The sequence below is a fragment of the Marmota flaviventris genome, chromosome 11, assembly GCF_047511675.1.
Source record: "Marmota flaviventris isolate mMarFla1 chromosome 11, mMarFla1.hap1, whole genome shotgun sequence".
NCBI lineage: Eukaryota > Metazoa > Chordata > Mammalia > Rodentia > Sciuridae > Marmota > Marmota flaviventris.
In genome coordinates, this window is record NC_092508.1 from 15,180,354 (window position 1) to 15,324,532 (window position 144,179).

General features: G+C 40.7%; 1 protein-coding gene across 3 annotated transcripts; it reads left to right on the forward strand.

Annotated features, from left to right (window-relative positions):
• The first annotated feature begins 6,259 nt into the window (after positions 1-6,259).
• Pax3 (paired box 3) lies at positions 6,260-97,136 on the forward strand. Of its 3 annotated transcripts, none has more exons than XM_027941828.3 (9): positions 6,260-6,344; positions 7,532-7,767; positions 9,021-9,150; positions 10,296-10,430; positions 68,169-68,374; positions 77,289-77,454; positions 78,375-78,589; positions 96,294-96,540; positions 97,032-97,136. In XM_027941828.3, the coding sequence occupies exons 1-9, from the start codon at positions 6,260-6,262 to the stop codon at positions 97,064-97,066; spliced, it is 1,455 nt and encodes a 484-aa protein (XP_027797629.1). In that variant the 3' UTR covers positions 97,067-97,136. The 3 variants fall into 3 exon arrangements, with proteins under 3 accessions (XP_027797629.1, XP_071475453.1, XP_027797630.1); XM_071619352.1 differs by having other exon boundaries at positions 68,175-68,374; XM_027941829.3 differs by having other exon boundaries at positions 9,024-9,150.
• Positions 97,137-144,179: the final 47,043 nt, after the last annotated feature.

A 144,179-nucleotide genomic window follows, 5' to 3' on the forward strand; every position in this document is an offset into this window, starting at 1 on the left:
TTTTGCGGCCAGATAGTATTAGATTTCGTTTCGAAAAGAAAAGAAGAAGAAAGGCTTTCTGAAGCTCTTTCCTCTTGGGACTACTTGTCTTAACTTTTGGCCCCGGTTGGGTGCTGAACATGTAGGGGCTGGGGTAACTCTCATGGAGGTTTTTGAGGACGAAGAACAAAACCGCGATGGTGACCTGTGTGCGGGGGACCCGGGAGAGCTTTCTGCGAGACGGCTCAAGGAGGGCCGTGAGTTAGTCCGAGATCTGCACTCTTGATCTGTGCTCTTGTACTCCAGGGAGCGAATCACCGTGTCTCGCTGAATCCTTTCGATCGGTTTCCTTGTCCAAGAGGGTCAGTTTTCATTTTTGCAGAGTTTCCCCTCACGGTCCTTCCACTTCCAATCTTCTGAATAAAAATTGTTCTCCGGTGCACCCAAAACCTACGACTGGTTTAAAATTTTGAGTGCAGAAAGATTAACTTAAATTAAAGCAAGAAGTGCATGTTATTTCTTTGGTGATGGGAGACGGAGAAAAAGTTTTCAATGAAGGGAACAGTGCAAGTCATTCATAGAGAGTCAAAGGCTGAGGAATCCTGGTTCGGTCACGACAACGAGAGTCCCCCCCCCCCCTTCCTTCCTTCTTCTTCCTTCCTAGTGCTCCCCTTTCCTCCCTTTTCTCTCCCCCTCCATCCCTTGATCTAGAAAGAATGTGTCCCTAAGTGAGTGAGCCCTTCCAGCGATTTATTTATGCGCGCTACGCTCTCTAAGGACACCCAGGCAGGAGCTGGGGTCTCAGGGAAGCAGGTGTACACAGCGTATTCTAGTATCTTGCTGGCGTCCCTGCCCTGGCTACGCGGGTCTCTGACCAGATCACGCCCAGCTTGGCCCCTGGGAGTTTCTCCTCCACCTGTTGCGTTTAGTTCGCTCAGTTGGCTGCGTAGTCTCCAGCTCCAGACGACCGTTTAAAAGCAGAGGTCAGCGGCTGCTGAGCATACTCGCAGCCGGAAGCCCTGGGCTCCGGTGACCCGAAAGTGGCTGGAGTCCAGGCTCAGTGGGGAGACCGTGGGTTTGAACACTCGTCTTCCAGGTTTCTCTTTTCCAGTTCCTTAGCGCCACCCGCCATCCCTTCCTCTGAAATTCATCCCGAGGATGAGAAGCGGTGGCCACTCACTGATGGATCAGGCCCTGGGAACGTGGAGAATGGGAAAGTCCAACCTGATTCAAGCGAAATGCTTGTTAACCCCCACCTCCGCCCTACCACTTCTCTCCCCTCCACAACTCCGCCAGACCCTGGAGCGAGGCATCAGTTCCGACTCTTTGAGTCCATGCGATCTAGGGCAGGAGCTTCTGGAGGGGTCATTTGCCCACCTGTTTGCTCCAGACAAGCTCTCAGAAACCCAGGAAACCCTCCTGCTTCCCTTATTCGCGTCTGCCAGCTCTGCTTCCGCCCCCACCTCAACCCTCCGCAGGCCTCTACATAGGTTAGACTTTTCCCTTACCAAAGACCCAGGATTCCCCCAGTATCAGCCAGTTCCCGGTCTAAGAAAGGCCCCTTGAACCTTAACTGCCCGCCCAAATGCACCAGGTCCCTTAACTTGTGTGCCCGCACTCACACTCACACTGCTCCCCCCCCCCCCCATATGCACCAGAGTAATTACCGAACTTCCTCTCTGAGCATCAAAATCTCCTCCCAAGCATACACTTAACAAGGTGTGCAGAGAAGACTATTTTATTTATTTTTAAACTTATTGACTTATTTATTTCAAGATGCGTTTCCTCTGGAGAACGGGGCTCTGTCTTTCTTGTTGGCATAAAAACGTTTACAGACCTAAGTGAACTTCTGTAGGAAACCAGTTGCTGTGAGATTCATTCTCTGCCTCCTTCACTGCCTTTCAATGTAATTTTTAACACACACTCCCTTTTCCTTTCCTCTTTTCCTTCCTCTTTCCTTCCTTCTCACAAGCCATATGTTCTTTATTGGGAATCTGCTCATGACTTCCCTGCGGCTCCCTCCACTGCAGGGGCACTGCCGGGGCAAACCCACTGCAGCCGGCCCACACCACGTTTCAATGAGGCGTCCAGATCTCCATCCAGTTCCTAAATCCGAACTCCTCCCGACGAATTTTCTGGTGGGGAGAACAGCGGCGCCAATGCTTTTGACAAATAACTGCGGGGGTCCTAATGACGGTCTCTGTGGCTGCGGCGGCAACGTGTTTAACCTGCACCATTTCCCTATCGGTACCAGAGCATCTGGCCAGGAAGTTCGTGATGAGGAACCTGGAGTTTTAATTTCTTCCCGTGAGCACGAGACAGTCCTTCTGTGGCATAGAGGGTTTCACTGCCTTTGCCAACTCGAGACTGCATCCTGAGAGTCACGCCTGGGGCGGAGCGTAAGGCCAGGCGCTTCCCCAGCCCACCAGACTCCCAGAGCTCGGCCTCCGGCCTTCTACCTTGTAAAAAAGGCCTGCCGCCACCCCCCCCCCACCACGCACGGACATTATTTTTCTAGTTCATAATTTCTTCTTAAGACCTTTGTTTGTCTGGAAATGAGGTCATCCTTCAGAGGACTTGAGAAGCCCGTGGGTCATGAAACTTCTATACTGGGATCCCCAAATGCAGAGGCTGCTCACAGAATGGTGTTGAGCAGCCCGGATCCAAGGGTCAAAGCGCCATATGAATGCAGATCGATGCATCCAAACCCGTGGGAGATAGCACCTTGAAGAGGATGGTATGTATGCTCCATGAGGCCTGCACAGCCAGATTGCTGCTAATTGCACTGGGCATTCCTCTGAAGAGTTCCTTTGCAGAGGGGCACAGGAGGCAAGTGATTTTCTTTGTTGTTGAATTATTCTATTATTGTTCTGCAGGCTCTAGTTTCATTTTGCACATATAGAAGAGAGAACGAACGAGTGGATGGCACCATCGGTCACAAAGCTGTCTCTGGTTTACCCCAGATTCATTGTAGGTAATTTTTCTGCCTGCAGAAATGATGCTGCTGCCCTAACCCCAGTTAAGAGCTTCAGAACACTGGCTTTTACCTTACAAGCCCCACCCCTGGGTCACTCTTTTGCCAATTATTGCTTGTGCCAGAATGGGCACCAGGACTCTGTGGCCCATTGGAACCAGATAGGGGTAGTGGCCTGAGTGGATGTTCCTTTTCAGCTGCAGGGAGGTGAGGCCAGGTGGTTTTGACTTCCTGAAAAACTTTGGAAAGAAGGGGAGGCCCAGGCCTCTGAGGTAGAGAGAGTGGCTGAAGTATGGAACTCAGTTCAACCTTTGAAACTTCTAGGGAACCAGGAATCACCAGGCCCTCCCACAAACCTGTTGGGAAGAGGTTGTATTGTCCTGGGGTATGGGCTTAATTTGGTCTGGCAGCTGGACCCAGCAGCAGAGGTGACCGAGCCAACATTGCTGTCCTGGACTTCTTGGGAGGGTGTTCTACACCACTTGCCCTGGAAAATTTGGCCTCTGAGGTCTTTGGAAGTGGTGCAGTTGTCCCCAGCTTAAGGGTACTCCCCCAGCCCCCATCTCCCAGGTCCTTAGGGTAGAGAAGGAACAAGGTGATCCTTTGGCTGCTTATTAACTTCAGAGGGCCAGGCTGAAGAAAATCTGGAAAGAAGAAGAAAAGATTCAAACCTCCACTCAGGAGCTTCAGGCCTGAAACCCTCACACATCCTCGGGGCTTCCATTTGTACATTTTGATAGCAAGTGACTGCTAGTTTATGAATGAACTACTGGACTGAGATTCATGGGCACTTGAAAGCCCATTTAAATAGCAGCACCTCCTGTTCAAGTGTCCAGGGGAGTTGGAAAGCCAGGGTAGTGCAGGTAAAGATTCATCAGTTTCACACATGGAGAACACTCTGTAGGAGAGCGCAGGGTCAACATCCTGAGGGCTTGGAGACCAAGCTTGGGTTCAAAAACAAATGAGTCTCAGCCCCAGAGGTTTTAAAACTGCTCACCTTGGGTGTTTGGGTTTCTGTACTGAGCCCTGTATTCGCCCTCTTTAAATACATTTCAGGTACCCCACTTCCCCAACAAATACCACTGATCCCAGAAATTGCTCTTGTGGGCTCCTCTCAACCTTTGGAAGAAGAAAACATGAGGAAAAAAAAATCTAGTCCTCAGATGCTATCCATGAGAAGTAGTTTAAGAAATAAAGGGCACAGACTTTGGTGGCCCCCAGTCCTCAAAAAGGAAATGAGAAAGTTTTCCTCCTGACATTGAATTGTTTTATGCAAAACCAGGTTAAACAGGGCTCCAACTCCAAGCTGCTTCTCTGCTTTATACTATGAATGCACATGCCCCTCCCCAAGGGTGAGTGGACGGGAGGGTTGTCCAGATATTTTCTGGAGCCTCCAGAGGCCTGAATTTGATGCTCCCCGGGTCAACCAAGCCTTTTGACATCAAGCCTAAGAGAAAGCTTGTCTGTTTTCCCTGCTGGGAGTGGGTGTTTAAAGGGCCAACTCGTGGACTGCTGAGCAGTTAAACTATTCCCCTCCAATCTTGCCTTCCGAGTTTGCCTTAATTAGGGAGTGGACAAGGAGGGTTGGGGGGACCAGCACATGTCAAAAATGTCAAAGGAGGTGGGGGAGGGGGGCAGAGAGGGAGAGAGGGGTGGAGAACTGCAGGGCAGGAAAAATTCAAAAATTGTAAAAGGAAAAGGGGGAACTTGAAGCCCAGAAGTCATTGTTTCCTTTATTTCAAAGGGAAAAACCTGCCCGATTCTCATCCTTTTGATTGATTAAGGCCCTGAATACCTCACAGCCCCAGAGTGACAGTCCCTGAATAGACTTGAGCGAATAAAGCGCGGGCCAGAGCGCGGGGCTGGCACTCGGGGGTGTAAAGGAGGCGAGTTCGCTGGCACTTACCAAGTTATAAATAAAAGGCTATGCACAATGGTACCTTCTCTAAGGACAGACAGTCTTTACAACACTCCTGGCGTCATATCCTGCTGGGGACACTTCAGCTCCTAGCCAAGACTTCACTTCTTTTATTTTTCCAGCAGTTTACTCTGAATACCATAATAAATTCCTGAGAACAAACGCTGCAGTCCGGCAAACCTTTAACATATAGACGTATCTCTTCATCAGGGAGCTCTACGTGGAAATTTAGAGCCCCAGCTTCTCAGAAGGGTTTTAAAATCAAGAAAAGAAGATGATCGTACCTCCTCCGCCCCCAGCCTTCAACTAACAGTTTTAGGGCCCAGCAGTGTCTTTCCACCCTTTGAGCTACCCCACCTATCCCTCACCCCCCCCAGACTGAGAAGACAAAAAGAACATTATTGGTACACCCCGAAGTCTTCTTGAGAGGAACTCCGCGGGGGGGGGACCCCATAAGAGGCCCTGGCTAACAGGTACTGGCAGACCAGAGGAAGGAAAGTTGAACGTATCTCGGGTTCCCATAAATTTTTAGTGGAATTGCGCCCCCTCCAGTGGCAGTAAGCCCAGGGACAGACCCACAGGTGGAAAAAGGCGACTTCAAGAGGGACACCGTGAGAGGAATAGACTCAGAGAAGAAAAGGCACACACGCAGAGACACACACAGAGATAGAGATAGAGAGACAGAAAAATAACCAAGGAGAGAGAGACCAGGATGCACAAGAGTAACAAAGACAGAGAAAGAGACTCCTCTCCATTTTCAGAGGCTCTCATCACCCTGGGGCTGTCTGTCCCAGTTTCCAGCGGTTCACCCTTCTCTCTCGGGAAGGCGCGCCGCGCAGGTCCCTCTCGGGGCAGGCGGAGGCCTCCGCACAGTCAGGGATGGGAAGAGAAAGTGGCCGCTGTCGCCCAATCAGCGCGTGTCTCCGCCACCCGGGACGGTCTCCCCGTTGGCCAATCGCAGCTCAGGGCTCCTGACCAAGCTTTGGGTGAAAGAACTAATAAATGCTCCCTAGCCCGGATCCCTGCACTCAGTGTCACGACGGGAGGAGACTCTGGCCGCGCTTGCGTTCACCCCCTCCCTTGCTCTTCGTGGCGCTCTGAGCCCCCTTTCCAGCGCCCCCAGCTGCGGGGCTGTTCGCCCAGACTCGAACCAAACTTTTCCGCCCTGGGTTTGGGATCCTGGATTCTAGGGCCTGCCCGCCCCTTTCCCGGGTTCCACCTCGAGCTCTGGACTTGGAGCTAGCAGCCCCCCTCCCCGCGTCTCTCTCTCCCTCCTGTCTTTTTGGGGAGGAGCTCTTCACGCTCCGGAGAGTTCCCGAGGGTCGCCGCGCTAGCGTCTCTGTTTGGCCTTCACCTGGATATAATTTCCTAGAGAAGCTGCCCCCAGGATGACCACGCTGGCCGGTGCTGTGCCCAGGATGATGAGGCCCGGCCCGGGGCAGAACTACCCACGCAGCGGGTTCCCGCTAGAAGGTAAGGAAGGGCCTCAACGCCGCTGGGGTCCTGGCGCCTAGGGAGACTGCCCCACTCCATCCCAGTCTCCATAGACTTCTTTGGTGAATCCAGGGATCCCAAACCCCCAACATCTCTTACCCCAAGTAGCAATAGTTGGGGGCGAAGGCCCATCCGATTTGATTTTCTGTCCGCAAAAGAAGTGTGGTGCTCTCTGCAAATTATTTACGGAGCTGGGCGGCCCGGCCTGCACCCGGCGGGTCCGCTTTCCCGGGTTGTTTTGGAGATGCCGCATAGTCAAGAACCGAGTGAACCGGCTTTGGAGTACCGGAAGTAACTTCTCCACATTCTGTCTACCCAAACCCGTCTCCAAAGTGTTCTGGCTGCGCCCACATTTAGGAAACTCTTCTTAGTTTGGAAAGAAATTTCTGGTCGGGCAAATTGTGGTGGCTAACAGCGGCGGCTCGAACGATCTTAATAAGAATTTTTAGTATTAATCAGTTAAAGGTCCATTCAACTCAAGTAGCATCTCGAAGTCTCTCTAACTTGTTTGGGAATCGCCTTTTGTTCTGGCTGAAGATTCTGGGAATTCCAGGGAGGTAGGAAGCTTTGCAAACCTGAGCCCTTTCAAACAATCTGCGGCGCCCTTCGTCCTCCATCTAGAGCACAACGCAATACCCTGAGCATGAACGGGGGCTAGGTTGTCCACCAGCAGACCCACAGTCTTTGAGTCCCCGTCCGAGATGTAACAGGTGACACGCTGCACTGCCACCTGTGCCTCCTTTAGAGACCCTCTCTGACCCTTGGCTGCTGTACTCTGAGACAGAAACTCCGAGGGCTGTCAGCTCGCTCAAGACCCTTAGGGCGGCTCCAGTCGGGCAGGATTTGGTGGTGGTTATTTTTAGAGGAAGACAGTCTTCCATATGTTCAGGGTCTTTCCCCCCAGTCGCCAGCTCTCGTAGGTTAGTTATTTTGCCCTGGTTACTGTCTTCACACAAAGGTTATATGTCCCCATGTTGCTTGATAACTCGGCACGAAAGTAACTGAAAGAGTGTCTGGCAGTGGAAACGGACCAATTTCAGTGTTGGGGCTGTCACATGCGGATTGGCCAGAAAAGTGCAAAATTAGGTGGATTGATCCTTCCTGCTGCTTTCTCTTCTATCCAAGTAACTTTGTCCTCGCCTCTCTTTTTTTCCTCCTTCTCCCAGTATCCACTCCCCTCGGCCAGGGCCGAGTCAACCAGCTCGGCGGCGTTTTTATCAACGGCAGGCCGCTGCCCAACCACATCCGCCACAAGATTGTGGAGATGGCCCACCACGGCATTCGGCCCTGCGTCATCTCTCGCCAACTGCGCGTGTCCCACGGCTGCGTCTCCAAGATTCTGTGCAGGTATCAAGAAACAGGCTCCATCCGTCCCGGTGCCATCGGAGGCAGCAAGCCCAAGGTGAGCAGGCGGGCCTAGCCATGCCGCCTCACGGCCTGCGGTCAATCGGGTGGGTAAGAGCAGGCTACCATCTGGGGCTTTCTAAAGAATTATTTTTCAAGTCCATGAAGGTGTGTGTGTGTGTGTGTGTGTGTGTGTGTGTCTCACAAGGGGGATTCGGTTGTTGCTAGAGCCCCATGTTTCTTTCCTTATGGGAAAGCTCCAGTGGTTTTGCAATATTTGTTCTTATATGTCCAGGAACCACGAAATTCTCAAAAATTACTTTAATAAACACCTAAAGCATGCAAGCTGTATGTCCCTACCTGTTGCCTATTTCTTTCCTGTGTCTTTCCAGTCCCCAACCCGCTATTCTGTCTTTTACAAAAGGAATCTACTGAGTCCCAATAGTTTCTATCCAACTTTCTCTCTCCCCCAGTGCAAATTGTTTTCGAAGAGTCAAAAGTCAGGGAGGTTAGTTTTCTTTGTAATGAGTTCGATGTTAAAAAATGTTTATCCTCAAATTATTTTGCTTCTCTTTTAAAAAAGAGTCCTACTGGCTAGGACTAAGTGGGAGGAGATTACCCAAGGTCTGCCTTTTCTTCTGATTGTAGAGGGAAGCCAATATAATTTTCAAGTTGCCAATGGGCAATATCAAGAGGGTTATGGCACACTGAAGACTTTCAAAATTCTCACCTTCCCTCTCTCTCCCAACCTATTCTCAACCTAGGAATCTTTGAAACAGCTTTTAATTGGGGTAGGGGCCTCTCTATACATATGTGTTTTCCATTCTAATTTTTAAAAATCTAGATACTTAATCTTTTGCATCTCATTCTGCTCTTCAGCTAAACTCTTGTGCCCCTTTGGAGTGTCACAAGTTGCCGATCTAATTTGATTTTTCAGCTCCTCTTTCAAACATTCCCCTTTTAGTTTCGTTTTCTGGTTGATTCAGTGTAAGGAGTTGCCTTTATTTCCAGGGATCAGAAAGTACAGCCCCACAGCCCCAAGGTGTTATATAATTCTTAATTTAACCCGGTTGTCTGAGGAGCTTATCTAGACAGGTGGAGTGTCCCCAGGCTGCTCGGGAGTGGGACGATTTCCTGTCTGCCTCTTTCTAATGTGAACTGCCTCAGAGAGTTGGGGTCCTTTGGCCAACCAGGGGCACCTTCCCAGAGGATGCAAGAAGGAGCATCCGGACAGGCCCGGAGGAGGTGGGGCCGCCGAGAGTCTGGCCCAAAGTACCGGGTACCAACGCCGGCCCGCCTGTTCTCTTAAAGCAGGTGACAACGCCTGACGTGGAGAAGAAAATTGAGGAATACAAAAGAGAGAACCCGGGCATGTTCAGCTGGGAAATCCGGGACAAATTACTCAAGGACGCGGTCTGTGATCGAAACACCGTGCCCTCAGGTACTAGGCCCATTAATGTCTCCCCAAGGCGCGACGGTCAGTCGCTATTATCCGGGCGGGTCATCCAAGCCATACATAATCGCCCCAATGATCGATCCGGGTTATTGAGAGGCGGCCTCTCCCGAGGCCCTGAGATATTCACGAACCTGACGATCTTGGCGTTTTATGGAGCGCGGGGTGCGCTGCTCATCCCAGGGGTGGAGGGAAGAGAGACCGCCGCTGAGGTCTCCCCAAGGAGGATTTCTGTGGAGGAGGCAGGGCAGGAAACGTGAGGCGGAGGCCAAGCGTTTATTAATATTGATGTTCCCTTTTAAAGAGAAACAAATGTTTTGGTAACCCCAACCGAAGGGAGATGGGGCCGCGCCAGCAGAAGACTTTGCCTTTTGCGCAAAAGGAGGGGAGGATGCATCGGCAACTGCCCGGATTTTCGCCGAGAGTCCCAGGGACCATCCGGCGCCCCCGGCAGCCCGGGGGAGGCGGAGGGAGAAGGGCCAGCGCAGGGCCAGCGCGAGGGCGCGCGGGAGAGTTTGTTTTTAATTAAAAGGAAACTCCCTTTTTCCCTCCACGAGAACGATATATTTCAGAGCATGGATTTGTTTACCAGACTGGAATCTGGAAAAAATAAATGAGAGAGAGTGAATTTTCTTTGATTTTTACAATAGGAAACGATTCTGCAGTTGAAATGTAAATCCCTTACAGCCTCAAAAAAGTTGATTAGCAGGGGACAGTCCTCTGTGGTTCTTCACTTAAAGCAAACCGCAGGGCCCAATACCTTCAGGTGCGGAGGAGGCGGGTGGTAGGCTGGGCTGGTGGAGGACACGTCTGAGGTTGGAGACCTAGAGCCGGAGTCAAGAAGGGGAACACTTCCTACTGGGCAAAGAGAGACGGAGATGGCTTTTCTCAGCCCTAAATTGGAGGCGCACACTTTCCAGGCTTGGTCTTATTTATCCAGAGGCCCTTAAAAGGCGTTTTGAGTGGGAGAGTGAGAGGATGGCAAAAGACAGGGGTGCCAAGAGAGGAAGGAGACACTCACTATCCAAGCTTATGGGGTAGCTGTTCTAGAATTGCGGCTTGAGGTTTGGGGGCTCCCCTCACAACCCCGCGCCTCTTAATTGTGGGTGCTCTCTTCCTCTTCTTTCCCCCAGTGAGTTCCATCAGCCGCATCCTGAGGAGTAAATTTGGGAAAGGAGAAGAGGAGGAGGCCGACCTGGAGAGGAAGGAGGCAGAAGAAAGCGAGAAAAAGGCTAAGCACAGCATCGACGGCATCTTGAGCGAGCGAGGTAAGCGGCGGCGCGGTGGACCTTAGCTAGCGTCGGTTCTCTGACTTTGAGCGCCTGAAGGCCGCCCAGCTCCGGCTCCTGTCGAAGTCCCTCCTCTTCGTTCTCAGCCACTGTACTCGGGCATGCGCATTCAATCAAAGACCGGAGAGACACCCACCGCTGAAACAAAAACGTATCTATTTAAGTTTTAATTTTATTTAAATTTTAAACGTTTCTAAATCCTTCTTTACCACTTTCAACCCTTAGGAGTCTAGAACTATGAATTGCGTTCTCAATGGTGATGGGGTCTATGGAGTCCGAGATTGGGAATCTCTGAGGGATTGTGGGGTTGGGGGAGGGTATAGGCTACTCTACCCTTTAGAGTTTAAAGTAACTTTTTGAAGTAGCTTTTGTGCCCTCAGGAAAAGCCCGGATCTAAGTTTCCGTATTAGAGAGACAGAGCAGGCTCCAGAGAGAGCATGCTCTTGGGCACTGGACACCCACAGTTGCCCCACATATGCTGCCCTATGAATGTGCGTGTGGTATACTTTGGCTGTTTTTCGTTTGCTCTAAATTGGTTTTCAAGCGTAATGGGGTTTAACTTGATGTGTCTGGGTTTCAATCAAAGGGGTCTTGAGTCCTTAGTCCTTAGTGCTGCACCCTCTGTCCCTCAGGGGTGCGGACCACCCACTCCATGTTGGCTGTAGCCTGTCAGCACCTAGAGAAAATCTCCCCCTAGGGGAGCAAGAAGGCAGCCTGCTTCCCCTTTACCTGCTTGAGCTTTAAAATTACTCACAGAAAAGAGTCATCCTTGAGCTTTAAAATTACTCACAGAAAGGAAGGAAAGAAGCAAGAATGCAAGCAAACCTTGGGAGGTGAACTAGGAAAGATCACTGCAGCAGGAGTGGGGCCTTGAGTCTTCCTTTGCAGATCCTGGCATCTCTTCAAACTCACAATGGTGCAGAGTCGCCGGGTGTCCTGCCTACTCCTAGAGTTCCTTGGTCTGGGTCTCATACTTTATTGGGCTGGAGTTGAGTTTTGTAATTGCTCTGGAGTGGCACAAAGCTCTATAGCAGGCTTGAAGGAGTCACCCACTTTGATTATCTGGGTCCATGCTTTCACCAGGGTGGTGTCCAGGTTGGAACTGTGGGTCAGGAGGCTGGTCATTTCTTTTACCTTCATTGTCCACCCCTGGGTGCACTGGCTGGCCTTCCAGAGCAGCTGCTTTACAAAGCAATGTGAAATCCACACTCAAGAAGCACTTGGATATTACAAACCCAAGTGTCTGATTTAAGGGATAAACAGAAGCATAGATAGTCTGAGGCACACTGCAATCAAGAAAAGGTACCCCAAACTACAGGAGGTTAAGCAGGGAAAAAAACATGTTGCTGCCCCCCTCCCTTTACAGCTGGGGCCTCACATGAACTCAGTCTAAGTTCTTCTTTTTTGGAGGAGTGGTTTTTTTTTTGCCCAGGTCGATTAGAAGACACACACCTCTTTATCCCAGTCATATGTTCAGCATAGAGGCGCTGGGGTGGGAAGAAAGTGAGGAGTTGAGGAGTCAGTTAACTCCAAACCAAATATTCTCTTGAGGCAGTGGAGAGGAGAGCCCTGAGTTGTTGGAGCCCAGAGAGCTGGGCCCATGGCTTTGCTACTTGTTGCTAGAGGCGGCAGCCAGGCAGATCAGCCGCTCCCTCACAGCACAGGCAACTCAGGCCCAGGAGACAAAACGTCCCAAATGAGCTGGTCAAACATTTGTACAACTTTTCCAGCTTTTACAATGAAGGCCTTCTCTACACAATCTACACTTGGAGATGAACTTGGGAGACAAAGCCCGGAGAGTCCATTGAAACTCACACTTTAGCTTGGCCCAGACAAAGCTCCAACTCGGAGCAGCTTGATGTGAACAAAGGAAGGCAACCTTTTTATAATTCAAGGAGAAAAGAAGAGAAAACAGCTCCACAAAGGGCCCAGAATAGACATTATGGGCTTGCAATGAGGGATGAATTATTCAATGAGCCCCAATAGCTGCTGCGCCAGGAAGTTTTATGGACTCTCCAGCGTGGAAAAAGTGGCCATTTCACCTACAAAATGTTTCTAGTCTTTTGGGCTGTCTAGCTGGGCCGGCTGCCATTCAAGGGCAATTGCTACCATTTTAAAAATCAGAGTATTTTCCCCATTGAGGGCTGTGCGGATGAAAACACACACACACACACACACACACACACACACACACACACACAGAGTCAGGCTGAAACCTAAATTTAATTTGGGGTTGTCAAGGAAGATGCAAAGTCAGTCTCCTCAGAGCCTCCAGCTCCCTTTCCGGATGAGCCCTGGAGGGCAAGAGGGGCCCAGAGAAGGGAGAATTAGATGTAGTTTGAAGTCTAAAAACCTCAAAAATTCCCCTCTGTTGTTTGGGCATCCAAAGTCTCAGGCTGCCCCTCTTGTAAAATAGAATGAATGTCAAGAAAAGGCTTCTAGGGGGCAGGGAAAAGCGGCGGAGGAGGGACTTTGGGGTGTCCTGACCACTGCGGTGTGCTCTCGCCGGATGTTCCAGCCTGGGGTAGGCCTGGTGGGTGCTGCGGGACTGATTTTTCGTGGGACATCTTTAACCCGGGGTCTGCTCGGCAGACACTAGGACACAGGGAAAGAGGTACCCTGAAAGAGGTCAGAACTACCGCCTTCTTCTTTCCAGGGTCTTGCCCTTTCTCCTAGATGGTCCCCTTTGCCTTCCCAACTTTCCCTTTTCTCTAGCCCTATCCTAAAGCAGCGCGGAGTGCGGACCTGAGGCGCTCTGGCCCGGGCGACCTGGCGCGCACTGGGAGCTTGGTCCATCCTTCCAGCTTCTTGGCCCGAGGGAACGGAGAGGGTTGGGTGGCTCGGGAACACCCAACTCCCCCGCCCGCGCCCCTGGCCGACACTGAGATGGGAGCAGGCGCAGCCGGGGGAGCCAAGCTCCGGCCCAGGCATCGGGGGCTGTGAGCACGGCCGGGGCTGTGAGCACGGCCTGCGCTGCGGCCACTCAATGGGCGCCTCTGTCCTCCCCCGGCGCGGCTGAGCGGGCCCGCGGGCGCCGCCACAATGGGCTGTGCCCCCACTCTTGCGCCCTGCGCCAAAGCGCCGCGCCGCGCCGCCCCCTCCCCTTCGCTCCGGCCGGCTCGAAGCTTAGCTCGCCGGGCTGCAGCCGACTCAATTGCCTCCTTTATGTCCTTCTCACTTTCATCTAGACACAGCCCGCCTCCCCCTTCTTCTCCTCTTTTTTTCCCTCCCTTGCCTGAGGCTCACATTAGTGAAATTTCTGCAACCTCCCCCCATTTTTTTTTTCTTATTTTAAAGAAAGCCCTTAACACAAAAGCGGTGACTAATCAATAGAAACTGCTCCTTCATTATCTCCTTCTCCTCCTCTTCCTCCTCTCCTCCTCCTCCCCTCCTCCTCCTCTTCCTCCTCCACCTCCTCCTCCTCCTTCTCCAGCAGGGTGACGCTTTTCCTGTTTGTGAGTTTTGGGCAACATTTTTGCTTTGTGCCGTAATGGAATTAGAGGACAGATGAGGACTGTAAATGGACACGCGACTGCAAGACTCTCGCTTAAATATTTAGATGCAACGTTACAATTACTGACTTGTTGTAGGGGCTTTGAAGTGGCAGTTCGGGAGTGCAAGGGGAAAGAGGCCAGATTGCCAAATTGATGTTTTGATTGGGACTGGAGATACACTTTCCTAGGACTCCCTTTTAAGAATCACAAGCGAGCATGGGAGGTTTGTAACAATTTCAAAGATTAAGCTCAGAGGCTTCAAGTGTAGGTTGGTTGAGGTCTTCTATTCCTTTCGTATCTCCCCCCTCCAATTGATGTTGGTAAAAAAGAGAGTTTTTTTTTTTTTTTAAGTTAAATTTGAGAAAGTAAAAGTGACAAAAGCTTTGCTGGAGCCCCTGTTTTGTTTGTAAGCTTGTGATCTTAACGGATTAAAATTAACGAAGACAAACGACTTCCGATTTTTTTAAAGATATAAACCAATTAAAACCTCAGAAAGTGTTCTAAATTCGTCGGAATACTTCACTTCCAGTGGATGCCCGAAAAGAGCACTTTTATCAGGGAGGGAGTGCTGTAACCCAGAGAAAAGCAAGGCCACTACTTTCCCTCAGTTAGCAAGGAACAGCATTTTGGCCTAAGGTTGGGACGCAAGGCGGAGGACTAACTTTCCCACAGATTAAAATAATGAGGCGTGGGATCACAGGTTTGTGGGATCCGAACCTTTATTAAAGGGGACAGTCCACCCTCTCCAAGCCCATTTGTCAGGATCAGGAATTTGACCTCAATACCCTTTCTAATCATTAAGGTACATTTTATATTTGCTGAATACCTTACAAAACTCAACCAGAAAATCCCGCCCACTTAAAAATGTACTGGAGATATAAGAACTTGCATTAAACTAGAACACCACGCTGTGTCCTTTTTGTCAATCTAGGGGCAAGGTTTTCCCTGCTGGAACAGTGTGAGAGGAGACAGCAGAGTTCGGCTGGTAGCCTTTTCTTTTTGGTTGCTCCTTTGACTTGGTTGACCGCGGTACGCTTACTTTCTAGCCTTATTGAAAACATGCCGATTTTCTAATTAATGCTTGAAATCGTATGTTTATTTTGGGGGTTTGATGTGATTGTTGATAGCACCGGAACGGGAGGAATGGGCTTCAAGTGTGTCATAATTACTGAAGGGTCATTTAGGAGTCCCCAGGGCTGAGCAATAAAACCCACCCGGGCGGCGAGGCGGAACCAGTAAGTGCGCGCTTCAGGCGAGTGGAATACACTGATCAATCACGTGGATAGAGCGTGGCCACCAAATCTGGACGGTTTCAACCTCCACAAACACGTATATTTGGAGGACAAAGCAAAAATCTTTCCTCACCGTCAGATTCAGTGTTTAAGTTTTGCTTATGCAAATGGCCAATAAAAGTCCAAACAGCAGCAGCACATGGTGTGAGAGCGAGTTCCGCCTGGACCCGTTAAGTTCGGCGAGATTCTAGGACAGATAATTTATTTATGCGGGTAAATAAAGATTAAGGAATCATTAAGAATGTACATATATAACTAACGAGACACTAAAAGGCAATTAAGCAGTCAGTTTAATGTCTTATCTCACTGGCTGCTCTGGGGTTGTTTTACAACTAGGAATTAAAATCTGAAAAGGAAGTTTTCAGCAGCTCTGGCCAAATATTGATTAAGTAGCTGTTTGTTGATACCATTGTTACGCATTAAAAGGCTGGGAGCGAGGCCCCTCAGTGGCCATCTTCTATTGTGAGGGATTCTTAACCACAGAGATCAAAGCAGGATCATTTCAATTTATCTGTCTTGGAAAATCCTCCTTTTCCTCTGAAACCTCTAAGGAGGAATTGACCAAATTCTCTTTAAGAAATAGGAACTGAAACCAGTTACAAGTCGTTGGCTTGTAGGGAAGACTCATGGGGTGTTTTTAATTATCCTATGGTGATTTCTTGTTTAGAACTGAGGCTAAGATGGTGATTTTTTTTTTTTTTTTTTTTTTTTGGTTAAATCGATTCTTAGTTTGAGGTGGAAGGCATCGGAGTTTCTATCTGCCTGTTGCTAAATTTCTAAATAAGGACGTTTCTCTAAAGTTGTCTTCCAAGCTGGACAGACATGGAGAAAAGATGTCAGATTTTTATTGTAAAACTAGGTGGAGAAATGATTAAACACGCAGGAACCTAGAAGTTATATTGGCTTCATCTTTCTACATGTGTTTCTGTAATTTTTGTGTTTATAGTTGGTTAGATGATTCTCTGGTATATTTTAAACTCCCTATAATGTAGGACTAGATATGTGTTTGTTTGTGTGTATAGTATGTGCATCATTGGAGTTTATTTATATATTGGTCACTAAGAATTATGCTGGCACTAAATTATATCCAGTTGCACAAAGTCAAGATTTATTTGCCCCATGAATTGCACTTTCTAAAGTTATCAGAATCTGAGGTGCACTGTAGTCTCCCAGTTCACGTTCAACTGTTGAGAGCCAGGAGCAATACTGCCCTGAATCATTTTGTGACATTCCTGGCTGTTGATTTTTAGCTGAACTATTAGACTTTTGTTTGTTTATTTAAGAACTCAGTGGATTTGCATTGCTTTTTCCTTTATTATGAGGGTAAAATTCTTGCAAGGACTCTTGAAAATGTCATCTCTGTGCTTAATTTGTAAATTCCAACAAATCACTCTAAGGATGGAAAATTTATGCCAGATTCAAACTTTGGATATTCAACTGTGCATCATGAATCTGTCTGAGTACGGGTTTTTTAAAAATTTTTTAATGCCCTTCTCTGTGTGCATCTCAGTTCTAAATAAATTGTAGTTTTTTAAAAAAAATTAGTGTTTACTCTTGTTTACTCTTGAACAAGATGAATCTTGATATGCAAACCAGAATATTAGTAAATAATATTAGTATATATATTAGTAAATAAATATTCTGATGTGTTTTCTATTATAACCCCCCCAATTAATTAATAATCATCTATGTTCAAATGATATATAATGTTCAGTACTGATCATTGCAATGTAGAACAACAGCCTGAGATAGATTAAGCTAGAGGAGTGAAAAACCAGCTCAGATCTGATATGGTCCCCCTGTCCTGGGTGCAGATACAGCATTAGAGAGTCCTTTTTTTACATGCACATGCATACTTTATATAATATGGCGTTAAAATGACTTTTCTCCCTTGAGTGTTAGCCTATGCGTTCCTCTACTGCCAGGGAGACAGCAGATTCGAGTTGGGCCTGATCTTAGTACGAGACAAAATTGCTGACCCAAGAACTGGCTGCCTCCAGTGGGGGAGCAGTGATCTTGAAGGGTGCTGAGAAAGTGAAAAGGAACTTCAGACCTTGCCATTCCCCTAGAAGATGAACACCAGAGTGGGGACAGAGTCACCTTATGGCTGTCCCCTGCCTTGTGGGAAAAGATATTTTTGCCTTATTCACACCAGCATAGTAGAAGATGCACAATTCATCTGTTAGTTCTGCTACCCTCGCATGTCAGGTCAAGCATTGAGTTCCAGTAATGGGAGTTTCAACTGGAATCAGAGCATCTCTTTTTTAAGAAATCTTCTTTCAAATTATCTGTGCTGGGATTGCATTTTGAACTAAGGAGAATATATATAATTTCTAGTTCTTGGTCCGGACACGCATAGTTATCAAAATTCCTGTTAGCATTATAAAACATCTATTTAAGTGAGATGAGTTACAAAGTTCACCACTGTCAAAGAGGTAATTGTTGAGGACAATTGAGTAGGTTTTTACGAAGTATTACTTACCCACAATGCCTCATTTTCTTTCTTTTTTCTTGCTAAAAACTAACAAAAGACCAACAGATAATTTCTTCTATGGAAACGGATACTTCTGTTTTAAAAATATATTGTATTTTAATAAAGAGTATCAGTGTAAGTTTTAGAATTTGCTTTGGTGCACTTTCCTCCTAAAAAGGAAAATCTTAAGAAAACATTTTACCTTGAACATTACATATACCATTTTAAATTTTGCTGCAGGATTTTACATAAAGTGAAATAGAGTAAAACACCTCTTTTGGTGTAAGGTGACTTGACCAAAGTTGTCTGAATTTTATGTCCTCTTCTTTTGGTGGCAATTGAGAAATGACCTCCCCTAGTAAGACAGATTAGAATATATGATAGTATCAAAATAGTTATGTGTTTGTAAATCCTTAAACCTATTCAGTACTTTTTTGACTGGGCTTTCTTATGTATTCTTAACTGACTAGTGTTACTGCCTTCCTTTTATTCTTTCTCTTTTTGGTACTGAGGACTGAATCCAGATCCTTGCACATGCTAGGCAAGCGAGTCTATCACTGGACTACCTCCCCAGCTCTATAACAGTATATTAATGTCAACTCTAGATTCTAGGAGCTAATTCCCTACTCATCCTGGACCTAATTCAACAGATTCCATTTAAAAGTAGCTGATCGGGCTGGGGTTGTGGTTCAGAGGTAGAGGGCTCGCCTAGCTTGTGTGGGGCACTGGGTTCGATCCTCAGCACCACATAAGGTAAAATAAAGACAGTGTGTTTACCTATAACTAAAAAATAAATATTAAAAAAGTAGCTGATCAAAGTGCCTTGCAAAAAAGGAAGGGAGACTCTTCTTGGCTGACCAAGACAAGATGGAGGGAAAAGAACTACGATTAAGTTTCAGCATTTAACAACCTATAGGATCATATTGAGAATTCAAATAGTATAGTTTTATGTAGAATTAAATGCACTTAAAAATATTTTTATAATCAGTTATATGAATCTCTGGAAACAACTACAGTAAGTGGATTTGGTCTTATGTCATTAGATGGGCACTATAGGATAAGTTAAGGTAGTATAGTTAAGGAAAGAAAGTTAATTTCTGTGCAATTTGTATTGCAACTTGAAATTGGTTTAGTTTACTGTGTACTTGCGTAATTAACACTGATATGATCACATACATATTTACATTTTTAACAAAATGTATGTTTGTATTTTGTGATTTTTATAGACATGCAGATATAGTTTAAAGTGCAGCTACCATAGCCCTCTCCTCCTCCTCCTTTTTTCCTAGTGTAGACATGGGGTCTGTTTTCCAAATATATTTTTTGTTTTTATATTTGTTCACTCTTATGCTATTCATTTATTTCTGGGCTGTGGATGGAACCCAGGGCCTTGCACATACTTGGTATGTATTTCTACTCCATGAGCTATAAACCGTAGCCTCAAACGTTTTTTAAGTACAATGTTAAAATATATTATCATGATTAAGAAAATTATGTCCAAAGGGTAGGTGCATGTGTGGGTGTGTGTCTCAGTTATGATTGTAGAGCTTAACTTGAACTAAAGAAAATTAATTGGCCTGATTTATTCTATTATAATAAAAGCAATAGGTTTCATTTTCTGAATCCACACATTTGACTGTTTTCCTGATTGAGGGTCACTAGAGCAAAGAGTTTCACCTGTTCTGATTTAAACACATTCCAAAGTACATCTTTTCTTGCCTTATAAGTGCATGGTACCTAAGGCAAAAGTGACTTATTCTTGCATCACAGCATTGCTCTGAAATTGAGACCAAGCACCTTTCAGGTGTGACCTCTTGAACTTCAGTTTTGACATCTGTAAGATGGGTACATCATATCAACTTCTCAGAGTTCTGTCATAATAACATGAGAAAATGCATTGCATATTATATGCAAATTACACCTACCCTAGCAAAACTCAAAGTCTTGGGTGTGTGTGGGGGGGAATTCTCTGAACTCGCTGAAAGTGAGGAGCCTATAAACTAACAGATGGGCTCTGCCCGAGGGCAGATAAGAGCTTAATTCAGGGCTTAGCAGCAACAATGAGGACCAAGAGTGCTTGTGCATGCGCAGGCGCGCGCGCATGCACACACACACACACACACACAATCACAAAGTCCACTTTTACCATACCAAAAAAATTAAGTTTATAAACTACTGTGCAATGTAAAAGATTTTATTGACTTTAATGAGTATGAAAAACAATAAAATTCTAAAGTCTTTCACAGAGATGGCAAGGGATATTTCATAATTATTTTTCCTCCTGGCCTATCAAGATTGCTTTTCTCTTTTAGACAAACTTGGCTTTTGCAAAACTCCTTCAAATTAAACTTTTCTTTGGGTTTCATGCTCCCCGCCACCCCTGAATCAAAGTTTTGACAAGTTGCTTTTTTGAAAATGGATCTCACAATTTTCTTCCTGAAACTCCTTCATTTTGTGACGTCTTCCTTGGCCTCCCCCCCCCCCCCCGCCCTGTGACCTGCAATTTCTCATTACATCTGTACCCTTTTGAGCCTGCTTCGTGGTTCTTAAATGCCTTCAGAGTTCTGCACGTGAGATTGCGTGCATTCTCCATTCTTTGTGCATGATTCTTCTTAATTCTCTTTCCTTTAAAACTGCAGCTCAGAAATTTTAAGGAAACTTTCCAAAATAGCATTCTTTAAACCAGTGGGCAAATTTCAATGACTTTTCGATTTAGTTTCCCTCCATTCGGTCCCCTCTTTCCCCCCGCCCCGAAAGTTGGGAGCGCTTGTGTTATTGGGGCACAACGTGAGAAGAAAATAGCCTGCTGGGTAGGCTCTTGGGGCTGGAGTGCTCCTGCCCCCATCTTTCTCCTTCAGGAGCAGCTTGACAGTACAGCCACTGGCTGCAAGAAGGTTGTTTTCTTATCCCCACATGCACTGGGCTGACCTGTCTCCGAAATAGGTCAGGCTGGGGCACAGCCAGTTTATGCAGCTGTTGCGGCTTAGGCGTCACAGCAGGCAGCCAGGGCTCCTTGGCCTGCCGGCCCCCAGTGAACTGATAAAAATTCGCTGCAGAGCATGGAACCTTCCTCTGGACAGTCCAGGCCCCCTGAAGGCTTTGAGATGCAAGGGGACTCCTGGATTATGTGAGCCAAACCTCAGCCTCCAAAGGGAAATGTTCTTTTATTCTAAGGATTGTATTCTTTCATCGACCCTAACACTCAAGTGCAATATATTCTTTGTCAGGATTTATTTTTTTCAAATCCTTTATTTTTGAGCGAATAGAATATTCACTTTATACAAAGTTCATAAGATATAAATGAATATGCAATGATAAGTTTCTTTCCACTTTTGTCCAGGAGCTTGTCTTTCTGGAGACTGTCTGCGTAATCTTGCAATTATATCTCTCTTTCCCTTTCTCCTCTCATTAAAAACAAAACAAAAATCCCCCCCAAAAGAACAACAACAAAACAAAACAAATCCCCAAATCTCTTGAGCTGAGGGTGTGGCTCAGTGGCAAAGCACTTGCCTAAACTGTTCAGGGCTTTGCATTCTTTGCCCGGCACCCACTCCCTACAAATAATAATAATAATAATAATAATAATAATAATAATAATAATAATAATAATAAAATTTCTTTCCTCTTTTTGCAGAAAAGATAAAGTAGATAAAATATTTTGCGTCTTATTGCATTTTTTTGATACTAGGGAAAGAATCCACAGACACCTGACCTCTAAGCTACATCCCCAGTCCTTTTTATATTTTTTGTTTTGAGACAGCATCTTGCTAAGTTGCTGAGGCTGGCCTTGAACTCCTTGCATCCTCCTGCCTCTGCTTCCCAAAGCACTGGGATTATAGGCATGTGCCGGCACCCAGGTTTTTACTGCTTTTAATTTTTTATTTTTGGTGCTGGGGATCGGACCTAGGGCCTTGTGCAAGCAAGGCAAGCACTCTACCAACAGAGCTATATCCCCTTTACTGCTTTTTTGAAACTTTAGATTACATTTCAGCAATTATACTTCACATTGTTTCTCCTCAGCCTTGCCTGTAGGCTGCATGGTATTCCATTGTTTGGGGAAATGATGATTTATTTCATAATGTTTATATTGTTTCCAATCTAACAGCACCATTTGGCACATTTGTGAGTTTATTTATAAAATAAGGGATGCCATTTGTAATATTGATAGTGTTGGTAGGATTTGGGGTCTTCATTGAGAACAAATGGTGGGGTAATTTAAAAGCTCAGAGCAAGAGCATGTTTACCGACGGGTACTTGTGCTACAAAAACAGGATTTTTCTTTACGTACTATACTTAAGTAGGAGTTTTGATATCATTATTCAGACTTGTTTCACCAACAATGTCTGCCTTTTGGAAACTCCACCAATATTCTATTGTTTCTCCAAATGGTACATTTCCTAAATCTAAGGAAAGATTTTTTCTTCTACTTACTGGTTCCTCTTTTATTCTTTTTTTTTTTTTACTGTTTATTTACTTTTAGCCTCATCAAGATTAGTGTATGTTATGCTTACTTAGTTTTTTGTAAATGTAGAAATTATGGAGAGTTTTCTAACAGTACAGAGGCAACTTGTTCTGATTGTTTAGTTAAAAAAGAAAAATTGTCATCCAGGGTCACCAAATTAAGTTTGAACTAATAAGTAATAGAACATGGTTTTAAATTTCTGAATTTTTAGAAGTGCTGAGCTGATGCTCTAGTGTTTTTTGGGGCTTGGTAATGGCTGATTTTTTAATGTTATAAATTTTTAGAGAGTACATATTCATTTTAGGGAGAATGTATCCATTCCCTTCTATGCACAAAAGACTTTTTATGTCTTCACATACCTTGCTTCCCTCAAATCATTTTGGCCTATTTTTCCCTTAAATCTGACGCTTGGGAATTCAGTTGTTGATCCTGCGTAGTACCTGGCTTACCTAAGCTGAGAGTCAGAGTCTGAAATGGGCCAGAAAGAACTGCTCTCCAACCATCTGAGAAAAACAAGACTCTCCAAACCTCCTGAGAAAACGGGAGATGTGGACGCCAATAAATATTACAAAAGAAATGTATCAAGTCATCCCTTCTTGGGACTGGGCTATTCAGAAATAGGAAAAAAAGTTAGGGGCTCAGGATTTCTTTTTGAACATCAAAATTTTAACTTTTTTTTTTTTTAATGACAGAAAAACAAAAACAACTCTTCTTGCAGCAGATCCAGAACACCCAGCACACAGCCTGCCAGGGGAGGCAGGAGAGTGTTTCCCTAATGCTAGAAGTTTTGTGTGTGCTTAGCTGTGTGCCCTGGATTCCCTCCCTGCTTACCCTCTGACTTGCTTATGGAAATCTGAAGGAGTCAGTTAGGGGATGTAAACAGGCCTGGCGTTAAGTGCATCTGCAAAGAGCTGAGAAGAATCAAAAGCAGCTTTTCTCTCTCTCTCCCCCAGCTCTGTGCGTAATTTGGATTGAATCAGCCCCATAATTTGTGGCGTCTGATTACTACCTGTAAACGTATCCAGCTCTGCACATAGGGAGAAAGGTCTAGGGAGGGTTAATCCTGACGAAGAAAATTTTGATTTGTTTGCCATGTTACTGTGAGGTCCTCAACAGAAATTTAGGCCATGCAAAAATAAGTCGCTTCCGGTTTGTGAGCACAACACATCGACACATCCTCACGTTGCTGTTATCCAGACAGGTACAGGGCAATGGCAAGCACAGCCATTCTCCAGGGAACTGGATAATGTCAGTGAACAGGTGTTTGGTTGGCAGAGATACCCCTTGGCTTCTGATTTGTAAACTTACTCTTCTTTAAAATAGGAAGGATTCATGAATTCATCCGGGAGAAATGCTCCAATTTTCCATTCCATGATTCCCAAATAGATGGGACCTCGGAGTCAGGAATCATTGGCTATGGAAAGTTTTGGGCCTTCTCACATCCTCTTGGACTGTTTCTAAAGGGGGCTGGGAATCCATTTCAGGAAGTGAAGCAAAAAAATGGAGGTCTCCTCCAGTGCCTCTGGGGGACTAGTGATCTGTCAGGGCAAAATGGGACTTGGGAACCTGTCCAGAGTGGAAACGTTCCAGGTGGTAGATTTGCTTGGATTTTAAGCAGACAGGGCACATCTGTGGCAAGTGGATGCACAACACATATTTATCAGAGGGCAGTAAGTAGAAAGGCAACTTCTATAGTTACTTCCTGTCAGCTTGTGGTCACCAGACCTGCCAAGCTCTGAATACTTGCTGAGTTTTTGTCTGGTAGAAGGCAAATGGCAGACTTAGGTCAGAAACTGCGGAGTCAGACTTCCGTGTGCAGGGGCTAGAGGGATGCCTGGGTATTGGGCAAGTCTCTCCAGACAGAGAATGAGCTCAAGGTCTAGGCCAGGATGGAAACACAAGACCTGATTTATCTGGGATTCAGTTTCTGGACTCTTCTCAATGAACGTTTCAGAACTTGGCATCTCTGTGTCTTCTCCTCAATTCTGGACAGTGTCAGCAGATCTGGTGTGTTCTTGAATAAACGGCCGGTTGATAATTGCGTTGTAAAAGTCTCATAAGTGGTCAGTAGGGTGTAGGGGAATACAGCTCTTGTGAAGGTCAGGGAAGGGACTCATTATCGGCACACCCTTGTTCCATGTTGTCTGTCCCTTTTAAGAAAATTGAAACTAAGCCATTGCACAATTCTTCTATTTCTAATGGGGTGCCAGCATATACCTTAGTCAGATAAGGAGTAATTTCTTTATTTTAAAATACAAATGACATACAGAACTGAATTTGGTCTGAATCTTTGTTGGCTAGCTTTCGTCATTTTATTGAATTACTGTAATTTAATGTTACTAGTTTTAACAATTTTTCCCCTGAAATGAATCCTTTCTATTTCTTTTAAAAATGAAAACCCAAATTAAATTCATTAGAAAAGACAATGACTATCTTTCACATTGAAATTACTGGTACTTAGAAAATCCTTTTGGAAAAACTTTTTAGAAGAGGGGAAAAAAACAAACTGTCGCTCCTACTATTCTTTACAAGAAATGATGTTACCAAAGCCACTTTAGACTTTTTCACAGGCATGTTTAAAAGCACCCCTGCCCTCTAACTCTCCTCTCTAGGCACGTGGGCTGACCTAAGGCGGCAAGAGCAAAGCCAGTCTTGGGGTCCGGCTCCTCTCCTCCTTGCTACTGTGCCTTGACCATCTGCCTTGACCTCCCATCCCCGGGTGCACCCTCACTTCGCACACCACAGGGACTTCCATTCAGCTCCACCTTGTTCACATGGAAACTCAACCAGTTCCACTCCCCAGAGGTGTTGGCACTTTCCAAAGGGATCCTGGGACCTGACAGCTTTAACATGGTGGAAAAGATCCCTGAGGATGGGATTTGGGTATGCACAGAGGAAAGCTTTAGGTGGGGGCAAGGAACAGGTTTCTGAAACCCCTTACGTCACATTGCAACAGATTCTGTCTTCATTGTAAAGAGACGGGGTTAATTCTGCTGTCAGGGCCCTCCTTGCTGCTGGAAAAGACCTTCAGGGTCAGGATTTCCCACTGAGCTATCCGGGAAGAGGCAGGACCAGGCTGGGCCAAGAACATCCTCCATCACAGGTGAATTCTCCCCACCCCACTTCTTTGGGTTAGGGAAAGGCCTTGGCTTGTGTCCTTTGGGCTCCTTGGTGAAGAGCAGGGCCAGAGAAGGACATGAAAGGTCTTTCGGGCTCAGAGCCATAGACCAGAGGGCCCTGTGGGTCTCATCTTGTCTCAGAGCTCAAAGCTTCCCTAAGGGACCTCTAGAGCTCTGATCTAAGCTCTCACGCTCTCAGTGGCTCCAGGACAATTGTCAGAGGTCTTAATAAATGAAACTGCCTTCCTCCAGAGGACTCTGGCCCCAGGAGCATCCATCATAGATTCATTTGCTAGGAGGGCTTCTGGTGAGGGAAGACCAGGGGCTCCAATCCCCAAAGCCTCCTAGACTCTTGATTTGGGGGCCTTTGAGAACCTCATAAACATAGTGCTATGGAGAATGTAAGACCTGAACTCTCAGTGGGATGACTGGAATTGACTCCACCACAGGTGGGGTTCAGAAAAGACTCGTTGTGTTTGAGCACTATTTATTGGGGATTCCTAGGGGACCCCAAAGTTGGTACCTGGACTCAGTGGGTGCTTTATGACTATTAGGTTTATGACAGAGAATGCAAGAGTCTAGAAAGAGCCCACAATCTCTCTGGGAAGGGGTCGTTGTCAGAAGCGGATTCACTGCAGAACTGGTGAACCTGTGGAATCACCCTGTGTGGTCGCTGGGCTCTGGGAGGGGCCCTGGCAAGGTCGCTTATTTCATTAGATTTTTGTAAATGTTGCAGAATGAAGATAAGCTGATACTCATTTCTCAAGAGGGACCCCCTACATTGTAAACACTGCAGATCCCACAAAACCACATCTATCATCCTTGTTCAGCAGAGGTGGAGAGAGATGGAGCGTTTCTGTGGGTGGATTGGGATTCTGGCACAGCCTGGGCGAGAGCAAAATGGAAACACTCCAACACTCAGTTTTTGTGTCTTGGATTTTAGAGTTTCCAGGGCGGCTCCTCCCTTTCTCTACTTTATCCTTTTTTACTGGGGAAGCCCAAGTCTGGGTCTGATAACTCACCTTTGTGGTCCTCAGTACTATGAGGCATCCCTGACCCTTGCAGGGAGTCCCTGGCAGTGATCCTGGACTGACTCCTCCCAAGAAGATGAACACTCAAATCACGGCAGGAGGGCAGGTGGGCAAAACCCTTACTTTGGGGCAGGGGGCTTGATTTCCTCAGCTGTCAAGTTGGAATTAGGCGATTTTCAGCTTGTTTCTTATAGGTCTCTGAAAATATGTCTGTGACCAGGTTACTTTCCCTCTCTGGACCTCATTTCCCTGCCTCTGAAAAACAGAGGCATTGGGCAAGGTGAAGGCTGCATCTCACAGCTCTGGCAGGTGGTGGTGGCTGTGGCCGTGGCCTGTTGGCAGGCAGCCTCCAGGAGACAGTGGGACCTCCAGGCAGCCAGGCAATCGGCACAAGGCTGGAGAGGGCCTTTGGCCACTCAGTGTTTTTGGTGAGTGACTCCTGCTTTGCCTTGTCATTGGGGTGGGGGCAGATGATTTTGTCCTGGCAGGAGGAGGATGGGGCAGAGTTCTGCCGGACATTGCTGTGTGGCGGTACAGGTATCTGCACGGCTCTGTCCCATCCACACAGGGAGTGCATGTTTTCTGGCTCTTCTTGTTAAAGAGGCTGGGAGGGTCTGGGGTATTGTTTAGAGAACTTTCCCCCAACTTGCTTGCACGGGATTCTTTGTATGAGGGAAAAAATAAGTGCCTTTTGCAGAATGGGAACATTCCTCTTTGCAATCCTCGGCACCTCCGAGATTTCTTCCTATGCCCAGAGAAACCAAGCCAATGCCAGAGACTCTCTAGGCTGGAAGAGAGAAAGAGAATCAGATCGCGTGGTGCAGTCACGTCAGCTGATTCTAAGTCATCTCTTAATGAACTTCTGCCCTCCTGTCTCAACACATAGTAGTTGTCAGAAACTGAATCCAGCAAAGAAATTTTTTATTTATTTTTCATTTGTTTGCCACTAAGTTAAAAGACTTACAGAAACACAAATTATTAAAAAACAAAGTAAAAAAAGTCTTGAGTTAATTAAAAATTTCTGCACAAAATAGAATTTTGGAAAAAACTTGTGCAGATTAGACGAGATCACTTTAAATCTGAAAACATATTTTGTTTTGAGGACTTCGCTATAAAACATTTTAGAACTTGGAAGCAAGTGAGAAGTATTTTTTGTCACTGAAAACAATTCGAGGCAAATGTCACAGCCTAACAAGAGGACATTTTATTAACCTCCCCCCACTCATTTACTATTGTATGCTTGCGGAAAAAAATTATTTCAAGAGTTGACATCTACAACATGTTGACTTTCAAAGTATATATTCTGAAAACAGAATGATTCATTCAAATATTTCCATCCTTGGTTGCAATGACTGGATGATAAAGTTAACAATATAAAATGAATTCTGAAAACGTTTTTTGTTTGAGGAATTTCTAGAGCATATACTATATCCAAACTAACATTTGCATGTATTTTTTTTTTACTTTATTAAAACACTGAATTTACTTTACATGTTTGTTTCTGTCTCCCCAATGTGGCATATTTGTACAATGCACATATATTTTTTGTTATACCTGATATCTATATCTCAAACTTTGTTGTAGTTTTATCTTAAGTAGGTTCATGGAAACACATGTAAGCAAATATTACTATAAAATATTTACTAATCATTTAAAATAAAGGCTGAAAACTATAAAATGAGAACATTAGAAAGAGAAACTAGACCTCTTATACACTCAGAACAATAAGCACTACTGTTTACCATATGAAAGAGTTTATTTCTATTTTTCTTAGTGATTATCCTGTACTTGGATCAAATATATTGCAATTTGAACTTTGAATTGCAAATTAAAATTTTTATTTGATAAGAGAGAGAGGCAGTACTTGACCTTTAGATTAAAGAAGAAATCTGATCTTAGCCACTTTTAGCCAACATTAGATTTTTTTTTTGTTGAGTAACTCCATACAAATCAAAACAATCCAAATTATCAAGTCCCCTTTCCGTATCCATAGGCAAACCTCTGACTTATACTGCACACGAATTGGGTTGCAACAGGTTGTAAGAAGTTAAATTTGTGAGAGTTATGGCATAAATTTGTTTAGTATAGTTTGAATAGCAAGATAACCGAATAACTTTTAAAACAGCAGGCATTTATAATGCTTGGCCAAGTTTAGGGTGGCAAGCAGTTTTCAATCCGAGTATTTGATTTCCTTGACTTATTTTTTCCCCCATGTTTTCTTAGGGAAGTGCTAGTTGAGATTTGAAGAAGAGTTGTTATTCTGTTTAACTATATAAAAACATTAAAACATTTTAGGGAATGCAAAAATACATATGCTTCAGGTTAAAATATTGAGACAACTTGGATATTTTAATAACATTTCCACTCTAAAGTAGTGAAAGCAGACTTTAAAAAAAAAAAAAAAAACTTCCCTTATGCAGGAGGTTACTTTGCTGATTAAAGTAATTTGAACACTTTGGAAGAACACTAACTCCACAGTGGTGAGACATTTACTGTTTTCCACTGTGCTCTGAAAAGAGGTGTTCCCTTTATAGGCAGAGTGCTATTCTGATTATTTTTGCAAATTTTCAAAGGGATTTTAAAGTTAATGTGAACATAAACACAATACTCACTAAAGTAGTTGAAATCCACAAATTCTTGAAGTGAAACTGTAAAACGATGTTCTAGAAAATGAATATACATTTCACCAAAATTACTTAGATTGATAATGCTTCAAGACTTCGTTATACAATTCATTTTGGATGTTTGAGATTAAAACTTTCCCTTTAGGATTTGGAGAAAATGACACTGTTGCTCTCTGAGAGGAGAGACATCAGCAGAGCAGGGCCCAGTGTTGTGGAGGGTACTTACTCCTAAGCTTTCTTCAAAATCTGAGCATTCTGTGTATTTTATTTCACAGTCTTTTGTGAATGAGATTTCTCACATTAGGGTTAAAAAACAATTTCTCAAGGAACCAAATAAATACCAAACACCAGATTCACTTGTAGGACAGATTGCAATTTATATCCACTTTTTGTTCGAGTGGTAGGGGTTTTGTAATGAAGAATATGAGTCGGGAGTGAATTTTAAAAATTAAAGTTGAATATAATAAGTTATATTGTAGTTGAATTTTTATTTGATTATAGTACCCAGATCTGTCAAATTACCTAAAGAGAACAATGAAAAAAAAAAAAGAAAATTATCCAGAGATGCTACAACTATAAAACAACCGTCCTGCTAAGCCATGTGCATATGTAAATACGACTGAATATTAATTTTACCAGACCTAGTTGACTTAAGGGCTAGGATGTATCAGGAGCTGATTTTTGGCATTCCTTCATTTTTTTTTTCCATTCTTTTGTTCACTTGACACACAGCCTTTATACCCTGGCTTTGCGGGAACCCCTGGCACCATCTCTGAACAATCTGTTCAGGGAGGAGAGGGTTCCTCCAACCAGCAGCCAGAGTTTTAATTAAATACTGTCCATCCTGACTACCTCAAGCAGCTGAAGAAATAGCTGTTGGCGGAAAGGTACCAATGAACTTATGTTTTCTGGTGTTAATAGGGCAAGGAACCTTCTTGGTGGATTAAAAAAAAAAAAAAACAAAACCCACACAGCAAAATCATGTGGTTATTATTATTTTTGAAGTTAAGATGAATCACAATGCTACAGCCCTGTCCTGAGCCGCTAGACTCCGTATCATGTTGTAAAGGACATGTAGGTTGAAGAAATTATTTTGTTTATTAATTCTGGTTACATGTCCTGCTAGGCTGGCTGGAAGAGAAAGGAAAGAAAGGTGTAACTTTAAGCGCACACTGATTTGTTCTTATTACATAACAAAAGTCTATTTCTTTATCATGTTATCATTCAGTTAATAAAAATTAGCAACAATAACAGCATCAACTTTAAAACCCCTCAAAGTCCAGGGGATTTTCTTTCACAATGAACATGAATACTGTTCAGAAATACAAACAGTCAAAGGATAACTTTAGGTCTGAAAGAGAAACCTGGCGAGGGTAATTGAATAAGCCTGGGTCCCCTGACTGTGTCATGGTGAGGGCACTCAACATGTCATAATTAGGTTTATTGAGGGCCATTCCAACAATCTGCTTCTATTCTTCCTGCCTTATTGTCCACAGCTAGGCAAATAGCCAAGGGACAAAAGGAATCAAGTGCTGACAAAACATGAAAGAGGAAAAAGATTTAGCTGCTTTTATCAAAGAAACTGAGAAGGACTTTGTGTAAATAAAATAAGTGACTGGCCATCCTGCATTTGGGCAATGCCGTTTTCATTAGAATTAATTCTTGACATATTGGAAGAGTTCCAAGGGAAGGATTTCTACTTCTGACAAGTTTAATTTGTAAATTAAAAACAGTTGGTTAAACATGAGCCTCCATCAACAAAACTTAACCAAAGCCATACACGGGGAAGACCTAAGCAGGTGAAAGAGAGAATTACTTTGAAAACAAAGTCTTCCCCCAAATTATGCAAATTCTTATTACTTCATAACAAATGTTACCCCTGGAAGCTTACAGCAGTGTGTCTGCTCCTAGAGGTTTGTTTAGACCGCATTTTCTTCCCCTTTAAGCCTCTTTAGTTGACATAACACTCACTCCAGGCTTGGGCAGCTTGGTGCTTGCAGGAAGTGACAGAAGATTTAGAGTAGCTACGCTTAGATTTTCAAGAAGTGAGTTCTGATCCAACTCCTGCAAACTTCAGGATGACTCGCTCCACCTTTTTTTTTTTTTTTTCATGAAAGGCCAGAGCTTCTCCCATCCCTGGTGGTGATGAACCGTGGGGCTCACTATGCAGATCCTGGGTCAGTGTTGCCTGGTAGGACAGAGGCCTGTGACAAGCAGAAAGTGAAAACCTTCAGCAGAGAGGTGTGGTTGGCATCTGGGCCAGGCTTGCCTCAGAAATCTCTTAATAAAACAGCGACTTGGGAAGGTGAAACTTGTTTCTTGTTTCAGTTTTGCAGGTTGCAGGTTAAGCCTTAGAGAGAGGTCGTTCACATGGAGCTGAATTTCAGAAGTACCTTTCCAAGCTGTAAAGTGTTGAATGATTTGTCCTTGGGGAGTATCCCTTTTACTTGGATATCAAATGCCCGCAGGTTTATTGAGAGTTATATAGAAAATAAGACAGGTATGACTTGGGTGGCTTTGGTGACTGTGCTATGTAGATTTAAAAACCTTAAAATCTATTTCTTCATCTGACATCAGGGCCGATTGTCTTGAAATTGAAATGAAACCAAAAAAATGTTTTGTTTTTTTTTCTCAACTACAGAATCATAATTACACCAGAAAGTGGGTATGAAAAACACTTTAAAAAATGTGAAGCCCTAGACAAATGCAAGATGTCATCATAATCAGCAGCAGCGACCTTATCATCAGCCTCTCCATGGCTGCTATATTTGGGATGCAGTCTATCAATGACTGCGTTTATATGAGCGTAGCATCCCGGGAAGCATTGAAATATGTGATCCAAAACACTTTTATTGTGTCTCATTAAGCTGGATTTGCAGTGTCTTGAAGTTTATTCCACTTGTGGATTTTGGTAAAGAAACCACAGAACTTAAGACTGCCAATTTTAGTTCTGCATCAGATATAACTGGCTTTATGAAAGTTTTTGGGGTTGAGACTTTGGTCTTGTCCTAGTTCACCCTCTGACTAGGAATGCAACCAGGGAAAGGTCACTATCCATTTTCAGCTGGATTCCCCTTACGTGGAGATGGCAGCATTTGCTCCATTGCCACAATGGATTATTGTGACCTCAGACACATTAGAAGCTATGAGCCAATATAAAGTGTTGTTTACTTGTAATCTGCTGATTACTTTTGTGTTCATTGAAACAAGGTTTGGCCACTGATGAATCTGCCTTCTTGCTTTCTCGGAGTACAGTGTAACAGGGACTGAGGGAATCTTCCTGTGATCAATTCGAAATATCCTGAATTAACTCTGTCTCCAGGACACATGGGACCTCATTGCTGGGATGACATTGCTTTATTGCAAAGCAGCACACTGGGGCATAGCGAGTGGAAAACGGGTATGAGAGAGACTGCTTTTAGGGGTCTGGGTTTGGGCAAAATAAGCCTTTTGATTTCCACATTGTTCTGATGCCTGTTGGCTCATGTCACAAGATTGGAAGGCCCAGCAGGGCAGGAAGGAGTTTCTCTGGAAGGAATTGGAGATTTATGCAGATTGGCCGATGCTGACATTTATTTGCTGCCCTTTCCTCACTCTATTTTGGCAACTCTGAACCAGATGGACAAGCTCATGGAAAATAAGGCCAGTGAGGAAAAGATGCCTTTGATTTCCCCAGAGATAAGGGAGACCACTCTTTCTCTCTCTTTTAACACAGCATTGGCAATTTTATGTGCCCAAATTTAAGGCTGGCACCTCATTTTTGGATACTGGTTAAAACATCTGAACAAGGACCTTCCTTGTACATCATGGAAGGAACATAACTCTGTTTTCCAAGCTATCCAGGGGAGGAACAAAGGTCCAGGCGATGGTCTGAATGTTATGTCCACCAGAGGCCAGCCATGCAGTTTGTAGCTGGTCACCCGGGATGCTAGTCAGAACTGTAGTTAAGAGGATAATTCACCAGGACTGAATTCCTTCCTTAATCACCAAAGTCTCTCACAGGAGAAGGAGGGACAGGGGAAGGCTGGATTACTATTTCACTCTGTAATCATTGATGATTTGAACTGTATTTTACCTTACGTTGACCTCTGGTGCCGTGGGTTTGCACATGCGTGCTGTGGTTGCAGCTCCTGTGTTATGAGGGAGGGGATGATGAAGACAGTGACATTAAATGATGATTTCTTTGGGAGAAATGGAAAATATGATCCAAGGTAGAAAGGTAGGTAGGTAGATAGAAGGCAGAAGACAAGACAGATGAAGTTTAACTTTTTTAGACTTATGCTAAATTCTCTGCATTAAAGGATCAAATTTCAATAATGTAAGAACAACTATTGTTATCAAAAGTAACTAATTCTTGAGCATTGGGACTTTTTTTTTTGAAAAGTTACATTTCCCCCCCTACACTTTGAAGTCATAACATTTTTCCCTCTGGGTTACCCATGGCCCAGAATTTCAGATTGAATATACGTTCTCTCAGGCTCAATGTTGAACTCTGTCCTTGGAATTTCAATGTTGAAATATGGGATTAAAAATGGTGAATGGATTTGCTAATTAAGTGCAGCTTTTTTCTTTCTTCTTTCTGAATGGAAGTGGGAGAGGGGGATGTGCAGCTCACGAATTTAGCCCCTTATTATTTATTTTCTGTTGTCCCTGTTTGTAGACTCTCTCTCTTTTTTTATTTGTTTACTCTTGTTTGTTTGCACTGATCACTGCTTAAGGAAAAGTCCTCTCAGGCCAGCCTCCTCTTCACCAAGCCTTTAGCCACGGTGACCACTCAGGCATAAAAACGTGCTTATCTGCAAATGAATGGCAGCTCTTTGCTTCATTAAAGCCCCTTTCTCTTTTGGCACTCGCATTGTGACCCTTTGATATTAATTCAAAGGGCAATTAAAGAATGCGGCCCATCTTTGAAGTAAGGCATTCAGGGCAAGGGTAGGGACGAACCTGGGCCTCTGATGGACTGCTCGTATTCAACAGGCCTTTTCAAGGCAGTTTGAAGTGAGTCAAAGAAAATGGGCAGGAGAAGGTCAAAGAGAAAAAAGGGGCTAAAGAAACAGTCTGTATTTGTTCGGAGTATTAGCCAAGCAAACTGCAAATAGCAACAAAATGAAACAGTTAATAGAGCAGCCAGACACAGCCATGTCAATCACTTAACTTGAACAGCATTAGGCTACCAAGGCTCCTTCACCGTGTTACCTAATTATCTTGGGAAAGGCAGTAACTGGAAGTAATGGTATTGTATTTCTTTCTGCTTACTGCCCAGAAAAGGTGATAAATACTCACTGCTCCGTAATTATGCAACATATATACATAAAGGAGTAGGAGGGGGTGGGAGGGCACTGGGGAGCGCAGAGGCTGCATTGAAGTTGAGTTCCTAGTCAAAGGTCCGAATGTGGCACAAATATGGCATTTGCAAACATCAGCGTGCTGGAGAATCGCTTAACTCGTTTCATCTGGAGCTGACTGAACTATGTGCATGATCTGTCCTAGAACAACCCTTAAAGACAAACACGTTCACCCATCCAGGGAAGTTCCTTTTTGGGGAAAAAAAAATATGAGCCCACAAGAACTGTCTCCACTACTACGAAAGACTTGGCGAGCACCCCCTCGACTCCCGCCCCCCTTCCCCAGTGGAAAAGAGAAGACTCAGAGTGAAGTCGGAAATTCAGCTCTTAGCTTTCCCCATTGTGCCTGCTTATTGAAACGCCCTTGGGGAGAGGCGGCTGGAAAGTCTCCTGGTGACAGAGCAGCCAGTGCATATGTGACCGTGGGGGCGGGGGTGGGAAGTAGGGCAGGGGCCTGATTGGAGAGCCCACCGGTTTCTATTAGTGTGGTTAGGATGTCATTATAGAAAACAAAAGAACAGCATCAGCAAAGCCCTTCTTGGAAAGTGTGAGCAAACTGATTTTGGGAACTGATTTCCAGATTCCCCCAGGGGCGTGTGGGTAAGACAGGGGGCAAAAACCCCAAACAAATGTCTGCAGATAGGTCGAATGTGTCTCTGCCATGCAAACTGGGGCTGGCTTTTAAAGAGGCCCTGGCGGACTCAGTTCGGATTACTTGCAACACGGCTGTTACAGATTTTTGTTTGATACTGTGTTTGTGCATAATGGGTTTTGTTTGGAGGAACGGTTATAGATCTGAAGGATCTGTTATGCAGCTTTTGGACATACTGTTCCAGGATGTAGCTATTAATATAAAAGTTACTGCCTCTATAAAATGACCATTACTGAACCATTTTAACACACTAATCTTACACTAGTGCTTGAAACTTTCCTTTTCTTAAAAAATAATTCTGATTTTAGGGTCACTAAGATGAATTGGCTATAAACCCATGAAAACAAATTATATGACTTTTGTAACACATTAGCAATTTCAGCTTTTTTTTTTTAGTAGAGCCAACGAATAATTATTTTTCTCTTATCCATTTTGGTGCTAAGACAACAATGGTTAGGAGGTTAGGAAATGTTACTGTCACAGAAACAGTTAATAGAGCTGTAGCTGCTTAACTCAACAGGAATCCACAGTATGACACTGCACATTTCCTTAGGTGTCTTGGGAGAAAAGTGCTGCAAAGTACCCCAAATAATAGTAAAAACTTAATTAAACAATAAATTGTAAAATGAGGCAGTTCAGGTAATTGAAATCGTATAAGCTGGGACATTCTCACGAAGAGTAACCAGGGAAATTTCCACTTTTAGAAAGAGTACAGTTTTTCATGGTAATTTTTAAAAAATGGTTTTATTTTAGTTTTCAACATATCTAGCTCTCTTGGGTGGCCCTGCTACCACCTTTTTGCCATGCTGAGGATCCAGCTCAGGTCTTGTGTGTGCCAGGCAAGTGCTCTGCGTTTAAGCCATACTCCCAGAACCCTCTTTTTTAAATATAATTGAAAGACCTAATATTTGGGAAAATTAGGTCGTGTCCATCATCTTAGAGGATATATACATCATCTTGAAGTATATATTTTAAAAATATTTTTTAGTTGCCAATGGACCTTTATTATTATCTACTTATATGCGGTGCTGAGAATCGAACCCAGTGCCTCACACATGCTAGGCACGTGCTCTACCACTGAGCCCCAACTCTAGCCACGAGGACTGAAATACTGAAGTGCTTTGTGGGCCACAGTTGACTAAGCAGGAAGGAGGAGCTGGAGCATTTTTCTTTGAATTAGGTGTCTTCTGCTTCTCCCTCCTGGGCAGTCTGCAAATGTCTACCAATTTCCCCCCTTCTAGTCTTCTTTCATACTCATTTTCCCATATAAGCCAAAATGGTTTTTGCAAGGAGTGAAGGTTGGGAAACGGGAGTAAGCAAGAACCCTTGGGTTCCTTTCTGTCTCCCATTTTGCCCTTGGCCACCTTCCTGAGCTAAAGTCATACGCAATCTATAGTCTAGGTGAATTTTGTCATTTTGCTCTGCCTCAGCTCTGGTGAGTCTGATGGATGAGGCAGAGCAGAGTTGCAATTGTTACACTTTGGTTCTTGTTACATACAGGTTCAAGGCCAATGGCTTTTGTGGGTTTTGAACACAACAAACCGATTCTGTCATTTTGTATGTGGCACCCTGGAAGTACATAAGAAATTCATAGTATCTGTGTGATCTTTGGGGGTCTCGTAATTTTAGTGGTTCCCTCAAATCATAGAGGGAGACGTAATCTATTCTTGATTTGACTGGCAGCTCTTTGAAGGCCAGGCAGATAGGCACAAAGCAACAATAATCACCTACTTCTTATTTGTAGCTAAGGAAGCAGAAGTTTAGAGAGGTGGACTAACACAGTTAGCGCAGGGCAGAATGGGGCTGGGAATGTGGGCTTGCCCACTGCAGGACTTATGATCCTTGCCACTTATGCACCTTGCCACCACTTCAGGGAAGACCAGTGGCATTAAGAAAGCACTGAGGAGATGGCCATTTCTGGATATGTGCCAAGTTCCTCTGCAGCTTGTAGGTGTATAAAATGGGGCCAGTTATAGCATTTGCTTTATAAAACCATGATAAAGATTATATGAGAACCAGGGGCAGTGGTACATGCTGGGTAATCCCAGCAATTTAGGAGACTGAGGCAGGAGGATCATTATTCAAGGCCAGCCTGTGTAACCTAGTGAGACCTGTCTCAAAATAAATTAAAAAAGAAAAAGGACTGGGGGATATAGTTTAGTAGGAGAGTGCCCCTGGGTTCAGTCCTTAGCAACACACACACACACACACACAGCAGATTATATGAGATAATTCACAGGGATGTCAAGTGCCTCTCAATAGGTATGAGATATTGTCCTTTTCAATCTAATTTGCAAGGTGTGGCCCAAATCTGTGAAGATTCTTCAGAAAGTTAATAAAACTTAACATTGGGGTCTTATAAGCATGAACCCCCGAGAGTGCTGGGAATTTTCCTAGCTTTGTTCAAGTGGGGGAGGGGAGGCCAGGATGCAATCGTGATGTGTTTCTGGTTGACCAATCTGGTAAACCATCTAAAGAGATACGCACAAAATGGAGTTCCAGTTATATACTGTATTTTTTCCCCCATTCTAAGCAAATATTCATTGTTCATACTTGATTTGTATTTGTAAGTCTATATTCTTTTTAAGGAGTTCCCCACATTTTACAAGCTCCAAGCGACACAATGCCCAGATCATCCGCTGGCTGTTCCTGTCACTCTGGCTGGGCTCTGCCCTTAAGCCTTTGTAGGTATCAGCAAGGCAGGTTCTGGCAGGAGGTAGGAGACCAGTTAATTTACTGATTGGTTGGATCACAGTCTGATTTACTCACAGACATGGACTGTGAATTCCAGCTGTTTTGTCGGATTTGGCGCATATGTGTGCAAGAATTAAAACTACCATACTATTTTGGAATTGTTAGAGGTCTTGCTTGCTAAATGTTTTAACTCAGTATCCTGAAAGACAGAAAAAAATCTTACTGTGAGTATTAAAGATTCTCTGGAGGCCAACTTTTGGAAATACTGAGAAGCCAGGTCTGGTGACACGTGCCTGCAATCCCAGAGGCTCAAGAGGATGAGGTAGGAGGATTGCAAATTGCCAGCCTGGGCAACATAGTATCTCAGTGGTAGAGTGTTTGTCTAGCACAGAGGAGCCCTGGATTCAATCCTCAGTACCACAAAATATTTTAAAAATATAATAAAGAAAGAACTACAGAGAAAGCATAGAACCTGGGGAATAAGACTGTATTTTAAAGCAAGATAAAACAACCTATATATATTAAGAAGACACTAGGCCTGTTTCAGACTGTTTATGAGAAAGGCACAACCAAATCCACACAGACCAGCCACACTTCCTGAATGCCTGCTGGAGGCCAGTTACTGGAGAGAGAAATGGTTAATAAGATATGTCCTGTCTTTCCAGGAGCCTGCAGCCTAGAGGAGAAGATGGTCTCATGAGCAGGTCATGCGACCTCACGTGTTGGTGTGCTCTTAAAATGCAGGGCATCATGGGAATGCAGGGTGGTCATGTGGCACCCGGGATCAGGGAACACTTCCTTGGAGGAAAAGATCTCAGTGCAGAGTGTGCCAGGATAAGTAGGTGTTAACCCGCACAGGAAGGACTGCAGAGGAAAGGTATTACAGGCCGAGGGAACAGCCCCACCAGAGGTGTGGAACGTCAGACCTTGGTGCAAGTGAGAACAGCAAGACGCTGAGGACAAGGGGTTCTGTCACCAGAATACCTCAGTTTACAAGCAAAACAGGCCCCTCTGTTTTGACCCTATTTTGTGATATACTCTAAAACACAGCCATGTTTTCAAAAGACTAAGTAAGTAATAACTTTCAACATTTATGATTAAATGAATGCTGTTTGAAAATAAAATGAAATTCATACACTTTTGAAACAATTGGGACAAAACCTTCTCCCACTACAGGGAGACTCCAGCTATTGCAAAAGCATTTTGGAGGGACAATGAAATGGATCTGATGCACAGAAATGAAAGTTCCCTGGGATTTTACAACTTAACTCTCACCCTTCCTTTGTGCTCTGTTCAAAGTGGTCATCTGAGCACGAAGTTACAAACTGTTATTAATTATTTCTAATTTTATTTTTGTGGCTGTAAATTTCTTTTGAAATTCTCATAGTAAATTAACTTTAAAAATATTATTTTGTATTGATGTGAAATCCCCATAAATAAAGATAACCATTGAAATGAACAGCTCAGTGGTGTTTGATACATTCACCATGTAGTACAGCCAACACCTCTATCTAGGTCTAAAACATTTTCATCACCCCCCGCCCCCCACCAAAAAAAAAAAAAAAACACCAAAAAACTGCATCTCAATTCCCATCCATGCCTGGGCCAAAGTCCACCTGGCTTCTGTGTCTGAGGATTTAACTATTCTGATGATCTCACAGGAAGGGAGTTGAACAGTGTAGAATCTTTCCCATCTGACTTCCTTCTCTTGACATTGTGTTTCAGAGGTTCACCCCCAGGCTGTGGCCACGGATCAGTCCTTCTTTACATTTTACAGTTTCATCCCTTGGGAGATACTTGGGCTGTTTCTACTTTGGGCTCTCATGAAGAGTATGCTGTGAATATTAGTGTGAACGTGTATTTAAAAAATATTAGTGTACATTAATTCCTGAACCATCATCACGATCAAGCCAGAGAACAGTTACATCACCCCAAAATGGTCTCTCTGAAATTTCACCCTCCTCTACCCTTAGCACCCAGAAATTGCTGACCCTTTTTCCATCAGTGTAGTTTTGTTCTTTTAAGAATCTCATATAAGTGCAATTGAATAGTATGTAACTTTTTAAGACTGGCTTCTTTTGCTCCGTATAAGCACTTTGAGGTTTACCCAAGTCATTGTATGTCTTATTCTTTCATTTCTTTTTAGTCACTGAGTAGTATCCTATTGAATGGATGTGCCAAGATTTCTTTACTTATTCACCATTGAGGGACATTTAGGTTATTTCCAATTTGGGGTCATTAGAAGTAGAATTGCCTTAAATACTTGAGTAAAGGTTTTGTGTGAACACAAGTTTTTATTTGTCTAAATACCTAGAAGTAGGATTTCTGAGTCACTTGCTGTTATAACAAATCTCCAGACACCTTACCAGTTATATGCTATTTGTGTTGCACCAGCAATGCATGAAAGTTCCAAGTGCTTTGTGTCAGTGCCAATCCTTGTATTTGTCAATATTTTTATTTTAGCTATTCTGTGAGTAGTGATATTTAATCATGGTTGTAATTCACATTTCCCTAATGACTAGTGATCTTAAATTTCTTTTCACGTGCTTCTGTATCATCCATATACCATTTTTAGTGAAGCTTCAGTTCAACTTTTTTTTAAATTATTTACATTGTTCAATCCTGAGAGTTCTTTTATTCCTGATACAAGTCCTTGATTAGATATGTAATGTGCTAGTATTTTCTCTTACTCTCTACCCAGTCTCTCCATTTTTTACACAGTGTTTTTGTAGGATAGAAGCTCTATTATGATGAAGTCTAATATGTCAATTTTTAAATTTATGTGCTTGTTTTTTACATATATGAGAACCTTTTGCCTCCATTTTTTACACAGTGTTTTTGTAGGATAGAAGCTCTATTATGATGAAGTCTAATATGTCAATTTTTAAATTTATGTGCTTGTTTTTTACATATATGAGAACCTTTTGCCTCCTGTGGCCCTGAAGATTTTTTCCTATGAAACATAGATTTTAGGTCTATGACCCATTTCCAGTTAATTTTTGTATGCATTCTTAATTTTAGGACAAAGTTTATTTGTTTTTCAAATGGATGTCCAATTGTTCCAACACAATTTATAGAAAACACTCTCCTTTCTCCACAGGAGAAATTGCATTTGCACCTTTGTAACATTTTTATGTGAGTCTGTTTCTGAGCTCTGCATTCTGTTTTATGGACGTGTGTCTCTGTTCCTTTGCTTATACACAAGATCTTGGTCACTGCAGCTTGCAGTAATTCTTAAAATCTGAAAATGTGGTTCTTTTTTCTTCTTCTTTTTCAAAACATTTTTAGCTGTTCTAAATCCTTTGCTTTTCTGTATACCTTGTAGAATTCCTTTGCTTATATCTATAAAAAGTCCTTCTAAGAGCAAGTTTTTTTTTAAGTGTTTTTGTTTGGTTTTAGTCCATTTTGGAAATCTGAGAGTGATGGTAAAATAAATCTATTTCTATTACATACAAAATTAATAAAATTATCTACAAATTGGGAATGTCATTCCATCGCAGATATTTCCTCTCTGTAAGTGCTCTGTTTTAGTGAAATGGTTGGCTGTAAGTCAGAGAGGTTTAGCAATATCACGGAATCTGCACCAGAGAAAAGCTTTAGATTACCAGCACGTTGAAGCTGCTTGACTGATTTGTCAGGCAGCCCTCAAAGTCCTTCTCAGAGAACAAGGAAGAAACACAAGAAATGCTAAATGTACACTCATAGAGAACAGGGCCACACACTTGTGGCTTTTATATAATTTATCTAATTTATATAGTTTTAAGCAGTTGGGTTCTCTCAAGAACTTTTGCAAATGTGCAGTATCATAGGGTTTCCAGGCCAATGTTTTTGCCCATGAATTAAAAACTAGCATGGAAGGGAGCTGGGGTTGTGGCTCAGTGGCAGAGCGCTCGCCTAGCATGCGTGAGGCACTGGGTTCAATCCTCAGCACCACCTAAAAATCAAATAGAGATATTGTGTCCACTTATAACTAAAAAGTGATATTAAAAAAAAAAAAGCTAGCATAGATCTCAGGAAGCAAAGTAGAAGGTAAAATTTGCTTTCTTTCCCTTCTTGAGTGAAGAAAGAAATCTACCCTTGTTCTGCCCAGAAGGGGACAATCAGAGGGATGTTACAGTGATCTTGGTGTCTTTTCCTTCTAGTCTTAATTTCTATTTTTTTTTAAATTTATTTATTAGACATTGATGGGCCTTTATTTTATTCATTTATTTATATGTGGTGCTGAGAATCAAACCCAGTGCCTCACTCATGCTAGGGTTGTGGCTCTACCACTAAGCCACAGCCCTAGTCCCTTCTAGTCTTAATTTCATTGCAGAGTTCCAGAGGGCTTTGGGTGCCAAGTCCTGAAGTTTTATAAAAATTGACCTGTATGCTAGGTATTTAGCAATTTTTTCCTATCCAGTGAATTTTCTAAATTTTGAATAGGATTCAAATTCAACATTGACAAAGTCAATGCAAGGACTATGAAAATGAGCTTAGAGTCAAGGATTCCACAGTGAGTCTCAAATGTGGCAGCCATTCCCTGCGAGACTCTTGGCTTTTTGAGGGAGGCTGTCTTAGCCAGTTGCTGTTGACACCCTGGCAGCTCACCCTGTGCCCAGCTCTCCAGGATACATTTTGTTGATATAATTTTGTAAGTTTTGGGTTAGATAAAGTTTGCATTCCAGGTTATTCCTTCAAAACTGTGTATTGAAATGAGTATCTAAGGTTAAAGTTTGTTAGTAATAAATTTAGGAATTCTGCATGGAGTCTGCTCTGTCTTGAAGGACGTGGTGCTAAATGTTTCTGGCTAAAACTTGAGCCCACTTTAATTATTTATACAAAGTCTAGTTGGCTTAGGTGAATTTTCAGTGGTTCCAAGGAAGACATTATTTTTAAATTTTATTTGCCAGAAATAAGTTTTTCATTTCTCAACCATGACCTTAGAGTGTTAAAATATAAACACGTGTAAATCAAAGGTAGTTATTTGATTTCTCAAAAAACACATAGGTAGCTAGTTCAAAAGCGACCCAGTCCATCAGTGATAATTATCACGCTTTCCTTTTCTGTAGCTTTTTCACGTGTAGTTTTCATTTGCCACTTTGATCTGGCGATGGACTGCAGAAGGACATTGCCTCCCCATCTTTAGGATGAAGAAAGGGGCGACTGGGTGTTAAGTGACTGGCCCAGGGTTATGGAACTAGCAGGCGGCAGAATCAAGATGTCAATCTCATCCTCTGGAGGCCAGTTTGAAATAGCATTTTACTTTTGGGCGAAGCAAATCCTACCTTATATGTGCAAGAAAAGAGAAAGGAAGATTTCAAAGTACTGAGCTTCTGATTTTAAGGCAAAAGTTATTTGATATTTACTTTCTTTTTTTCTATTAAAGTGAAAGGACAAAGGATAAAAATGCTAACTTCTGTAGTTTTACCTCTCGTTTTGAAATGCCCCCCAAATATGGGGACTCGCATTTTTCCTTTTCTAAACACAATCAATGTTATTTCCCAATGTAATTTCTCTGTTTGGACTAGTAGTTATAAACCCTTTCTATTTTGATGTTCTTAATAGATGTTGATTGGTAGAATGCTATACCTACTCTTTATATTTGATATATCACATATTACCTGCAAAGTGCTTATTTGCTTTGTTCAACCTTCTGGTCCTACCTTTTGATCTAGATATAAAACAGACAGAAGCAACGTGATTCCTGCTGCTCATGTAATATGATTCCAGGAATTAGGAATTCCCATCTCAGAATGTATCAGGAAGTGGGGAACGGGGCTTATTCAAACAATGATGTTCTGTTGAATAGGTTGTGTTGGTTGCTTCTGTGTGTGTGTGTGTGCGCGTGCTTGTGCACGTGAGTGTGTTCATTTCTAAAGCAGTAAGATCAGATTTTTCCTCTCAAAAGAAAGTACTTTTGGAAGTTAGGCCTCAGCTGCTGTAGATGAGCTTAAAATACAAAGTATGTTCAGTTTAGAAAACTTGATATTTTAAAATTAATTTTTTTTAAAAAAATCAGAAGCTATGAAGAAGTCCTCAGGAAGAAATATCCTTATTCTAGTTCTCTTGTGGGGCCACTATATTGGCTCACTTCACAGTGTAGCTCGGGTTTGAGGTCTCTATGGTGTAGTCAGTGCCAGGTTTGACCCTAGAAAATAACTCTAAAGGAAAAAAATAATTTTTTTTTAAAGAACTGAATTTCAGATTCATATCTTAGATATGGTGGGCATCCAATAATACTCGGACTAGCCTGAGTGTGGTGGTGCACACTGGTAATCCCAGCTGTTTGGGGGGGCTGAGGTAGGAGGATTGCAAGTTCGAGGCCAGGCTCAGCAACATAAGGAGACCTCAAAATAAAAATAGAAAAAGGCTGAGAAATCAAGTCCAGAGGTTAAAGGTTAGCACTGAGAAAATTAAACAAATGAACAAACAGACAAAACTCAGATGAAAGAAATTCTCCATCTGCCCCAAATATTGTCTAATTGCAAACAATATGCAAAGCTGAGAAATCAAGTCCAGAGGTTAAAGGTTCTTGCTAGCCAACCCAGGAGGGAGGGAGAGGTACACTGATGCATGTCAGTCTCCAGATTCAGGGTCAGGCTGTTGATCTTGAAAGGAACAAAGCACCTTCAGAGAAAGTGTGACTACCGAACAACAGGTCAAAGTTTATCTCTAGGGCAGTGTAGAGGAGTGTGTGGGGTCATCATTCCAGTTCTGAATATAAGCTTTGTATTTAAATACATTTACAGCTAGCTATTCAGATTTTTTGAAACTAATCACCCTATTAGTTTTATTAAATATTATTTAATAATTGGAATCGGAAATTCTTACAATAATCTTATGTGGGGTGATAATGATGGTAATGGCGATGATAATAATGATAAATACCACAGGCGTTATATAATTCAATCTTCATGATAAACTGTGAGGTAAGTAATATTCCCACTTTGCAGATGAAATAACTGAGGCTTTGAAACACAACTACCTCTTCTAAGATCAGAGTTAGAAGCATACAGACACTCTTCTTTCCACCACTAGAATATGTCCCCCCAAACCTGCACAGTGTGTTAGGAATTAATCTTAATTTGACTTGGTTTGTAATATAGATGTGTTTGCACATATTCTGTAAAATCACCTTAGTTTTCACATTCCGATATTCGTTTGAATAGCCCTCTTCCTTCAAGCTGTGCTTTCCCCAGCAGGGTTTATCATACAGCCAGTGACAAAGCTCCTCTGTCCCCTGGCCTGGGTCTTCCCACAGAGGTGGTGTGGGAAAGCTGGGAGGGGGGACAAGAACAGTGGAGCAGTGGTAGCCTCAGGCTCGGTCCCCAACCCCTGGCTTCTGACTCCGTGGTGTTCTCAGACCCAGAGGGCTCTGCAGTCTTCAGGATTTCCCCTACCCCTTCCTCTTCTCCTTTTGATAATCATATGGGAGGACCTGGGAGCACTTAACCTGTGCACATCCTTATTGGAATTAGAAAAGCTGAATCCAGAAGGATAGTTAATTAAGATGACTTTTTCTGCACAAAATGCAAGATTTTTGAAACATCGGGAAACAGGCAATTTCGCAAAGGAAGTCACTAGGAAGAGGAGTTTCCATAGTTAGCATGAAGAAACCTTGAATAATTATTTTTAAACATTTGCAAGCTACAGAGTTTTAATTTTTAAAGTAGCTGTTCAGGAGAAAAATAACTGTTCTAGAACTGTGCTGTGTTTAAAATGTAAAACATTTATTTAATGCACTTATTAATTGACCCTTTATATTTGGCTCTGTGAGCTAAGAAAAAGTACACCTAGAGTCGCCTCAGCATGCATAATGCTCTGTAAGTTTCAATGGTCTGTTTTGTCTCCACCCTTTTCTGCTGTTTTTTTCCCTTACCATACTAGACCCGGTGGCATGGCGTGGCGTGCCTGTGTGACCATTCTGTGAATAGTTTCCAGATTTACTGGCATGCTGGTTGCATGTACTATCTCCATTTAGCCTTATTAAACAAAACTATCTCATGCCTGTGGGAGCTATTTCAAAGATGCAGTTTGAGCCAAATTTAGTGTCATGTCGAGTGGCCATGTGTGTACTTTTAGAGGTAGAGTAGGTCTTGGGACAGCCTGTCAAATTTCAAAATGGAAAACTAGTTGTCAGACTCAACGAGTGCTTTCTGAGAAGAAATCAGGTTACCAAGGTGTGCAGTTGAAGTGCAGCATTCAAAATACCCTAGTAGTATTTAATTGGTAATTTTTTAGGAAAAGAAAGCAAAAAAGATGGTTAGTTTAAAAATCGCTGTCATATATAGCATGTAAATTTGTATTCATGAGAAAATGAGACTTCCAGGCTACTAGTAAAGAAAAGTTAATTCCTTGCAGTGGACAAATCAAAGAGCAGTTTCCGAGTCTCTTGGGCTGAAGGACTTGGAGGAGGTTAGGGGGTCTTTGTGCCTGAGGGATTGTCTCAGTGGGAGTGGAGAGGGAGAGGGAAGGATCAGGAAGTGCCTGGCTCAGTGTGAGCCTGAGGGATCAAGGAAGGACCGCAGGGGTCTCCAAGAAGGAGGAGGTCCTGCTCAGCATCAAGGAATCAGTGAGGGGATAGGGGAGCCTTCCGCGGGGCTGGCTGGAGGGAAGAATGGTTTACTGTGAGCACAGCAAGTCCTTCGTGCAAACTCTGAAAATGCTTAAGAGGATCTGCTTGCCAGCCCGTTTGCCTCCTTGGAATGTGATTGATTCTGGCACATTCCAAATACCAGAGGAAGAGTCCATGAGCTCTGAGGTTTCCAAGACAGGGTCTGGTTCAAGCCCAAAAGAGAACTGCTTGCGCATTCTCAAGGTAGGCAGAATAGCTGTGTGTAGAGTGTGACTGGGCATGCCACTGCTCTTCTATTATAGATGTTTGCTTAAATGCATGCAAGCGCCCACTGCTACACCACAGAGCTAGAAAACTACAGATCCGGATGCAAGAGAGATCTCTCTTGGTTGTTATTTTGTTGATGCTGGGGATTGACTTAGCCAGCTCTCTACCACTGAGCTATACTCTCCACCCCAGATCCAGAATTTGACTCCCCAATCTAGATAGGCCAGTGGTACCTAAGAGTCTTACAGAAAGAACCTGAGTGGGTATGTGGAATACCCAGAATATTGACATGGCAGATGCTAGATAAGAGTTAGAATTATTATGCTTCACTTCTAAGCTCCTTATTTAAAAAGAATATTTCTGAAACTGACTTGAAGTGACTTTGATTTCACAGGTCTGGCTTGTGGCCCAGAAATCATCATTTTAAACAAATACCTAGAGGATCTGATGTAGGCCGGTAGACTATTTGTACAGTATCACCTAAAGGAGACTCCTCAGCTAGGTGCCTCAGTACCTCTTTCCTCATCTCCTGAGGCCTAGATCTTATTTAGACAGGTCCCACATTTTCTACCACACACCTCCATAGTGGGACAACTTTGCCCAACCCCAGTGTCATGAGCAGATCCTGCGTCTGGTGCTTTGAAAGGACATCTGCAAATGAGTCTGGCTATGGCAGTTTCCATTAATGTTGCAACTTGCCCAGCTGACTGTGTGCCTTGAGCCTAGAGTGCTGGATAGTTAACTTCCAAAACCTGAAAATTTATGAGAAATACCATGTTGGAATTAATTGGGATTTTTTAAAATGTGCTTATACTATAGGGTGTTACCTCAAACAGTACATGATCATTAAAATAAGGGCTCAATAATTCTAATGGACCTTTTAGAAGCCCCAGTCACAAGCCCTCTCTTGCATCCTAAGAAATTGTGACATCAATGGAGACATTAATTTAAGGATAGTTCTGAAGAAGGGTCCAAGTGCCCATGGGAATCCTGGTCATCTAAGAAACCCCGCATCCCAGACCCTCATGCAGCCTTCCAGTCTGAAACATTGGGCAGTACTCACTGTACAAGGAAGCATGTTAGAACAGACAAGCATGTTTCATTACAACAAAAACAACCTAAATGTACAGTGAGAAAAGACCAACAACATGTAAGATGAAGAAAGACATCAATCCCCTTCCCCCGGGCAAAGAGCATATCCACTGAACATGAAATGGGATTAGAAATCCAAGCATTATCTGGTTAACCATCTAACATGTCTGACTGAAAACTTAAAGTAAAACTCCCCATTTAAAAAAAAAATTGCAATTGGCATTTCCTGGAGATTGGATGTCAGACATTTAAAAAAAAAAAGGTTGATATTTACTAGACTGTGAGCTCTGTTCTGCTCAGTGTTGTAGGTGTTGTTTTGCAGAGAACTGGACATCAAGTCAACACTAAATAAGCATTTGGTGAATGAGTATATACGAATTCAGGAAAACGTTTTGGGATGTGTTATTAAAAACTCAACCTCTTCCCTCCCATCCCCTCCTGGGAGTGAAAATGTGGGCCTGAGCTTATGTTGATGTAGATTGCTACATCCTATTAGCTGGACTTTGGCTACATCGTTGAAGTCTTGTTTGTTGCTGTTTCAAGATTTATCTTTGTGCACAGAGTCTTGCTTAGTGTGACATTTAGGATCCTAATCACACTTTAAAATGTCTTAAGGCTTTGACAAAGTTAGCTTACTAGTATCAATACAGAATATACATTTTATTCTTCAATTCTATAATTTGCTTTTATTTTACATGTGACAGTTCTCTACATTTTCCAGTCTATTCATACCTGTGAATTGATTTCCCACAACCACCTGTGGATTGTTATTACTCCTTTATAGTCGGGGAATGTGAGAGCCATTTAGCTTAGGCAGCTTGCCCAACTGACTGGGTTGAGAACGGAATCTTAGGAATAGAATAACAGTTTTTTTCTTGTTTGCTTCCTCTTGCTCTCTTACTTACTGAGGAGGTAAACTTCTGCCGTGGTGGTGGCCTTTTGGTTAGAAATGATGGAAGTAGCCTACGGGAAGTCAGGGCACAGGATTGGGGCATGGGGCGACATCTCTGGTCTAGCATTTCTGGAGGTGTAATCAGTGCTATATTTCAGGGGTCTTTGGGTTTGTAACCCTGAGCTGCAAGATGATCAAGAGTCTGAAGTCAAAGCAGGAGTCAGCCCTAAGCTAAAGTAAGACTGACACTAAGGTTCCAGAGCTGCTGGAAAACTTGTCCAATTGAAAGAGTTACTGCTTCCTTGTGGAGCAGTAACTTCTCAATTCTTAGGTATAATTAATTCTTGAATTAAGTTTTGCACCTGCCTAGTAAAGTTGAGTAACATGACAGAGACCTGAGCTCTCATGAGGAAAACACCCCTCACTACTCTGGCTTCATTGGTGCCTGGCATTGGAGCATCACTGCAGTAGGGCATCCCTCCAGGTTTGAGGCTTGCATTATGCTATAGACAACGGGAGCCTGGAGTCTGTATTTTGCCTGCTCTTGGATGATGCTAGTTGCACAAGTCAACTTTTTGTCATTGTAGCAAATACCTAAGAAAAACAACTTAAAGGAGGAAAGCCTTATTTTGGCTTATGGTTTCAGTCCATGGTTGGCTGGCCTGAGGTGGGTAGAACATCATGGTGGAGAGGCATTGCGGAGGAAAGCTTCTCAGCTCATGGCAGCCAGGAAGGAGGGGGTGGGAAGTGGTCAGGGACAAGGGACAAGAAACATCCCTCTAGACCTAATTCCTCCAATCACATCCCACAACCTACAGTTTTCACCACTTCCCAGTAGTCCAGTCAGCCATGAATGAATTAATCCACTGATGAGGTCAGAGGCCTCATGATCCAATCACTCCCTCAAAGCCCCATCTTGGAACGTGGATGCACTGGGGACCAAGCCTTCAACACATGAGACTTTGGGGGACATTTCAGTTTGAAACCATAATGGTAGTGGTGATGGGCTTTGGTGGTGACAGGGGAGGTAGGGATGAAGTTTGGCACAGAATTCCTAGACATTTGCATGAAAGACATTGAGCGCCAGTTTCCACCTCCACTCACACTAGCTGTATAACCTCTGAGTCTCATTTTCTTTTATCTGTAAAATGGGGGATAATAATAAGGTTGATCTGAAGATTAGATAAAGGAAAGTAAAGATGTGTGGCATGCTTCCGGGGCATAGTTAGCACCATAAAATACTAACATAAGACTAGGTAAAAATTTTCCATCCAGGTCCATACAGTGAATACTTTTGACTTTGTGGGTATCTGGTCTCTGTCACAGCTACTTAGCTAGGCTGTGTTAGCATGTAGCCTCAGAAAATACCCAAATAAATGGGTATCCCAAAGATTTCTTTATGAACACTAAGATTTCTTGTCATTTTCCTGGGTCAATGTTAGTCTTCGTTTCCCACCATTAAAAATGTAAAAAATAATTTTCTTAGTTCACGGGGCATATAAAAACAGGTAGTGGGGCATGGTTAGCTGAACACAGTATAAACTTTCACATGTTTGATTTGGAGGTATTATTTCATCTCATCTATGTTCATGGTGATTCTTTATATTAGAGTTTTCTTGGCAACCTCTGGCTGCATAGTAGAGCCGTCTCAGAAAACTACTGTAGTAAATCATAATTTACTACTGTGAAATTATGATGGGGTGTTGACAGTCTTCCTCCTTCATCTGAGATTGGTCATATACAATGGGCATTTCTAGAGGACAGAGGACACATTGGGGTAGGTGGTTCTTCATGAAATACCAGTGTGCCTTTTCTTTCTTACTTTTTGTTTTGTTTTGGTACCAGCGATTGAACCAAGGGACACTCAACCAGTGAACCACATACTCAGCCCTTTTTATCTTTAATTTTGAAACAGGGGTCTCAGCAAGTTGCTTAGGGCCTTGCTAGTTCCCTGGTCTTGAATTTGCAATCCTCCTACTTCAGCCTCTGGAGCTGCTGGGATTATAGGCATGTACCACCATGCCTGGCCCAGTGTGCATTTTTAATGTTGTTTTTAATTCAGGATTTTTGTCATTTTTGCCTCTAAATTTTCATGTTTAACTGGGTGTGGTGGTGCATGCCTATAATCCCAGCAACTTGAGAGGCTAAGGTAGGAGGATTCCAAGTTCAAAGCCAGCCTTAGCCAATTAGCGAGGCCCTAAACGATTTAGCAAGACTCTATCTCAAGATAAAAAATATAAAAGGGGTGGAGATGTAGCTCACTGAAAGAACACTCCTGGGTTCACTTCTCAGTACCAAAATAAAATAAAATGAAATAAAAATTCACTTTTAATAAATGCTTCTTTAATGCTTTAGGAATGTTTAAAAACTGCTGAGATAAGTGAAAATGAATGTTCTGCCAATTTAAAGATGTGAAGAAATATTTAGAGAAACTTAGTTCTTAATGAGTCATTGGGGCAAAACTGTGTGAGGTCCTGCACAATAATCAGAATTTAAGGAAACTCTGATGAGAATAAAACCACACTTTTAGATGCAAGTCAAAAACAAATATAAGGTAATATTTCAGTGAAATTCTAAAACCCTTGTGACTGAAACAACCGACCAGTTTAACCAAAACATCATTTTGTCTCTGAACTTTCTAACTGCCCCATTTCTCCCACCTCTAGGGCACACGTCTATCTATTTATTTTGCAGTACTGGGGATGGCACCAGGGCCTCATGCCTGTCTCTACAAGGCTCTACCACTGAGCCTCAGGCCCAACCCTCATTCATTTTCCACTTTAGCAGGGGGATGGCAGTATCATCTTTTAGGTACAAAAATATTTCACAGTTGACTAATGTGTTGAACTCACTTAAGGTTGTTTTGAAATTCTTATTCAAGAAATATGTCCCCCAAGCTTTTTGGGGGGGGGGTATTTGCCAATAATGGAACTACTTATATTATTTAAAAAAGAATACACATTCATTATAAAAAAATATTTAAAATAAGAGTTCACAGGTCATTTTAGCTCCTTCCTTCCTTTCCTATATATTTTTTGGGGGTATTAGGAATTGAACCCAGGGTTGCTTTACCACTTAGATATATCCTTTTTTATTTTGAGACAGGGTAGACAGGGTCTTGCTAAGTTGCTAAGGCTGGCCTCGAACTTGGGATTCTCTTGCTTTAGACTCCCTTGTCCCTTGGGGACTTCAGGTATGCCCCACCATGCCTAACTCAGCTGAATTTCTTTTGAGGCCTGTGAGTGCAGGGCAAGTGTCCAGGGAGGATTTGGACTCTTGGGAGTTGTTTGGAAGGGTACCATGATATTCATGAGATATTTCTACTTATGATATGTTCAGGTTCCCAAGACATTTCTCGAACTTTAGATCACAAAGCAAAATGGCTTTCTGGATTTATCCTGCACCTTCTGAACAATCATGATCACACTTTTTCATTTACTCTTAGGCCGAGTTAGTGGCTGCTCCACGGGTTGATTTCAGTTGTCAGTGGAACTGGGGAAGAAACCTTCTCCTGTTGGAGACTCTGGGTAGTTTATACTCATCAGTATTTGTTGACTTGCTTGTCCCTGCTGTTTCGGTGGTGGGTAGAGTCGCTGTCATTACTGGTGTTTAGGGACAGTGTACAATGTGTTCATGGCAGTAAGAGCTGATGTAGAAGGAGTGGGTCTGTCAGTAGACTCTGTCTTCACCAGAGGTTCATGAGCCCAGTGGGTTTATTATAAAGGGACCTCCAGGGACTTCCCAGGTAAGGGTTCTTCCTAACTGCTGCAAAGGGCTCTCACAGTGTGTCACATGGTCATATGATTTGGTAAATTATGTCAAAGGAAGCTGGGTTTTGTATATTTAAAGAGAACTCCCCAAATTGTAAAAGTTTCAGGTCCCCCCCCCCCCCAAAAAAAGAATCTGCTTCTGTTTTTGGACTGGGACTCACTCAATCTCTGTTGAAAGAAGCCAAGAAAAATGTCTTTGCTGACAGATATGTAGGATTCTGGAAGCTGAAGCATAGACCTTCCCCCAGGCCTGCAACTGAAGACCAAAGCAAGAAAAGGAAAGATAGACTCAAGAAGAGAGGCTGGGCTGAGAGGGCAGGGATGCCGTTGGTGTCTCCCTGCAGTCAAAACAACAAGTCTGAGAAAAAGCAGCAAGGGTCTTTAGTCGATCAGAGGAGGACCTCATTCCCTCATGTTTCCATTTTCTGTAGAATGTGAAAGGCTAAATATAATGCCTCTTTGATTTAATTCTAGCTAAATGAAGTTTGTTGAACTGGTGCTCCAGTATCTACTATAATTATACAGCCATCTGCTTGTGTGATGGTGATGGTGAAAATATAAGTTTTGTGAGCATTACAGTTTAGGAAATAACCTTTGCACATCTTTTCTCAAGGGCAACTATTGAAAGGAAGGCCTGGGGGCCTCTCAGACTAATGGAGTCCTATGAAAGACTGAAGTAGGATGGTCCACATGCACCTCATTTTGCTGTCCTGATGTTGTGATAATGCTCTTTGACACCTTCAGTCAGTTGGTCCTCTTTGGTGAAGTCTCCAGCGTCAAAATCACTGTGGAACTCTGACATGCAAAGCCATTCCTCTTAGAAAGGCCTCAAAGTTTCCACGTGCAAAGCTACTGGACAGGCACACAAAGACCCTAGCTCCCTCCACACCTGCTTTTAGGAAGGCAGTGCTGGTGTTCCATCTGTCTCTATGAACTTACTAGTTTCTGGGCTGACCTGAGTGTTTGACGTGTTGAAATGAAAAAAACAAAAACAAAAACAAACAAACAAAAAACCACTGGGGCACACTGTTTACTTATAGAAAGTCAAGGAAGTGGTCCATCAGAGGTATAAGCATGGACACAACAAAAGTTGACCTGTAAGTTTTAGTCTTCCATTTAGGAAGGAAGGTTACTATGTGTATGGAAAGTCCAAAATGCTCTTGTGATGCAGAGAAGGGAGGGGCTGGGAGGGTGAGGGAAGACTTTGTGGAAGGTGGGCAGAAAGACATAAAAGCAGACGATAAGCCAGGTGGAAGCCAACATACACCAGTCCACTAGGTCCTTCTATAGGCACGCAGGGTTGTGGGAAGTTTTTCCAGTCCAGTGAAAATTTTAAATTGTACCAGGTTTTGTTTACAGGTTCAATTTTTTACATTAATTACTGGTTCTCTATATTTTAAAGATGATTTACTCAGGAAAATATTAATTAATTTTTATAAGCACTGATCAGTATTTGAATACCTATGTTATTTGAGTGAAAAAAAATTGTGGATGAGTAATTGTGGATAAGTAATGCATGATCCAGGAATCATTCCTAGGCATATTTAGAGTGGTTTTCCTTGTAGCTTTGACATCTGATTGACTTGCTGAGATTTTGGGCAGGTTCTTTTAAACATTCCAAGAATCAACTTCATTTAACAAAACAAAGGTAAGATATCTAACGTACAGAGACGTATAGAAGTATAACAAGGGATGGGACTTTGAAAACTAGAAACAAATCCAGTTTTATACAATTGTTAAATATAAATAAAATGATTTTTAGGTACTAAAAAAAATCTTCCTCCTCTCTGGGCCCAGTCTCCAGTCCAAGATGCTTTACTTCATTAATATTTGTACCCAGTGGTACTTCTGGTAGGAGAAGAACTTACCATAGCTGATTGGAAGATAAAAGTCAGTTCACCCACAGATCCAAAGAAAATAATGAGTAAATTATGCAATAAACTGGAAAGAGCTAGAATTCAGAATTTGAAGATCTAAGTCTGAGCTTTAACTCTGCCACTAATAAACCTGGTAGGGACGGAGGTATTATCTGATCCATCTCAGAGTCAACTTTCTAAATTTATAGATGATTTCCAGTTTTCAAAATTCTAGCTGAAGCAGCACATTTATACAAAATATGAATATCTCTAGAAAGTCGTGGGAGACGATTTTAAATCATGGTGTACTCCTGATTCCCCCCCACCCCCACCCTGAAGTTTCATGACATTGTTAACTACCTAGGTAGACCTTCCGGTGCTTCAGTAGGTTTTCTTCTCTAGCCATACTTTCTCTGAGCAGGCTCACACATTCTTCCTTCTCTGATTTCTTCTATTAGTAAGAGGAAGGCATCCTAAGAACACCCTCCCACTTAATTGCAGCCTGAGTAGAAATAAGGATGGGGATTTGGGAGGAATGGTCAGTAAGGACAGCCCCCTCTGATGCCCTAGGCCTTTGATAAGTTTTCTTAAAACTGTGGCCTATTTTTGGTGACAGTAGAGAGAGAGAGAGAGACATGTTAAGAGTGGATTCAGTGGTTCTTGAATGAATTATGTAGCTGCATTATGTGGATGCAATGGGAACATAATGGGCATTTTTCTCAGCCCTCATAGAGAGAGATGGGTATATGTTCTTATTTGCACATTCACATGCAACTACAGGTGTATAGGAGCACATTGGAAGGAACACAGCTACACAATTTCAGAATTCAAGTTAAATTCTCAAATGTAAATGATCTTATCAATCAATATTTTGTTATTACTAAAACAAGGAAATATTTATTCAAATATTTGATTTTTAAAATGTAAAGCCAGTGAAGAAATTTTTAAAAAACATATATATATATATATATATATATATATATATGTGTGTGTGTGTGTGTGTGTGTGTGTGTGTGTGTATAAATAATATATTATTATATTATGTGGAACAAAAAATGGAAAGACATGCAGTAAAGGAGTATGATCTGACTCTATGTATTAATCTATTATTCATCCATATATCCATCTTTTTATCTATACAACCATCCACCTATATACTCTGTTTAGTTTAAAATCAGTATTGTTTTGGATTCTAGAACTATCACTGTTTATTATTTTTAGATATTATGCAATTTTAATATTACAATATAATGTGCTTTTATAATGTGAAAATAAAATTTCACAGTGAAATAAGCAAAATAATGTATTATTTTGTCGAAGAAACTCTTAGGAATGGGAGATAAAGCATAGGTATAACTTGAGTTTTAATTGAACTGGCAGCAGTGTTTTTTTGAATGTCAGCATCTGTCCTGAAAAATTGATGATTTCCAGTTAAAAATCACTGAATGGTATGTATGGGAGGGAGGGATGGAACTATGTTTGGCCTTTACCCAGATAGTCTTTAATTTACTCAAAACTGTAAGGGTTCAGGGCACATTTCAGGTCCTTACCTCCCCATCTAGTTTCCCATCCAGACTCAGAAACTTGTTGCTGGAAACTTCTGGGGAAAACATGGTTGGAGCCAACCAATGGACTCTTAAACAACTTATTATCTTATTCCTCTTCTTTGTTGGAAAGAAAAATGGATCCTTCTCTTCTCCTTTCTTTTCCTTCTTTCTCCTCTTTTGTTTTTCTCTCCTCCCCTTCTTTATTCTCTCCTATCTAGTACTTTCTTACAATTTCCCTCCAGTCTGCAAGATTGTTTCTGGAAAGGTAGTGTGGAGCTGAAGGGCATTTGTCTGATAATTTGTGTTCAAGGTTGCTTCTTAAGAAAATCTTGCTATGTTTTCCTGGAGTTAGATTCCTGGGTTATTTATTCATAATGGCTGTGGATATGCATCAAAATGATCAGATAGTGAATTGCTCCAAACAGTACTTTATTTTTGCCTCTGTAAATGCCTGTCAATGTAAGACAAGAATTTACCTCCAAGCAGTCAAAGTGCCTCCCTAGGAAAACCAAAATCAATGTTGGCATTAAGGAGAGGCCAAATGAATGGTATTTATTTTAGGCTGGTCGCTTGATTCTTGGTCAGCTCAGTCTTTTTGTTTAGACTTTGGGAGCACAGAGTCTATTCAGTTCATAACTACCATAATCGTTGATCCCACAGCCTGGGTGTGTGTCCTAGGTTCTGGTGGGTTTGAGTAACCTTGGCTTCCATGTTGGATTCTTAAGGCAATTGGCTATGTGGCAAGAGCTGAATTGTCTTTGGAGTGGGCACATGGACTGGCTGACTGTGGGCAGGGCTTTTAGAAAAGGAAGCGGATGAGAGATTGGATGATTCTCTTATTTCACAAATTTAAGAATGTCTACAATGCCGTCAAAGTTTTGGTGGCCATTTTTTTCTCACAGAATATAGAGACCATTTTTCTCATACATAGGGCTGGGAAACAAGAAGGTACCTGGGGATTAGCTGAGGCTACGTCATGGGAAGGAACTGTGCATGCTTTACAAATTGTTCTTTCTTTAAAATCAGCTTTTGAAGCAGATATCTTAAGCCCTATTTTGCTGATGAGAAAACTAGTTCAGAGGGCTATGAAGCATGCTCAAATCAGACAGGAAGAAGCCAAGTGGGTACTGAAGTAGTTGGCCTGCCTCCTAGGCTATCAAACTTCCACGGTGGTACCAAAGTTTTTGTCCAAACCTTCTCTATCCCCTCTTTTGTTGCTTAGACACCAAGAGAAAACAAAATTTCAAAAAGCAGCAGTCCCTACTTCAGGGACACACATCAGCTATTCAGTAATTTGGCTGGTTTGCCTATTCCTCCCTGGATGTCACACTGATCCGAAAGTGCACCTTCCAGATTGGAACCTTATACTTCCGCAGGATGAAGAAGGGAATCACTCTTCTGATTCATTATCCCCTTCCTCCCCGCCCCAGGGAAGCCCTTCTCACCCAGTAGGTATCCATGCACCATTTCTGATGATGTTGCTACTAATTCCTTTGCCAGCCAAGATTAAGCTGAGCCTTCTCTGTTGCCTCCAGGAAGACTGTTTCCTCTTTCATTTATGTTCAGTTATTAGCTCTTTCTATCTTCCAACAAGCAAAAATTGACCCAGATAAGATTTGGATTTTCAAAACAAGTTTCCTGTGTTGCCCCCCCCCCCACCTTTTCCCCTTATAGAACCCAGTAGAAAATGGGAAGCAAAGAAACAATCTTGAGATGCCATATGGGAAGAGTCAGTTAAAGCATCGCACATTATTTTGATCTCTGTATTAAAGATCATAAGCTGATCGAATCAATGGTTCTGTTATTTAGCAAATACCATCCTTCAGCCTTGAGAGGCTCTCCATCTCTGTTGCCCCAGGGCATGGCTATGTTATCTCTTACACATTCTGACACTTTCCTGCGCCTGGGTAGAGGGAGGATCATGATGGAGGGTGTTTCACCTTTTGATTTTGAGTTCCATATATTATTCATGTTTGCATCCTTGGTACCAAGGACAACATCAGCTGCATCTTAGGCACCCGGTAGATATTAGGCAGTCTTCTTACTTTCTTATTTCTTATTTTCTTTTTTTTCCCTCTTTTCTAGCTTAATTCTGTGGAATGATGTATGATTCAGCATAACCCGATTTGCACTCTGGGGGCTTTGGTCATAAAATAAGGGATGGGCCTCTTCCAGTGATCCTGTAGTTTCATAGATGGCATTTGGCTTGGCATTTTAGTTCTCCTGGTCATTAGCCTTCTTACTTCCTTATATAGGTTTCTGGCACACAAAATGCAGTATTTGACTTTCTTCTTAAATCTGCCCTTCTTCTGGTCTTCAAACATCTCGTGCCATCCTAATCCTGGCAAAGCTTAGTTGTGGATAAGGCTGTTTGGGTTTCATGTGTCTTTGGGTAGTTTGGCCTTAATAAGTGCTGGCAAAGGCTTTGTTTTGTTTTCTATCCCCTGAAAAGCTCTGTGTAACCTACTACCTCTTCCATATATGGAGCCTTAGTATATTTGTTGACTTTAGAACAACTTGGGCACACCACAGCCAAAACATTTGCTAATGGAAAATACAGATGAAGGTAGGACCCACCTTTGTGTTCGTCAGTTATGCCATGTGCCTTACTGAGCGCATTGTCTCTTGTTTAAAGCTCCGTAACTATCGCAGAGGTTTAGGTTTCATAGCAAGAGTTCTTTTCTTAGTAACTGTACGTAGCATAATTTTACCCCAACCACCACTGAAAATATTACTCACCTTTCATGCTCATGTTTTCCCAACTGATTTACAGGATTGACTGTGATATTTGAGTCCTGGCTCTGTAGACCAGGAAGAAAGAAAGAAAAAAAAAAAAAAAACAGTGAAGATATTGGCTACAATTTTTCTTCCAACTCACAACAGTCCTCCTCCTCAAATGACAAAGCTAACAAGCGCTTGCATTGGCCTGTGTTCTCATGAGTCAACCAGGTCGGATCACTCTCCATCTCATCTTTTTCATCTGTAGGTTGGGGATGACAATCCCCCTTCCAAATAGGGTTTTGGTAGAGATGAAGCGCATGTGCACGGGTCTTAGAGGGGCTGGGTGGCCAAAGCTGTCAGTGGCCAGAAAGCAGCAGCTTTGCTTATATTGTTGTTACCATTGTTAAGTTAATTTTGCCCATCTTGGTGAAGAAACCGTCAAAGAGTTTTGAGAGATCTCTGTTCTGCCTCTGATGAATCAGTTCACGTTGATATGACTTGGGGAATAAATCTTTGTACATGGTAAGGAATAAGCCACACTTAGACCAAAAAATGTGGTTTCAATTCAACTGCAGTAACAAAAACACAAGCTAAATCCCCTTATAAAACTAGTCTTTGCAACATTAGCTTTTTTTTTTTCCTTTTCCTATGAAAGAAATATTTTTCCCAGAGGAAAAAAGGTGAGAATGTTTGGGAAAATGAAGTGGCTAGAAATGATTATTTTAACCTGCTTGTTTTAGGGTCTATGGTTGATGAAATTAATGGTAATCAGCCCAGAATGAGAACATTTCTAATATTTTTGCAGTTTTGAATAAAGATGCAAATGGAAGCAAGTTACATAATTATTTTGTGGAACTTGGTCTTATGTTCCTTTTCAGAGAGTTTATTTTTTTCATTCATCTTAGAAGGGCCTATTTATTCGTGAGAGATTGAAAATTCCCATTGTTCTTTCAAATGGATTGTGTTGTTCTGTTCTTCCCCCCAACTCAGTTCTGTTGAATATCTATGAGTTGACACATTTTTAGTAAGTAATAACTGTGTCAAGCTGTGCTGACAAAATGTCCCAACATAACTGTTAATAAGCATTGTCATTTTAAGCATGAAACAGTTTAGCTAATGATTTATCTCTTATAATGCAGCACTTGGGCAGCTGTATGATTCGTCTCTTTAGCAAGTCAAGTAATTTCTTTAACAAAATGTTAAGCACAGATGGGCCATAAGCTGTCAGTTAACTATTATTGTGCCTACATCTGCTGGCTTTCAATGCACTGTTTTATGTATCCAGTCAGTCACTTAGCTGCAGCTCCGTGAAAGGCTGAACCTACTCTGATTGGCAAATAAAATGTTCATTTGTCTCTTCTTCCTATTGTTTTGTTTTGGTAACACATGTCAGCGGCTCAATTACCCAGTTCATTAACAGCTCCCAAAGGACACGATGGCCAGCCCGTGATAAGAGGGCAATTGTGGCACATATGGTCCATAATGGCCTCTCTCTTGGCAATTGTAAATAAAAGCCACTTGGCCCTTTGCCTTTCACAGGAGAACTACTGTTTTCCTGTTCCCCTTCAGTGTGCAGATTACCTCTCCTTGCTCCATGCAATCCAAACCCGGGAAATCAGAACATCACTTGCTGCTTCAAGAGACACAGAACCAGCCAGTGTCTCTTAATTTTAATTATGCCTGACTTTTAAGTTCTGGAAGGGGAAAGTTCTTATCACAGGAGACTATTCTTAGAAAGCAGTTAGCCAATTAATTAGTTAACTAACCAGTTTTCCTAATTGAATAGCAACACATTTTCCTGGTCCTGGAGTCTCTATTTCTCTTTGAAATGCTCTGGTGGCAGTTATCATGGAATTGGAAAAAGCCATTTAAAAAAATTATAGTTGGGAGTCTTTTCATCGGGTGGGTTGGGGAAGGCTGATCTCATCCTTGTGGGATGAGAGAGATTCATGTCCTAAAAGAAGGAATTCTTGTTCAATCTCTCTCTCTCTCTCTCTCTCTCTCTCTCTCTCTCTCTCTCACACACACACACACACACACACACACCCACCCTGAAGACAAGGAGTTTAAGAAGCCACTGGGCTAATTTGGGTCAGTGTCAGGGTTCCTAAACCAGAAAGATATTTCTCCATGTCTTCAAGCCCTTGAAAGGAGGTGCTTAAATAGGTACAGCTTGGTACGTATTTCGTGGCTCCTTTAAGCAAAACCGTAGCTTGTATCAAGGGGTAGGAAAGGTTGCAAGCAGGTTTTTATTTACATATTCCACTGAACACAGCTATTCCAAATATTCAGCAGCATGCATGAATGAATGAATGGAGAAATCAGTCTTTCTTTCCAGATGGTTATCACAGAGGAAGACTTTTAAATAACTAGTGGCTGATGGGGGAAAAAAAAGAACTTCCTCTAGAGGAAATTGTCTCAAGGTGATGCAGAGAGAAAGTCAAAGTTATCCCCACCTTAGGATGGGGGATCTTTGAAGCCACGTGGCTCAGCACCTCTGAGGCAGCTTGGCCATTATGCCGGTTTCAGTTTGTCAGCCCTCACCTTAAATAAACACCCAACAGTCCATGTTGTGCATTTAAAGTGACTCCAGGGCGACCAAGCACCCCGCAGCCCTCCTGGACCCCTCCCCGCAGCCGCCATTCTCATAACCAATCTGTACTCTCCTCCCAGGGCAGCCGGCACTCGGGGAGTTGTTGAGTGTCAGGGTTTATTTGTGTTATTTTGATTAGCCCCAACCTGGCAGGAGCTTATTTTCCTTCTAATGACCTCGTGCTGTGAGACTGCAGCTTCCGAGGTAAGGGCTTGGGTCAGAGGGGAGGGGAATAGCGTTACATTTCTCCAGCCAAAAAACAGGGACTGCTGGGCAGGGACAGGAGTAGGTGCATGGCTGGAGGCTCTTAGATTTGGTGTTCTCCAAATAACCTTTTCTTGAGAAAACCGGGATGGATAACCTTGCCAAAGTTTGTCATCTCTTTTTCTTTTCTTTTTTTCTCACTTGCTCTAGACTCTTTTTGCTGGCAGAAAATTGGGGCAGAAATTTTAGAGGGGACTCAAACAATATCTTTCTATTCCCTAAATAAAGGATTGGTAAGGTTAGAAACCATCTCCCCTGGTTTTCCAGCTAACAAAATCACAAGTACTGAATTCTAGGTCTGGGTTAGGAATTCTGAGATCAATTTATTGATAGAAGCTCTAGCGATACCTTTGTGGTAAGTCTTGGTTTGTTCTTCTCAGAGGTGTATCTCTTTACTTTTCTTGACATATGTACAATTTTACAATGTTGCCATACTTCCTTAGTTTGTGAATTAATGTGTAAGGGAAGTTTGCAGGTGCTGATCTCTGGACTGGCGTGGATTAACCCCTACTGTGCATCCATTTTAACCGCCCCCCCTTCTCTGGAAAAAAAAAAAAAGAAACACCCAACCTCCCCTTTCTCCTGCACTCTGGCTTTCTTTGTGTCTCCTGCACCCTGCCAGGCAGGTGTCAGAACCCTGAATGAGGGTAAATGCCCCGTTGATGGATTCCACAGATGGAGCGTGGAAATCGGTAGAATAGGCTGCAGCCACAGGCCATTTCTTGGGATCCAACAAAAGCCTCCAAATAAGTCAACAAAAATCCCAAAGATCACAAAAGGAAAATGTCATTTGTCATTTACTCTGGGTCTGCGAGGGAATATCAGTCTTGCTTCGTTCCTGACTTTCACCCGAGTAAACACAAGACAGGTCATTCACATCTTTCTCAGTGTAAAAGGGCGACTTCGGATCAGAACGCAGTTAGCTGCCTATTGTACCCTTCAGTGTTGATGGTAAAACTCGCAAGCACAGGAGACAGTTCTGCAGTTAGCCAAGTGGGAGCATCAAACTTTGAGTTGACCTGCTAAGGACCTTCTAGAATGTCCTTCTGAGGTACCTGCAAGTGGTGAGACAGGGTCCGAGAGGACTTCTGGAGCTCTCTGGAAGATCTCTCATTTTTATCGTGTTCCTTTGTCAGTGACACACAACTTGGAGTGAAAACGCCAACAGGTCTAGCTCAGAAAGAGAACAGAAGAAAAAAGACTGTCGGATTTGGTATGAGGCCATCTTAGAGAAAATGAAGGATGACTAGGAAGTTTGGCCTCCAGAGATTCCCCACCTCCTCCCGGGTCTGTAAATCGCATTGTGTTATATCCAGGGCAAACGCAGAGTTTAAATGGTTGTCATGTTTTGATTCTTTAATTATTCAAATGAAAGGTCTTGCTGAGAAGAAAGACAATGTGCCAGATTCATGCTTGTGAATTATTCTGTTTCTCCATTTTTTTGCCTGTCTCCCATCTCTGAATTATATTTGTCTGGAAACCAATAATTACAGAATTCCATGTGACTAAATCCCTATAAAATTGAGGCAAGATTTCATGTGTAATAGTGTTAACTAGGATGAAATATTTCCCGAGGCTACAGAAGATGTCGCAAGGGGCCAAGGGACAAAGACATATTCTGTAATTCCTCCTTTAATTAAGCTCCATGGTAGTGCTTTGGCCTCCTCCTCCCAGTTAGACTTGTTTCTGAAGGAAGAGTTTGTAATCCTGTGGGTAAGACGGTTGTCTGCTGGATTCTCTCTCTCTCTCTCTTATTGACAGTGTCCAGTTTCCCAGGTTTAATTTCAGGAGTCGATGTAAAAACACTGGGATAGCTGAAAAGCTGGCTCCTAAAATCTGAAATTAGTTTTAGGTAGAAAGAGGTGATGGACTTTTCTTGTAGAATATAGAAACACTCAGGCACCCAGTGAGAAGCGATGCTTTCTAGGGATCACTCTGTGGATTTTGCTGTATAACTTACATTTCAAGTTATTTATTCCTGCACTTTTGTTTAAGAAGAATTTTACAGCTCTGGATAGACTTTCACCAAGTGAAAAAAAAATCCCCCAAAAGAAGACTTTAATAAAGATGTAAAATAAGCCATCAGTTTAACTGCTTGTGTTTAATGTCACATTCTGGACGGACCCTGAGTGCTAGGACCAGTGAATGATTTACAGTGGTCTTACCAGGGACTGAAAATAGTCACACTGGGTGGATTTCTTCCATCAATTCAATATCTTAGAAAAATCACTTTATTTCTTGGTGTTTTATTATTATTTAAAAGACTAGACCTTGAACTTAGATGGAGTTCAATAAAAATTTCATTGAATTAAGTTGAATTGCATGGGAAAGTTTTTGATTTGTCATATAATATTAATCCAACTGTACTATTTTCTGTAGATTTCATTTGATTCTGGGGAGTTTTTGAAAATTTGGGAGAAATGGTGGTATTAGTTTAGTGATTGATGTTAGAATTCCTATTTTGGTTCATTTCTACTGTCCTCCCAAAGGGCAGTGTGTGTGTGTGTGTGTGTGTGTGTGTGTGTATACACATATGAAAAGAGAGAGCATATCTTCTGATGTCACACAGGCCTGGCTTCCTTAATTAACTGTGTGATCTGAATAACCCTCAGAACCTCAGTTTCTTTTTTCTATGGTGTGGGTAAGTATTCACTTCCTAGGGATGAATTGTAGCTATGTGGGGAAGGGAGAGAACTCTTTATCCTTCCCAAAAGGTTTGCTGTGATACTGAATCAATCTCTAAGTTGAGGAATGGATTTTGCAGGGGTTTTGGATAATAAGACCAAACTTTCAAAATTAGTTACCAGTAAGGATTGAGATAAAATCTGTCAATTGCATTGCAATATAAAGAACAATATAATTCCATTTAGAAGCCTGTGCATTATGCATTGATGTGCATTTTCTTAAGGGAGTGAATTTCAAATTTTAGAACAGTGAATATTAAAGCAAATTTTGTTTGCCAAGGCATCTGTGGGATATATGATTGAGCAACTTAAATGCAATTGAATATTTTCTTTTAATATTAAAGTAGTACAGTAGTAATAGCCCAAAGAGGTTAAGTAGATTCTAGTTGCAATCCTAGCAGTTTATCAGCCTATATAAGAAAACTGTCTTGCTAACATTGCCTGTAGTTTCAGGGTCATAGCATTTGGTATTCTGTACATAAAGAAAAAAAAGATATAATTTCTTTCTATTAAGTTGCTTAAAGGAAGGCTTGATTTTACTTTCATGTAATATTTAAGACTTTGTATCTAACTTAATCTAGTAGCTTGAATAAACTGAATATGTGAAATAGATGAACTCCAATAAAATGGTTTTTATGTGTTATTAAAGTAGGACTTAAATTTTAAATTTGATCTGGAAAAAAAAACCTGAATGATTTAATTCAGACAAATTCAGGTGAATTAAGTTCTACACAAATAATAAATTTTATTTCTATTGAGTGATATAAGAAAGAGTAGTATTTTCATCTTTAGAAAGAGTTAGTTTTTCCCAGCTGGTAAATTGACCTGGGATTGCTGACTTTACATATTTTAAAGCCCACATCCTTTTGGGGTTTACAGATGGGGAAAGTTAGAATTAAGTTGTAAGATTGTGGCTTCATATTGCCAAAAATGATCTGTTGGTTCAAATAATTTTCTAGTAGAAAAATCAGGCAAATAATTTCCTCAGTGTTCTTTGAAATTATGCTGCATGGAGGTTTTCCTGGTTAGATGCACATTTTCCATTGCTTTTAGACGAGTAATCTAGCAATAAACATAGTTATTTGCTAGCTTGTTAGAAAATTCTATTTGTAGTGGAAAGGGTTGTCCTATTGAACTCAAAGATTCTGAGTCTTTTAAAGTCATCTTGTGGTATTTCTTCCTCTTAAAAACAACAACAACAACAACAACACACAGTCCTTTTTGAAAAAAAAAATCAGTAATTATTCCCGAGAAAAATGCAGGATACAAATACTTGCAAAACCTTGCAGATAATTTTTGAGAGTTCATAGATCCCTGAAGTAATCTCCATAGTTGTTGGGAGACCAACTCAGAGGAGCAGAATTCCTCTTTTTGAAGATGTAAAATAGTGGGAGAGGAATAAGCATTTAAGCAAAACTGAAATTTGACCCTGCACCTTTTTCATCAGAACATGTACTTGTTGAGCACCTACTGTGTTCCAAGGGTTCCCGCAGTGAGCAAGGCATAAAGGGGCCTTGAGCTCACAGAGCTTATTTTCTGGGGGATGATGATTATTAGGGTGCCACACAAGTGTCTTGACTCTCAGGATTAATTCTTGCTGGTGCTTGTAAATTTAACCCGTCTTTTTCTTCAGAAACCAGAGATGATTTTGATTAATTGACCTGACAGTGCATGGCACATCATATTTACTTGGGAGAATTTAATAACCCCAGAGACTCCCAAAGGAAACATGAAAATTTCCACATACTATCATCCTAATGGGATCATAGTAGGAGAATGTGCAAGCAAAGATTGGGAGTTCTCACAGGCAGGAGGAAGCTTTCGGTCCTTTTTTTTTTTTTTAATGTTGTTAAAGTTTTTTTTTTTTTTTTCTCTTTTTAATCTGAATTTACTTTGGAAAGAAAAGTCAGAACAACAGACACTGGAAGCATGAAGCTAAACATTTATTGTATTCCTAGGGAAATGAGTAATTTGCTTCTGAGGAAACATTATTTATAATTTAAAAATATGTAGAAGTGATTTTTTTTTTTGTTAAAGTACGGTGGGAAATATTTTATATAGGTGGGAATTTTGAGAGAGTGAAGAATTAATCTAGAATATTCAATAGAGATGGTCCTCCAGGTGTTCTCTAGCACCAAGTAGAATCAATATCCATCACCTGGCGAATGTGTTAGAAATATAACTTCAAGGAGCCCAGCCCAGATACACTGAATCAGAAACCTTGAAAGGAAGCCAGTAACCTATGTTGTACTAAACCCTTCTGGATGATGGTTATGGTGATTTTGATGCTCTAAAAGTTTGAGAACTATAGATCTATAATTATATCCAAATTATTGCTTATTTAGTTGATACTTATCACATATATATGCATGTAAATCATATTGGGAGCTTTGAAGTTTATAATGCAACACATGGCATATTTTTAGCATGTTCATTTTCCTTTAAAATATTCTCTTATTTAAAGGAAGTCTGATTTTAAGTTAATGCCGAAAATAAGATTTATATCAAATGAGATAATTGTGTACTAAATTAGAAAACATATTTGAAAAACCAAGTATGCTAACACAGGCTAGATACATTATATATTATAGTTCTCTTTTGCTTTCACACACGAGTTTTTGCTTTCAGGTATATATTTTTTAATTTGTCATATATATTACTAATTCACTCTTCTACTTCATTTCACAGTGTTTAAATGTGCTTTGAATGTAGAAATATTGATATATTAGAAAGTTAGAATCATATCTCTGAGTTCATTTTGGATATGCCCATTTTTGAATATCTTATAATTTATACTGAAATAGAATGAAGTTTTATATGTCTGTAGGGCCGAGTTAAGTCTGAATTTAAGAAATTAGAAGTATAGGACATATTGCATTTTCTCATTGCTGCTAGTACCACCCTTGCTGCCCAGCTCCTATCAGCCTGAGGGTGCAAATGAGTTACCTTAACATTAACATAAATAATCTACAATTTTCTGGCTTGTTGTCCCCATTTGCTGACAGCATAACGCAGCCCCTTCTCTGGAGGATGCCCCTGTTCTTTGGGGAGTTTTCAGAGTGTATTCAGATGGCTCAGGAGCAAGGCTGCGGTGGTTCCTACGCTGGTCTCAGGGTGTTTTCTTGATTGCTCCAATGTCTGGGGAAGGCTGGTCCCCTGTCCAGATCCCCAGTCTGATGTGTCCTCAAACCTTAGAACCTTCTATATATAGGTCAACAGGTGCTCTATGGTGGTCAAAACTTCCTTTGCTGGGGAAGCCCTAATTCTGACCCCTATCAGAAACAGGGAGACTGCTGCTCCACCCCTTCCCATCAGACCTGGGCCTGGAAATGGCACTTCTCATGCCCCCAGGATTCAGAACTTGTTCTTAATGGGAGAAGACACCTCTTGTGTTGTTAACATGAATTCCATGCCATTCCTCAGTTCCCACTTCTCCTTCCTAGGCACATACACATTAAAATTGGAAGGTCCCTTCCCCTTGGGAATCCAGGTGAATAAAACCTTGTAGGAGGGGTTACAGCAGGCATTGGTCCTATGTGGTCATCCAGGGCCCCACCCTGAGAAGGGTCTTTCTGTGCTTGGTTTCTCAAATGAGGCAGCTGTCCTGGGCAGCCGCCCACCCACTCAGCGTAGATCCAGACTCTGTACTTCACCTTAGGGACAGTTTGCTCGACAATGTCTCTTTCCCTTTTAGAGTAGTTGCTTAGATTTACATTAATAAAACAAAAATTCCCCTTAGAGCATTTTCCAATATCTGGCAATGAGATACTAAATTCCAACAGAACATTTTTTTATAGGACCAGTAGAGTCTATAAATATATAGGAATCCTGCAATAGTGGACTATTATTGGCTTCTTAGATATCAAGTCAACTTTGGATGTTTTTCTTTGAAAAAATCATATTTGTTTACAGATCTTCCAGTGTAAAATGTTGGTGAAAATTTATCAGAAACCAAATTAAATGTGACTCATTCATTAGGCACGAATGGAGGACCCATTAAGTACTAAGTGCAAGACTATAAAAATGGACTAAGGTCCACTTCTGTTTTCTGAGAGCTCAGAATGGCAGATGCCCAGAGCCATGACTTCTGTACAGGGAGCAGGGTGATAGGGTAAGGGAAGAGATTAAATATTGTTTACCAACGTAGCGCTGTCTGGAGTGGCGTGGTGTTTGTGGAAGGCCTTGGGCGTGTACTTTAGGATTCCCATCACTGTGGCTTGGTCAGACTTGCTGTTTTGATTCATATTTCATCATGTTTCCCCCCCCCCCCACCCCCCTGTGCTTTTAGCCTCAGCACCTCAATCAGACGAAGGCTCTGACATTGACTCTGAACCAGATTTGCCCCTGAAGAGGAAACAGCGCAGGAGCCGGACCACCTTCACGGCAGAGCAGCTGGAAGAGCTGGAGCGTGCTTTCGAGAGAACCCACTACCCTGACATTTACACCAGGGAGGAACTGGCCCAGAGGGCGAAGCTCACTGAGGCCCGAGTGCAGGTACTGGCCACCACACTTCCCCGGCCTACTCGATGCAGATAGGAAACCCACGAGGGTCTTCTCTTCGGAAACATGCTTCAAACCAAGAAAACAAGTGCATTAGGAATGGCACTAAGTGGGAATGTGTGTCTTCGGATTTTGGTTATTACTAAGGAAATATGCTGGTAATATTTAGGATGCACAGAAGTTCATCTTATTCATGGTTGTGCCTCGTTTCTGGAATCCTTACTGTGTACCAGGTACTTTAGGGATTTGGAGGTTAGTCCTGAGATAATAGCAAACAATTTTTTTTATAACTTTATTTTATTTATTTATTTATATGTGGTGTCGAGGATCGAACCCAGAACCTCACATAGCGCTGAGCCACAACCCCAGCCCCAATAGCAAACAATTTTTGAGTGGATGCTCTGTTTCAGGCACTATTGAATTAAGTCATCAATCATTACTAGGTTGATACTATCATTACCCCTACTTTATGAATAAGGGAATGGAAACTTGGACTATTTAAGTAACTACCTGTGGTGGCACAGCTGCATAACTAGTGTACAGAGATGTGGATCCCATGCACTGCATCTCTGGCCTTTCCATTAGGAAAATGTACAAAGGTGCATAAGGTAAAGTCCTTTCCTTTAAAGACCATAGTTTGGAAGCACTTCAAGTACTTACACAATTTTAATACTATATTGAATTATCTTTTGAACTCTTGGAAGTACTCGGAGCCTTCTGGAAATGGCTACTTAAATGTAACATGTTTCTACTGAATGTAGAATATTTACATCATCAGTGGGGAGCTTCGCCCTCAAGTTAGTTTGGTAGACTCTAAAAGACAGTAACCTGGAACTCCTTGCTGCCCCAGAAGTTGAGTTATCGTACCCAGAAGTTACTCCCAGCCATCTGATTTTCAGAGTCTAAGTCCTGGTGACACCATAGCGATAAGTCAGTCAAGGGACAGGTCCATGGATTGGGGCAGTGCTTCACATTCACAGTGCATTACCTCTCTGATGACAGTTCTTTACAGAAGTAGCCTCTTACAGCTTGCACAGTCTAGGTAGAGGGATTGTTTTAGGTGGAGAAAAGGAAAGGACGAGACCCTAGGGTACATAGAGAGGTCAAGGATAGACAGCTGTGGGACAGAGGGTGGAGAGAGTATGTTAGTAACAGGGAGTCACATGCACAAAGGCATAGAGATTGGAAGTGCTTGGGCGCCATGTAAGATGACCTTGCATTTTCACACAGTCATTGGGAGACAGCAGTGAACAGTCCAGTTTGCTTAGAGCTTATACAGCTGCAGCCGCAGGGGGAGAGGCAAGCTGTGGACCTCCTGTGGAGGCTGGAGAGTCAGCCTGGCAGCTCACAATGGTGCTACAGGCAGTGGGGGCTATGGCGTGAAGTTGGTAGCTGTAGTGTGTTGGCGAGGAAGGGATGGTGGCAACAGGTACTCAGAGGTGGTATGCAGGCCGTTGGTGGTGTAAGACAGAGGTGAGTAGGAGGTGAAGGAAGAGTCACCAGGGGTCATTGGGCTGATGATTTAAAGTTGGAACTGTCGAATTCCTCTGCCCACCTCAGTGGGATCCAGAGTAAAGTCATTATGGTGTGTGGTTAACATAGGTCATTTTTGTCCTGGGCAATGGGGAGAAACACACTGTATCCCAGTGCCCTGGGTAAAGGGATGTAATAGTTCTGTCATGCTGTGATATTATGATACCATATAATGCTGTTATAAAAATAAATACGTGAGACCTATTTTGCTTTGATTGTAGCTCTGTGGTTACCTGGTTTAAATGTGAAGGGACACATTAAGCGTGGACATTGAGTGTCTATTTCAGGATTTAGCTCCTATGCTCCATGGTTGGCCAAGCCCACATCCTGGGTCTGTGGTTCTAAAGACAGGTTGAAGATCAGTTCTGAACTCAGGGAATCAAAAAACAAACTTTTTTTTTTTTTTTTTTAATTTAAAGAGATGAGACAAGGCAGGTGATGGGAACTGAAGGGGTGTTCACTATTGCACTACCTTATTTCTGCCTTTGTCCAAAATAAGGTTGGGGACAGACAAAATTTCAAACCCCAGTAGCTTGCATGGTACCCAGCATTCTCATGTGGCTCAATGAATGTCAAAGAATAATAGTAATGGCCCATTAACTTCCAGAGGACATGGGATCAAACCAATAAAGAGTGGTTCATATTTTTCTGTACAGTGACCTCCTTTCCAAAGCAGGGTCCTCATTAACGTAACAGCTGTCTTAATGTGGCTTTAACCCGGTGACTCCTTACATTCCTTATGGCTTTGTTAGTTCCCTGGAGACACATCATGTCTTACACCAGGCTATGATCTACAGCCTAACAAATTCCCTAGAACACCCAGCATATGGACCCTTTACTTAACCCAGCAGGAAAAAGAAGGGAGTAGTTAATCACTGATTAAAATGCCAAAAGAAAATTTTGTAGTTTTTAGAAGGATCTGGGAAAGCAGTAGCTAAGTCAGCTCACTTTGAGTGATAGCCAGAAAGTGTGAATTAGTTTAATTTGGGGCACCTGGGAAAACCGAGCCTCAAACACCCCAAACCGCAAACCATGTCTACATTCTGTCCTCCGCCCCTTCCCTCCACCAGAAGGAAAAATATTTCTAGACTCTTCTGGATAGAGATGAGACTAAAGCTGTAAAAACATAGGTTTTTGTCAGTGTTTTATAAAAATTCATTTGGACAGTAGCTATGTTGTGTTTTTCATGGCCAAATCTGAGTACATGATCTGAGAACTAGTGTACAGCAAAGACTATTTGCCTAATAATAACAACATTAGAAGTAAAAAAAAAAAAAAAAAAAAAAAAAAGACTGCTGAATTTACTGGGGTAGCAGTTCTTATGCAAATGATGACAAGCATTACATATTTAGGGGGCAAAATTATTTGCAAGTATTTATGATGTGCAAAAGTTTTAGCAACTATTTCATCTAAGAATTCCACGGAGAAGGCACTTTTCTCCTCTATTACCATGATATTGGAAGATAGGAAGGGATGCTACTTGTGGAAATATCATTTAACAGGCAGTCAGACCATGTGGGTTTTGGTCCCCCGCTTACCAAAAGTGTTTTGTTGAGCAAGTCACTTAATCTTGCTGGGCTTTAATTTTTTCCTTTTTTTTTTTTTTTTTAAATAACTTATATGGAGTAAGTTAGATCAAATGATCTTAGCCAGAATATTCATGGGTGAACTTTTGAAGAGCTTGAGATTTGTACGCAGGTTGTGTGTGTGTGTGTGTACATGTGTGTACACAAGTATTAATTAGGGAAGCTGGATTTCATCTTATTCTCAATTACCATCTCTCTTACATCACAAATTAAAAACTACTAGTATGACTAGGATATATGATCTCTCTGGACCCTTTTGCATCAATAATTGGGGATTCTCTGGGAAACTTAATGGTTATTTAAAACCACCTAACATATCTGTATAGTTTAGAAGTTAAAATAGGTATAGAAATACTCTGAACTCCATAATGAAGCAAAACTATGGCCACCCCACAGCTCTCCATGGGAGATTGTTTCTGCTGTATGAGATGCAGTTGAACGTGCTTTTGCAATTGTCCATGGTTCTCTGAGATGCTCGGGAATGTGACATTCCTGGCCAAGGCAGGATAGTACAGTGATAAGAGGAGGGGAGAGAAAGGTGATGGGAATGAATGAGAGAGGGTCCAGAGAAAACAGCAGCGTGCCCCACGTTTTCCACTGTGCTTGGCATTGCAGTATTAGATGTCACCAAGATTAGTGCTTAAGAAAGCATTTTATGATCTCCTTGTGAATTCTCTTTCTAAGGATGAAGTGTTACATTCTCTCTCCATTTTTTTTTCAATTTACATTTGAAATAACACATCTGGAGTCATGTCGGTTAGATTGCCTTTGAAGACAACACCAAAAAAAATGTGAAACAGTATTTTACTGATGGGCAAAATTAGGCTCACACCATGGGACAATTAGCACTAGTCAACGAAATTTGAAAGCCAGTTTGACCTAAGTTTCCCTTCAAGTCAAACTGGCTTTTGAGTATTTAAGGTGTTCTTCGGGCACTTTCCCAGTTACTTATTGGCATGTAAGGCTTTGGCTGTGGGCCACAGAATGAGGAAACAAAGCAAGTCTTTAAATCCTGGTTTTCTCACACATAAGTATCAGTGTGAGACTTTTAATGAAGAGGTAATATTTTATGTTTTATTTTTTTAGATATATTTTACTTGTTGATAGACCTTTATTTTATTTACTTATTTATATGTGGTGCTGAGAATCAAACCCAGTGCCTCACATGTGCTAGGCAAGCACTCTACCACTGAGCTACAACTCCAGACTCTATAATTTGGTTTTATTTTTGGCAGTGCTAAGAATAGAACCCAGGGCCTCATGCATGCTAGGTGAACACTCCACTGCTGAGCTATCTCCATAGCCAACGGCTGACATTTATTGAATACATAATATCTCCTATATATTCTTTGAAGTGCTTTGATTCCATCTTTTTAAATTGTTACAACCATATTGCAAGGCAGTTTTTAAAAAAAATATTTTCTCTTTAGCAAATCAAAAATCAGAGGCCCACCACTGATAAGCAAATTGTTCAAAGTCACAGAAGTAGTAAGTCAGGAGCTGGAACTCTGCTTTTGCTGTTCTGCATTGAAACCTTTTGTGTCATTACTGTGGGGAGTACTCAATTTTCCCCAATTTCTATTGTTGAGGATCTGAACAAGTTGGCTACTTTGCTCATAAAGAGAAAAATTTACGAATATCTTATTCCTCTTTTGCAATTCATAATCTTTTTTTTTCCTGGTTATTATGATGCTTTGGGGAATCTTTCAACGAATTTAAATTTTGCCTTGAAAAGTTTTTTTGATATCTGAGTATTCCTGAAGTTCATGTGAAGATCATTTTCCAAAAGGAATAGGTATAGTTTTATCACTGGACTCAGTACAGAGATGTATAGGGAGAGAAAAGCCCAGGGGGTGGACAAAAATGCACCGGGCTCTAGTTTATCAAATGAAGTGCAAACTTGCTTTGAGGGTGTTTAGATGCATTGTGATATTACAGTGCAATTATAGGCAATTAACTGTGCCTAAGAATAGGTTACCAACCAATGCAGAAACCTGCCTTCACTTCCTTACATGCCAAGAGTGACCTGGGAAGCCAGGTCATGTGCTTTGCAGAGAGGAACATTGAATTGAATTACATATCATAGAACCACATTATCAGGTATGTAGCTGACTTTGTAAAATTGGTGGAAAACTCATATTCTCTCTTAGAGGATCAATCAAAGGCCAGTTTGTTTCTCTTGTATTTCTTTTCAAAACCAGGAAAAATTATAGTAATTGCAACTGAATAATGAATACTCTCCATTTATTTTAGATGAATTTATTTAGTATTTTACACTCACATATGTCATTTACACATGTCATTGATGATCTCTTAGGAATTAGTGATTCTCTATTGAGTTATCTAAGACTTCTGAGTACCAAGAGATTTTTTTTTTTCAGTTAAATATAGGAAGATAATAGCGTCCCAGGATCTCTGTGCTTTGTCCATTTGGGTATTTAAAATGAAGAGTATTTCAAGGACATCATTTTCTACTAAAAAAAGAAGATATGTCTCTTCTGAGTTTCAAAGCATGAAGAGGGCAAAGACTACTTCTCAGCATTCAATTTCAGTATATTTTCCTTCAATTTTTTTTTTTTTTTGCAGGCTTGGCTAGTTCTAGGAAATGAAGAAGGTTGTCATTGGTAAGATGATAAAAAATTTATTTAAATGGTCAGAGACAGGAAGGCCAGTCCTCACTATGCCCTGGTTCTCTCAATAATAGCCCTCTGAGCCTAAATTTAAAGAACATTTAAATTCTTGCTTTTGGGAAACTCTTGCTGAAGGCTTATTTTTCAGTAAAATAAGATTTGTTTCTCAGCAATTTATCAACACCGTTTTGTAGACATAAAATATTATATTGCAAATATGAATTTTTAAATAAAAATCTTTACCTCCCACCCCTAAACCAGCTCCTGGTGGGTTTACTGAAAATCTTTTAAATTTATTTGTGTTACTAAAAAAAAAAAGAAAGAAAGAAAACAAATCTCAAATCCTTATACTCCTAGAATCTATCTTTTGAAGGAATTTGTAGAAAGTTCTGATATTTTTTCTTTATGATTCCAGCAATGACCTTCTTTGCTTTTAAAAATTGAGTTTTGGTCTGGCTAGAACAGTAGGTGAGATGGGTGGGGAGATCAGGCACTGCTGCCCTGTGGTAAATCTAACCTGGTTTACTTATCTAAAGGTCACAGAAGGAAGTTGGCACAGAGAGCATGGCAGCAGGCTCTGATAAGAATCCGTGTGTAGGTTTCTGAGGTCTCCATGGAGGGTCTCACCACTGGCATTGAGGATGGTAGATATATGCAGGAGCAAGATCACATCTGTACTTTGGGGAGTTTATTTTTCCTCCCAGTCTGGCACGTAAAGCCAGAGACATGCATCGTTGGTCTAGCAAGGTGTGTGGGGCCACCTTGGCTGAGTGGAAGTGCCTCTTTTACCTTGAGGGTTTATAATATGAAGCTATGACCACAATAGGGGGTAGAGTAGGGTATACTCGAGCATGAATGTGACTCTAAAACAGTTTGTCCCAAGCTCTTCTTTGAAAGTGGATTTCTTTTCTTAATTAATTAACTAATTTTAATTAGGTATATATGACAGCAGAATGCATTTTGATTCATTGTACACAATTGCAGGGCAACTTTTCATTTCTCTGGTTGTACACGATGTAGTGTCACCCCATTTGTGCAGTCATACATGTACCTAGGATAATGATGTCATCTCATTCCATTATCTTTTCTGCCCCCATTCCATACCCCTCCCTCCCTTTTGCCCAGTCAAAGTTCCTCCATTTTTCCCCTGCCTGAACCCCATTATGGATAAGCATCCACTTATCAGAGAGAAAATTCAGCCTTTGATTTTTTGGGAAAATGGTTTTCTTACCACGATGCCTCTGGGAGTCTGGGTGACAGGCACTCAGACTTGCAAAGAGAAAACAACAAAGCCAGACCCCAAAGGGCTTGCTGTTTGTAGTTCTGTTACCCCAGGTGGCAATTTATTAAGTTAAGTAAAAGCTCTGATTCAATTATGTATCAACATGGGAAATATTGATTTACCTTCTTTTCCTGTCGGAAAAATAAAGAGTATTAAATGTTAATATTTTGTGGAAGTTCAATCCACCTTTCTTACTAGTGTTGTAACCATGGCTAGAGAAGAAAAATCTTTTTTTCAGACTTTTGGGTGAGTAATGGAAGTTTGAGCAAGTGCTAAATTGAGTCTTTTGCTCCAGAAGGAAGAAAAATCGTTTCCTATTATATTTTGTAAATCATATGACTTTAAATAATTCCAACTAAGTTGTAAAATTGTTAGTATTGTCCTAGAAGGAAATCATATTTCACTTTTTTCTTAGTCTGGTCAAGTCTTTCTACTCTGAATTGTGACCTCCATCTGGAAAGATTCCTTATGGAAATCATATCCAAACTGTAAAATGAGCTGCAATTTTGCCTCCATTCTAAAGATGTCCTGATCTTCTGTACCTTGAAACACGGAGCTTTAGTGAGCACTTATTTTGGTCTCCTTGACTTCTCTGTGAGCTCCATGAGGACAAGGCTGGAAACCCTCAAGTGTAAGGGTCCTGCCTCACCCACTCTTATCCCTCCAACATCAAATAAAATGCTTTGTTCATGTTAAGTTTTAATGAACCTTTTTTTTTTTTTCTTTTTGGCAGTACTGAGGTTGAACCCAAGGGTACTCTACCACTGAGCCACACTGCAAACCTTTTTTATTTTTTGAGACAGGGTCTTGTTAAGTTGTCCAGTCTGGTCTTGAACTTGTGATCCTCCTGCCTCAGACTCCTGAGTAGCTGGGATTACAGGTGTGCACCACCACACCTAGCTTCAATTAACTTTTGATTAAAAAAGAAAAAAAGAAGTTCTTTAATTGATAGAAACCTTCTCTTGTGGTAATCATTATGTGTGTACCTTGGAAAAATTACCCCAAGTTCTATGTTTACATTCTGCAAATAAAAATCTTGGATAAGGTCATGTAGCTCATGGAAGGCCTTATATTGCAACAGTTTAGATGTTCAGTTATATTTCTTGTTGCCATTTTTGTTCTTTCTCTCCACTGATACACACACACAATACTTGGACTTTGAATCCCTGGAAGTATTTTATTATATTATATCAGCACAGTGACCAGCACAGAGTATCATAGGTGCTTTAAAACTATTGAAAGAAATGATAAATAAACTATTTAAGATGAAAAATATTTTAATTTTTGGAAACACTTTGGCCTTTATTTCTATTGAGATCAGTGTAAGATTTTAAACTTTGAAAGGGATGGTCAAATGGCTCCATTTGCTTATCCTCTGGCTCAGTTTATCTGATTATCTCGGAGATATGTCCATAATGACTGTGGAAATACAGAGAAAGACTGATAGGAGCATAAAAACACAAGGCTTGGTGTATGTAATAAGCAAGGTCAAATGTAAGGTTGTCCTGTGTGGGTCCCAGAGCTCATGAATGCTTGCCAGAAAACCTGTGGTAAGAAGGTGGATGGGTGCTGATGGTCACAGTGGAAAGCTGGTATAGTTGCAACCGCTGCTCAGCAGTCTTCACCCTTATTTATTACAAAGATCATGGGGGCTTCTACAAGACCATGGAAGGTCCTCCATGCCCTCTGCTGACCCCTGGCCTTTCATTCTGCTTTCACCATTGACAATACTCCCAAAAAACACCAAAGATGGAAGACTCTTGCATCTCTATGCCCTGTCAGTAAGGGGCCTTTAATCTGTTTTAGCATGAAAAATTCATTAAGAATGTACTATTATTTCATCAGTGAAATCCTCAAATTTTAAATTAAATCCATAGGTCTGGTTTAGCAACCGCCGTGCAAGATGGAGGAAGCAAGCTGGAGCCAATCAGCTGATGGCTTTCAACCATCTCATTCCGGGGGGATTCCCTCCCACTGCCATGCCAACCCTGCCAACATACCAGTTGTCGGAGACCTCGTACCAGCCCACAGCTATTCCACAAGGTACACAGAAAGGAAGTCACTGAGATTAGATGTAACTCCTAATCGCTCTGTCTGGTGGATATTTTATTATACAGTGAATTCTTTCCCTAAGTTGACCTCGGTGCTGTTTGTATGTCAATTATGTGACATCAGGTTGTCTTAAATGTTCCTGCCACATTTCAGAAACATAGTTTGTCTTAGGACATATCTGAATCTCTTTAGATAAACTGTGTTGTAATGAAATACTATTTCAGTGTTTTAAAAGGAAACAACAAATAAACATGTGATTTGCTTTTTTCTTGGTTAGAATGTTACTGCTCCAATTTGTAATTACCCGAAGCTCTCCAATGGTTACTAACTGGAGTGGTAATATAGGGAAGGGAAGGGAAGCTTTGATAAAGTTACTGTGTGTTAGCAAATAGGTAGAAGTGAACTGGGTAATGTTGAATTGTAAGACTAAATCGATTTTGGATTAAGAATATATAGCATGCCAGGTACTTGAAACTGTGCTATCATACTGATATTTAGGTAGTTGTACCTAATATTATAGTACCAAATATAGTACCTAAATGAATCAAAAAGTACATTTTGGTAGGAAATTTGAGGTTGCAGTCATGATATTGGCGAATTCTCACATTGATTAATAGTTTTCACTGACAAAAGAGGCTTGTAGATGTTATCAATGTGATTTCTGCATTCATATTCCAGGTGACTATGTCATGAGCGCATATACCAGTCATACACTTGCAAATAGGCCCAAAGATAGGTGTGACTATTTGTTGAGTGATTCTGCACCTGCATGTTAGGAAATGCATTTGAAATTCACATTCCATCTGAGCCATAGTTGCTGCTACTGGCTTGGTGACTTGTGAACTTTTGCATTGAACCTGTCTCACTGGCCTTTAGAGGAGCTTTATCACTGACAGCCTTCTTCATTTCAGCCGTGTCGGATCCCAGCAGCACTGTTCACAGACCTCAGCCGCTTCCTCCGAGCACCGTACACCAAAGCACTCTTCCTTCAAACCCGGACAGCAGCTCTGCTTACTGCCTCCCCAGCACCAGGCACGGATTTTCCAGCTATTCAGACAGCTTTGTGCCTCCATCGGGGCCCTCCAACCCCATGAACCCCGCCATTGGCAATGGCCTTTCACCTCAGGTCAGTCCCATGGTTCTAGACAGCTGATTTGCTGTATACCAGAACCAAATAGTCAATTCCCCGAGGCGGTAGAATAATGAATTACCAAATTTAAACCATAATGTATTCTTTATACAAGCCACATGATTTCAGTTTTCTAGTTTCCTTTCTCTCTACCCTTCCTCCTGCTGCATCAAAAGTTGTAACTTAGACTTAAAATCCAAGCAACTCTTAAGGTAATCACAGAGACTTTGTGTTTACACTGAGTTGTTAAGTCATTTGTCATGTGTCTTCTCTATCCCAGCTCTGCTTTGGTTAAGAACCTCACAAACAGGATGGGTCTTTTTTGTTATTGTTGTTTGGTTGGTTTTTGCCTCAAATGGTATTTGGTCAGCTGACAGGGTTTTGAACAAACCTAACTCATGAGAAAACACCAAATCTTTGACAAAACAATTGGAGAGCAAGCAGACAAGTTGGGTGGAGAGAGACCCAGCTGATGGCTATGGATCCTTGGAATGAATGAGTTATAAATGCACAAATTAGGAGAATTTCTGCTCTTTGGGAATATATAAATATTTGAATGTTGTAATTGTTTTTCTAATTTGCATTGGACTATGAGCTTTTCTTGGGAGATCACATTAATAAATTGCCTTGATAATTGCATGTCAGAGGGATGGTTAAATTTCCTACATGTGGCATCTGTCTGAGGTTGACATTATTAGCAGTTGTTTAAATACAGATCACTTGATTTTATTAGAGAGCAGTTGGCCCAGGTGGCAAGGATAGCTGCCCACTAAATTTGGAGAAATGTCACAAAGGGGTTGCAATCTATAATTGCAATCGAGAATCTCTTCAGGGCTGAGAGTGAGAGTTTTAACAGCTTTATCTTTTCTCGACCTCTTTTTTTTCCTCCTGGTGGTTAGAAAAACAGAGAGAAGCTCAGAATGACACAAATGAAAAGTGAAAAGACAATTATACTCAATTACACACTAATCACGGACTATCACCGCCGCCTAAGCACCGAGAGGGCATTCTAATAGGCAGAAAATGAGATTTTAATGGCACAAAGGGTGGCCAAAATAACGACTCATATATCTTTGCCTTCTTGGTTTTCTTCAACTCGTGGCGTGTGTGTCTTAGAGTGGAGCTCTTGGGCTCTGCACAACGGTGATAACTCTGAGCAGCTGAAAAGTTCAAAGCCGTTGGAGTTGAAAAGAATGGATAGCAAAGGCAATGAAATAAACATTTCCGCCTAAAGGCAACAGTTCATAAATCCTTTTTTGTAACACTAAATGTAATTAAGTTTCATAGATTCCTATAGCACATCCTGGGATTAAAAAAAGAAGTAAGGGGGCTTTAAACCTCAACTGCAAAATAACAACATGAAAACAACCAAAGTGCTTCCTACAGCACTTGAATGCATTTTATGTCTGAGGACTGGCATTTGTGAATGTGATTTTGCATGACAATCATGGGTTTATATTAATAGTCGTCTTTAAAGTGCCCACATGCATCACACAGAAGATTCTTCCACCGGTTAGAAGTAACACAGGAAGCAGTTATGTCTGCGATTTTTAACGTTAGTCTTTTAGGGCCATAGAAAAGCTTCTTATGAACATGATTTCGTTGAAAGTTTTCATAGATGTGAACTCTGACTCTAGCCACTTTTGTAAGGTGAGATGCAGGATTCCACTGGCATTTCTTAGAACTCATTTTAGTTGATCATAAGGAAAAGAACAAGAATTTGTATTCTTGTTGGAAACAACTAGTTTCTTGTATTACATTATCTTGGATGCAATGATAAGTGTATTATATAGGTGTTACTTAAGTGGTATTACTAGAACCTGAACTTCCAGCTGCTAATCTTTGACTTTAAGAAGACTGACAGAGTTCAGAGTTGGTGGTAGAGTGGAATCATTTAATGAAGCAATGGAAAATTCTACAGGCAACTTTTCCTTATTACATCTTACATGTTACCTTAATCACTTTTTACCTTGCAAATATCCAGGATATTTTGTGTTTCTACCACATATTTCTGCCTAAGATCCTGTGTTGTCTTAGTTCTGGTAGCATTGCTAATGAGTAAAGAAAGAGATGAATAAGATGAAGTTTCTTCTTATTTCTTCAGGCAAAGTTGGAGAACAAGATAAGGAATGATTCTCTATCTCAACAAACATATTTGTAAATTAGTGATGTAGAAAAAAATGGGATTGGAACTCAGGTTTCTGTAACTATTGGAGTTTATCACTTCTCACAAATGCCTTTATGTATACCAGAGGTACCTGTACCAGTTTTGGTTGTCTGGCTTTCTTAAAAATATACTATTTCTTAAAAATAGTATAAAGAAAAATTGGAAGAAGGGCTAGGGCTATAGCTCAAGTGGTAATGCACTTGCCTCACATGTGTGAGGCACTGGGTTCAATCCTCAGCACCACATACAAATAAATTTTTTAGTCTACAACTAAAAAGAAGATGTCTAGTAACACGGTTTACCTGTTAACTAAAAAAGAGACTAAAAAAAAAACAGTGACTCTTTTGCTTATTTATACACATATGTTTATTATAGGGATATATATATTATCATTTGCTTATTATAGAGAAGCACTGATTAACATGTTGGATCAGAAGATGCCAACAAAGAATTCATGTTGCAATTGTGTTTTCTCCTTTTCCTTTTCACCTCCTCTTTTACCTGCTCCACTTCTGTCTGGTCATCAGTTATGCAAATGGTTCAACTAAGGCCCCCAAAGACCTGGCAGCCATAAGACTAATAGGGAGGGAATTGGGACTAGATTCCAGGATTCTTGGTCTAAGATCTCATCCACCATAGCACATGCTGGAGTGAAGAGGAAAGGCTTTATGGAAAAACAGAGGCAGAGGGTTTTAGTCATTTTTAAAAAATAATTTAGTAAACTTTAGGTTCATGTTACTTTATACTATTTTTTGCTAAATATTATTTCCATTAATCTCTTAACTGCTTCTAGTAATAAAAGAATTGCATGTGTTTGCATAAAGATGGAAACAAATTTAAATATCCTTGGAGCCAGGAAAAAAATTCTCCCAGAGAGGCCACTGTTAATATTTTTGCTTATCACTTTCTAGCTTTCTAGGGTCCTTTCGGGGTGGTAGTGTATGTAATATGTCTTGCCTTTCCAGGTTTGGTCCCTTCATTGTAGATCTCTTCTCTGGAAGCTCCTTGACATGTTAAAAATATTTCTGCATTTTATTTGCTGTGTTCTCTGGCATCATTGAAATTGATGTATTGTTGACCATTTGGAAATCATGAGCTGGGCTGTGTGTGGATCATCATCATAGACTGGACTTTCTAGTTTTTTTTTTTTTTTTTTCTGTGATGGAATTAATAGACAGCATAAAGGTAGGCAGACCATTTCTCTGTATGTGTGCGTAGATAATGTTGGTTTTCATTTGGTGCCTCTCACAATGTATGTCTCCAGCAAAGATTTTATTAAAGCTCAGAAACACTCATTTGCCAAATGGTGCTCCGTAGACATCTCCAGGCCTCTCCTCAGGGAAGGCCTCTGCTTCATGGGGGGCAAGTGGGAAACAAGGATCCAGAGTGTTCACACCTGTACAGATGGTCAGATAGTGTAGCAAGGCATTGTCCTGTACTGTGGCTGACTAAATCTCAGAATACCAAAATCAAAACAAAAACAAGAAACAATGGGAAACTTTGGTCATACCCTTCCTTGAGTTGCTGAAAGTAGTACCAGGGCAACTTAATTGATGGCAATTTTTCTTTGTTATCAAACAATCAGCAACTATCTGGGGAGCATCCCCATTTTACTTGTGGGAAAATTGAGGCCCAGACAACACAATCATCTAAATAACAGAATGAGTTCCTGGCAGGGTTAAGCACCAAATCTATCTCCTATTTGTTACTAATTCTTCTGTGAACACAAATTACATTAAATTTTTTTTTTTTAAAAGTTCCTCAAATTACATATTTTTTATTTCTGGTCTCTACCAAAGGATGCATAATGTTCTGAGAAGCTTTCTGTGGGCTCTGGTACTGACATTTGAGCTGATTTTTCTGTAAACATGGTGGGAGGGCTTCACAAATGGAGGACTGGGCTTCCAGTCCCTCCAAAGCTGGATCCAAGAGGGGCTACCTGAGGAGAGATCTTCAGTGATGGGTGAGGTGGGTGATTGGCTATAAAACCCCAATGTTTTCAACTTTCTCAGAATAACTGTCTGAACTACATGTTCTTTTGTTGTAGGGACAACACAGAATATGGGGAAATAGAAACCTATTTCTCCTTCATCCTCAGACATTGTGTTTCCAGCACCTTTCAGCATGTGCAGGAGGGACAGGGAATGGTCTTGGAATATGGAGTGCCAGGAAATGCTACCATATGCTTAAGACATGAGACTAATTAACATTTGGCTCATATTCTTCTAATTAACTTTCCTAGGCAAGAAATATGACCCACACTGCTCTCCTACCCCCAAACACACATAGCCAAACCCCCAAAACAAGACCAATGAAATTAACAAACTTTTATCATTTCACGCCCACCTCCACCCTCCTTCAACAAACTCCACAGTTTCTTAGTGACGGCTTCTAGGGATTTCTTGAGTGAAAAATAGTATCAGTGGATTCCATGCTCCTGGGCAGCCTTTCTATTGTTCTGTAGTATACAAAATTGGGGCCACTTGAATTTAGGGTTCATCAACCATTGCAAATGATTCTTCAAATGTTTTGGGTTTGGTAAAACCTGAAACACATTTCTGCCAAGCACTTTTCCTCCTTAATTTTTCAAACTGTGTATTTTAGGGAAAATTTGATCCATATGGTTTTGATTCATTTACTCTTATATCGTTGACATTTTTTTTTTTCCTACGGAGCCATTTGATACCCAAGAAGCTTTCGGAGCCCTTCCTACACTCATTTAAAGCCTTTTCCTTCTTAAAAAGAGGAAGTCCTGTTTGCAACCTCAGAGGCCATAAATTTTGAGTACCTCTCAATTCAGCAATACTTAAAAATACATTTGGTATAAATCTGGATTATTATGAACACATTTTATGTTTAGAGCATATGGGCAGATTTTAGTTTCTAGTTTATGAGTGAAACCAATGAAAATATAAAAAATAGGCTTAAATTACATAAAAAGGTTTTGTTTTAAAGAACGTTTAACTGTTATTTTTTTTTTAAACTGTTATTAATAAATCCCCATGGTAAGAGCTATGCTCAGAGGCCTCATTTGAATTTTGTCCAGGTCTTGGGTAAGAGGTAATTGAATAACCAGTACACCTGTCCTATTTCATGGATAATCTAGAGGAAAGAAAAAAGTCTCATAAAGATTTGTGTACCAGGCTTGAAGATGTTTGAATGTTTGCTTGCCGCTCAGCACCTCAGGAACAAAGAGTAGGTCTGCAGATCTCATCAAGTTTATTGACCATTCGTCTAAGTCTGGTTGAATCCTCACGCCCGACCTTGGGGGATTGAGATGCCCTCCCTGGAATAGACCCAGAAAGAGCAGAGAGATCTTTACTAACGAGATTGTGGTTAATGGCAGAAGACGCCAGGATCAACTTCTGTTCTTATTCACATCTTACAAAAGAAAACCTTTAACTCAACCACCCATCCAGTTGCCTTTAAAGAATAATATTAAAATTGAGATTATTAGTGTGTAATGTATGTAAATTGCATATTTGGTGTCAGCTACGCTTATTAGGCCGCTTCTCCATTTCATGCATATATGTATTAGACTATCCTGGTTCCATTTCAAATTAGATTTCAGTTGCTCAGCACAGTTTCTTTTGACAAACATTTGTTAATCCTGAAACTTATTAGGGAGAAGCAGTTAAGTGTTAATATGTGTACACAAAACTCAAGACTGCTTTTGATTTTCCTTGTCGTTTTTTGGACCACAGTGTTAACAAATGATCTCAAATTCTTTAGCTGCAAGGCAAGATGATGGTTGTTTGTCCATCTAAGATGTAAGAAAGGGATGCATTCATTAAAAACGGACTATTAAAAATGGTCGCCATGGGTACTTTTCTGTTTCTATGTTTTGGTGAAGGTCCTTTTCACCACCCATGCAAAAGCCTTGTCTTCTCTTGTGCTGATGATTCAGGTAAAAGCAGTAGGGTTTACCCTGGTGTTGTGGCCAGCTCCTGTTTCAAGAGAGAAATTTTTCTGACATCTTTGGGCACACATCCAGGAGCTATTTGCTGCTGGTCTTGTGGGTCAGCCATTTGTTTTGTCCATTTGACAAATCCCATGCCCTTTGCCCACCTTTTATCATTGCGAAGAACCAGACGAGCAGGTGGCTGGCCACCAACCCATTTCCCAAAGGAGGCCCTTCCTTCCCTTTACACTTTCCAGAAATTCATCTGTGGAAGAAAGAGGAGTGATTTTGATTAAAGAGATTTGTTGGGTGTCAAACAAAGCTGGGTCAGACATTCCGGACCAAAGCGGCAGCTTCTCAAAAGCTCCAGGGTCATTTTGTTTCTTTCTTAGAGCAGCTCACGAGCTCATTACCAGGGCTTGAGGAATCTTACACGTTCACAAAGGTTCAAGGATGTTTACAAACATAAATGAGCCTGTTCCAGCTATATCCGAAGCACCCTGGGCCCTTTGCATGTGTCCAGTCTGCCACGCTGTGCTCTTGAAGCAGAGAAAACCATTCTTGAAAAGCCTTGATTTTCCATTTGTAGAATCCACAGACTGGGATGGACCTAGTGCCTTTGGTTTGTTCTGAAGGCTGCGGTTGCTACCTTTAAGGAATATGAGGAGAGCCCCGCTTTTTAAAGGTAGGCTTTGGCTGTGGCCTCCTGAGTTAGAGCTGGAGGATTCTGAGAGTAGCAGTGACTTGGACCAAATCTCCTTTTTTGCAGACAGGGAGAAAGCAGCAACCGATCACTGCATCTCACATCATGCCACTGAAGAGAGCCACAAGAACATTTTTTCCTGCTGCATTAACTGTTTTTTGTGTGTCTGTTGAGTTGATTTAAATAGAAATGGTGTCAGCTTTACTCTTCTGTACATTGGGCCAATCAACGGCAATGACCCCATGGTGTTTAGGCTCATTTAAATCCCTTCAGCCATTGAGGAGAAAAAAAAATGGAGTGTGATTGCTTAGTTTATATCTAAGCTACTAGAATAAAAAGTTTTTTTTTTTTTTTTGTAGTCAGTAATATACAGAAAAGTTGTGGTAGATTCTAGGGCAAGGCCAATGGTCTGAATCAACCCTTTATATTTGGTTGGAATGCAATGTAAAGCTTTTAATTTATTACTGCATTTGCAAAATGGCAATATCTACAGAAATCTGAATACTTGCATATTTATTCAATTAGGGGCTGAATGTATGCTTTGTACTGTGGACACAGGAGACTTGATTCAGTCATTAGTTGTGTACTATTTTTTGTTGTGTTTTTTTTTTTTTTTCCCTCTCTAAAGAATCTGTCTCTGCAAAACAGTCTGGGTTTCATCAGAGGTGTATATTTTTCAAAGTATAATACTTAAAAATTACTCTTGACGTTTAGCTTGAGGTCAGTAAACAAGAGTTTCTTGGATTAGTGATTCCATTGTCCCTGCTGATGATCAATGGAGAGATGGCAAACTGGGAGGCCTTTGAGATAGTGCTGTTTTAAAACTATGCAACTATGCAACTATGCTTTTGTTTTTAATTGGCACAATATTTATGGGTTACAGTGTGACATTAAAATACACGTAATGATCCAATCAGGGTAACTGGAGTATGTATCACCTCATGCTACATGATTTCTTTTGTTGTGAACATTCAAAATTTCTCTACCTGCTAGTTTGAAATATTTAACTAAGTCAGCCATAGTTGTCCTACTGTGCTGTGGAACATTAGAAGTTATTCCTCCTATCCAGCTCTGTGTCTGTCTCCATTAACTATCCTCTCTCTATTCCTCCCTCCTAACACCCTCCTCAAGCCTCTGCTAATCCCTATTTTATTCTCTACTTCTTTGAGATCAACTTTTGAGCTCCCACATACAAGTGAAAGGTATGCTCTTTGTCTTTCTGTGCCTGACTTATTTTGCTTAATATTAGAGCCAGTGCCTTTTGTAGGATCCCAGGGTGGTATTTCTACATCGAAGGGGTTATTTCTTAGCTGTGGGATGGCTATGAAGCTAACTCTCAGGCTGAGCTAATGAAGGAGGCAAGTATTATTTAAAGAAATGACTGTTGTTGTTTTTTTTCTTACAAAATCCTAATGTCTCATTTGGGGCAGCTTACACTTAAAAAATTCAGTTAAATGATTGCATCTGTTCTGGGATTCATAAATGCCCCCTCTGGAACTGATCCTCTGTGTGACTCCTTGGGAAAAATTCCAGTGCAGGGTCTACTTGTCCTTCCCTAGCTCTTGCAGGCAAAATTTCTTATTCTATCCTCTATGATGCCACTTTACTATCTTTACATCTTGTTAAGACATACCATACATGGTACTGTCTTATTATGCCTCCATTCCCAGTCCCTTTGACAGTTAGCTTCAAGAGGAATAAAACTGTATTGTAATTATCTTTGAGCACCCAGAAGCCAAACGGAACCTCATAATAAAGTTTTTTTTTTTCCCCAAAATGGGCTTTTTGGTACAGTGGTTTGGGGAAAAAGTATTCTGAATGCACAATTGGAAGTCACAATCATATGCCTTTATCTGTCAGGGTCCTGGTGCCTACTAAAGGCTCTGACAAGTCCTGAAGTATGGAAAACTGTTTAATTTTGTTTAACTCAGCATTCTCCAACTTGATTGTGGAGCCCCTTTGTTGAATTCCACACTCTCAAGGTTTTCCTTAGATAAGGCAGTTTAAACTATTTAGATAAGGCAAATAAGGGAGAAAAGAAAGAGAATTCTCATCGGATTCGGTGGCATCTGCCTGTGATCCCAGTGACTCAGGAGGCTGAGGCAGGAGGATTGCTCATTGGAGTCCAGCCTTGGCAACTTACTGAGAATCTGTCTCAAAATAAAAGAAAATAAAAAGAACTAGAAATGCAGCTCAGTGGTAAGATGCCCCTGGCTCAATCTCAGCATGATAGTGGGGAGGGGAGGGAGAGATAAAGAAATTCTTCTTTAGTGGTGAATTGGCTGCAGCATGGGTGCAAGTCAAGGATCTGAAGAGAGGCTTAAGGTCAAAAGCACTGAATTCCAAGCTACCCACTAGCTCAGCTGAGTTGTTCAAGCTATCTCATCTTCTGTTTCACTTTCTTGCTAAACCTGGAAAATCTTGAAAAGAATTGTCCCATACAACTATATTGAGGAACACAGGTCCCAGCCATTTTAAGTGATTTTTGTTAAAGTAAGGATTGTATTATTGTTTATTTAAAATTATCACGCAAACCTCTGACCAAAAAAACCAAAAAACAAAACCCCACAAAAACCCCCAAAAAATCCCTTTTGCTTGTCTCCAACAAACAAAGCAAATGTGGAAACAGTGACATAGAAGGAAAGGCAGACTCTTGGTGACTAGAGGTGTTTGCAAGAATTCCACTGAGGCAGCTTAAAGACTCCAACTGATGTTCATTCAGAGGCAGTCATTTTAGTGCTAGGATAAGATAGTCCCCATAAATACAATGCTCTAAAACTGGTTATATTTGAATCACTATGATAATAATAATATGAGAACCCACCACAGTAAAAACAAGAGCTAAGGGTGAGGAGCAAGCCGGCTGGCCTACTGTTGCTAATTCTTGGTTTTATTGCAATTTAATATTGACATAAAGACATTAAAACATGCCACCCATCTTCTGTAATACAAAATTCTGGATTAGAACAGGAAGCATGATACCTAGCCTCACAGACAAGAGAATCTGGAGCCCAGAGGTGCTTCCCTCTCACCAGAGAAGGACAAAGATGGCGGAAACAATGGGTGCGATAGAAAGGTTCTGGAAACGAAGGGATGGTGTAAGTGATTTTGAGTTAACAATTGGGGAGCACTCTCTCTCCCTTTTTTCCTTTTTTGTGATGATGGGGATTGGACTCAGGGCCTTGTGTGTGTGAGGCAAGCACTCTACCAGCAGAGCTATCTCCCCAGCCCTTGGGGAGCATTCTTTTAATCACAAGATTACAAAAATTTTATCTTGTTCCTGTCTACAGGAACAGACTTCAATTTCTGCAGATCAAAGACCTACAGAACTGACTTTGCTGAGGGCCCGTATATTTCCCAACTAGGTAGAGTTGCCTGTGCAAATTTAGGATTAGGAATACCAATAGGTTTTCATGTGGCAAAAGACAACAAGCAGCATTCTCGGTGCAATTGGATGTGGGGTGGAATTAAGGTAGATGGTATTTACACCCAGTGGCACAGTTGCTTCTGGTTCCTGTCAGACTGTGCTCTCAGATGTGTTCTCACATTTGGAGAGCTGCTACAGGTTTCAGGCATCTTCAATGAATGCTCATTCCACTTTCTCCAAAAGCCTGTGAAAGAGACCCCAGTGCATTTCCCATAAGACCATGTTTATTCTTAGACTTTTGCAAGACTGTCTTCTACCTTCCCTGGTTAGAAATACATATATATTTTTTCCTGACATCTACTGATTGGTAGTACCCTTAAACCAGCATTATTTGGTGTTTTCAATGGTTTTTTATTTTTATTTTTCCTATATCTTAAGGATGCACCTTCCTTCCCATGAAGAGAAGGGTTGCAGGGCATTTTTTGGGTAGTCTTCTGGTATTTGGTAGATGGACTCTTGTGACATTGACTTTGGGCCACCATGGAAATATTTGCCTACTTTATACATGGTCTGGATGAAAGAAAAAATTTCCTTGTTGAGTTGGGAAACTATTTTCCTCCTTCAGTAGGTCAGAATGTCTGCCCTCTATGCTGTTGGATTGTTGAGTGGAGAGGAATGTTTTAGGGGAAAAGGAATATAGTGTGGCCCAACATTCTCAGCTTGAGGAGGGCAGAGCTGAAGCCCTTCTTATTAAAAGGTCACATGCATCTCTGGTTTGTGATGTTGCTTGTGAGTCTCAGTCAGAGCTGCACAGTTAACATTCAACAAGGTTCACATCAAAGAATGATCATCAAGGTGAATCAGTTCTGCATTTCCTTAAATGTAGGTTTAATTTATGGATAATTAGAAATTTTAAAATACTAGCTCATTCAAGTATTGTGGGATGCCCAAGGATAGGACCTGTTCCTTTCTGTATTTAGAATCCTGAGTCCCAAAGGGTCAATTAATATTGAGCAAACATGTCCTGAAGTAGTCATGAAATGAAACCAAGATATATGTTTGATTTTCCAGTCATGTTCTCAGATGGGTTTTTGAAACAGTGATGGGTTTGAGTGTATACCCTTTAGAGGGCTACTGTGTTTGGGAGCAATTTCCTGAAAGGAGGAGAGTTAACAGCAGGTAATGTCATTCCTCCCGAAAGAGTTTGAGACTCTGCTTAAGTGATGAATGGGGGTATCTGACCCACATCTGTTTTACATTAGCATGGAACATTGCCCTGACGTCCTTAGGAGCATTTGTCAAGATTCCCTGGACAGAGCTTCTGTAAATTACATGCTGCAAATGTGTCAGGGTCAGATAAGAGGATATCATTAACTCCCCCAAGTTTACTCAGGGCTCCGTCAGTCCATCTTAATGTGCTCTGGGCCAACGATTTTTCCTTGAGCCATTTTCTTATACTTTTTCATTCATAGGAGAAAAAAAATATGTATGGTGTACCCCCAAAATTGCACATGTTCTTTTCTCATAAATCATATTAATTGTAGACATGGTCTCAAAGCACATTAAATGCAGGCATGCGTAAATGAATTAAAACATATGAGAATTTTATTATGACCATGATGGATCTAACATAGTCAAATACCCATTGTATTAACTGGGCATACTTTTTCATTTAGGTGAAATGAGCTTTTTCTTAGGGGGCTTTGTTGTACTGATAATAGGTAGATGTGTTCATCACTTGTTAGAAGTGAACTTAGTATGTATATATATGTGTGTGTGTATGTATACACACACACACACACAGTCAAACATCTCTTGCAAGGAATTTCTCTGCTAATTATTTGTCTAAATTTGTATTTTAGTCATCAGACCCTGAAGAATATTGCTGGGCTGGGGGTGTAGCTCAGCGTGGGGAGCACCTGCCTGATATGCATAAGGCCCCAGGTTTGATCCCCAGTACCACAAAAACAAATACTCCAACCAAACAAAAACCCAGAAAAATAAAAGGAAATAAAAAATTAATGTTGCTAAAAAATTAACTTTTTAGCTCTATTATAGATACACTAAGAAATTGGTAAGATAAAAGTTATTTCCGTAATAGTCCAGAGGACTAATAGATGAACACACATTTAACTGAGACAATTCTTACTGTACTCTTCACAAATGCAGCTGGGAAATGTATTCTGCATATGAACCACACTTGTCTGGTACTCACGCCCTTTCATCATGCATTAAACAAGCTACTTGCAAAATGTGGACTAAGGATTTAAATGGAAAACAACAACAACAACAACCACCAAGGAATGACTTGGCTGGGTGCTTTGCCTGCACTGCCTTTCTCTCTGGTTAGGTAAAGGTCAGTCCTGCCCGTTCTCTAACTCTCAAGATGGGTGAGAAGGTCACCATACAGACCTTAAGAGAAAGTTCTGCCTTCAGGCAACTTCCCTCTTACAGCTTTCAAACAGACAGGACCAAAAATCTAATTATTTTGATGCTAATCAACTGCAGGATAATTCCTAAGGCATTTGAACCTGAAGACATTTTTAGAAAAGTCTCAGCTGTTTAAATGGAGGCTTTTCAGTCCCAAAAACATAGTCAATGAAATTTAACCATCCAGTGACACCCCTATTGGCGAAAAGCACTTGTTAAACATTTGATTTTTTTTTTTTTTTTGGTCTGGTTGTGGGAATAAATTATATCTAAAGGAAAAAAATACATAGTAGACTTTTGAGGGAAGGGCGGAGGGCTAGAAAGTCCCTATATATCATGCAAAGCGGGTGTTTAAAAAGAAACTGTGCTATTAAATGTTAAGCCAGAAGAACATCTGCTCATTTAAGAACAAGAAAGAAAATAAAGACAGGGACCAAGATTCCTGCAAAGGGGAAAGAAGCGTCCAGGAGCACACCCTAATTTGCTAAGTCACGTTAGATTTTGGATAAACTCGGAGCACTTTCAGCGGACGGCAAAACCATAACACTTGTGCCAAGACAAATATTTTCCAGACACATCATTTTCAATGTAAATCTTAATTTGGCCCATAGTTTTTTATCTTTTATATTTAATCTTACAATAGGAAAATTAATTCAAGAGAAATACGGCATGAAGCAATTGTAAAGAGTTAGTTTTTCCTGAACCATATAATCTTCCAATCAAGATATAAACAACCTATTTGGAATTCTGAAACTTGAGAATGAGTTTAAAGAGATCTTCAGAAAATGTCTCTAATAATGGTAACGACAGAGGAAACTGGCAGAAGAATTGTGAGCCGGAGAGTCCAAGGCTCTGAATTTGTTTTTCACATTCATCCTTGCAACAATTAGCTGTGTCTGGGGTAACAGTTTCGAAAACTGCCTAATAGATTTTTTTTTTTCCCCATATGCTTTGATTAAGAGCTGTACACAACTAAAAGTAAAAACAGCCAAAGAGTCCCCTGGTCCTTTTCTGGTGGGACACCAGAGACCTTTATTTAAAGGAAGGCTCTTTGTGTTTGCTGCATTCGTAGATCTCCTTGGCATCTCATAAGGATGTGGTCAGCCTTCAAGAGGCAGAACAGAGTATCCTTGAATTTGTTTCATTTCCTTTGAAATTGTTTATGAAAACCAGGCAATTGTGCTTTCCTCCTACCCCCATTTTTTTACAAAAACAAACAAACAGAAAAAATGCCAGACCTGTAGGAGAAATATCTTGCTGAGGATTTGAGAGGGGATAAAGTTCACTTCACAACAAATGAAGATTTTATTTTAGGCTTTGAATAACCAATTGCTGCAGGAAAAGCATGTATGAAGGAAATCCTGACAAAATTCCTAGAAAGAAAATATGTCGGGGTGACACTTTATAACCGTATCGGAGAGTTCGAAGAAATTCATTTACCGACTTCTTTGTGTGCAAAAAGAAATTTCCATAGCTTCCCTTGAAGCACATGAAATATGAAATAGCTTTTAAAGAAACATACATAAAAGTGTAAGGGGACCCTTCCACAGAGATTTGAGGTTTTAAATTATGTTAGGGGAAAGTAAAGCATTTTTTTATTGATATATTCACTCTCTGTCCCTCAGACTTTTAACTTTTAAATGACAGATTATGAAAATGGTGTATTTCTCAAGTTTTTAAATTTTTTTTGGTGCAAAATATTGAAGTAGTTCACATGATAGTTATTTATTAATTTCAATTTCAGACCAAATGGGGGAGGGCTTAATGTCCCATTCCCTATCCTTATACAAATTTTAAGATAGTGATTGTATCAATATGTGAAAATCATGGTATAGGTAGGAATTTGTGGGAGAATGTCTTGTCTCTGGGACCAAAGATGTCTGGTCCCCAGTCCTCATTCTCCCGGCATTGGCCACTGTTGATACTGGGCGATGGGGCCAAGGGCTCTTGCTGAAATGGGAGCCCTTGATGGGTTTTAAAGTCACTCTGCCTGGGGACCTTTGAGGAACTAACAAATATGGCCTTGAAGATAGTACTGTATCTCTACCATCCCCCAAAAAACCTTACCAAGGTCTTAAAGTTAAATTCTGCCCTAAAAAGTTTTCAAAAACAGCAACTACAAAAAAGTTGCTAAATGAACATCCCTATAAGCTGATTTTTTAGCCTTTAGGAAGAACTTCTTTGTTCTTTTTTAGGATGCTCCTTGTTCTTGTTTTCTCCCCATAGATAAAGTTACTGCTGCATTCAAAATTATGCAAATGAGAAGTATGTGGCAGGGGATTAAAAGAAATTTATCACAAAAATGTACATATATAGCTCATGGGAGAGTGCGCATGTTCTGAATAAAATCCTGCTCTGAGCTGTTCAGCTATAACACTACTTAGAATATTCCATTTCTTCCTTAAAGTGACATACCATGAACTGAGTTTCAAATAAGTATCTTCAGGAAGGATACTATTAATTTAAAATACGTTTCTCTTTTATCTATTGCCACCAGTATTTTTCTTCTATAAACTGATGGATTCATAAGACTGCTTTTTTAAAATTTAATACAGCTTACTTACAACAAAATATTTTCCCTTTATCATTATCTCCTTTCATTAAAAAAGACACATTTTCTGTATTCTTATTTTTTTTTTTTTTTGATTCTTGCTCATCAGATCAGCATACAAATATGTGTTCCTTGATTTGAAAGAAGTGTGTTTGGCACCGAACAACCTTGGTTTTAAAGACTTTAAAAATAGAGGTACCTACTCTGAGCCAAGATAATGTATTTAGTATATTAATATAGCAAGTGAAGTTTATGAATTTTTCAACTGCACAATGTATATCTGTATTGCTATTGAAATGAACTGGCATTAGGTTCTTCTTTTAATGACAAGTAATTTAAAAAGTGGGTTTCTTATAGTTGCTCACTAAAAGATTTTCAGGCATTGAAGGAATTGGCTTAGTGTTTACACATACCCAGCATCATATAAAACTCCACTTATGGGAGTTTGTGAATTTTCCAAGTTTACACTGTAAAATTATCTGTAGAAGCTCAAGAAAAATAATGTGAGTGGAGGCAGAGGTGGTAGGTGTTGGTAGTGGTGGAGGAGGAGGAGGAGGAGGAGGAGGAAGGGGAGGAACTACAACCCACGTAGGTGGGAGAACATCCTGAAGTCATTCTTCCCAGAGCTGTGCATCCTATTGATATTTTATTGTGTGCCTTTCAATTTCCTGCAATCTCATAAAACTGTGCTTTGCTGCCAATCTCTATTTTTGAGAATATAACTACTTTTCAGACATTTCAAAAGAACTCTTTCACTGCATATCTCAAGAAAATGTAAATCCCTGGAATATCTTTCAAAATTTGGACACACTGTTGCTTTACTACACCCTCCCACCTTCCCACCTGTGTGTACATGCAATAATGCCAGGGAAATGGAGGGTAGCCTGCTAGAGGAGAAAGAGGATAACCCGCAGAAGTTGATGAATGTCCCCCCTCCCCTGGCCTCTTGGGGCTCATTGAAGATGGATGGGTTAAAAGCTTTTGTTCAGGAAGAATTTGTTTGGCTGTAAGATTATGCAAACCTTTCCCAAAGGAAGCCACGGAATCCCAGATTTTGAATTGAGTTAGGATGCGTTTGGGATGCAAGACCCACAGCCCTGCCCCACTGGAGCTCTTGCCCCCAGGGTTTTGCTGCCTGAATTAGCACCAGCGCCTGCAGTCAGAGCTTGGCTTTCCTTTCTGCAGGAGGGTTATGGACATGTTGTGCAGTTGTGGACCCCAGTGGTTAAATATTTTGCCATCACTGTGTTTTCTGGGGGCTCTTCACTCAGCAGATTTATTTTGCTGTTGCTTTTATGGAAAAAAAAATCACTTCCTCTTTTGTGTGGCCATTTTCCAGCTGCAAAATTAATTATCCACTTACTTCCACAACAGGAGGTGTTGCAAGGGTCAGTGAGTTTGAGTTTGGGAACACTTCATTCAGCTGATCTGAAAGGTGTTCTTCTGTTATCACGTTTTTTTTTTTTTTTTTCTTTTTTCTTTTGTCTTTTAGGTTGTCTTACTCACCAGGGTCATTAAAAAAAAAACAAAAAACTGAACTTTAAAGAACGTGTTTGCTTTTCTGGCTTGTCTTTTAACACGTCTTATATGGGCATCGTTGGTTAGAGAAGAAAGGAGTATTTAGGTAACAAGGAGGACGTTTTGCTTGGAGAATCTTTTACCACTGGTTCACATAGCACTGGGTGGGTCCTGAGTGTTGTGCTGGGTTGGGTGTAGAGAGGCAGCAGGCTGCACCTCTCAGAGGTCTCAGAGTGGCATCCCAGCAACCAAGACCCTGTGGGAGAGATGAGGAATGCTCGAGGAAGCCTTAGGGAAGGAAAAATGATTTCTAGTTACAGAAGCATAGTCAAGACAAGGGGAGAATCTTTCTTGAGACAGTGTGGAAAGACACAAGTCTCAAAACACCCCTACACAAAACCCTGATTTGGATTCATGTAACTTTTTTTTCTTTTGCACTACTAAGGATTGAACCCAGGGCCCCGTGCAAGCTAGGCAAGCAGCCTGCCACAGAACTGTGCCCCCCAGCCCTAACTTTTTAAACTTTCATTTTTGAGGTGCTGGGGATCAAATCCAGAGCCTAACACACGCCTAGCAAATGCTCTAAAACTGAGTAACACCCCTAACCCTCCACTTTAAAAAAAAAAAAAATAAGCAAATGAGTATTTTAAATGATATGGGAAACCTCCAGATGGGATACATAGTCAGACATTTTTCTATAGGAACAGACGTAATTTCTCCCTGTCTCTGTCCCTTCTTTTCTTTCCTTTGAAATTCCAGTCTGATTTTATCACGGGGACATAGTGTAATCTCCCCTGTCTCTCTTCCTCCTCTCCTTCCTCCTTGTCCTTGTCCCTCCCTTCTCCCTCCCTACCCCCTTTCTCTCTGAAACTGCAATCAGATGTTATCATTGGGTATGATGTAATATCGCTGCCACTTTGAATTGAGGTCACAGTCTTAGGGATAGCTCTTTAACAGACTTCCAAAGAAAGAAAAATAGGACATGCGAGTTATTCTTTCAGCTCTGGGCTACTGTCTGGTGCTCCCTCCGTGCTGATGTCTTCTAACTTGACTGTCTCTTTTAGGTAATGGGACTCCTGACCAATCATGGCGGGGTACCTCATCAGCCTCAGACCGATTATGCGCTCTCCCCTCTCACTGGGGGCCTGGAACCTACCACCACGGTGTCGGCCAGCTGCAGTCAGAGACTAGACCATATGAAGAGCTTGGACAGTCTGCCAACATCTCAGTCCTATTGTCCACCCACCTATAGCACCACAGGCTACAGTATGGACCCTGTCACGGGCTACCAATATGGGCAGTACGGACAAAGTAAGCCTTGGACTTTCTAGGGGGTGATCACTCCTGGAAGGGAGATAAATTCACCTTTTGCTTAAGAAGGGAGAGCGTAAGGCATCATTAAGCCTTACGTCCCGGTACCAATTTTGTGGTGAGACCAGCTGATTGTTCCAGTAAGGGCTCCCTTACATAATTATTTTCTTAACTGAGGCCCACAACATCTTGTGGTTATTAATTGCTGAGACATAAAACCTGATTGCCAGTAGGTAAAACATGAGGGTTGGCCAACGTGAAATAACCCCTGGCATTACAAACACATGTTCTTAATGAGGTCAGCTCAAGGATCACATGGGGTGTAATCCCAGGGACACAGAGTTATGTCAAACTTGTCTCAGGAATAAAAATATTAGTCTCAATCCTTTGATACCATGGTATTAAGTATGACATTGTCAGCCTGTAGCTGATACTGCCCCTTACTGTGAATTGTCCCAGCATGACCTAAAAAGCTGCGTGTTTCCTCACAGGTGCCTTTCATTATCTCAAGCCAGATATTGCATAAACGAACTGTCCACTTGGAGCTAAAACTGGCCCTGCTTCTGGTCTCCACAGCCTAGACGTGAAGAGTCTTCTCAGAAAAAAAAAAAAAAAATTCATCCTTTGGGGGAGGTGGAGGCAAAGAGCATCAATTGATTTTCTTTCTGCAAAAGTTGGTTTCAGCTTCTTTTGAACAGGATGGATGACCGCAGTGGAGAAGATAAGGACCTGGAGCCACAAAAGACTCAAGCGACATTTCAAAACAATGGCTCAACCTGACTACAAATCAAAATATGCCAACTCTTTATTGCTGATGATCAAGGAGCTCAAACATTCCATTCTGTGTGTGTATGTGTGTTTATCTGAGACTTATGGACTGTTTTGAGCAAGCAGAATGTTCTAAAATATATTCGGAGGAAACTCTATAACACGTTTGATGTCCAAGGCTGACGCTTCGGCGACTTTAAAACTGCTCACTTATCGAAGCAGGAAAGGAGGAATCCCTGACTTGTACACACTGGAAATTAATCTAAAAATAAAGGCCACCATATTTTAGGAAGCTAGACTAGATGTAAAGGACCTCCCGAATAATAAATTATTTGTTATCATATCCTCGTTTAGAATCTAGTTGTCAATAAATGTCCCGGACACGTTTTGCCAACAGGATGTGAGATGACAGGAAGAAAAGCTTGTTTTTCTTTTCCGGTGTGGGGAGAGGTGTATGACATTTTTCCAATACACCTTCATTTGGAAGCCAACCCGGGCAGGGGGAGGGCACGGCCAAGTGACGTGAGTCACATACCTGCTTTTCCGTGTGCAATACTGTGTACCTCACAGACACTTTGGCCACGGCCAGAGTGATAGAAATGAAATCAGAACTATATTTTTGCAGGGGCTTTTATTTTTGCAGCCCGGAATTCACTGTGGTAGAATGCAGTGATGTTTGCCATTTGCTGAACAACCCACACCCGGCTTGCTCCTTTTGATTAGAGACCGTGTCAGAGAATAGTGCTTTTTAAAATGATGACGTTTACATTCTTCTCTTTTCTATGAAAGGCAGGGCAAGAGCAGAAATGTCCACGTGGCTCTCATGTACTTTTAAATTATACAATGATATCCAATATTAAAAGATTATAGGAACCGAGGTTTACATACGTTTATGTGGTGACATTTTAGAATGTCAATAAAAAATTTTTTTCTTTTCTTTGAAATGTTAAGAGGAACAAGAAAGGTGGAAGGCAGTGTTATTTATTTCTTTCTATTCTTGGAATCATGAATGAGGTAGGCACAAATACATTCCTTTTAGAGTGAAGAACGGTGACTGTAGTGCATTTAGTGAGACGACACTAGGTGTAGAACTGAGGTTCGTTCCTGCATTGGACAAGGGCGATGGAATGAGAGAACTAGGATCTTTGTGTTGCAGCCTCAGCCAACAATAAAGTGTTGTAAAAATGTCTTTCATGTAAAAAGTACAGTAAATATTTACTATTTATAATGAATAAACAGTTATGAAAACTTACCCAATCCTGCTTTTTTTTTTGGTGGGGGGGGGGAAGGATGGTGAATTTAGTATAATAAAAACCTTGGCCAACAGAGCAGACCGCACTTCCTGATGTCCCTTGTTGATGGGAAGGAACCTATTAGGGCAAAGGACAGATAAGGGCGTGCCACCCACAGTTGTGTTCTCTTGGAGACACTTGGGTTGGAATCTGTATTTCCAAAGCTGTGGAATGCGGGCGGGCAAACCTTCCACCTGTCACCCCCCCCCCCCCCCCCCCCCCCCCCCCGCTCTATTCAGAACTGTCACATCCCTTCACTGTCACTTGGAAGGGTGTTTTCCCCAGTGTGCTGGGCTCCATCTTCATCCCCAAGTGTCCTGTCCACTGACATTTTTATTTGAAGTGCTTGTTAATTATTTATTTTGGCAGCTCCTTTCAATCTTCATAAGAAAATCAGTGCCCATTTTGTTCACTTTTCTTTCTTCTCATCCTTCTCCCCTGGTGTCTGCCTCTCTCCTTCTCTCTTCCTTCCCACACTTATTATTTAATGGGGTCTGAATGTGCCATGCATGGTGTTGGACACTGGTGTTACGGCAGGGCCCGTGACCTAGTGGATGAGGCACAGGACCAAATGCACTGTTTCGTCAAGTGTGAGGCCTGTCATAAGGGAAAACAGTCATAATACCTTGGAGCTCTTCACTTAGTCCTCCATTATGTCAGGGGATGCCACTAAGATGCCTCCTTTACATATGAGGAAACTGAGGCATAGGGAGCATGTGTGAAATCACCCAATGACAGTCTGGTTTCAGAACCTAGGTGCTTAAACTCACATTCTTCTGCTTCCTTCAGTCTAAACTGATGTGGAGGACTGTATGGTTAAAAGACCTGGCCAGTTTGGTAAATGCTAGTCATGCATGGTTATTTAAATTTGAAGAAATTAAAAATAAATAAAATTTAAAAAGTCCTTCAGCTGCACTAGCTACATTTTAAGTACACAATAACTTCATATGGCCAGAAGCTGCTGTATTGGGCCACTTTGCTGTAGAACATTCTGGAACATCATTGCAGGGGCTTCTGGTGAACTGACCTAAAGTAAGTGAGTTCATCTTTTAAAAATCGCAAGGACTTAAAGTGCAGCAGGTAAAATTTTTCAAATTTTAAATGTTTTACCTCATTTTGACTCATATACTTACTCTTTTGATCAACCTATTGCTCTTTTGCCGACAATGATCTATTCTAAAAGTAATATAAGGAGAGAAAAGAAAGTTAATTGTCACCGAACACTTACTTTTGATATGTTGTTCAGTCCTCGTGAATGGACCAAGGCTCAGTGTTGCCAAGCCTTTGGGCCTTGGCTGCATGTGGCACAATAGCAGAAGCAGGCTGAGACTTCTACTAGCCTCGAAGCAGAAGCTGTTTTAGTTTTTAACAATGCTGCTTGTCATACCCACTTCATTATGGCAACCTGTGCTTTTGCCACAGTCAAGTTGAAAAAAGCCGTTTAAAAAAATGTTAATTTACCCCCAATATTACTGAAGAAATGCTACCAGGATTTGAATTTTACAACAGAAGCTGGTCTTACATGATCACTTTTCTTTCCACCTCCTGATCTTAGAACTCAATGGGCATGACACACGTCTCTTCTTGTACCCTCCTCTTATTCCTGTATCTCTCTGAAAGCTATTGCTCTGCTGGTGTTTCTCCTGTTAAAAGTCTCCATAGATCGTTCTTCCCTGACTTTTTTTTGGACAACTAATCAATCTCCAGGGGAATGAGAACTTGAACCTGAAGCCCACACTGAGTTGGATTCTATAATCTCATTCCACAGGGCAATCTGCCCCTTAAGGCTTTGAACCCTTGGCCTTCAACCAAGCTTGAACCTACCTATGAGGTTCCCTTGTCCATCTAGTTATTGGAGTCCATTTGAAAACCCACAATGAAAACTGAAAATCAGAATTTGAACTCATTAATTTGCGGTTATAACAATTTTCCTAGGAATAGATATCAGATTTCACATCTGTGACGGAAGCCTTTAATTAGCCCAATGTGCAAGTGCATTTTTGCACACACTTGGCTACATGAAGATGGTTAGGGGCATCTTTATTGGTGTTGGCATTTAAAACCAGAGTAAAGAATGAGATCACTGGCTCATGGTTGTGAGTTTAGAGAGCCTTAAATGGAAGTCGGAATGGAATAATCCACACCTTTTGTGTGAAATTGGCATATAAGAATCTATCCTCACACTACATAATTAAGAGTTAAAATTAACACATGGGACCAGCATCGAGGTGACTACAAGAAGGAAGTTTCTCCTGAGGATAAAGATGTTCAATTATTCTGAGTGAATGATTTTTTGGTGTTTAATCATCTATAGATAAGGAGAGCTAGGGTTAAACATGAAGGAACACAGGTGGAAAGTGGCAGTATCTGTTAAAAAAAAAAAAATTCATATGACCAGCCTTAGCTTCAGACAAGTGCAGAGCTGGGCACGGGTTTTCTCGCCAAATGCCTGCGGTACAAGTTTCTTTTACCTTTGGAATAGATTTCCTGAGGATTGCTGAACATTGTGCCCCAACATCCCAGAACCGAACCATGTCTGACTCATACTGGACACCAAATCCATCTGTTAAATGAATGAATGAATGAATGAATGAATTAATAAATACTTTCCATACATGATCTTCTGAACCAGGGCACCTTTGGCTCAGGACCAAAAGCACACAGATTTCTTAAGGTTGGAATGGTGCAAAGACTTAGGGCTTGAGTGGGAATCACAGAGCCTAATGAATCCCTTAAAAGCTGTCTTTTTGATATTTCTGATGATTGCAGAGGGAACTAGGTGGTGATTTGTTGGATTCACCACTGGGAGGATTAGAACCAAAAAGCAAAATGCTTTTTTTTTTTTTTGTTTAGAAAACTGGGTCTGACGTTGGCTGTATTGTGATCTGCATAATTATAAAAAAGAGGGACCAGTACTGGGGTCCATACTGACCATCGAACTCAGAATCCACAGAGATGGATACAAAGAGGGTTGACAAAGCAAGGGCTTGGGAAGATGCCTCTGGCTGCCTGGAAGCCTTGGTTGCACCTGACCAGGGAAGTTTTCTGGGCCTGGAAGCAGTGGTCAGGGCTGTTCTGATAGCACACCTGAGAGAGGAAAGTCGCTCTGGAATATGAAGACACTTTAGCCTTATCTTCCCCCAAACTTCTCTATTGTCTTTTATTTTGGGGTGGGGGTTTAAACTCAGGGGCATTCAGTCATTGAGCCATATACCCAGCCCTATTGTGTATTTTATTTAGAGACAAGGTCTCACTGAGTTGCTTAGTGCTTTGCTGAGTTGCTGAGGCTGGCTTTGAAGTTGCAATCCTCCTGCCTCAGCCTCCCAAGGTACTGAGAGGCTTGTGTGCTTGCCTGGCTTACTGTTGCCTTTTAAGGTGGAGAAGACAGCAGTTCTGGTTATGGTGCATGGGGATGAGCCTTGGAATTAGGAGGGTGAGTGATGTCCACTTGCTGAGCAGTGTCTTTTCTTCCCGGAAAAAAAGGAGGCCTATGGATGCCTATGAGGTCTCTTTGTGCAGACACTGGTGGTGCTTGGTCTCTTCCTCAAGAGGCATGGTGACTCTGTGGTCCCAGGGGATTTGGGGAGTTCTAAGCATGGATCTGAGGACATTGGAGACTTTCCATCATTCTGCCTACAGCTCTTGAGCCTGGAAAATATCTCTTCAAACGTGAGCTCTTCTCACTGTAAAGTGAGGGAGGTAGGCAGTGGTTTATTTCCAAATTAATTGATTAGTGTATTGGATATTGACCGAGTTTCTTCTGCAAGCTGGGCACTAGGTTTTCAATGATGAGTAAGACAAAGTTCTTGCTGCCAAAAGACCCCAGGGAAGAGAATGAACCAGATTATTAAACACACAGTTGCAACACAAAGTAAAATGTAGCAAAAGTTAGTACAGGGACCCAAGGAGAAGGTACAGCTCCACCTCCACTGGAAAGCTTTTCAGAGAAAGTGTTCCTAGGGCTGAATCTTTAAGATAAATAGAAATATAGTGGGCAGATGCAGCCCGTGAGGAGCACTTTCAGATGACGCCAGTTCCAGTTTTATATCACGCCAGACAAAGGAAGCCAGGGAGGCCAGATGGGGATGGGGCCTCTCAGATTCTTTAGCAGAAAGAATCTGTGACCAGAACACTCTGGGAATCCCTGGTGGAGAGGATTGAGAGGATCTTAGGTGAGGCACAAGGGGACAAATCTGTCTTTCCAATTAAGAACCTCTTAGAAGAGCAGGGTGCTGTGGCACATGTCTGTAATCCTAGCATCTCCTCAGGAGGCTGAGGCAGGAGGATTCTGAGTTCAAAGTCAGTCTCAGAAAAGCAAAGCCCTAAGCAACCTAATGAGATCCTGTCTCTAAATAAGAAGATAAAAAAGGGCTGGTTATATGGCTCAGTGGTTATGTGCCCCAGGGTTCAATTCTCTGTACCAGGAAAAAAAAAAAAAAAAAAAAAAAAAAAAAAGAAAGAAACTCATGAAAGAAGGAACATGCATTTGTTCTTACCATTTTCCTAAGCAAATCTCTCAGTGCTTGGAAGGGTTTTATGCCAACTCTTCGTGGGCCAGCTGCACTTTCTTGGGCTGAGGGTTTCTTGTTGAAGTTCTGAAAGCTGCTCCGGCTTGTCCCTGATCCTCCACCTTTTAATTCAATCTCAATGGGTAAAAATGGAAAAATTAGTCTTTCTTTTTTTCTTTTTTTAACTCAAAGTTTAAATTCTTCTTTGGGGCCATCTGAGCTGCCTCCCCTCTGCAAACACACTGCAGTGGTCTCTTGGCTGTGTAGAGGGAAAGCAAATATCCTCCTCTAGGAAGGAGGGTCACCTGCACATGGATGTACATACAAGTGGTGAGAAGCCCAGCAGCAAGGTTTATTGTAGGTGGAGTTTTTTTTTTTTTTTTTTTTTTTGCAGATTACATTCACTTAGAGGAAATCATTAACTGCTTCCTGGGCTTGGAAGAGAAGAGAACTGCTCAAGTGAACTGTTCAGAGAAACACAGTGGCAGCCCGGGAGCCCCTGTAGAAGTATGTGGGTCTGTCCTTTCTGGCATTCACGGTCGGTATTAGTCCTGACTGATCAATTCAATCAAAAATAGATGCCAGACTTGAATTGGAAATTTAGAGAAGGATTCTGAATAAAGAGTTGATTTGCAAACTGGAAGGGGTACAGCGGAAGCACAAAGGATTATGTAGTAACCTGGTGCAAGCAGAAGAGGTGCCTTGTAGTAGGGTGAGCTCCCTGGAGACTGGAAAGGGAGCTTTGCAGAGCAGAAGGCTCTGATGGAGGGCTACAGACAGCCAGAGGTGACTTCACAGGAGGGAGCCAGGGGGCACACATCTTGGCTTCATTTTCCTTCCTTCTTCCAACTACTGGGATCCCTCATTGCCAAGTCCAGTTAGAAACCAGGGCTCCAGAAGCTAAGCAAGCACTCCCCATAGCACCCCCTCCTTAGAGAGCAAGGGTGAGAAGGGTCTGGGAGGGGCACCCTTGTGCTTAGGTTTTCCTTTTTGAAGACTGCTTGGTCTGAATGTTTGTATCCCCCCATCCTGAAATTCTTCCATTTCCAACTTTTGTTAATTGTCAATTTGCTTGGCATATTTATTGAATGTTGGTTACCATTTATATTTGGTTCTTATGCAGCACAGAAATTCTTTGTACCTCAATTATATGGGCTTGCTTGTTTTCAAGTATTTAAAATTGATTTAAATACTAAGTTTGATAGTTGTATGTTTATGTATTAAAGTCTTTTTGATAATGTAACATGGAGGGTGCCTCATAATTGCACTAAGAAAATACAGAGGGCATTTAGGGCTTCCATGAATTCAGCACATCTGTGCGAGGTCCCAGATGTTGGGGAGAGAAAAGGACAAAACAAATCACAATTCCTACATCCCAGAACCTCTAACCTATGGATGGATTTATAATGTCATTTATAAGACTATTGGATAAAGCCAAATTTTATTCTACCCTTACACTAGAAATGAAGGAAGGATTTGGCAAGAAAATTATGGTATAAATATGATTACACAGATAATTATGAGACTACTAAAAATCAGGTCTCTAAAATCTCAAAAAGAGTCATTTATGAAAAAGAATGTCTTTATTTAAAGGACTTACAGAAATTTATACTTGGCAATATTCTAATTAGTAGCTAAATTTATTATATATATTTGATAATTATAAAACTTCATTTCTTAAAAATGTTCTGCCACAATGTTTATCCAATGTTAAAAGTAAAGACAATAGTTCAACTTGAATAGGCTTAATAAGTATATTATTCCACCAATGTGCAAGGGACAATTTCAGCTTTATGCTTTTTTTCTTTCTTTCAGTCTTTATGAATTTTCATGGCCATTCAATTCAATTCAATTAAAAATTTTCTAAAAACAAACAAAAAATTTTTTAGAAAGGAACAAAATCACTGCTTATATCAGTTTCCACATCATGGTTTCATTTCACCATTATCCACTATATTTTTAATAATTTTGGTTGCTCTCACGGTTTAGTCTAAATTACAGAACTTTTTATATGTTCTATTTCTCTTCCTCCTCCTCCTCCTTTCTTATTTTTAAAATTTTGCTCAGACCTATGTCATGCCCATAGAATACAAAAAAAGGAAATAGTGATAAGAAATAAATTTCTTAAATTTATTCTTGCAAAATCCAAGCACATCTTCTTTGAAAACTTTATTATATTTAGTTTTAGTTACTTACCTTCCATTATTTTCCCCTTTCTCCTTTGTCCTTACTCTCAAATTTAATACTAGAAACTAGTATTCTCAAGAAAAGGTCTTGAGAATTGATTGTAACACAGTGTTTCTTTCTGTAGTTCTATATTGCTAGAGTTTTCTTTAATTGCAAGTATCAAAGAGTTTGAGGAGTCACATTATGTGTCTATGGTGGTTTGTATCATGTGTGAGAATTTCACACAACCTGTGTCCACACAGGTTGTGTTGATCTTTCTGTTATCTTTATGGGGAAGCATGCTCAAGAATCTGATTCTCAATCTACAAGAGTGTGCTGCAGAGAAGCCCAATGATTGTCTAGCTTTTCACAACATTCAGCTAGTAAGAGGGGAGGCAGGAATACCATTCAGGTTTTCTCCTTTTCATTTCAGTAAAATCTCCACCACACAGTGCTTCAGTTAGAGTATGTCCTCGGTGGGTTCTTAAATAAGTGCTTACTGTTATGGTCAGAACTCCGCTCAGATTATTTAAGCTCACAAGAGAAATTGGCTTTCTAAGTTTCACAAGGCATTATGCATCTTTGTTTATTCCTCTAATATAATACAGAGCCAGGTCTTGGAATATTGCCTGCTGGCTGCAGTGGTCTGATCTTTATAGTGCCGTTAGCCCTAACTCACTTGTGTGAGAGCGGGTGGGGTGGTGGTGGAAAGAAGCAATGGCTGTGGGAGAGAGGGACATCTCAGCTGCAGCAGGATCTTGTTGAGTAACAAAACATCAGTTTTCCAATGGCAAAATGATGGTGGATGCAGTCTGGTGAAGACTCTTGGAGAACTTAAAAGCCACCCAGGATGGCAAGGCATTCCTTAGTTAGCACTGGACGCTGTCTTGCAGGTTTGTGCACCAATTCCAGCTCCGTCAAGTAAATGGCTTTTTCTTGGAATATCATTATCATTTGATTTCTAATTAAATGTCATTCTCAAGAGTCCATGATGAAATGCATGGATGGGCCTTTCCTTTCCTTTCCTGAGTCTCAGCAGAATCAGAAAAACATGAGTAAGTAAATATTTACCCCACACCAGGAGTGGGGTAGGACATGGAGGAGAAGCTTCTAAGCTGGGTCTGGGTAGCATGATCCAAAAAGGTCTGGAAGAGGGTAGGTCAGTTTGGGTCTGAAAAGTGTGTGTGTGGGAAGTCCAGGGATAGGAGCTTGGGTTGATTGGGTCATTGCATGTGAGTAGGTCACGGAAAGTGAGTAATACATTTTGGGAACTGTCTTTGGGTAAGACTGTGGAAAAGTGGGGAAAGATGTGTGGAGAGGTAACCAGGCCATGTTTAGATTGCCTTCTACCAGATCACGTTGACACATTTATCATGTTGATGCATTTGGATTTCATTGCAAAGGTCAAGGACGCCGCTGAAGCACTCCAAGTCGTGTAGACTAAGTGATTAGGTAACCTACAATTACAATACTTATACTTTTACTGAGCTTTTACAAACAATGACTTCCCCAGAATTGTGAAGGAGACTTTAAGTATGATTGAGAAATCCTCACAGCCACTTGACAATCTAGTAAGGTTGTCGGACCCTCAGAGTTTCAGTAACTTTCCTGAAACCTCATGGCAAGCTTTGCTGACCAGGGAGATGAACTCTTCCCAGCCCAGGCCCAAAACACACATCACACCCCCATGCCCCACCCCTGCATTCATTTCCCTCCTCCTGATCTTTACCCTACTTTACAGAAACAACAAACACAAGGTAAGAGTCAAAGCTCAAAGTTCCGAATTAGGGGTGTGCTTGCTGATCTGCAGGACACACTTGTCTTTAATGTGACGCTAAAAGCATGGTGCAGAGCAGAGTCAATGGATTAATTGGAGGCAGGGAATCAATTGAGATTCTGCAGTAGTTAAAGGAAAGACCAGAAGAGATTGAAAATGAGCTTGATAAGATGCCAGGCACGGGAACATGCTTCCAAGAGAACTCTCTTTCCCATTCCTTTTGTATCTTCCAAATTCTTAAAAATGGCAGATGGCTCTGAAAATAATATTCTGAAGTCTGCAAGGCCTAGTGCTGGGGAGCAAATACTTTGAGAACCTAGATTTTAACTTCTAGATCAGCAGTTTTATAAATTATTTTTTGCTACTGTACAATTTTGGGTGAATTATTTAATTTCTCTAAATTGACTTCCAGTTCTATAAAGAGAAAAAAAATGTATTTCTTTTACAGACTCCAGAGAAGATGAAATGAGATCTTGCATTAATCTATCCTATGGTGAACAAACAATAGAATTTAGTTTTATATTATATTTAATCATATTAATAATTATACATACATTATAAAAATCTTTCTGAAATTTTAAGCTTGCACATTATTATATCTACATTACTAAAATAATAGAGAGATTCTTTATTTTATTTCATTTTTTAAGTTTATATATGACAGCAGAATGCATTACAATTCTTATTACACATATAGAGCACAATTTTCATATCTCTGGTTGTATACAAAGTATATTCACACCAATTTGTGTCTTTGTACCTGTACTTTGGTAATAATGATTCCTCACATTCCACCATGATTAATAACCCCATGCCCCCTCCCTTCCCCTCCAACCCCTCTTCCCTATCTAGAGTTCGTCTATTCCTCCCATGTTCCCTCTCCCTATCCCACTATGAATTAGCTTCCTTATATCAAACAAAACATTTGGCATTTGGTTTTTTGGGATTGGCTAACTTCACTTAGCATTATCTTCTCTAACTCCATCCATTTACCTGAAAATGACATGATTTTATTCTCTTTTATTGCTACTCAGCAATATATTCCATTGTGTATATATGCCACATTTTTTTTCTTTTTATCCATTCATCTATTGAAGGGCATCTAGGTTGGTTCCACAATTTAGCTATTGTGAATTGTGCTGTATAAACATTGATGTGGCTGTGTCCCTGTAGTATGCTGTTTTTAAGTCCTTTGGGTATAGACTGAGGAGAGGAATAGTTGGCTCAAATAGTGGTTCCATTCCCATTTTCCCAAGAAATCTCCATACTGCTTTCCATATTGACTGCACCAATTTGCAGTCCCACCAGCAGTGTATGAGTGTACCTTTTTCTCCACATCCTTGCCAACATTATTATTATTATTATTTTAGTTGTAGATGGACACAATACCTTTATTTTGTTTTTATTTTTATGTGCTTCTGGGGATGGAAACCAGTGCCTCAGGCATGCGAGGCAAGCGCTCTACCACTGAGCCACAACCCGGGAGAAGTCACAAAATAGACCTTTCATGTGAATGTAATTTATTTTTATTGAGACATCATATTTATAGTTTTTTTTTGCCATATATGGTATAGTTTTTAAATGATTCCTTTTTTACTACTGATTGTTCCAAAAATAATGAGACTGGCTACAGTGGGTCATGCCTGGCCTCCCGTAGGCCACAGCAAGGACCTTGGATTAGGTTCTGCATGCTAGCTGAAGGCTTTCAGGTGGGGTTGCTACATTATCTGTTTTCCATCCTCCAAGGAGGATATGTTGGGGGGTAGGCAGGAGCACAAGTACCAGAAGGGCAACGTGATCAGCCTTGACCGTGTGAATAGAACTAGAAACTGGACTGGCTTTAGGGTGATCAGATTTGGATTCTGATTTGGTCTCCAATGACTGATTGACTTGTACCTTTAGTCGGTGGCTTCTCTGCTCTGTCACTTTCAAATTAAGTGGAAATTAAGTCATATTTAGCTCATAAAATGGTAATATTAATTGGGTCAATTTTATGTGTCTTAGAATAGTTCTGATACATACAGTGATGGTCAAAAGTGTTACTTCTCTTTCCTTGCCCACTGGGTGTAGATAAAGGCATGATGCTGTGCTTCCTAATGAGGAACAGTGTGTGGCATAGACACCAATGTGATGGTGACAATAAGACAGAGGAACGACATTAATCCTTGCCCTAAGAAGTATGTGACGGGGGAGAAATATCTGTTAGCATTTAGTTACTTAAAAATGTTAAAACTTCACTGAAAAAAAATAATAAAAACTCATTAAAGAAAAACTAGAAAATATAGAAAAGTAGAAAGATGTGAAAAATCCATCTGAAGAGTCATGACCCATACAGGATCACTGATAATATTTTGGGTTTCTTTGCATTTTTTTACTGGTGATAATAATATGATGTTGCCTGCCTACTAGAAATACTGAAGGAAAAAGCGAGACCTTATTTGTGAAAAGTTTTATCATTTTTGGATTAAAGATGCTGCACAAATATAATACACCTTTATGACACTGCCATTTTCAAAATGATCATAACAGTGATTCCATAAAAATTGCAAAAAAAATAGGGTCCTCTTTTGTACTGATCAGCCTGATAGAGTCCCAAATCTTTTGTCCTAATATTAGGGAAAAGAAGACATATTGACTATGAGAACTTTGGTAGCTCAAGAATTATTATCCTTGTAGCTAATTGCATGTTATATCTTTTGAATAAACAGTTTCACTTAAGGAAGGTGTTGACCATGGCAACCAGAGAATATTATGCCCTATTGCTATTGCAATGAACTGTCATTGGTTTCTTCTTTTAAGGATAAATAGTTAAGGGGCTGGGGCTGTAGCTCAGTTGTAGAGCACTTGCCTCACATGTGTGAGGCTCTGGGTTTGATCCTCAGCACCACATAAAAATATATAAATAAAGGTATTGTGTCCATCTACAACTAAAAAAAAATATTTAAAAAAATAGTTAAAAAGTGCTGGTATCTGAAAGATGTCCAGGCATCAGAGAAGGAGTTGACTTAGAGTCTATATATGCCCAGCATCATATAAACTCCCATTGTCCAAGTGACTAATATCACACCACAGGAAATTGGCATCTGGGCGTAAATGTCTTCCAGTCTTTGGAAATACAGTGTATATCATGCAGTTACTCAGTCTGTGTTATGAAATATGAAAAGAGTCCAGGAAGGACACATCCCACTTGACCTTTGCAATGATTTAATAAAGTTAGCTTGACACAAAAATATGAAAGAGCAATTGCTGACAAAAGCAGAGTTTCTGCTTCCTCCTTTCAGACCCTCATTTCTTTGGAAATGCTTCACAGGCTTTATTAACTCTTTAATGCTTTTGTAATCGGTGGTGTTTCTCCCTGAGGCCATATTACCAGCCCTGGAGTTGGGTTCCATTAGAATCGAGAGTCCACATCGCCTCCTTTTCCAGCTCCTTTCAGCACTCATCTTGATATCTTTGTCTGCATAATTAGGCAAATATGTTTCCAATTGGTTTTACGTGTGTACACATTTCACCCCTTTTACCGCTATCTTGATGGATGTTTTATGGGATACATTTTCAATTGGTGGCCTCCTCCACTTAGAGAGGTGCCAACTTTTGCTTCTGTATCCACTTATGCCTCTATCGGTTCCATCTGCAGGTGTAACTGAATATGGTCATTCACTTTCTGGAGGAAGCCTAGGCCTCCTGGGTTTTCTGACTGAGGACTCTCTTACCCCACCATTTTATCCGCTGTTACTTATTTATTTTATGGTGTTATTCTGATTTAAAATGAAATATAGACCTACTTGTGAAAATTTGAAGACTACAAGAAAGCTTAAATAAACTTCCTTGTGGTTTTAGAGCTATCATTACCATTGCAATCATCAGCTGAATTGATTTCTTCCCAGAGGCCTCTCTGGCTACCCAAACCAGTCATCTGGTTTTTCCCAATAATGTCATGAGGCTGTATTTTTATGAGCTTGTGCATCAGTACTCGGTAATCTTTCTTGTTCCTTTATTTCTTTGTGTTCATTGTGAGAGTTGGGTCTTGTCTGTCCTATTTAATGGTGCTTCTTCTGTACCTATCCCTGCCTAGGGCATATTTGGTATTTAGTTAATATTTGTTTAATGAATGAATAAAATAATTTATTGCTTTAAAGCAGTTTCCCTTCAGCATTAAAAAATGTGTAAAAGTTCTAATATAATTGCTAACTTTGTGTTTTTCTTTATACCCAGCATTTCTTTTCTATGTTCTATCAATCAGTCAGCATAGGCTGGACAATGCTGCCACGACAAACAACCCCAATTTTAATGACTTAGGACAACAAAGGATTATTTCTTATTCTTTTTACATGTCTGATGGGAGCTGCCATGTGAACTTGCTCATCATAGTCAGCCAGGAATCCTGGCTGATGGAGCTTTTAAAGTCTACACATGCTTTCAGTATGGCTGGGACAGGAGAATGTGCTGAGTTGGGCACTGGCTCTTAAAATTTCAATCCAGACATGACACATTTCACATCTGCTCACATTTTATTGACCAAAGCAAGCCACACAGGCTAACCTTACCAAGGACTGGGGAAATGAATCCTCACCATGTGCCTGGGGAGATTTGGAATTATTTGCATGATAGCACTCATGACACCACATAGGTTAACAGCACATTTCAAAAGCAATGAAAAGTCATTTTCTTTCTTACCCTAGATCACCAGTTTTTCTATACATGGGCACCTACTCTAAGAGGCTTTGCTCTACATGTATGTATGTATGTATGTATGTATGTATTATCTATCTATGTATCTATCTCTCAAAATGCTCTCTTCATATGTATACATATGTGGATATATCTATGTATCCGTTTTTGGCTACTCATAAGAGTATTCTTATTTTTGGCCTTTGGATGGTTTTACTGTTTTGTTTATGCATAACATATTTGGGGGACTTTTCTGCATTGTATCATACAGTTTTGCATTAATGTTTAGATCACTTAACCACTGCTTTTTTGAGAAAGAAGCAGGGTGCTTCCAGTCTTTTCCTTTGAAGAACAATGCCAACAGCACAGAACACTTAGATGAAGCTCTTGTGATCTATTGAAACAAGAACCAGTTTGGTTTAGCTTCAGAATGATCCTGTTTGCAATAAAAATCCTACTGATTAGTTAAATAAGAAACTCATTAAACCTTACAAGTCTTGGTTTTCCTCAATAATAAAATGGAGATATTAATTCATCCCTCCCAGGGTTGTCACAGGAAATAAATTAGATTATTTTTCTGCAATCTAATGGCTGTTCAATAAATATTTGTTGGGTGAGTGTTTCAAGTCACTGAACTTGAATATAAGTCCTTGTCATATGAAACTTATTATCATAGGAAATAATTGTAAGCACTTAAATGTATGCAAACCATGGAGATTCTTTCATTTATTTTTCTATTCTAACTTATAAAATCTGAAATGTAAAGCAGAGAAGGAAAATTAGGATCTATTGATTTTATGATCTTAAGTTAATGAAGCACACAAGTGTGACTAGAGTCTTGGACATAAGCACACAAAATGATATCATCCTGAGTACATGCAAAAATAACCACTGAAGGAGAGGTGGTGGCGGGGTCCGTTGGTCCTTGTAGTATCATGTGTCCTATGTGGGTTATAAAGTGCTGTACAGAAAGAGATCAAGGCAGGAAAGCGTTATGACCTAGGGATTTTCTCTATCAATTTACTTTCCCTTCCTATGTCCTAACTGAAAGTGACCTACCAGAGAGTCCTGTGAAACTCAGGTAGCCAAAAGGCTGATATTGTCTGCCAATTCATGCATTCAGCAAATCTTTACTGACTGGCACATACCTCCCAATTGGCTTCAGTTTTTTTTTTTTTTTTGTTAAGTGTGTAGATTTTGCCAAGTGTGAATATGGTGCCCTTTGATGTTTTCTGTTTTATCTATTCTGTCCTGTCCTGTCCTGTCCTATCCTATGCTCTGCTATCTATTTCATTAAGGAATTCTGGTCATGACCTCTGCATTAATTTCATGACCCATTAAATAAGCCAAGATGCACCATTTGCAAAATCTCGCCCTCAAAGCTTTCCATTCGTTCTGTACTATACTAGACACCTCTGCAGGTGGAGATGTCAGGTGAATCTGTCTGTCTACCACAGTGACACGCATTACTTCTGCTCCCTCTTCACTCACCAAAGCAAGCGGTAGGGCCGTTCTAAATTCAAAAGGAGCCACTCAGCTTCTCCAGGTAGACATCTGAACGGCTGCTCAAACTTAATGGATCTCGAGGAGCGCTCCCTGTTCCCTGAAAATCTCTTCTCTTTCACTGCTCCTTGTCTCATGGATCCAGCTGATCTTGCCCCAAGCCTGGGAGTCATTCACGACTCATTTTCTATCAGACCACACATGCACACACCAGCATGTTCTAGTGGCTCTGTGTTAAAGTTTTATCTGAGATGCAATAATGTTCCTGTCATGCCACTCCCCTCTCTATCTGGACCACAACCTCAACAACTATTTCTCATCCTTATAATATAACACACTAAATTTTGTGTTTGCTTATGCTGAAGTGCAGTAAAAACAATTGGAAATACTATCTTGTATCATCTGGCCCCGGGGCGTCTCCACAACCTCTATTGTTCCCATGTCTCCTTACCCAGCTCTAGCCACACTGATCTCTTTGCTGCTCTGAGCCTGTCACGCTCCCTCCATCTACCTCAGGGCCTTTGCACTGTGTGTGCCTCCTTCCTGAAACATTCATCTCCAAATATCCTGCAATTTCCTTTCCTTTCTTGAAAATCTTCCCATTCTTTTTTTTTTAATACTTCAGAAATCCCAAGGCTTGGTTCAAAAAATGAGATTCTAGAACAAAGATTAAAAAAAAAAATTGGATAAGGGACAGAACTTATGTATTGTCTCCATATGGCCCTTTATTTTATGTAAAAATTTGATTCTTTACTACTTGTAACCAAATTCAAAAGAGGCATATAAATAAAAAGCTCAGAGTCTGAACATCTCCCTATGTTTTCTCAAAGTTACAAGTATCCTTCCACTCACTTTTAGTGTTCATATAAACACATACAAACTTATATTTACATATACAGTGAAGTTTTCTTTTTAGCATATTATTCTGTGCTTTTCTTTTTCACATAAGATCATGTACATCCCTCTGCATAATATCACAGAGGGTGGATCTGTCAGAGTTCACTATGCCATTTCTTGATGGATGGATATAAAAAGATGGCAGTAAACTTTTTGTATATATATCCTTGTGTGTTGGTGCTTTTAATTCCATAGGCCAGATCCCCATACATGGAATCATTGTGGTAAGCAACTCCCCTTCAGTTCCCTACCACCCTTCTTCCTTTAGCATTTGGCCATAGTGGCTCTGACCCCCAACCATGTCACCAAAGAACACACAAGACAGGGACAGTAGGAGGTAAAGTAGCTATTTTGGCTCCTGCCCCAAGCTGTTTGTTTATAGTTACCGGCCTCAGAGGCACACAGCCTGCTAAATCCGTCTGCTCTTCTGGATTGTATTCTGTGATACTTTCCTTAAAGAGGAATCTGAATAAAACCCAAATCATCTGGGATTTAGGAAACAAAATAACATTATTATTATTATTATTATTATTTTACAAAGAGAAGGAGGAAAATGAGATGCTGCTAAGCACTGCTCAGTCTTATGAAAGTACATGGCGAGGGTGTAGAACCCTGAGTGCTTGAAAAAACACATGCAAATCTATCACCAGAACACCTAAATGGTATGGACCAATTTTTGTATAATTCCATGAGATAGTTTAGGATTGAAACCTATAGTTTTAGAATGTTTCATTTAGTATTAGTGTAATCCATTCTCCTCTTTCAAAATTTACTGTTTCCCTGCTTTATCTGTTAGCACTTCTAAGTTATTTGATTTTATTATTTTTTTAAGCAATAAATACTTGACAATTAAAAAGATCTTTGGTTGAAAGCAAAACAAAACAAATTTAGCTTTAGATTAACTGGAATGAAGACAACATCAAGAAAGTCAAACCCCAAAGAAAATAGGTGGACCAGAAAAAGCATGGAGAAACAGTTGCTATAAACCCATCTGGAAGAAAGTAAATAAAAACCATACATAGTTATCGATAAAGTGTATATCCCTCTTAAGATGTGCAAAATTGATTTTACCAAGTTAATTGATCTATACAGCCATGAAATGGTTTCTATATTTTAAAGAAAATTTAATATCAAAATGGTAATAAGAAAAGCCAAAAGTTAAGAATATTCAAAGACCGTCATTAAATGATCATACTGTAGAGCTGGTTTTACCATATCTGAGATCTAAACGGAGAACCCAGGGTACTGATCAAACAAATTCAAGAAATAAAAGAGAATTTCGAGACTTCATTATTGTTGACGATGTTCTCTTAGCCTGAGTTTAATTTTTTTTTTCTTTTTCTTTTGAGAAAATGAAGAATTCGATTCTAGAAACCAGTGGGGTGTTGTACAAGGCCCTCAACTACAGTGCTATCGCTTCGATTCTGATCTTGCTCAAGTTCATCAGGGAAAATTAACCTTGGCAGCTTATTCAGTGACTAAATCTTGATATTTTTCTGGCTTAATTCATAACATAACTGTAAGCTATTGCCCTGTGTTTATATTTCCCATCCATTTCTCACATTTCCAAAGCATGCTGATATGTGATCCGGGCAGTTTAGCTACCATAATTGGCATTTTTCTTGGGCCAAAAGGAAACAAATTCCTTATCCACCATACTTTTTTAATTTCTGAAAAACAACAAGTAACATGGTTAATCCCCTTTTTGATCTTTTTTCCTTTTGAATTTTCCTTATATTCTTTCCCTCTTTTAATCTTTTACTCTCTTTTTAATCTTCTCCTTTGGCTCCGCCCCTTTTATTTGACTTCTCATTATGTATTGCTTTGAAAGAATTGGTCCAGTCTATGGAAATGGGTCTCGAGAGTCTGTTCAAAGACCCACTATGCCCATTCAGAGGCCTCATTTACTTCTCTAAAGAAGTTCATTGCAGCATTTGCAAAGATGTTCCAACTGGGTATCTTTCATAGTATTAATAGGACTTAAAGGTTATCAACAAAGTGAAGGTTAATTAAATTGCTTCTTGCAACAAGATTTTTTATCTTCTGCATATTTGAGTAAGATACAAGGTCATCTAAACTCAGACAAATTGGCAATGGATTTAATAAGCCACTTAGCTTTTTCGGCCAGAAGCATCACATACACATGCTTTTTAAAAATTTTTGTTAGCCAGCATGGCGATGGTAATGGAGGCAGGATAGGTTGCTTTCAGATGCAGGCTCTGTGGGAGGGTTCGTCTTTGCCTTCTTCTCCTATGATTTTGACGTAGACTTTGCACAATAGCTAATAGTTCGGAAAGAAAGAAAAGTTAGGGAGGTTATAAATAAAAAACACACATCCAGTTCTTCATAACTTGAAAGACTGATTTAAAACGAGTTGCCTATTTCTCCTATAAGTCACATTTTCAAAACACACTCATAAGATGTTTGGCGGCCGGTCTAATATTACACCTTTCTCTTTCATCTTTCTTTCTACTACAAAGCCTTAATGACAAACGCAGGCGGGTCAGTGATACTGATATACCTTGCTCTTAGCATGTGAATTAGTCATCAGACAATCAGTTCAGGGGTCAGGCTTAGAGAAACAGTGCAAAGTTAGCAAGATGCAGGTCGGCAGAGGTGAGCTCCACTTCAAAGGGGGCGTGCTTGGTCCCCAGGACCAGGATCACAGGCGGGAACAGCTGGGATTGTCGTTGGCTCAGAGATGGAGGGTTTGTGTGTGCCTGAGTGTGTTTGTAGCTGCGATAGGGTTTCACTACTTTGTAAAACAACAATTTACTTTAGAATGTCTTTGCTGGTAAAACACAATAGAGGTTAGAATCCACAGGAGACCGGGTGCCTAATATCAAGCAAGGGGACATGATTTAGAACAAACGGCCAAAAAAGAAGAAGAAGAAAAAAAAATCTGATATTTCCCCATGCTGTCAACTTGTCCGGGACAGTGGAGGATTTTTATCTTTTGAGAAATTGACAGGAGGATTTCTTTTTCTTGGAAGTGAAGTTAGAACATGGTCCTGCTTAGAAGCTGAAATGGAAATTTTAAGTCTCTTCTGAATATTTTAGAATATGCATTTTGTACTTTCTATCTTTCGAAGGGCACACATACAAAATGGGATTTAAGATTCGGATTTTTGTTTGAAAATAAGGTACACAAAACCAATCTGTTCTTTTAAACTTTGTTTTCATTTGCCTAGGAAAACATATGAAGTCAAGCCCACATGTCACCTTAATAGTAAAGCTTGTCTTAATTGAAGTTGCAATGAACGTTTAAATTTGCATTCAGTCTGCAAGGAATTTTAGTTTCAGTTTTTCTGGATGGGAGGCAAAGCCTTTTCTGTAGTCAAGCAGTTAGGATTTAGGGAGTGGGGAAGTCTGCCTTACAAAGAGGCATCTCAAAGTGAAGCTACCCTTTTTTATTTTTGAGAAAGGCTACAGTATGAATCAAGAAAACAAGATTCTTGCATCTCTCAGTGCTTTTAAACTACTGGAAAGAAAACTGGAAAGCAAAGTAAAAAAAGTCTGCTGAGGAGAAAAAATTCCAAAATCCAAACCATATGACAGTGCCTATTTTTCCGTTTTCTTTGTCATGTTGTTTTACTCTTTCCTGGCATTAACTGTCTTTTTGGGTTATAGTTGCTCCAAGAAAGTCATTTCAAAGAAAGATCTTTACCAGGAGTTCAATGAGAGTAAGCTTGAAACAAGAATGTGGCTGTGCATGGTAGAGGAGTATGACTTTAAAGTCGGAAATCTTCTTTGAACACTGAAACAAGGATACTGTGCTGAATACTTCTAGAAGGTTCCTATCGAGGGAGATGTGGACACCATATTTAGCCAAGGCCATCTTGATAAGGCAGAATTATTGTCTAAACACAGGCAATATCTGAAGCGAAAGCAACCATGAACAACTTAAAAAAATAGATTTATTTGCAAAAGGCCCTTTAAGAAGCAGCTCAACTCTTATACTGACTTCTCCCCTTTCTAAGTCGGAGAAGGCTGAGTTAGTACTAGCATGCCGCTAATTTATCACGGAACAGCAACAATATTTTTTTTGGCTTATGTTCTTTTACATTACAGGCAGGAAAAGAAGCTAAACAGCTTAAATTAAGAGTGTGAATAGTTCGAAGGAATTTGTCACTTGTGATATTATCTGGCCACAAAGACCTTGGGCTTTTGCTTGCGTTGGGAATTAACTGTGAGTATCTGTGGGGTAGCAAAACATGTTTTAACCTTCCTCAGGAACTAATACCACTGAATATGGAAATGTATCAGTTCCCTCCTTGTCCCCCTCCGCCCCCAATTGAATTCACATGCAATGGGAAAATTATTAGCACAACATCTGCACAGCATAATTACAGGCTGCTTTACATCCTGGGCTGGAAAGCTATGCATTGAAGGCTGACATTTTCCCTTCTGTGATTAGGAAACATTTGTAAATCTTATAACACCAGTGTTTCTCTAATTTTCATTGGTGGTCATTATTGGTCATATAATTACATAAGGTAGCCCGTGAATATAAAAATGTACACTTTTCATACAAATAAAGTCAATGCAAAAGTGTAGTATCTTTAGTGTGTTTCTTTCTACAATGTATCTGGCTATTTTTGTCAGTGATTGCAATGGACTAAATATTCACTTCCCCTCAAAATTCATAAATTGATATCCAAACCCCCAATGTGACGATATGAAAAGGTGAGGTCTTTGGGACGCGTTGAGGTCATAAAGGCAGAGCCTTCGTGAGTGGGATTGATGCCCTTATAAAAGAGACTCCAGAAAGATCCCTTGACCCTTCATCAGTGCTGTCTATCAACCGAGCAGTGCGCCCTCACTGGATATGGAATCTGCCTGTGCCTTGATCTTGGACTTCCCACTTTCCAGACTGTAAGAAATAAACCTTCAATGTTTATAAGTCAACCAGTTTATGGCATTTTGTAAAGCAGCTGGAATGGACTCAAAGACAATGATTTGAGTTTGCAGACCAATTTAGAGATCCTTTGTGGTTGTTTCCAATATCAGAATTTTGGATGGTACTTAACAATAGCAACGCTATTTGTATCAACAAATATTACAATGGCTCTTCCTGCCTATGAAAATATCACACTTATTGTATTGTGGCCATTTTCATCACGTCCTATAAGTCATTCATTGAACGTTTACTATGTGACAAACACTCTCTTAGGAGCCAGAGACAGAGATGTGCAAAATAGACAGCATGCTTATTCTCACAGAGCTTACCTTCTAGAGGAGGAGACACACAAGAAATAAATGCCAGGTCAGGTTGTCACAGTAGGAAGAAAAGTAAAGCGGGACATGAGGTTGGGGTGGGCAGTGCTATTTTAGTGCACCTGGGTGGTTGGATCTAGAAGATCTGGGGAGGTGAGATGGGAAGAGATGTGAATGGAAAGGAGTTAGCTACACCATGCTGTGGGGCAAGGAGATTCTATGCCAGGGGTCTGAGGTTTAAGGGCAACATCTAGGGGAAGTGTATGGCATGCTGAGGAGAGAGGACAGGGAGGATGGAGGGATGTGAGTCTCTAGAGCTGGGAAAGTCCTGCAAAGACTTCTTGGCCAACTAGAGCACTGGATCTTATTCTAATCATGACATGAAAGCACTGGAGAATTTTGATTTCTGTTTTTAAGAAATGGCTCTGGCTGTTGTGTCAAGAACAGTCTCTGAGAGGCACAGTGGATTCAGGTAGGTCTGTTGGGAAGCTACTGAAACGGTCCAGGTGAGACACGATGGTGATCTTAAATCCAGGCTTGCCCAACCGCTGTGCGGGTTGGGCCCAGGCTGAGGAGTATCCTACACAGTTGTGCTCAGTCAACCCTCTGTGGATCAGCTCTGCTCATGATTCAAAGTTCAGTTCTGTTTAATTTGAGTTTGAACTTGAGCTGTACATAATTAGTCATTAACGTTAATAAGAAGTATAATTTTAGTGCATGAAATCATTATTCATTTCTTGAGTGCAATAAACTATAATGAGGTGGATCTTTGGCATATCATAATATACATGTTCATTTTTCAAATGTTGAGAACTCATTTAGGGAAGAAAGAAAGAAAATGATGGATAAAAATGAGATAAGCTGTGATGAATAAATAGCAAAGCACCAACTTAAAACCAAAGTTTCTAATCAATGTATCCAATCATTCTAATTTTAGAAAAAATTCTCCCAAACTTCAGCCTGCAATATATGGAAGGAGTTGGTTTTACCTGGAAACTGCAGCATATTTTTATTAGACCTTATCAAATTCAAAGGAAAAAATTAGAATAAAAATTTGCTATCATCAAATGCTTCTTTGTCTTACCTATCATAAAGATTCTAGGAGGCAGATATTCTTATTAGCTACAATTTTGCAGAGTCAAGGAGAGGTTAAGAAACTTGCCCAATGTTATATAGATGGTAAATAGAAATTAGTTAGATTTTGAACCCACATCAGTTTGACTCCAATGTTTGCTATTTTGGGGGAGATGAGGTACTTGGGGTTGAACACAGGGCCTCTCAACCACTGAGCCACATCCCCAGCACTTTTTATTTTTTATTTTGAGACAGGATCTCACTGAGTTGCTTAGGGTCTCGCTAAGTTGCTAAGGCTGACTTTGAACTAGCAATCCTCCTGCCTCAGCCTCCTGAGTTGCTGGGATTATAGGTGTGAGTCACCATGTCCAGCCCTCAAAGCTCACATTTTTAAAGACATCTGTACAAGACCTTATGTCTGCCTTGTTAGGACTTCCTGGAGATAGAAAGCTTGGTTCAGAGAATGCCTGAGGAATGACAAGGTGGGCTAAGCTTGGACTGGTGCTATGGTCCTTAAATCCTCCCGACTCCCAGGGTCTGGTGCGTTCCAGGGGCTGAGGCAGGGATTTACATGGGGAAGGAGGTGAGGATGAGAGGGTCGAAGGTGCAATTGATGGAAGTTCAGGAAGGAAGGCTTTGGGACTCAGGACCTTATGGGGAATTAGTAAACCACCTGATTTTTTCAGTGTGTGCTATGCTTGACATTATGCCATACAGGTAGATTCCTGGGGATAAACCAGCAAGAAGAGGGAAGGGAATACTAGACACCAGCTGCATTTTCCTATCTTCTTTCTCTTCTCCAACTTCTCATTATATAAGAAAACCACAGGACTCTGTAGTCAGTAACTGAGGCTTCTGGGAAGCAGAGCCCATGGACGGATTATGCACCCAAGAGGTCCAGCTGCTGTTGCACTGTTAGTCAGTCACTGGTGACGTCCCCAGCCCCCTCTCTCCTGCCTCTTGCTTCCTAACTTGATATTCTTAGGGGTTCAGTCAGCCCAGGGAAGTTGTCTCAGGGCAGCTGGAGTCCTTTTCCCCAGCTCCTGGAGCAGAGATGATCTGTCAAAGACAATCACATCCCTAGACAAATAGGAACGTGACCTGGTATGCTTGTGGTATGGTTTGTTTCTCTGGAACTCATGTTGAAAAAAGTTTTTTTTTTTTTTTTTTGTACTAGGTATTGAACTTAGGGGCACTTGACCCCTGAGCCACATCCCCAGCCCTATTTTGTATTTTATTTAGAAATAGGGTCACATTGAGTTGCTTAGCACCTCACTTTTGCTGAGGCTGGCTTTGAACTTGTGCTCCTCCTGTCTCAGCCTTCAGAGCCACTAGGGCCATCACTGTCAGTTCATATTGAAATTCAATGGACATTAGGGTGGTGTTGGGAGGTGGGGTCCTTTAGGAAGTGATTAATATTGTTAAGAGGGGTTATTGTGATTCTTGAGGGACTGAGTTGATTCTCTGAGAGTACAGAGAGTTTTCACCCTCTTGGGACTGGATTGGTTACTGTGGGAATGGGTTGTTCTAAAGCAAGTCCACCCCCTCCCTGTATCTTGTTTCTTTTTTCCAGTTCTTCTGCTATTTTCCATCATGAGTTTAAGCAGCACAACCCCCACCGCCCCCCCCCCCCCCACACCAGAAGCTGAATAGATGTGGGTGCTAGGCTCTTGGACTTTCCAACCTCTGGAAATGTGAGCCAAAATAAACCGCTTTCCTTTATAAATGATCCAGTCTCAGGTATTCTGTTATAACAACAGAAAATGGACTAAGACATGACTCATAGGTAGGCAGTTTATGAACTAGTTTCTAGGAAAGTCAAGAAACTTTTGCTACATTGTTTCATGATGTGATGTTAGGTGCTAATTTGTCCACTTTGATTTAACTTTGGCAGGCATCCGATGTGTGCAGAAAAGAAGAGAAGAAAGAATCTGGGTTCCTCTTGACAATACCAATCTGCTGAGTTACCAACCCTGAAACCTTCTTCAGCTATGGATTTTCTGTTATGTAAGTGATTATAAAGTTCCTTTTTTGTTTAAGCCAGTTTGAGTTTGGTTCTCTTTCTTACAGTCCAAAACATTCTCACTGAAGTAGTATGCTATTATTTCCTTGGTGCCAAAAATCTTTTGACACAGCTTTATTCCATAACCCACATGGCTGCTTGAATAATAGGAAATGGCTACGTGTTTTTGACCTCAATTACCCTGGATGAACAGGGCTTCTCAGTTGGAAGTGCTAGCTCTGGCCACCATTTTTTTTCAACTTGCCTCTACTGGGAAAATCATTTTGGAAATTGAAAGAGGTCCTGCTTGCTTTTTCCCTTCCACTCATTCTTCCTTGACATTCCTCACCTGCTGTAGCCCTGCTGGAAAGGCGGAGGGGGCTTGGGAGGACAGGTGTTGACAGGCACTGTTAGACACTATATTCTATGTCAGTTGATTTAAGAGTCTGGACACTTGTCTCAGCTGGATCAATTATGTTCCTATCCTGGGACTTTCTTTATTTCTTTTGAATTTTTTTGAAGCTTTAAAATAAAATACAGAAACAAAACTGAACACAAAACAAATGAATTGAACTTTTCCCACCAACTCTGAAGCCCTCCATGTGTCACATCTAAATCACTACCTGAACTTTTTATTTGTAACTTCCTTAAGCATCTCTCTCTCTCTCTCTCTCTCTCTCTCTCTCTCTCTCTCTTTTCTTTTCTTTTCTACTGGGGATTGAACTCAAGGCACTTGACCTCTGAGCCACATCCCCAGCCCTATTTTTGTATTTTAGTTAGAGACAGTGTCCCATTGAGTTGCTCAGCACTTCACTTTTGCTGAAGCTGGTTTTGAACTCGAGATCCTTCTGCCTCAGCCTCCTAAGCTGCTGGGATTACAGGCATGCCCCACCACACCCGGCCAGCTTCTCTTATATTTTGTCACTATACTGTGTATCCCTAGATGCTATGGTTTACTCTTGCCTATTAAAAACAAAAACAAAAACAAACAAACAAACAAAAACCTCAGCAGTCTCTTAGACACATAAATCTCTTCTAACCTACAGACTGGCCCACAATGGGGGTACAGTGGTGCACCATCCTGTTCTCCACTCAGGACCACCATTCATGCCCCTCTGTCAGGAGGACTCTCCTAGGGGCTGTGTGACCTCTGCCTCCCAACTTTACGCCTCTGTATAGCCCCCTGCCTTTGAGTGTTGGCTCCCAACTTGCTTCTGACCCACAGAATATGGCCAAGGTGATGGCAGGCCACATCCGTGGTTATGTGGTGTCATAGATGACGTAATCATGTGGCCAGCAGACTTGCCCTGGAGACCTCCTTGCTGGGGTGATGAATTATTTGGCCATGCTGAGAAAGCTCAAGTGGCCAGACACCACGAGGGCCTCCAGGCCTCTTGTACCCGTTTTCTGGGAGAGCCTGCTTCTGCTGCCGGGTGGATGCCAAGCCTGACCAACGTGGCTTTCTTCTGACAGCTTGAGTAGCTGTGAAGAGCCCCCCAGCTCCAGTGCTCCCTCGTGGGACCAGATGTGTCCTTATTATAACTAAAGGGTGGCTCAGCTTCCCTTCCCACTGCACGCCCCTTACTTTCTTACAGATGTTGTTCCATAGTTCATTTCCCAACGGACCTTCCGTATACAGATCTCTGTCTCAGAGGCAGTTTCCAGGGAACCCCTCAATTTATCTTTTGAAGACTCCAGGCTGTTTGATCTGCACTTTCCCCCCATCTGGATTTTGCTGATTGCACACTCCCGGGACCAGTTCAGTATGTCCTGTCTTCCCTGAAAATTAGCCACTCAACACAGGGGATGGATCCGACTCTGGTTCCATTCTTTTGAAAAGACCATAGGTGGTGGTGTTTCACGTACAGGATGGCCCTCGATGTGCATTCTGCTTTTTTGACATCGGGAGCTATTGTCACTTAGTGTCCGTTGCATGAGTTCATTAGGAGTCAAAAAGTGGTACTATGTTAAGTTTATTACTTTATTTTATCTTATCAGATGGAATAATTTTATAAAGAGGTGTTTGTCCTCATCTACCCAGTGGTCTAGTATATATAGAAAATACGAGATAAATATGTGATTTTTCCCTTTTATTCACTTAGTTTTTTTAAATTTATTTTTTAGTTATAGGCAAACACAATATCTTTATTTTATTTTTATGTGGTGCTGAGGATCAAACCCAGTGCCTCACACATGGCAGGCGAGTACTCTACTTCTGAGCCACGACCCCCTCCCTCACTTGGTTTTTGAGACAATAAATTGGATTCCTGCCGCCAATGACCAATTCCCATTGCTGTGACCATAGCAGCCTCTGGGAGCTCCTCACCCCAGCAAGGAGCTCCTCAGTTCATTTTGTATATTTCTTGCCTAGGGCCTGGAGAGAGCATTGTTCTTGGGTTTGGTCATGGTTTCTAAGTCTTTTGTGTGATCCAAGAGAAAAAAGAAGAAAAAGTGAGTATGTGAAGTAAATATATATGTGTATGTATATCTCTAATACACATATACCTATATAAACAAATATACAAATTAAAAATGTGTATTTTAGAAATATATACACATATGCAGTACATATGTACACTATGTGCATACATAATATACAAAATGCATACATATATAAAAATAATCTTGTGAAATTTACCATTCAAATTTAGAAATAATAACTTTTTACTTACCCTATATTTATTAAACCTTTTTCTCTCTCTCCCTCTCTCTCTCTCTCTCTCGTTCTTCCCCTCTGTCCCCCAGTACTGGGGGATTGAATTCAGGGACACTTGACCGCTGAGCCACATCTGTAGCCCTATTTTGTATTTGATTTAAGGACAAGGTCTCACTGAGTTGCTTAGTGCCTCGCTTTTGCTGAGGCTGGCTTTGAACTTGTGATCCTTCTGTCTCAGCCTCCTGAGCGGCTGGAATTACAGGCATGAGCCAAGGTGACTAGCGCTCTCTCTCTCTCTCTCTCTTTTACTATGCAAGGTGTCAGACCCTGGTCCTTATACATACCTGGTATGTGCTCGACAGCTGATCTACCCCACAGCACCTAGACTGCCTTTATATCTTTCCTCCTTCACTAAGGACAGAGGAATGGTAGAGTTCAAATCCCATAAATACTCATTTGCTTTATTCCACCTTCCTCATGCAATGACCTCAGAATAGTGAGACTATAATATCTGCAGCGGGTCTGATTGCTGGGAGGAGCTGCTGAGGTCTGGGCTTGCTGCTGTCACTCTCCCACTTTTCTACGGTGGCCCAGTGTCTGCGTTGGCAGCTGGCACAGCCTTTCCCCGCAGGCTGTGTCCCTTTTGGTGCTGATCAGTCTGAGCTCCGCAAGTGAGTGTGCCTGTGTGCAGTGCTCCCTGCAGGCTTGGGGGGGGTGTCTCTTCAGCCACGTTGGTTTTCTGGAACTCATTTCAAGTAGATTCCTTAGGAAGGGATCATGGGAACAATATTCTCTCACTTGTTAGTGATTTTTTTTTTTTTGTTGTTCTTTTTATATTTGAAAATAAGATTTGCGGAACACAAAATCCTTAGCTCACATTTTCTTTCTTTGGAAACATTAAAATATATCAGTCCATTTTCTTTTCCCATAAATGTCTTTGTTGAAACTCAGAAGACAATCTATTTTTTTCCTAACAAGTCATGTGCTTTTCCTCAGTGGCCCCTCAAAACTTTTTTTTTTTAAGCCCAATGATTTTTTTTTTTACTAGAAAATATTTTAGGGTCGGTTGGTCTGGTTTAATATTTTCATGCTTCTGAGAATTATTCAAATTTTCTATTTCAGGAAAGTTTTCTAGAAACATGGTTTAAAATTTTTGTTCCATCCACTTATTTTGGTTCTCTTCTTCCTTTATCTATCGATTGGGTTTTATTTGCCTGTCTTCAATATTTGTGAGATTCTCTGAAATCTTTTTTTAATTGTTTACTTCTTGATTTAGAAAACTTTATCCTTTTGACCTTCTATTTCTATTTCTCATAAGCATTATTTTTTGCACTTGTATCTCTTGTATTTGGTTCAATTTTTCTTTCTAAAACAAATTTCCTCCTTAATTTGCATTCTTCCACGAATCTAGTCACATTTCCCTTGAGATCTTCAAGCACTTATGGACATGGGGCTTTTGTGTCCTGGGGTGTTCTGATCTGGGTTTTGAGCATGGCTTTTTGTCCAGGGCTCCTTTCCTGTTTTTTCCTGTGGCATTTTTGTGTGGACTGGGCCCTCCTGCTTTTTCATTACAATTTTTTGTGTGAAGTTAGTGTTCCTGAAATTTTTAGGAAAAAAACTGTCACAAAACTCCCTGCCTTACAGTTTTCCACACACGAAGTAAAATGGCGGCTCCTTCTCCAGATTTCCTGACTGCTCCTTCTCCTTCTGTTTTTATCTGAATTCTCTCTTTTCTTCCTTTCGCTGCTCTTGTTTTGTCCGATGTTGGATCTCCTCCTAGCAGTTTCTCCTCAGTGTGGGGCTCTGTCCTCCATGGCAGCCTGGTGGGCCAGGTCTCAGGGTGCCCTGGGCCTCCGGCTTCAGCCTCTCGAGGCCTCCTTGGACAGTCTCTTGCTCATATGGACCCCCGGACTGTGCACCCCCACGTCCAGCTGCTGATTTCACACAGACCCTCCACAAGTTCCAGGGAGTCCTTCTCTGGTCCTCGTTTTTCCTCTTCTCAGATTTGTCACATGAAGTTCCATAGCTGCCCCTTTATCCACCCACACAGAGGGTGATAAGAAGGTGGTCCGGGGCTCTCGGTGATATGGTCCCACCTATTTATATTTTGGGCTACATAGGATCATCTGCAAACTAAGTTTGTAATTCATATAAGATAAAAATTAATCACTTTAAAGTATGGAATTCTATGCACTCACAAAATTATCCAGTTCTAAAGGAGTCTGTCTGTTTCTCTGGTTCTCTATCTAGTTCTAGTACATTTCTTCACACTAAATGAAAACCCAATAGCCATTAAGCAGTCACTTCCTGTTCCTTTTTGATCCCAGCCTCTGGCAGCCACCAATTGGCTTTACATCTATTTAAGACATTTCATGTAAACAAAACCATACAATATGTGACCTTTCGTGCCTGGCTTCTCCGTATAGTATTTTTAAAGTTCATAGAATTTGTAGCATGTGTTTGTACTTCATTCCTTATTATGGCTGAGTAATATTCCATTTGTATGCATACCAAAATTTGTTTTGCATAATTTGTTTATCCTTTTTTTATCACTTATATTTATTGTAAATGTTATCCGTGATTTTGGGGTTTTGTTCTCTAGTTGCTCCATTAGTTCCTATGTAAGGATACAGCAAGGTCCCAACTCTGCTGCTATCACCTCATCCATCTTCCCAGAATTCCATCTGAGAATTTTATTCAGGTATTATTAGAGGTGACAAAAAGAGAATCTGGTGGCACATGGATGGAAATGTAAACAACTTCCTGCCGAAGTCCTGGTTTTCTTCTCTTCAATGTTCTTCTTCAAGTTGGAAGTTCAGCTTTTCCTTGGATCCCATCAGCTCTGCATCTCGACTGCCACCACCCCCATATGCAGGTATGCGGGAGTACCTCTGTACATATGTATAAATGAATAACTGCAGTATGTACCCATGATGTATTGGTACCCTTGTGTGCTTATCATCATATGTCACTGGATTTTAGTGCTTTTCCCTTTGCACTTTTGTTTCCTTTACACAAGGTTGGGGTAAGGGTGGATAGAGAGGTGCGGACTTGCGGGGGCGGGGGGGGCAAGGCAGAGGTACAACCTCAGGGAATGGGACTGCTGCTAGGAAGATGCTCCTATGAGGACTGTACCTTTATGGTGGGGATGGACTATAGATCTGTGTTCTCCCAGGTACGGGGTCGGGAGACACGTATAACAGACTAGGCCTGTGCCTGTGGGATTGGAATTACAAGGAGCAGGAAGTGGCCATTTATAGTTGAAGGTCATTTGCAAGCAAGTTTTCTTTAAGAGGCAATGGCTCCTTCCAGAAAGTTGTGATTTAGGCTTAAAATTAAAGATGTTCCTGGGGTATAAGGGGAGTGTGAGGTAGCTGAAGCAGCTGAGTGGTGGGATAATTAGTACCTCAAGGTCAGTTTCATCTTGCAGATTTGCAGTTCTTGGGGTTTTCTTTAATTTTGTTTCTTTCTTTAGTAAAACCTAACATAGAAGTGACAGAGCAGGCTGGACTTTTTTTTTTTTTTAAATCAGGACTTCAAATCAGTGAAATCTCAAGAAAAGTACCTTTAAATGTCTTGAGGGTTTACATTACTAGTTCAAATGTATATTTCATTTTTTTTTTCATGGTGAGAAATTATACAGTTGCCTTTTTCAAGCGATGTCATATGGGTGCCCAGGCTCCAAACCTTTTTCCTACTTGGTAGGATTCGTAACTTATGATTCACTGCTTGTGGAATCTGATGTCCTCGACCCAAACAGATGAAGAGACGAACAGTGTAGGAAAGGCATTGCTTCTTCCATTTTTCAACTTTTAAAGAATTATCAAAACCTCTTTGTTTCCTTTCCCAGAAGGGACCCTGCAGGCAGAGAGCAGAGGGTAATTTTAGAAGTGGGTGATACATAAGGAGGCCAAATCCCCGGAGGTCACAACCTATGGCTTCTATAACTGAAGAGCTTCTATTTTGGGAGGCGATGTTTGCCATGTTCCCTAATTATCCGTGGACCCGACAGCACGGGTGTCATAATTGGCATCCAGCCCTATTTTCTTGCAGGTTTTCCCAAGATAAAATACAAGCAAAGCCTCTGGGTACCACCTTGCTTTCTCTGCAATAGTACATTCCCGGTTCCTGCAGACGGATGTGTTTTAGTACATTTGGTTTATAAACACGTCTTTTCAATGGAGACTTCTTAAAATTTCCAGTTCGTTTTGGTGATGATTTTGATGGAACTTCGTTTTGTTTCTATTTCACCCCAATCCTGATCTTTGCATTTCCAGAGAGAACCTTGTTGGAATCACAAGGCTCTTGATAAAAGGCACTGTCTCTGTAATTTCCTTTCCCTGCAGCCTTCCTAGATCCAGAGGTTTGACTTTCCTGGGATTGGGCAAGAGCTGTCTTCCCTAATAGGAAATCCACTCATCTTTTCTTTAATTGACTTTTAATGCTTGAATCCACTTGAAATTAAAAGCGATCATCATTTAACAGACACCCAGAACCCCAAATGTCTTCATCCGGCATGAAATTGAGGTAGAGGGTGTACTTTTCAGGTGGCTTTTTAAGCGTATAAGTAAATGAAATAAATGATAAGACGGTTGCCTCCAGAACTTTAACGGCGGTTCCTAGAAGTGAACTCTCATCATGTGGTATGAGGCGACTTCTTCCCAAAGAATAGGTCCATTCAGGCAACACGAGGATCCTGTTTCCCACGACTAGAAAAAGACTCCGCAGTGTTTGTGATCACATGCCTTCATAAGTATATTTCACGGCTAAGTGTGTGGGACTGGATTTGGTGGATGCAATTTTCCTCATTTAAAACTGGCAAGGCACAGAGCTGGTTTTCTCCTGTGGTTTCAGAAGTGTTCTGAGATACAATATCCTCCCCCTCTGCAAAGCAAATGTGCTCCTCAGCGAAGGGCCTAAGAGTTCACAGCAACCAGCTGTTGAGAACACAGAGTCACAAACTAGACACCCTTCATCAGAATTTCCTTCTGTGAAGGGGCACTGAATAAATATTTTAGGGTTTTTTTTTTTTGGCCAAGCAGCAAAACTGAGGCTATTATGCAGATTCACACATACATGATAAGGACAATAATCACCATACACAGTGTTTGTGATGCAGGTCTACTAATGAGAAGAATGGAATTTCTTTGGGGTGTAGGTGACATTTCACTTAACTGGGGTCCAAGGCAGCATTCCTCCTCATTGGCTCAGTTGTACGTGCTCATCTGTAGAAGCCCGTCTCAGCCGGTGGACCAGACGGAAGTAGCCACAGGTGGATTTTCTCTGTGAGTTGCATGCTAAGAAAACTCAACTCTGGGCACCAGGGTTTATTTCTCAGTCTGAGAAGGTATAACAAAGGCTGGGAAATGTACATATTCAAAAAGTGTGTCTATATGAAATGAAGTAGTAGGTAATCTTCATTTCTTTTTTTAATTTACGAAGCCTGGAGCCCTCTCTTTATGCTGAGCCTAGCTCCCTTTCTTTTCCAGTAGGCACGTCCTTACCATTCTGTGAGGCAGGCCTTTGTTATAGATAATATGCAGGCTCTTAGTGTTCACATTGCCTACCTCATGCTGAGACACAATGCTAAGGAAGGCCCTCCAATTTTCCTTCTTTTTTTTTTCCCCCCTGTTACTGGGCTTGAACCCAGGGTTGCTCCACTACTGTAGAGCTAGATCCCCAGTCTTTTTTTATTTTGATTCAGAGTCTTGCTAGGTTGTCCAGCCTGACTTTGAACCTGTGATCCTCCTGGCCTCAGCCTCCTGAGTCAATGGGATGACAGGTGTGCACCACTATGCTGGACTGGAATGTCCCACTCGTACCTGAATTTGCCTTGGAGTGGACAGCTCCCCTTGACTTGACATCTACCTGCCAGGCATGCACCAGGCAAAGTGCTCTGAACTCTGCAGGGTTCCCACAATAACCCCTGGCATCCTATTTCTTCCCAGGATTTATAGCTAGGAGACAGTGTTAGAGTATAGACAGCTAATGATACCTGGGCACCTATTGTGTGCAAGACTCCTCTCTGAATGTTTGACATAAATTGTCTTCTTTTACCTTTGCCTAATGCAGGTGGTACTACTGTCCTCATTCTATAGAGGTAAAAACGGAGACTCAGAGAGATAAGGAGCTACCAGCGTTGCTCAGAGGGTGAGAGGCAGGCTGGGATTCAAATCCCGGCCATCTGTGCTCCAGGTGCTGAACATTATGCGACTGTTCATCTTAGAAAGATTTGCGCCCTAGAACACACAAGCAGTAAATGCCAAAACCCGGCTTTGAACCTCAGGAGTCTGACTCCAGACCTCTTATCCTTTGCCTGTACCCTCGAGCGCCCCTCCTTCTGGCTTGTCTGGAGCTGATCTGTCAGATGCGAATGCATTGATTCTGAGGCAGGGGAAGGTAGGTGGGTTAGTTTATCAGGAGACATCACTGGAGGTGGGGATTATGGAGCCCTGTGTCCACACGGGTTTTCATAACAGATGGAGCAAAGAGAGGGTCCCACAGAATCCACAGAATGAGTCATACTCCTTGGAAAGAGCCTGGGCTGATCTGCAGAGGTTGGCTAAAACTTCCTGGTTGATCTTAGGCAAATCACTTCACCTCTCTGATCCTCAATTTCCTTTTCTATAGAATGGAGTCAATAAATAATGAAAAAGCGTTTAAAATGTTCTTGTTTTCCTGATGCTTACTTTCCTGGGTCATGTCCTTGGTCTACTGTACCTGGTGATTTAATCACCCACTAATGTAGGCAATGGTTTCCAGCCTGTCCGTCTTCCCTGCAGGGCAGATTCTGGAGGATTCTGACTGATGTATCCTGGAACTTGGCTTCTTAGGGGGTCACTAGGTGATTTTAGACACAGATGTCCTAAAAGCCACAGAAAACCTTTGGATCTTGGTGGTACACATGCTTGAAACATTCACTTCTCTCTCTCTCTCTCTCTCTCTCTCTCTCTCTCTTTCCCTCCCTTCCTCCCTTCCTTCCTTTCTTTCTTTCGCACATTTCAGGCCTGCAAAATAAAAGCTCCCTACCTTTGAATTTCATTTTTTATTGCAAAATGTATTGGCAGCACAATTTTCTTCGAGCCATACTGCTGTGGTAAAACTACAGATACGGTTCCAACATCGTCGTAAACCCTGGCTGGTGTGCTGATTAAAGGAAAATGGCATGGTGAATTGAAAGATATTTTAACTACTATATCTAATTACAAAGAAGAACATGTTACTTACCAAAATTTGAATGTGTTCTATAATAAAAAACAAGGGCAATTAACAATCAAACAAGCAACTGCCTTCTTGACAGGCAGATGACACAACACAGAACTAGGAAATGCAGAAAGCTCTTGCTCGATGAGGAAAACTGAGATGGTCCCTCCGATTGTAAGGTAAGATCCAAGGAGCATAAGACTTGTGGTTAGGCAGCCAGGGAGGGACGCCGAGAGCAGCAGAACTGCTATTGCCTGAGTGTGTTAGTGAAGCAAAGTCCTGTTTATATCTTTAAAATGGGTAAAAAGAAGTATTCATGAATTCTCAGAAATTTTAATATAATAGACATTTTTCCCCTGGTAATTTTATTCAGAGATAGACTAGTATTTATTTTTAAAATGCATATTTAAATAGGCCCATCTCTTTCGTGCATTCGTCTACATTATTTTTATATTCAGGATTTCATAGTCTTGCCTCTTTAACTATCCCATAGGGATTTGTGTGGCTAAAGAAGTTAATATCCACAAATTACCATGAACTCTAGGGATAAAAAGTCCTAGAGAAGTTTAAAATTTGTTAATAAACGGAATTCCTTCCTGGAATAGAAAGAGATGGGTAATGGATTTCTCCAGGCATGTCTCCCACCTTCCCCAGCAACTCTTCTGAGTAAGTCTGAGAATGGGTTAATGGACTTGCCCTTGTCAATCTGGGAATGTACCCTTCATACCGATGGTCTCTGGGAACAGGGAGTTGGATGGCCTGGATGTGGGCATGATGTTCTTGACTAGAGCCCCTTGTTTGCAAGCCATAACATACATGAGAATAAGATGAAGACCTTGCTAAAAATGCAAAATTCTGTACTGCACCTCTGGAGATTCTGAGTGGCAATTCTTGGGTGAAATTCAGGAATTTTCACTTTTTAACGAGCACCCTTAAGTAACCCAGAGACAAGCAGTGCATGGATTGTCTTGTAAGAACTGCTCATCTGGAGCAGTGTTATTTACCTCAGTCTCTTATTTTACCTAAAACCCCACTAGTAAATATTAATGTGCCTTATTTACAAATATATTTCTATGCAAACTACATACCTGATCTGATCTTTGATATAACATATACATTATCTACATTGCAAATTGGACATAAGAATGAAAGTTAAAGATTTTGGGATGGTCTCAGGAAGAAACAATATATTATAGATATCAGAAACCTGGGATCTGGTATGCTAATACTCAGTATTAGAGTACAAGCTTAGCACGCATGAGACCCTGGTTCAATCCCCAGTACTGAAAACAAATAAACAAAAATATTAGAGCCTTATTTTATTAATTGTTTTATACACTTTTTTTACTCACATTAAAATATTATTAATATAATTTACTCTTATTATTTATTACTGGTTATGTTTAAATAAGAACACTGTGATCATGTAGGTTAAATATGTCATGAAACAGTTATTTGAAGGTTTATATCAAATGATTTTATGTTGATAGTTACAATGAGTTTCATAGCTGAAAGAAATACCATCCAAAGATTTGTAGATTCATATGAAAGATGTGCATCTACGTCTGTACTTCTTAAACTACGAGAGTCATTTAACAATTCTGTGAATATGAAACATTTTTATTGAAATTTGGCTGGTCAGTTTTCATATTTCCTGAAGTCATTTAGTTTTCTTTTCAAATAAGTCAAATGTGTAATTTTTTATATTTTTAGTAAATAGTTTTATTAAAGTACTGACACTCTCTATTCGGAAGAATTTAAAATAGATTAAATATTCTAGATTTGAGTACACAGGTCTGGATTTTTATATTAACAATTTTTCCTTTTACAAGTCATGTATCATTGGAAATATTTCTAAACTTCTGTTTTCAAGTGCTTGAAATTTACTGCTTGAGTTACTCCTGAGAGCAATATCATAGTTCACTTATTCTCAAATTATTACCTTTCCTTTGAAAGGCTAGATGACATATAGATGATATATAGATAAGAAGATAAATAGATAGTGACCTGTTAGGGAACATACAACAGAGAGCTACTGGTCATCACAGAAAATGTTGACAAATTTGGAATGTTATGTTATAGTGAAAGGAAAGCATGTAAGTTGGGAAATGTTTAAAATCACTTGATTAAATTATTTAAGGGACTATGAGGGGACCTCTGTGGTACCCAAGCTTTTCTCTCTTACTCCTGTCTTATGACATAGCATGATATTCATTCTCTTATACAATAGGGCTATTTTGGGAAGAAGTTAGCGCTTTAATGGCATCCTGAGAAACTTTGTGCATGTCTGGCTTTTAATTCTGTGTTGGAATATCTCTGAGTAAGGCAGGGAAGGAATTTCAAGTGCAATGATATCTCTGTAATCTTAGGCTGGAATTGTTTGTGCCAGAGAAAGAATATTTTTTTTGTCTTTCATTATTATGCAAGAAAACTCCAAAATGAGTTCAGAATATTTTCCATTAAGTTTTCAGAGAAATTTTGGAAATCTCTATTACATGACTTTAAACACTGCTGGGAAAAAAGTCAGTTTGCTTTTCGTGTTCTTAATACTAAGGTTTTAAATGTCTTGCTAATCATGATGATGGAAATCTATCATTAAATAATGTCTGAGATTAAATGATAGATGAGTATATATCGCACACTTTGAGTGAGATCATTATTTGGGATAGTGGATAAAAACAAATAGAGTTTTGATAATGTCTACTTTGGCTGGTCAAATCTTTGTCAGATCCAATTATATTATCATTGTTTTTACTGATGTGACTCCAAAGAGCTTGTACCGGGGACAGAAATCTCAGCTCTTTTTTTCATTTGTATTATCTTAAATGCAAGTTTTCTTTGCCAGACTCTTCTCGATTCACTTGTTCATTTTGTTACTTGGTTCAGTTGAAACCAGATGATAAAATGTCTAAAACTGTTTGCTGTGACCCATGTGAACTGTCGGATTTCCCAGTATGCTGCACCTGAATGCAGAAAGTGGTGTAGAGTAGGGGCTCACTGTGCCAGGGACTTCTGCCTTTCTCTTGGGTTACCCTGGGCACACTTCATGGCCTGCAGACTGAGTGAGGGCACTGGTATCAACTCATACACTAGATATTATAAAGCATAACTTCACTTTTCTATTACTGCAATATATAAGCAGAATGTCCCAAATCATCTTCCTTCATCCCAGCAATCACTTCTGAGGTGTGTACCACCAAGCTGGAGATGACGGCTATAGAGGATAAGTGGGCACAGTGTTCATGAGGACAGGACAGAGGATGGAAGGTGTCCAGCGGTGACCCTCTGGAGTCCATCCCTGGGGCTCTGAGGACGTGCTGAGACACTTGGCATAAAGCATTCTACAGTCTGTAAGTGTGTGTGTGTGTGTGTGTGTACGTGCACACATGCACACACATATAAGCTCACATCTTTTCCCATCATCTTAATCATGCTGGTAGAAACAGCACTGCATTCTACATTTCTAATAGCATTGCATAATTATAATAAATTAAACATCCCAAGATTTTTACTGATACGTCTGTGATTTGAAAACAACATACCACAACTATGGAGAAGAGTCCTTAATACCAATGATAAATTTTGTGTCTCATCTTTACCAAATCTGCAGGATTGTATGTCCCCTAAAGCAGAATCACATATGTTGCTCATTGCTATGTCCCGTAGCTTTGAGGCACGCACATAGTAGGCATTCAGTATATATTAACGGAGTGAGTTCAGGAAGGAATAAGCAAACAGTATTTTGTGTATTTGCCTCTTTACTGGCCTTGTATTGTCTTTTCTACCCTTGTGTTTCCTCTGCCTTGATTTATTGGTATTACTTGTGCATTTATCTGATCATATTGTTTTTCATATACCCATGTAAGCAACCTTGAATCAAATACAATCAAGATGGGAAATATTAACATAATTGTAGATATCTTTTTCAGTGTTTATGTGCTATTGAGTGGTAGGAGTTTTGCAAAGCACTTCACGGACACTTGCTTATTTAATTCTCACATAACCCCACAAGGGAGGTATTACTAATTCCATTTTGCTGCAAAAAAGGAGGCTTGTAGAAGTTAAGTAACTTGCTTTAAGATATACTGAAATCTTAATTCAGGGCTGGGATTGTGGCTCAGTAGAAAAGCGTCCACCTAGCATGTGTAAAGTACTGGATTCGATCCTCAGCATCACCTAAAAAATAAATAAACAGAATAAATGTAGTTTTTAAAAAAGAAGTCTTAATTCTAATCTACTTCTTTCCAGAGGTTATTCTTTAGACTGTTTGCAACTGATGCGAAATAAGTCACTTAAATCCCACACCCCCACCCTCCGTGGGGAGAGGACAAAATAATGAGACTTCCTTGTTGCTTTGCAAATCCATGTTTGCCTAACACAACAAGTCTTCTTGGATTTATTGTTTTGAAATGTCCTTTAAGATTTTTCCTGCATTTGAGCCAAACTGCGTATGCCACATTTTATATAGACGACATAGATTATATTTGGTCTGATTATTTAACTTAAATTTTTATATGTCTGCAAAAACAACTCATTTAATTTTCCTTAGGAAATATCTCATAGTTTGTCTTGGTTATATAGTTAATATATTCATTGTGTGGGAAAGCATAAATTCATCTTTAATTTAATATGTGAATTGAATGGTGGCACCATTGACCTGGTAGGAAGGGATCATAAAGCAGCATGAAGGTTTTTGAAATGACATTAAGTACTATTTCACTGGGGAGTTCTCTATCAGAACACATTTAGTTGGATGCTCCAAATTTGAGGAAAGATTTTTTTTTAATCTCCGAGTATGAGCTTTTTCTGAGAATCATTTCTTGTGCTACAACAGTTTTATGAAAAAAAAAAAAAAGGATTTTTTTCCTCTCTCAAAAGACTGCTTTTCATCTCAATTTTCCTCAATCTAAAGAATTTCTTATTTTGAAAAAAAAAATCTTCAGGTCTTTTCTTTATCCTTCTTCACCTACTCAAAATATGAAATCATCTGTAAGCTTTAAGAGTGTTGTTGTGGAAATTACTCATCCTTAGAGAATTTCATGGTAATAACTACAGCCACATTCCAGATAAATTAAGTGTGCATGAATTACTGCAGTCTTGAAGCTCTACTCGTTCTGTACCTTACGCTGTTGCCTGTGTGTCATTAGCATATTAGATGTCACAATCTTCCATAATCTGAGCAAGACATTCCTCTAGCAGGCCCAGGAGATTTCAAGGCAACCCTGTCTTTTGTTCTTAGAGGGAATGGGAAACCTTAAAAACTCCATAATATTTCTAGATGGTTATGTAGGGTTTAAAAATGGAAATTCATTTTTTTGTTTGTTTCTGCATATTTGTGTTTGAAAACATGAAGGAGATGGCTGCCTGTAATCTGCTTAGCTACTGCTTGAGTATATATACATGGTAACTGTACAATAAAATCAGACCTGCTTAAAAAGAAAAAAGAAAACATGAAGGAGACAGAAAAACTCTCTCACTAAAGGATCTTCACACCAGAGCCATGGGACTTGTCTAACTTTTCCTAACGAGTTGGCTCTGTGAAGGGACATGAGACCAAAATACCTTAGGTTGAGGCATAAGAGTCTTCGAAAAAGAAATGATGTTATCTAATTATAGCTGGGAAATGGTATGAGTGAGAAAAATGGTCATATTGGAGCAAATGTTTCAAGAACACATCTTCTGTGAAATTTGCTGGAGGCTAAAGCCACTCATTTATTTTAAATAGTTAAGTACTTGAAATAGCACTGTTCTTCTGTGTTGAGATTCATGTGACTTATCACATGAGAAACAAAAAGGGTAGTGAGTTTTGGGAGGTAGCGTTCCTTGCTCTGATTATTCCTTAGAAAACATGCTTTCAAATGTCTAGAGGGGCAAATCAACAGAACAAGAAATGGCTAAAATCTGGCTTGGAATTCCCTGGGAATTAGCAGTCTGCAGACCAAAGTTCTGGCCTAAAAATGTCATGGTTGGACCATGACTTCCTATGGGGCTGCTCTTCATGGTCAGTTTCTTGTTTTTCTTTCTTCAGTGCGTATATATGCCCAGAGGCTGTTTGTAATGGGAGAATTTTAAGAAATTCATAAATTTAAAACACCCCACACATACAAAATTCTTTCAGAATGTGTCATCTTAAAGTTCTTTTCCCAAAATCCCATAAAACAAATCAGGATAATAGCCATCTCTTTTTAATATTCTTATATTTAATTTTGTTGCTCTTTACCTAAACACTAGGTAACGTGGTGAATACAGCGAACTAAATTGGCCACCTGAGTTTAAGTGGGCAGTCAGCCATCTTTTGATGTTATTTCTTTGAAATAAAGTGTACCTCACATATAATTTCAGAGCAAACAAATGTAATTTAAAGAAATAATGCAAACTTATATGACTTAGCAAAAACATTTTACATGTATGTTTTAAAAGGTGTTTATATAATATGCATTAACTTGCTTTGTATATAAAAGAACCATAATTCTTCAAAGAGCAAGCATCTGATCTTTAAGAACTGAGTTCATTGAGGTTAAATTGTGCTCAGGGAGTTTAAGGTAAAAAAGAAAGAAAAAAGAGATTATACCTCTTCTTATGGCAGGAAGAAGCTCATTTCCAGGCTGGAGACTCCTGAAACCCATAAAATACGTTCCAGATCCAAGCCCCGATGAGTTCATGCATCATATCTGGACACTTCTGCCATAGATGCAGACTTGGGACTCGTTTCCTTGTATTTTCTGAATGGGAATAATTTTAAAATATAATTTCAAGCTTTTTTCCATTGAACCTTAGCGATCTCTTTTTATGCAGCCAACCTTTCAAACCTTGGAAATCCAAAAACTCAAATGAGTGACAAACTAAGAAACCCAGAGCACTGATGAATGTCTGCTGAGCCAAAAGCAAACCAGGCACTGAAGCCCAAGCAGGAAAGGCAGAGATCCCTAAGTTTATTCATGCCACCTATCTTTGGGAGTCTGCTGATTGGATCCTTGGGCCCTCTGGTTAATAGTTCTAAATGTAGAAAACAAAATACATGGGATTATAAAGAAAACCAACTATGCACAATATTAATTTAAATATGGAAAAAATACTAATTTTTTACATAATAGTTACGCCTTTACTAGCACATTAAAAACTTGAACTTGCAGGGTGCTTGAGGATAACTGTTATTTTGAAGTAGAATGAGCATCAATGGTACATTGAAATATCTGCCAAGTGATAATGCAATGTGAAAATATCTGTGATTTGTACTTGGGGTATTGTCATAGAAACTGCTATTAATTTAGCGGTTTGTGGAAGGAAATGTTTTATTTTGGCTAAGATTAGTGAAACTTAGGACATGATTTCTTTATATTTTCATAGGCTTCCTTGTGATCTTTTGAGTAACCCCTTAGGGATGTGTGTACCTCTGCTTAGAAAGCCTTGATCTAAATAAAATGTAAGGTCATGGGCATACATGCTTGACTTTGGTCAGGAGTTTGTCTGACCAAATTTTGGTACTCTTAACAAGTAAGTGGTATTTACCATTTGGGTATTTACTTCAAGGAAGTTTAAACAACACAAAAGCAATGACTGAAAATGGCTTATTTCTTTGGTTTAAGCTTATTTCTTTAAAAAGTACAAAAAAAAAATGGATACATCTTTTCAAAGACCCAAGTCCATACTCTTATTCTATCAAATACCACCACTTGAGTTCTTATATTTTTTTTACTTTTTTATTTGTATGTGTCTGACCACGTGAGTTGTTGCAAAGTCTCCATGAAAAATGATATGTATTACACAATTTTTTCCCATTTAGAGACTGCCCAGCACAGTGATATGTGCAAAGCAGAAACTTAGTATTTGCAGATTGAAAGAAAAGACAAGCTATATAATATCAATATCTACCCTGTATTATTGAAAACCTTCTAGAAAAGTTTGGAGTTACTTGGGTGTTTACCTTATTTATGCTACAGATGACAATTGAATGGACACATAGGTAAGTTCTTCTATAGAAAACTTGTCTGATGAAACTGTACCATTGTTGATTGAGAATGGATTATTTCGCACAGGTACCTCTTAGTTTAATGCCATATCCTCATTATACGGCCACCTAGTATCTACTTTAAAGCCCCTATGGCAGAGAACTAGCAATTCCTAAGGCAGTTTGTTCATTAAAAAAAAAAAAAAAAAAAAAAAAAATATATATATATATATATATATAAATCATCTTATTGTTAGGATTTCCCCAGAGTGAGAAACACTCGTCTTCCCTTTGCTAGGAAAACTGTGGCTTGCTGAGTACCAGGAGGCAAGAATTCTGCCCTCAAGGGATCTGAGGACTAGAGAGAAAAGGCCATTGATTGTCACTGTAGCCACAGCTAAAATGGTGGCAACAAAGTAACTTTTAATGATCCCATGTGACTGAGTCATCCTCTTCTGAGAAAGAATCTCCTGCTGAGTTTATCTTGTGACTTGTCTGGGCCCTGGAGTCAGGCATCATGGGTGGAACCCACCCAGCTCCAGGACTTCTTACTTCCAGAACTTGTGGCAATGGTTGATCTTCATAGTTTTAAACCTCTGAATCGTCTTCTGAAAAATGTCAATAGTATCTGTCTCACACAATTCTCATGAGAACTAAGACACTGGAAGAAAAGGGCCAGTTTATTACTTAGTAAGAACCATCTTAGATGGAGGTAACAGAAACACCTAAACTGAAACAGAGTGGACACGATTATCATGCCACAGAGGCTTAGAAGTAGGGAATATTTCCGCGGTTGGATCCAGCATCCCGCCAAATCGTCAGAAGCCCAGGTTTCTTCTTTTTCGTCTTTCTGTTCAGCCTTCCTCGCTGTGTTAGTTTATCCTCAGATTTTTTCCAGATGTCTGAGCAGCTTCAGCCCCACGCCCTCACCTGTCAGCTCCAAAGCAAGCTTTCCTTGCATTTCTTTCTTTTTCTTTTTTAATGATTTTTTTTTAGTTGTAGATGGACACATTATCTTTATTTATTTTTATGTGGTGCTGAGGATGGAACCCAGTGGCAAAGGCTCTGCCACTCAGCTACAGCCCCAGCCCCGCTTCCCTTGCATTTCATTGGTCAAGATGCATCACGTGCACATCTCATAAACCAATCATTAGAAAAGAGGGAGGATTTCCATGATTGACTTAAAATTAAGTATTACGTCCTGGAGCTGGAGAGGGTCACCCCCAACTCCTTTTGAGGAGGTGACCATTAGATTACAGAGCAGCATTTTGATCCTATCAACAAGAAAAAAGTGGAGGAATGGCTACTTAGAGAAAACTGATGGCATCTGCTATATTACGTTCACACACTAAAGTTGAGGAAAAAATACCTGACTGTGGTATAGTGGTTTCAACATGATTTTACCAGTTTCTTACTGTGTACCATCTTGGACAAGACATTTAACCTTTCAAGCTTCAGTTTTTCCATCTGCAAAACAGGTGAAATCTTAGGGTTATTCCTTGGAGTCAATCACATGAAGATGATGTATGTGAAATAAGTTCATCAGTTTTTATTTAAACTGGTATATTAGCATGAGTTCTAGTGAAGAATGAAATCATTCAAATTTTTAGTTTTAAAGCTAACAAATAAACCCAAATCTCTTGTAGTTTCTCTTATGATCTTAAAAACTTCTACAATTGGGCACTATAGTAAACGTATGGAAACATGCATAAAATATAAAGGCACATTTTAACAACTTCATGTAAAATAAATACTTGTGGAATCCATATCAAGAAACAACACTGAAAGCACCTCAGAAGCCCCAGGCTCCTGTGTAATCTTTATATGCATAATATTCAAACAAGCTACAGCTTCATATACACACACACAATACATATACACACATACATAAAGCATGGCAAATATACTTTTTGTATTCTAATAGCTTGCATTGTGCCATAATTATTTAAGACAATTTTATGTTTTTTTATTGATCATTCTGTCTTGTAACCTCCTGTAGTAATCACTATTCATTGTATGAGCATTTAGTGTGTGTGTAATGTGTGTGTGTGTGTATTTCATTTACGAATCTGTCTTTTCATGAAGGTACTCTTAAGTATAGAAATCTTTTTACAATTCAAAGAGGTATTCTGAAATTTTTTATTAATGTTACTTATTCTTCTGAATTTTAAAATTCAGAATTTCAGATTATTTTGAACTGAAACAAATCTTTCATGAAGATTCATTGGTTTTAACCTCAAAGAGATTTTAAGTTTTCGGAAGACTTCATCTTTTTCTTTTTTTCTCATGAATATCACTTTCAAATTCTGCATTATGTCTTGATATTTGTTATTTTAAAAATATCAGTTAATGTTAGCAATGATTGTACTTGAGGAATTCTCCTTCCAGCCAACATGGAGTATTAGGGATTGAATTTTCCCTTCTACCTGAAACAACTGAAAAGCTGGACAAAGAAACAACAAAACTTAAGATACTGAATTGGACATTGGGCAATCAAGGTCAGCAGTTCCCAATGGATGGGACAAAGGAGGTGATCCATAGGATCACCTCACCCAGCTTATTTTCTTTTGGAAGCTTCCAGACTGCAGCACAAAGAAGGTAAATCTGAAAGATGCACCAAGTCTCTGAGTCAAGGAGACAGACAGGTCAAGAAAGGCAGCTAAGGTTGGCAGGGTAAGATACCAAAAAGGACAGAACTGTGCAGAGGTCTGCAGAAAATCTCCCCTACTAGCAGTTGACAGTTGGGTAGTAATTAGCACACATGCATGAGGCAAAAATGAAGGACCACGTAAAAGAATTAGAGGGAACAGTACCTGCAGGTCATACAGTGCCAGAAATGATGCTTATTCCTGAAAAGCAGAGTAGAAAAATCTCATAATACATGGGACCTTGGTTAGAGTCCTAATAAGGGTCTTGCCTCAGTACCAGAAAACAAAACCTAGATTCAACATTGCTCTGGTCCTGCCTGAGGTTCAAAGCAAGATATAAGAATCTCAATCCATTTTCAAGCAAGTCAACTGTTCACCGGATAAACTCAAGAATATCTATAGGAATGGAAAAATATACAGCAACCAAAAAGGTCGAGTTCAAATGTTTGGCACCCAATAAAAAATTCCTAGGCATGCAAAGAAGCAGGTAAATGCTGCTAATAATGCACAAAATTAAATACCCCAAAGTGACACAGAAATGACACAGATGATGGAAATTTAAAATATTACAATTACTATATTCCATGTATTCAGGGTATTAGAAGAAAGATTGAACATGTTAAGTAGAGATGTGGAAAATACACAAGTGACCCAAATCAAATATTTAGAGATAAATATCCCAGTTTCTGAGATGAAAAATACACTGAGATTAATCACAGACTAGACATGACAGAAGAAAAGAATAATGAATTTGTAGACAGTAATAGAAACTATTCAAAATGGCAACAAGAAAAAAGATTTAAGAAAAGAAAGGAGAACATCAGTAGGCTGTGGGATAGCTTCAAACTGATGATCATATGGGTAATTGTATCTGTGGAAGAAGATATGGATGAGGGGAGCAAGAAGATATATGTTGAGAAAATAATGAGTGGAAACTTTCCAAATGTGATGAAAACTTTCAGTTCACATATATAAAAAGAGCAACAAATTCCAAGCACGAGAAACATAAGGAAAATTGCATCAAAGCACATCACGATCAAATTGCTTAAAACCAGTGACATGTTCCCCTCTTTCTCTCCTCGGTCCCTCCCTTCCTCTGTTCACACACACACACACACACACACACACACACACACACCCCACTCTTCCATACTTTAATTTGAGTGAGAGTCTGTCCCCAACATTTGGTTTGATTAAAACTAAGCTTTGCTTTGTGTAACTACAGAAGGAAAATTTTTATTTTAAAAGTTAATTCATCTGATCTGGTTTGGTAATAGCATACTCCCTTCGCCATAAGAACTTAAACTCC

Coding starts and splice junctions, on each gene's coding strand:
- Pax3 (XM_027941828.3), top strand. CDS start 6,260: ATGACCACGCTGGCCGGTGCTGTGCCCAGGATGATGAGGCCCGGCCCG. Junction 7,768..9,020: donor TCGGAGGCAGCAAGCCCAAG/GTGAGCAGGCGG, acceptor GTTCTCTTAAAG/CAGGTGACAACGCCTGACGT. Junction 10,431..68,168: donor CGGCATCTTGAGCGAGCGAG/GTAAGCGGCGGC, acceptor CTGTGCTTTTAG/CCTCAGCACCTCAATCAGAC.